This window comes from Phragmites australis, chromosome 9, assembly GCF_958298935.1.
Source record: "Phragmites australis chromosome 9, lpPhrAust1.1, whole genome shotgun sequence".
In the NCBI taxonomy this organism is placed as follows: domain Eukaryota; kingdom Viridiplantae; phylum Streptophyta; class Magnoliopsida; order Poales; family Poaceae; genus Phragmites; species Phragmites australis.
Window position 1 is genome coordinate 23,831,657 of NC_084929.1, and position 143,630 is coordinate 23,975,286.

The following is a 143,630-nucleotide window of genomic DNA, read 5'->3' on the forward strand; positions in this document are numbered from 1 at the left end:
ATTTATCATGCTTGTCTACTGGGAAATTTGGAGAGAGTGGAATGCTAGGACGTTTGATCACCTTGAGTATAGCTCAGGGGGAATCGCTTAGAAGATCAAGGACGAGACAGCTCTCTGGGCTTTCGCTCAGAAGATCTAGGAGAGAATATGCTTTATTTTTTGTTGGGTCCCTAGTTCTTTCTAGGACCTTTTGTTCTCCTTTGTACCATGTTCTTCTGGCCTTTCAGGCTTCCGCTAATTAATATAACGGGTAGCTCTCTTGCCAATTCGTTTCATAATTCGATATTCATGTCCTCTTTAATTTGTACTCGATCCACAACCTACAGACAGGCCCAACTTTATATCGATGGCACGTAGCAATACCATATCATAGTGGTATCATCTACTGCCTTGTCTAGTTCTCGTTAGCTCAGTTTCTGCCTATTTTGAAGTAAAGGCACTTTCAAGATCAATGTGCCATATATATGTCATCTATCCATCACTCTCTGCTTCATTTGCATCGTTAGTAGCATTAGCAATACACATGAGGTGACCTTTGCTTTCGGAGCTGATTGTAAAGTGGAATCCCCATTTGGGCAGGAGCACGGCATGATTGGGGTCATGAACATTTTTAACAACCAACTCCATGGGTTTTAATTTTAGAAATTTGAAATACAAACTTGCTACTTTTACTGGTATCTTCCTTTTTCTAGTCGAATACTTTTTAGAGACATTAACAAGTGCCTAGCTGAATCGGGAGTACTAAACTACAACTACATCATGAGGCGGAGGTGGAGATTGGAACAAGGGTGAAGTCACAGTAGATTGTCTCAGCGTGATTTCCTGCCTTAATTCCTGTAGTCATTGTTTCCATAAACCGTATAGTTATTCATGGCAAGGCTAGTCCCATAATCACAGCATGTATATTTCCTTCCTGTTTACGCCGACCACATGTATGGTAGGAGATCATGTGGCTTGGCCTATATATGTAACCGGTGATCAATCAATGTAAGGCATGATGATTATTCCAATATTCCGCTAATTCTCCCACTGAATATCATGGCTGACGACAACCTATCCGTTGATGAGCAACCCTTCAGCTGGTGTTGCTGCCCAAGTCGCCGCGCATCTTGTCGCTGCCAAATAGAAACTTGCGGACGCTTGTGCCGCCCTAATTGTGCTTCGCACCTTGCTTGTGGAGGATGCTGCCCTAACGACACTTCATGCACAAGTGGTGGTCGTTATCAACATCTCCTCCCTCGTTCCCCCATCCTCAACATCTCCACCATCAACTTGAGCAAGTGGCGTGGATTATTCACCGTCATGCTTGGACGATTCGCACTCACCGACCATGTTCTCTCCACTGTTGGCCACTTCGACCAACCATCCTGGGTGCATATGGATTGCGTCATGCTTTCTTCGATTTACGACTGGATACCGCCGATCTCTCAAAATTGTCATGACTCCTACCACAATCGCGAACCTCATCTGGATGAGTCTGGAACAACAATTTCTCGGCAATGGGGAGACACGTGCCCTTCATCTTGAGGCACGATTCCGCACATTCACGCAAGGCAACCTCAACATCAGCGACTACTGCTGCAAGCTCAAGAGCATGGAGGACGCTCTCAGTGACCTTTTGAACCTGTTGGGGACCACACCCTCATTCTTTCCACCCTTCATGGCCTGAATGAACAATACTCCCACATGGCAACTATCGTGCCCCTACAACGGTCCGTCCCAACGTTCGTCGAGATGCTTTCGCTCATGCTGCTTGAAGAGATCCAGAAGACATCCCGATCGTCCATCACCTCCGACCTTGTCGCCAATCACGCCAGCGTGCCTCTGACCGACCATGCGCCAAAGTGTCCGATCACACCTGGAGGCTCCGGAGGTAGCCCCACCCGTTGGCCATGACTCCCCCAACGGCGCCAATGGGGCGGAGCATGGTGGTAGTCATGGTGCTAGGCGTGATAGCGGCAACGACAGCAATTATCGCTACTACGGCAACCGTTACAACTCCAACGATGGCCCAGGCGAGCAGGGCACTCCCAACACTAGTGGTTGGCCCCTCTTTCACAACCCATGGACCGACACTGTGCAGGTATGGCCGGGCGGCCCATGGGCCCGTGGCCTCTATTCTAGCGCTCGTCCACCCCGCCCCACACACTCAGAGCAATCGGCGTGTCGCCCTACTCCCGTCACCCCCTACGCTCAGCCCAGGTGGCCCCGTGGCTCCCATGTGAGGCCCCATTGACGGGGGTTCTGCAGCGCCCTAGTGGTGCCCACCACCACAAGCTCCTCTCGCTTGGGATCATCACAACATCACCAATGCCTACAATACGATGACGCTGACTCCTCCACCAACTACCACCGAATGGTATATGGACTCGGGTGCGACCTCCCACATGACATCAGATGTCGGTAACCTTTCAGTTTCATTTCCACCTTCTACTTCCACTCCTTCCAGTATTATTGTTGGCAACAGATCCCTTCTTCCTGTCATATCTACTGGCTCCACCACTATTTCTTTGAAACTCAATCCTCTTTTTCTTCGAAACATTCTTGTCACATCCCAATTAATTAAGAACCTTATTTATGTTCGTCAATTTACCATAGACAATAATTGTTCCATTGAATTTGACCCATTCAGTCTTTCTATGAAGGATTTTTTTGCACCAGGACCACGATTGTCTAGTGCGATAGCTCCAGCCATCTTTACCCACTTCAGTCGCTTGTCTTCTTCACCTGTCCTACAACATGAAGGGATTGGTGACATCCTAAGAGGGGAGTGAATTAGGACACTTAGAACTATTTCGGCTCTAAAAACAATACAAGATAAATCTATATCAAATTCTATCTAGATGTGCTCTAGGTTTATCTAGTGTGTATACTCTACCGATCAAAGTGCTTGCAACCTATCTAAGAAGGTAAATTGCAAGAATGTAAATACGGAAATGTAAATATGGTAGAAAGAGCAAACTCGGCACAAAGATTTTTTTTCCTTGGTATCGATGGCATAAATGCCACACCTAGTCTACGTTGAAGCTCCACCAAGAATATGCTCCCGGTCGGCACACGGTCACGGCTCTTATGCCACCAAGTCACAAAGACAAAGCCTCCACCCGGATGAGCCACCAAACTACCAAGGCAAGCTCTCACCACTAGCCTCTCTTCCGATTCCTTACTGTCGTTATCATTTCAGAGCTTGAGCACCAAGGCAAGGGTCTCCGCGTCCCCGCACAATCACCTTGTTGCCGCTCCACACCAAATCGGATGGTCAACAAGCTTGCCGGTGAGTCACCAAGACTCCAAGGTGTCGGTATATCTCTTGGTACAAGGTTGGATAACTCCTTAATCCACTCTCTAGGAAGCAATCACCTAGCAACACTCTCTCTAGGCCTATAAGCACTAATCACTCACTAATCTTGTGCTTAATCACCTTGGATAATCACTTTAAACATTTTGATGGCTTGGATGTCTTCTCAAGTGCACATAAACTTCTCTGGACTCTAACAACCTCAAATGGCCGAGTGGGTGGGTATTTATAACCTCAAACTCGCGCATTAGCCGTTAACCCAACGGCTCAGAAAAGTTCTTAACACCGGATGATCCGGTGAGAACAATAGTACTAACACTAGATCATCCGGTAAGTACACTTTCACAAACTAGCCGTTGGAACCTCACTCAAGCCTCTGCAAACACCAGACACTCTGGTGTATACTTCATCTCTATCACCGGACTGTACGGTGAGTTATCCTGAGCCTTCCGAGCATTTTTTTTTTCTCTGTGTAAATTACTCCGGTGTAAGCATCCGGTGCACATCACTTCATCACCGGACTATTCGGTGAGTTGACTTCAGCCAACTGAGCTAATGCAACCCCCTCTAAAAATAATGCTCTGGTGTGCATAGTCTTTCATCACTTGACCATCTGATGAGTTGAACTTCGTTCTGCCTCTTTGTGTTGTTCATTGTACAGTGTGTATAACAGATTGATCACTGGACCATCCCGTACTTTGATATTCAACTTTAATGGCTGCAACCTTCTCTGGATAAAATACTCCAATGTGCATCTTCTCTGATCAACGGACCTTTCGGTGAGGTCTTCAGGCCTCTCTCCCATTTGTCAAATATGCTCCGGTGCGTTCAACACTCAGAGCACTAGACAATCCGATGAGTTCATTTCTCCTAAGACTTCTCTAATTCAATCAAACTTTGTCTCAGTTGCAGTGACTTCTTCATGTATTACATTCATGAGACCTACTAACATATATTCTTGACAAACATATTAGTCCCATTGACTATGTTGTTATTAATCACCAAAATCACAATCATAATCTAATATGGTCATTTTCGCTACAATCTCTCCCTTTTTGGTGATTGATGATAATACAACCAAAGTAAATGATAAATGATAAATGATACCAAATGTAAAGGTCATAAGAGAGCACAAAGTCTTACCACATTGCTTGGATGCATGTTCTTACCACTTAGTCCTCCTTTGTTATGGATCTCCCTTTCTTCATTACCGCTATCTCCCTTGAACGACCTATGCAAGAGCTTCTCTTTTATCAATCTAGGCATCTAGCATCTTTTCTTCTCCCCCTTTATCAATTTCAGCATTCCTAGATATCTTGCTTGTTGCTACAATCTCCTCGCATTGTTCATCTTGCTTTCATCTTGATTTGGTCATCAAACTTCTCCTCCTTTGTCAACAATCACCCAAAAAGGGATATAAACACATGTTAAACTCAAGAAAAAAATATTAGAGCACATGAGAGAAAGCTTCACAAATCATGATCCAACAAAAGGATACCAATTGTATAGATATGACTATAAATGAATGATACCAATTGTAATCTATGAAAACACATGGATCATAATTTATGAAACTCACATAATATAGTCTAAACTCTCCATATATGTGCGCATACATATGATGAGAAAGAAATATATGCACAATTAGACAATATGTCAAGATAGGAAGTTTAAGCTATATTATGCATGAAGGTAGCTTAATGAATAAAAGATTTGACAATGATATCAATTTAAGAATTTAAGCATTGCATACCTCTGAGGACATGTTAATTGCTCCATAAGACTACAAGAGATAAAACTTGAAACACATGTTAGTCTCAAAATCACAATCTATAGGATATACTCCCCTAAATGTGTGCATACAAGTGTTGAATATTTGTGAGATATATGGACTTGTTATTGATAACAATGGAGAATTATCCTATAGATTGGGTCATGGTATATGAATTGTAAAAACTAGTGTCATGTAAAGAACCTACAACTAATAAATCATGTAGGTTGCTCATGGGTTAGAGATAAATACAAGCAACCTACCATATGAAAAACCTACACTAGGCATTGCAATAAATTAAAATAAGCATATGCAATCCTAGACGAGGCAAATAAGCTAAAAGCAAAAAAAAAAATACATGAACATAAGTCTAGCTACCATTTACCTCTTTTACCTTTGGAAGGGGATTTGGGTATGTGATGATCATAATCTTCATCAATGCATCCATCTTGTACATTTGGCTTCTTTGCTTGAACATTCACTTCATCTTATGAGCCAAGTCTTTAAATCCTCATAGCTGCTTCGGGCTTCAAGTCTTCTTTAGAACCCAAACCGATTTGGGGTCCCTTCATGTTGGTGATGACTTCCTTGGGCACCCAAATGGGTTGGTTCCACCTCTAATCCTTTCTCCCAACTATGTGTGCAATCACCTTACCATTTTCTTTCTTTTGAGCTTGTAGTGGTTACTCTTGGTCTTGATCTTGTAGTTGAGCTTGGTAGAGAGGTTGGAGAGGTTCGCCATCTTCTTCTTCTCCTTGATCTCCTTCTTCACTTGTTTGTATTGGAATGACTTGTTACCTTCTTGATGACATTTGAAACATGTTACAGTGGACTCCTCTGCAAGTTTTTTCACCATAAAAGCACGGTTATCTTGAGGAGATTGGACATGTCCTCTGCCCTTTAAACTCGCCAATCCTTCTTGAGCTTCTCCACTTCTTGCTGTTGAACTTCGTTCTGCCTCTTTGCGCTGTTCATTATCCGGTGTGTGTAACACATTGATCACCGGACCATCCAGTGCTTTGATATTCAACTTCAATGGCTATAACCTTCTCTGGACAAAATGCTCTGGTGTATATCTTCTCTGATTACCAGACCTTTCGGTGAGGTCTTCAGGCCTCTCTCCCCTTTGTCAAATATGCTCCGGTCAGTTCAACACTCGGAGCACCATATTATCCGATGAGTTCATTTCTCCTGGGACTTCTTCAATTTAATCAAACTTTATCCCAGCTGCAGTGGCTTCTTCATATATTGCATCCATGAGATCTACTAACATATATTCTTAACAAACATGTTAATCTCATTGACTATATCGTCATTAATCACCCAAATCACAATTATGACCTAATAGGGCCATTTTCGCTACACAACCCTCACCGTCGGCACTATCTCCACAAACCTTTGGCATTGTCGACTAGGTCATATAGGTTCTGAGTTGTTTACTAAGCTATCTAATGATGCAGCTATCTCCTGTAATAATCAAGAGCCTAGCTCTCTTTGTCATGCCTGCCAATTTGGCTGCCATGTTTGTTTGCCTTTTTCCATTTCTAGTTCGGGTGCTCTCAAATTTTTTGATTTAATACATTGTGACCTTTGGACCTCTCATGTTCCTACTATTTCAGGTTACAAATGTTATCTCATTGTTCTTGATGATTGCTCTCACTATTGTGGATTTTTCCTCTACGTCTTAAGTCGAAACTTTCTTAGTGCTCTTGGTTTTTCTAGCTTATGTCTCCACTCAATTCGGCTGCAATGTGAAAAGTATCTAGTGCGACAATGGTCATGAATTTGATAATTCCACCAATAGCTCTTTCTTCCTCACGCACGGTATTGCACTTCGCATGTTGTGTCCATATACTTCTTAGCAAAACGGTAAAGCCAAATGCATTATTCGCTCCATTAACAACATCATGTGTACCCTACTTTTCCAGGCCAGTCTTCCCCCACCTTATTGGGGAAAAGCCATTCACAATGCCACATACCTTATAAACCACCACCCAACCAAGACTCTTCATTTCGGCACCCCTTATGTTTCTCTCTTTGGTGTCCAACCCTCCTATTTCACCTTCAAGTCTTTGGGTGTCGTTGCTACCCAAACTTCTCCTCTACAGCCCCCAACAAACTTTCCACTTGATCCACTCTCTATGTTTTCTTGGTTATCCCTATGAACACAAAGGTTACTAGTGTCTTGATCTCTCGTCTAATCGGATCATCACCTTAAAGCATGTGGTATTTGATGAGTCCTCACTCCCATTCCCTGAGATGTCCTCTCCACCAGCCACACCTAATGGTTTTGATTTTTTTTGACAAGAACTTACTGTGTACTATCACTTATTGGAGCACACCTGCCTGTAGGATCTTCCCGTGTGGCCAGCCCTACTGCCTCTGTTGGCTCCTTGCCACAGACTGCTACTAGCGGTGCCAGCCATGCCCTTGCGGCCTCAGTTAGATCACCATCCCATGCTTCCACTGCTGGTGACCTGCCTCTAGTCGGGCCTCCCATATGCGCTGAGCCACCATCCATAGTTGGACGCACCCTAGCCTCCCCCGTGTGCTCCACTGGTGACTGTGGTTTGTTCCTCCTCAACTAGCCCCCGCCTTGAGTCATCTCCTAGCACTGACCTGACTTTGCTTGCGTGTGGGTGCTCCACGACCGAACCCCTCATTGCTGACTCAGCGGTCACACCCATCACGTGCCAGCCACCTCTCCAGATCGGCTCGATGCCCGTGTGGGGTAATGCTGCCCTGGTTGGGCCGTTGTCACGGTTGTTTCAAGCAATATCCGAACTCCCATACCAGCTACAACAATCCCCATTGCCCCAGTTCTTAATGACCGCTCCATGGTCACTCGAGGCAAACGATGCTTTCAGCAGCCCTGGATTCTGTTTGATCTCCATGCGGTTGTTCTGTCTCTGTTACCTAAGATGCATCGAAGTACTATAGATGATCTCAATTGGCCTGATGTTATGCTCGAGAAGTTTGCCGCCCTGCAGTCTACTAACACTTTGGATCTTGTTACTCGATCAGCTGGTGCGAACATTGTTACAGGCAAGTAGATTTTTGGTCATAAATTTCATTCTAATGATTCTCTTGATCGTTATAAGGCTCGTTGGGTTCTTCGGGGTTTCACACAATTGCCTAGTATTTATTTTGATGAGACTTTCAGTTCCTATGGTTAAGTCTGCTAATGTTTGCACAGTTCTCACAGTTGCACTATCTCAAAATTGGCTTATTCATCAGCTTGATATCAAGAATGCTTTTCTTCATGGTACTTTGAGAGACCGTTTATTGCTCACAACCCTCTGGATTTGTTGACTCTTCTCGACCAGATTATGTTTGTCATCTCAATAAATCTTTGTATTGTTTGAAGCAAGCTCCTCGTGCATTGTTCAGTCGGATGACTTCATGTTTGCTCTCCATTGGTTTTGTTGGTGCCTGCTCAGACATGTCTCTGATCATCTTCCATCGAGGCCGTGATATGGTTTATCTGATCCTCTATGTTGATGACATTGTTCTGACTACCTCTTCGGATGCTCTTTTGTGATGCACCATCACTACGCTTCAACAGGAGTTCTCTATAAAGGATTCGGATCCTCTGCATCATTTTCTTGGTGTTTCTGTCGAGCGCACCGCTTGAGGTCTTTTTCTCTCTCAATGACAATATATTTTGGATACTCTAGAACATGCTAGTATGTCTGACTGCAAGCCTTGCAACACTCCAGTTTATACTTGTTCCAACCTATCGGCTGATGATGGTTCTTCTGTGGCCGACCCTACTCATTATCGTAGACTGACCAGTGAACTGCAGTGTCTTACCTTCCCTAGGCCTGACATTGCTTATGTTGTTCAGGAAGTCTACTTAGATATGCACGGCCCTTGGAAACCTCATCTCTCCTCAGTCAAGCGTATTATTCGCTACCTCTGGACACTCATGATCATGGTTTGCACCTTCATCATACTACTACGATTGATTTAGTTGCTTACTCTGATGCTGACTGGGTTAGTTGTCCCACACTCATCGTTCCACTTTTGGATATGGAGTTTTTCTTGGTGACAATCTTATATCCTGGTCCTCCAAGCATCAATACACACTCTCTCTCTAGTGCTAAGGCTGAGTATCACATTGCTGCCAATGATGTTGCCAAGATTTGTTGGCTGCATCAACTTCTTCAAGTTCTACATCGCCCACTTCATAGTGACTCCGTCACCTACCGCGACAACATAAGTGTTGTTTATCTCTCAACTAACCATGTGCAACATCAACTCACGAAGCATGTTGAGATTGATTTACACTTTGTTCGTGCTTTTGTTGCTATCGGCGTTGCTCGAGTTCTTCATGTTCTTCATGTGCCGACATTGTTGCAGTACGCAAGCATCTTCACCAAAGGATTGCCTTCTTCAGTGTTCAAGGAGTTTCGATCTAGTCTCAATGTACGCTCCACTCCCGCTCCGACTACGGAGACGTGTTAGCACGATTTCCTGCCTTAATTCCTGTTGTCATGGTTTCCATAAACCGCATGTATATTTCTTTCCGGTTTACGCCAACCACATGTATGGCAGGAGATCATGTCATGTGGCCTAAATATGTAACCGGTGATCAATCAATCTAAGACATGGCGATTATTCCCCAATCTTCCACGCTTTCAGCTGCTCGTTGTCGTTTGAGCTCCGTCTGGAAGCCGCACGGCGGCTGGTCGCAGGGTGGCGCTCAGATAGCTCCACGCCTTGGGGAATGGCGAATGTGGATGAACTTTGAAAGTGAAACATGCATCTGATACAAAATGGTACAGTGCAGAAAATTGCCTTGTTTGCTCAAGATCAGTACGTAGGAGGACGTTGTGTGAGCAAGCTGACCGCATATGCTTGTGCTTAGGGATGCCACCTTTGGATAACCCATGCCCATAACTAGTTTTACCCATACGTTCTTTTTGCGAGACACCCATACGCATTTGAAGAATCATAATATCTATAAGTGTATGTATATGTGATTAATGTACAATTTTATAATCTAAACTATCATATGCGGTGGCCTCATTTTTACCCTATATATTTGAGAAATTTTAGGAGGAACTCTATACATTTTATAATCTAAACTATCATATGCGGCCTGTCTACTTATTTCTTTCTTTCTTTTTTTCCTTCTTTTTTTGAGAAAAATTACTGCTTGTCTAGTTCCCGTCAGCTTATTTCTGCCCATTCACTAAAGGCACTTTCAGATCTCTCTGCTTGCTTTGCATCATTAGCAGCATTGCGGCAATTGCCTTTCTAAACCGGTCTTAAAAGGGAAGAGACAAGCCTCTCCTACAAGCTATGGAAGTAGTGCACATGAGCTGACTTCTGCTTTCGGAACCGATTATATTGTGAGGCAGTATGTCCATTTGGGAAAGAGCCATGCATGATTGGGAACCAACACATTTGTAACCACCAATTCCACTAGCTATATATTTAAGTATTGGAATACAAAGTTGACACCTTTTTCCCGGTATCTTTTTTTTCAAATACTTTTTTCCTGGTGTCTTAGAAAAGTGCCCTAGCTGAATTCTGTATGGAAATAATTCGAGCAGGTACATGAGGCCATATGGAATAGTGATGGATCAATTGGATTCATGTCCCACACTGCAATATATAACTGTGTGGACATTTGTTTAGAAAATAGCTAACGCGTAAGGGTTGGTGAAATTTATAAGCAAGTTTGACGTTTAGAGATTCTGCCTGTTATCCATACCTCGAGAAAATGAAAAGTGACATCCACCTACGATTGCTCTTCAGATTAATGCGGGTCTGTGCCTTGTGGAACCAAATGTGGGTCTGTGCCTTGTGGAACCAAACTCCAAGGAGAAATTCGCCTTCTTCACCAATTTCGATTTCCTCTCTTCTCTCTTCTCTCTTCCCATCTCCATCTCTCACTACAAGCGCCTCAGATTTTCTTTCTTTCCGTTGCTCATGATCAAAGAGGTACAAAATGGCCACAAGATCAACGCTCCATATCATCAAATTTTACCAGACAGTAGGCACTAAAGCTGCCAAACTCGTTTTCTTTATCAATTTGGCACAATCATCAGCTCGCAACCTTAGCACAGCGAGTCTCACAATTTGCTTGGTTTGGAAACACGATCAAGTATTAGGTTTTTTTACCACTACCCTAATCTTCATTGGAGACTATACATTAGCTGACTCTACCCTGAAACCATATAATATAGCCACAGACACGGCTCCTCTATGGAGCGCACAGGCACAGTTATAGAAGGTAGGAAAATAAATTCCAGTGCGACCACTGCGACGAGCAACGCTCAAAGGCATGGGACAGGCGCTACAACAAGTGAACCTACCAAAAGCTGACAACTCGTTTGCGATCAGGTATTAGGTTCCCTATGCCGTGCCCCCTTTTGGATAGAATTCCAACTTTCCTCTATGAACCTGCCTGCCATCCATGCGGTTAAGGTGAGGTGGGCAACGCGCACAGTGCACGAGCATAGCGCGGAGGATTTGGCTGGCCTAGCCTAGGCCGGCCGGGCAAAGGCATCGGCAACAGCGGAAGGCCACAAGTGGCCGGCACATGGGAGGGGCGAGTGCGCGCCCGACCCATCCATCCCTCCCTGCCTCGAAACGGAACGGGCCCCCGCGCGCGCGTTCGTCCGCTTTGCTTTGCGCGGGTGGCTGGGAATCGCCGGCACGAGGCAACGGGCGGACGGGGATGGGGATCAGCCCCGCGCCGCGCGGCGCGGCAGTTTCCCGAGGGGGAATGGGATGGGATGGACGGCGGACGCCAGCCAAGTGGTGGGATTTGGCTTCTCGAGGCAACGGAATTGCGGAAGAAGTGAGAGGCGCGTGCCGCCGTGCGAACTTGGGTCGGTACAGAGAGGTAGACGGACCGGACCACCTCACGTCACATGACGCTGGTGCGCCGAGTGTAACAACAACTAGTAGCAGCAAGGTCGTGGGTTTCTTTCCGTTTGGGATTCGGGCAGGAGCAGTCAAGATTTCGCGTCTCGACACGGTGCACGAGGCCTCTGGCTCGAGCTCTGGTGCACGGTAGGGCGTGCAAGATGGGGCGATGCTGCGGCCGTGGAAAACAGAGCGGTGCTGGACTGCTGGTGCGATAGCCTGATGAGGGATGTCAGCAAGCTCGCCTCGCCCGCGCGATAGTGGCAGCTTGCAGGCCACGGCCCATTGGCCCAACAATGACCAACCCAGAGGAATGTCGACGCGGTGGATTGTAAGGAAGGGGGCAGTGGATGTGGTTTGCCGGGATGATCATGGCAAAAGTTTTTCAGAACATTTCAATTTACAGGCTTGCAGGATATAAACTCGCGACGGATTCAGAACTAACTTAACGCATTCTGGCATATTTAAAAAGAAATCCCATCTGAAATTTCAGGAACAAGAAACAAATAATATCTCGAGAGTAAAAATGACCGCCCTTTTACGGGTTGCCTTGCTGATTTTTCAGGAACTACGAATATGGTGCTGATTTTCCTTAATCAAGGTCACGTTTGGAACGTGAGATTTTCGCAAGATTTTTTTTGGGAATTTTTAAGAAACAGTTCATTCCCGCATGAACCTGGAAATTAGCCCACGCTTCACGGTGACTATAGAAGATGGATACAAATAACACGCACAAACGACGCAAGGTTGACAATTATTAGCAGTATGGCACGATCTCTGGATAACAGACTGCTCAAATATATAACTTGACAGACTAACACTACGCCTATACATATGCCCGTATTTTAATCTCCTCCTCTGACGCTAGAGTACATTACAAGGTTTTCACAGAGGTTTTTAGATTACAGCTCAACAAGCAACCATAAAGGTGAAACCTTGACCAAGTTGATACAATGTCTGGCTGATGCAGATGGACCACTAGTTATCAGATTGCATGCTCCTGAGCATGTTTAGGATTGTAAGGAACAGGTTGAGAATGTCAAGGTAAAGCCCAACGGACGCCCAGATGTACTCATCGTAGGTGTGGCGCCTTATCAAGCTCTCGGTGTCATATAGAATGAAGCCTGAGAAGACCAAAGCTCCAAGCCCGCCGAACAAAGCTACCGATGCAGGTCCCAATGGAAAGAAAATCTGCAGCACAGCATTTCACAGCACAAAGTGGATTGCTCAACTGGTAGTAATTTTTTGTGAATGGCGAGAGGACATTCTTTCAGAGTTCATCATAGGCAATACCTGGATAAAGCTTGTTAAGACAAGGACAGTAAGACCAGAAAACAGAATAGGCCCAAGATATCCGAATTCTTTGCCCTTCTTTGAAGCCCAGAAAGCATATGCAGTCAAAGAAGCAACCACGCCAGCTGTCAATATTAATGCCTCAAGCACAATTCTTCCTGAAATATGTAAATGATTGTTAAAAAAGTACAATCAATAAATACAAAAAACGAATCAAACCATTTGAAGAAAAGAATAAACCTTGAGTGTTAGCACAAGCCACACCAATGCTGAAGCTCAAGCACAAAGTGAACAAACCCAGGAAAACGAAATTGTGCGGGTGTTTGTGCTGATAATGGTACAGCGGGATCATCACTACAACAAATATCAGAAAGAATAGTTAGTGAACCAAAAAAAACATTATTCTAAACGAAAAGATTAATCACGGAATCTCCTCTGCTCAGATTTTTTACAAAAGAGAAGTGCGATACCGTGACGCTGGCAAATCTAATATAGACATTAACATAAGCAAAAATAAATCCAAAAAGCTTCTCTTCGCACTGTCTGATCAAAGAGGTCAGACTATTTACTCATTCCTCCATAACCCACGGAATGCTAACTTCTAATCCAATTCTTCATGCAATCTCCTATGCCTGCTCATATGGTAAATGTTAGGAATAGCAACTTGTATTCAAGGGCAGCCCATAGGAGCAATATATAGAGCACATGACGAGTACATGATAAGTACTCTAGTAACCTAACATATATATAATGGATAAGGACTCTATATTCCTAACATCCCCTCAAATGCAAGACGTATGCAATAGCATTGCATTTGAAAGCGGTGACACTAAGTAACAAACTTAAACTAATACACCCAAAAACTGTCGCTTCAAAGCCGTCGTAGGGTCTAGTCTTGTAATCCTGTCGAATCAAGCCAAAGAAGTGCATAGTGAAGCACAAGAGTAGAGTCGTCATGATGACAACAAATGAATGCCCTTGGTCAAGAATCGCAACAAAGCGACGATGAGTAGCAAGACGACAAACATAAAATGTCACGAGCTACGAAAAGGCCAAGATGACACAAGAATACCCTAGACCAAGATGACGAGTAGCGAGACATCAAACGAAGTTGTCGCTAAAGCTATGGAAAGATCTAGATGGCTAAGTTGCACCAATAACGACTAAAAAGAAATCGACTAACTGACGAAAGAATATGTGGACTCCCACGGCATAGACAAGCTCAAAGAGAGACCGAAACTTGGATGGATGCAACGGAAGCATAGACTCTAAAGAAAAATAGAGATACTAGCAACGACAGTGGAAGCTCCATGACTAGCTAAAGTAGACACAAGCAGTAGCAAGGATACCAGCAGTGGTCAAAAGCTACGCAGAGATCCAACCCAAAGGAAGAGCAGCTTGCCAGCGGCAGACGATCATGGTAGCAACAAGAGTAGAACGGCCCAAAAATAGCAGCCCAATGGAGCGGCAACACCAGCATGACAGGGGACAGCAGCCCGATGGAGCAGCAACACCAGCATGACAAGGGTGAAGATGCACTCGACAACGATTGAAGAAGCCACCGGTGCTGATGAAAGTTGCTCTTGACACCAATTGGAGACAAGGCTCGCACAGAGGGCCAAAGATCGACGATCGACATTCACCGATTGAAGATGACGGTTACACGACGACGAGAAGCAACCGACAACAAGCCAGCGGGAGGGGCCCGAAGACGAAGGCCCTCCACCCGCACGAGTGCCTCCAGGCTTGAAGGAGAGGCCACAACGCAACTCCTGGCGGCGCGACCCAGATCCGTGTGACGTGACTCCCGACAACAAGTTCGGCATGTCAACTCAAGAAGCCAGCGGAGAGGAGCGAGTGTGGGTGTGGAGCAGCCCAGGGCGGAGTAGAAGCCGACAACGGAAGGGCCAGTGCGGGGCGGATCCAGCCGAGGTCGGGCGAGCAGGCAACAACCGGGCCACAGCGCTACTGCGACGCCAGGACACCACGCGGGCATCACTGTGCCGCCAAGACGAGCGACAGGACAGAGGGAACGACGGCACTTGACAGCTGAAGCGCAACAAGCAACCCACGTCGGTGTTCCCTGGTAGCAGCTCGGGCGAGTGAGGATCCAACCAGGCAGGGCGTGCCAGCCGCACGAGCACCGCTGAAAGCCCGACAAAGGGAGGTAGGAGCCGACAGGAGGGGGAGAGCCAACGGTAGATAGATATAGATCGGGAGCAAGATGCGTTGAAGTTGTAACACGCAATGGAAAAAAGAAACCCTAACCATAATTTTGGCTCAGTATACCATGTTAGTAATAGTAACTTATATTTAATGGTAGCCCATGAGGGCAACATATAGAGTACATGAGGTGTACAGGATAATGACTCTAGTAATCTAACCTATACATAATGGATAAAGACTATATTCCTAACAATAAACAGCTACAGTTCAGCTAGATAACAATTACCGTCAATTTGGTCAACATGCCAGTTGTTATTGAAAGCATAGTTTTGCCAGAAATTATAAATATATACCTCCTGGCTCCTGAGAGCTAACCCCTTGCCTTGCTCTCTGAACCCCACAATCTAACTCTAGTTTCTCTTTTGTTTGAGAGTAAGGCAACAGGGTAACAGCTTTGGAGAAATCCCTGGATTCATAGACTTCGATCCATGGCCCAACACTATAATCTCAAGCCTGGTTAGCATCTACAGCCAGAAAACTCTGCATATGTGGCCATTTGCAAAATGTTGTGTATCGACAAGAATAATAATTATATCCTTTCTTGGAGTGAGGGCATGGACTCTCCAGCCTAATTCACAACTCAATTTGACAATTCACCCAATGTTACAAAAATCAGTAATCCAGATCCCTAAACAAAGAAAAGCCAAAAATTGATATCTGACCCTCAGAAACATGGCATTTGGGAGAATGTCACTTGGTTTCTTGAAATTGCGCATATGCCACTCAATTTCGTGCCTACTTTGTAAAATGTCATGATCTTCTCTTTTCTCATATTTTCAAATTATTCCTCAACCCAAATCACAGTACTAACCCTACTTCTACATTATATCCTGAGAGAGCAGGGACAATTTCATGATTTCATCCACCTTTACACTACATGACTTTTGGAAATGCTGAACCAGCCTTCTCTATATGCCTTCTTTAGTCGTCTCATAGAGTGCAATAAACTCTTAATGTTGTAACATGGGTTTCTTGTGTGGGCAGTTTAACTAAACTACGGCCCATCAGAGGCAATCAGCTCCCAGAGTTTATTCTATTGTAAAGGGAACATCTCCACTTTTTATGTAGAGGGGCAGGGGATCTCATTGTACATACAACACAAGGTTGTATGTACAATAAGATAACAAAGTTGAGATAAAGCTTAGTACTACATCGCATATCTCTTGTTCCTGTTTAACATTTTTATTTGGCCATCAGCAACACAATCACAATATCACAACACATTATCAGCACAAACACTCGCATAGGCTTCCTGGTAACTTGATACGGCATGTGTTAAATCAATGCAACCTGTCGTGATGCCTACATGAGACCATTATCGTGCTACTAACGCGTTGCAACATTATGGTCAGAGTTGCTGACAATCAAACACTCAACCACCGAAACATTAAATTGGAATAAAAGACACGGAATTAGTCTGAATCTCTCTAAACTTTATTATGCAATTGGCATCCTCTTAATGCAGTACATGGAGATTTTGTGTGAACAGTTTAACTAAACTAAGTTCTATTAGAGGCAACCAGCTCTCTTTGCTTATTCAATTGCAAAGGGAACCTCTAAATATTCTTATATTTTATCGTTATTCTATAGAAGGGCAGTTCTATAAAGGGGCAGGGAATTTCATTGTACATACAACGTCAATGCCATTATTGAAGTTTTAAAAAAGCTTAGGACTACATCGCCTCTATAAACAGTTTAACTAAACTAAGTTCTATTAGAGGCAACCAGCTCTCTTTGCTTATTCAATTGCAAAGGGAACCTCTAAATATTCTTATATTTTATCGTTATTCTATAGAAGGGCAGTTCTATAAAGGGGCAGGGAATTTCATTGTACATACAACATCAATGCCATTATTGAAGTTTTAAAAAAGCTTAGGACTACATCGCCCCTATAAAGGGGCAGTTCTAATTTAATATTTTTATTGATCGTCGGCAACACGGCCATGATATCATAACACGTTATCAGCACAATAACACTCCAGCGTAGGCTTCCCGGTAACTCAATACAACATGTTAGACGAGGGCAACTTACTAGGAAGCCTAAGTTATCGTGCTACAACAACAACAAAGCCTTTGTCCCAAGCAAGTTGGGGTAGGCTAGAGATGAAACCCACAAGATCCAATTAAAAAGACTAAAAAGATGATGAGAAAATAATAATAATAATAATAATAATAATAATAATAATAATAAATGTACTAGTAATAGTAAAAAATAAAGTAATAACGGTACAAAGAGACTGAAGTATAAGTTATGGTTCTAGCACGTGGATTGCTAACTTCCACGCGCTTCTATCCGTGAATAGTTCTTTGGGGATATTCCATTCCTTTAAGTCTTTCTTTACAGACCCATCACATGTTAGGTTTGGTCAACATCTGCCTCTCTTCAATTATCAGCACGCCTCAGTATCCCTCTATACGCAGGTGACTCTGAAGGCCTCCGTTGGATATGTCCACACCATCTCAACCGATGTTGGACAAACTTTTCTTCAATTGACGCTACCCCTATCCTATCACGTATATCATCATTACGGATCCGACCTTTTCTTATGTAGCCACAAATCAATCACAACATACGCATCTCTTTTACACCTAACTATTGGACTTATCGCCTTTTAGTTGGTCAACACTAAACGCCATACAACATCACAAGCCGAATCGTCGTCCTATAGAACTTACTTGTCAGCTTTTGTAGCACCCTCTTGTCACAGAGGATGCCAAAAGTTTGGCGCCATTTCATCCATCCAACTTTGATTCTATGACTAACATCTTCATCGATATCACCATCCCTCTATAGCATCAATCCCAAATATCGAAAGGTATCCTTCTTGGGAACCACCTCCCCACCGAGACTAACACCTTCTCCCTCATGCCTAGTATAACCGAAATTGCACTTCATTTACTCGGTTTTGGTCCTACTAAGTCTAAAACCTTTCGATTCTAAAGTATATCTCCACAACTCCAATTTCCTATTAACCCCTATCCTACTCTCGTCAACTAGCACCACATCGTCAGCAAAGAGCATACACCAAGAGATATCTCCTTGAATGTCCCTTGTGACCTCATCCATCACCAAAGCAAATAAATAAGGGCACAAAGTTGGCCCTTGATATAGACTATAACGTGCTACAACATTATGGCCAAATTGAAAACGATAAAGAGAAATATTAAATTGTAACAAGAGAAACGGGAAGCAATCTCAAGCTCCCTCAACATTATTATGCAATTGGCATCTCTTAACGTTTATGTGAACAGTTCAACTAAAATAAGGACCAAGGCAAGTGACTCCCATTGCTTATTCTATTATAAAGGAAACCTCTCCAACTGATTACATAGAGGTCAAGGGGCTCTTGTACATACAACATCAAGGGCATAATATAGTTGAGAGAAAGGTTAGGGCTACATCGCATTTCTCTCATTCCAATTTCATATTTATTTAATCATCAGCAACACAACCATGAGTTCACAACGCGTTATCAACACAATAACATTCGCACAGGCTTATCGGTAACTTGATACAAAACATGTTAGATCAAGACAAGTCACCATGAAGCCTACAGGAGATCTCTTATCATGCTCATAATGTGTTGCAATATTGTGATCGAGCTGTCAACAATCAAGCTCTCAATCATAGAAATATTAAACTAGTCCTTTAAAATTATAAGCAGTATGGGGCTAAACTAGGGTAATAGACCTAGCAAACCAATTGCACCTACTACACCTTAGTTTAGTTAAGTGTCCACACATTTAGCTTATGTTATATGAATTGCAAAGAAACATTAAGTTTGAGTGGCATATTTCTACTTTTAAGGAACTGAGAGGCAGCGGCATGAATCCAATTTTGCCAAAAAAAAAAGGAGAAAACTTCGATTCAAACTTGAATCAGCTAGATCCTAGATCTAGACGCCAAAGTCCTGATCCAAATAGATATACGTAGTAATTAACGTGAGAACGTAATAGAAACACTGCATCGACCTGTCTACAATCTAGATTCATCCAATCCATCAAACTAATCGCTAATTAGTGTGAGCAACACCTTAACCTAGTTAATCGGTATTACCAGAAAACAATATAATCCCATACCCCCACACAACAAACAAGATGAGTTCAAGCATAGCATCAGATGGGAGAAACGGGCGCTCACGGATGAATGGTAGAACGGCCAGGGCGAGCGCGAGCCCTGGGGAGGAAGAGAGCGTGGCGTTGAGGGTGGGGTGGAGGACGGTGACGGCGGAGACGGCGGTTGTGAGGAGTAGCTGGGCGGCGAGGATGCCGTAGACCTTGCGGACGAAGCCCCAGCGAAGGGCGTTCTCGCCGCGCGAGATCCCAGGGTACAGCATCTCCCCGGTGCCCGCCTCCAGGTCCACCGTGGACGCCTCCACCTTCTCCTTCATCTCCGGCGCATGACGGTATCCCGCCGGCGCGAGCGGCTGCATCTCCGTCTCTGACGCCATCTCTCTGTCACTCTCCGACGACCGACGGGATGGGGAGGGTGGGGAATTGGGGATTTTTTTTTCGGTTGGGACGCGGGCTGCGCGTCGCTGTGCGTTGGAGGACTATGTATATCTATACATACATACATACATACATATATCCAAGTCGGGTGGACAGGTGGGCAGAGCACTCAAAAACACTCAGATAAGTACTGGAATGTAGCAACGCTTATATAGATTTTTTAAGAGAGAGAAAAATGTTATATCATTATGAAACTGTATAAGAGCTCAAACTTATAATGAGAATAACTATTTTAGAATGCTTTAATAGCTAAGAGTCTATTTAAGCGTATGTTTAGCTATAACACACAAAAAATTCTAGCACATTTTTACAAACCTACTCGTCTGCTTCGTAGGTTACTTCTCCGGTGCTTTCCCCCTTCTCTCAAATTTCCAACTCAAGCTCTCAGCACCCACGGCGACCACCAGCTCCTCCGCTAAGCCGCACACATGTGAGGATGAGGAGGTTACGTAGCAATATCCTCCAATGAGAAAGAGCTCACTGCAAAGCATGCCGCGCACACGGAGAACTTGAAGTCCCTATGGCAGTGGCGGCGCATCCGTCTCCATCCGACTCAGCGGCAACAGATCTTGAAATTGAGCATCCATGGATGAGCTTGGCGGCAGACGATCACAAAATCAACCTCCACGCTGATGATTCAAGATCCTCCTCACACCAACTCGAGCTCCACACCACAAAATCGAGGTCAGCTCATGTTGCATGTGATTGATTCATGGATGATTGCAACTGCTTGCTTTCTATTTGGTTTATAACTACGTTGCCATTGCTTACTATCTATCAGTTAGCTCTAATGGAAAATTCAGTAATGGCTTTGCTGAGGCCTTTCATGCATTAGTTCAGAACCAAGAATGCATGCTTAAGTTGAACGAATGCATTAGTTTAGACTTCAAAACCACAAATTTAGATAATTAAAATACAATATGATTCTATTTTTGCCAATAAGTTAAAAAAAACTAAATGGAATGTAGGAACACATGTACTTTTATTACAAGAACGCGATGAAAAAAACGTAAACATGTTTCCTAAGTAAATTGAATCATAAATTATGTAGTAGATGCCTCAAGTAGCTAATTGTTCAACTGACCAACTCCAAATCTATCCCAAATATGCTGAACTAAGTCTTTTTTTCAGTCAGATATGCTTCGATCTATCACGAATGCCATCATTTCTTTCTAGCAAATTGTTGAACCCATCAATACGTCTCTGGTGGTACTCTGCTTCTGGTATAGGATGATCTCCGCTCTGATCATAATTCAAGTCATACCTACTAGTATGAGCATATGAATCATGTTCATCTTCAACTATCATGTTATGCAATATAATGCAAGCACACATGATTCGCTAAGGATTGATCGGTGCCAATAAGAGACCGCATATCGTAGGACAACGAAGAGAGATTGTAAAGCTCCAAATTCTCGTTCAACATCTTTTCTTGCACTTTCTTGTTTTCTTGCAAATAATTTATCTCTAACGACCTAAGGGGCATTGATTGTTTTCACATATGATGTCCATTCAGGATATATTCCATCCACAAAGTAGTAACCCATCTTATACCGCCTTCCATTCACAGTAAATTGAACCAGAGGAGCTCGCCCTTGCAAGATATTGGTGAACCATGGTGATTGGATCAACATATTAATGTCGTTGTTTGATCCCGCAACACCAAAAATACATGCCATATCCAAATATCATGAGCGGCGACTGCTTCAAGCATGACAATAGCGACTCCGTAATCACCATGAGTGAATTGCCCTTGCCATGCTATAGGACATTTTTCCAGGATGAAAACCCGACCACCAATAAGCCATTCCCAGTGCATGCAATCAAGGCTCTCTAGCATGCCTAGAAATCTATGAGCCTCTCCCATTTGAAGTTGTCGCTAAATGTCTTCGTGTGTGGGTCTTCGAAGATATTGTGGACCAAATACCTCGTTCACTCATTTAACAAATTTCTTCAAGCTCACTAGTATTGTGCTTGAGCTAATTCAGAGGGTTCATCAAGGGAATCAACAGGGCACTCATACGCCAACATCCGCATGGTTGCAGTGCACTTCTGTAGAGGGGAGATCCTTGTCTATTGAAGGCAGACAAATATATGAAGACCACTCACTAAGTGCTTACACAATGCGCATAAATAAGGACCTTCTCATCCGATACCTACGATGGAACATACCATCAGTGTAGACCAGTGTGTCAGAGAAGTAGTCTGCGACTAGACATTGATGGGCTTCTTCACGGTTTCTCTCTATGTACCTTCAGGTACCACCGGGGCGGCAGCGGCGACGAGATGTGCCAATAAGCTGAACTTCGATTTGAGCATCCATTGCGGTAGCAAAATAATCATCAAAATCATTTTCAATATGTTGGGCAATGCGACCATCATTGTTGGTGTCATCATTAGATCTTTCGAAGGTGGATTTGGGCATCGTGGAGAATGGTTGTTTGGAAGAACGGAATAATGGTGCTGCGAGGAACAAGTCTCCAAGCAAAAAAGCATGGAGATAGAAAAAGTTTGTTTAATTTGTTGCATGCTTTTCGGATCAACTCCAATTGAAAGGCCACAAGATGACAACAAGGTCAGTTTGAGGATCATTTTATTTTATATTTATATGTCTTAGGACTATGTGGCACTCTTTCGGCAAAACATTACCTTTTGGCAACACACAAGTGCACTTTTATTCACATATAGCACTATGGGTTTACTAATCATTGAAGCCCACAAGTATTAATAATGACAATAGATAGAATACTTCATCTTTGGGTGCAAATATTAACCAAGGAGTACATAAGTGCACTTTTATTCACATACAGATACAAGTATTAATAATAGCAATCAAAAGAAAACTTTATTTCTTTGTGAAATCATTAACCAAGGAGTACATAAGTATATTTATTTGTTGAATGTAAATTGGTATGCTAGTACCATTTATTTGAACAAAACAAAGAAAATTTTGAAAGCAAAAGTGCTAAGACTTATCAATCGGTGTAATTTGCACTGTGTATTTTGCCACCAAAATATTCGAGTGCCCTCTGGTGCTCCATTCACTGCAAATCTATCATGACACTAAGGTCGAACATTAGAAGGTCTGTATACATCTTGGCCATTGATGTCCTCTCTCGTGCTTGCACTACTTCTAGCTTCTCTTTGGAGAGTCAAAGTTGCACATCGATGGATTTTTCTGTGGTTAAAGCTCGTAAGGCATGCGTTTCATAATACATTTGAAGATCATCATGTGACAAATAAGTATTGGGCATGGCTACCTTTGCTTTTGCAGCCTTTGTTCCTAGAGGACGAGTTTCTTCTGCAATTTGCAGTGGAACTAGATCTTTCTTCCTTTTCATATTCTCATCGTAGCTTCTGATCCACTTTGGCTAGTCTATCACCAATTTCCACCAATACACAAACGTGAAACACTGTTTTGCTTCGACTTTGTACATTGCGTGGGCCTTCTCCATTAATTGGCCGTCTGATTAGCCACTGACATATATGTCTCGAAGCCTACACCAATTATCATTAAATAAAACAACCTATTTGTTTGACTTCCTCTAATGGTCCTTGCAGTGTTTGGGTTGCCTCCTTCTGTTGGGTGGACTATTGCTATTGAACTCTCACTACATGAAAAATGGACAAGGGTGACGGGTCATAACCATCATGGGTGACGGGTCCCGCACCCGTCACCCCAAACGTGTCACTAATGATATGTAATAAGTGACGGGTAAGGACCCGTCACCAATAAGGCCATTGGTGATGGGTCAAAACTTGATCCGTCACTTATTAAAGTCATTGGTGACGGGTCACAACTGTGACCCATCACTTATGACTTGTTTGTGACCCGTCACTTATGACTGATATACGGTTTTTGCACTTTTTGGACACAAAAAAAAGTTAAAAAATATTTTTCACCCAAGCCAATCCAACCCAGGCCTATCACCACTCGCCACGTGTCTCTACCTATTTTTCAGTCTGTTTTTAGAATGTGCGTTCCGTGGGAATCGAACTCGCGACGGCCCCTCGCGTGCGTAGCTGCCTAACCACCTCAACCTCACGTGCGTCCTGAAGGAACTCAAATAAAAGATCATTTTAACTATTTTGCCGAGGGTCATAAGTGACGGGTCACAGTTATGACTCGTGACCAATGTTAATTTTACAATAGACATAAAAATCAGTTGACTCAGAGTGCCTTCGGTTAAATAGCCATAACTTTTGCATACGAACTCCGATTTTGATGTTTTTTGACTCTACAAACATCTACAGAAAAAGTTACATCTGTTTCTCCCTGATCTTGTCAGGTTTGGCAAATTTTTCAAGGCCTAAAATGGCTTAGAAGATTGAGTTCTCGCCTCCGGAAGTTTCTGCACTATTTTCGAAACGAACGTTTGTGTCCATAGCCGTTACCCTTTACATCAAACTTGAGCAAAAATATACAATAGTTCATATTCTAGTGCTTCTGAAGTGGAAAAAATAGAGAAAAATAAAAAAAATTGCAATATTTGGATTATTTTCTGTATTTCTGAATAACGTCATTAGTGACGGATCATAACTTGACCCGTCACTTATGACAGGCCTATGAGACCCGTCACCGATGAGTTAGTCATTGGTGACCGGTCAATGACCCATCACCAATGACTGACCTACGATGACCTGTGAGTGATGAGTCGTCATTGGTGACGGGTCAAGTTTTCACCCGTCACCAATGAGTGGTATTAGTGACGGGTCACAACTACGACCCGTCACTTTTATCATAAGTGACGGATCATATTACGACCTGTCACTTATGTAGTGTCTCTTTTGTCTATTTTTCACGTGGTGTCTTCAATAACACTCTTCCAGTACACATCGCCCTTCTTGCAGTTGCCATCCAAAGGATCGACCGAATTGTTGAGCCAAGCACTAACCTTCATGAAAATGACAACTATAAGGAAAATATTTATTAAAGAAAAGCAACATGCAATAATTAGAAAAAGAACACGTACCAGCTGGATGTCATCATCTTCTGTCCAAGACAAGCGTCTGCCTTGGTTTTCCTCATCTTCATTGTGTCCTTCGTCATCCTCGTCATCGTCTCCACGTCCATCACCTCCGACTTGTGGAGCCATGAATGCAAAAGGTTTTGTGCATGTTGGAATGGACCACAAAGATGATGGCTTTTTATAGTGTGAACTAAAACCAGATGAATCAACGATTTTTTTGGGGATAGTATTGGCCTTAGGATACATGAGGCTGTGAAAAATCACTGGGTGTTGTGAAAGTGGAAAAGGATTTGGGTTTCGGATGGAGGATTGGTGGAATTCAGTCGGTTCATGAAGCCAACATTGGGTATAGGGTCCATTTGAATAGTAAACGAGTCAAGATACAATAATATTCATGCACTAGTATGTGTGTGTATATATATGGCAGAGGAGAGCTCTCAGGATTAGCTAGATTGAACGAATCAAGTCCAACTGTCGAGCGCAACTGCCGATCAAGCGTCGACTCCACCAGATTGCATGCGAATTGCTCAGAGCATCGACCGCCAGGCAGAGTGGTGACTCTTTCCGCAAGTGCCCTCGATCATTGGGCTGACCTCCACCGTGGCACAAGTTCGTCCGCAAGCGCCCTGCCACGTCTTGGTGTTGCCCATGTGAAAAGGATCTGATGTCGCCTAGAGGGGGGTAAATAGGCATAACCTGAAAATTTTTACAAACTAAATGCAGCTGATCATCAACGTGCGGACAGTACACAGATTTTTCTGGAACCTCCGCAGATTTATGAAGGTTCCGTAGAAATCTATAGATAGTCTGAAGTTTTTAAGGAAAAACAAATTGATGCCTATGCAACTCAACGTAGATCAAATCCATGAATTACTCAGCACTAGTGAATGTATTCCAACCTATTTCACCAAGTACATGCAGCTCAGACCTCACAAGAAAATAGATCGGGTCGAAACCCCAAAAATCAATGGGTACAAGAGTATGCAATAAATCATAAAAAGTTGACAAGTGAGACACAAGGATTTATTCACCAAAGTTCGGCCACTCTCCAAAGAAGTTCCTACGTCTCCATTGAGGAGCCCACAAAGAGTTAGGTCTTTTTTAACCCTTTCCTCACCCAAGCGACCACAAAGATCAAGCTAGAGTTACTTACTCAAATCATAAGGGTAATACAAACGTCCTGGGGATCACCACAAGATTAGGAGCTCAACGAGCGACACCTAGCCATTTAGGTGGACGAACCACCAAGAGTAACAAACATGAAAACCATCAGCTTGACAAAAAAAACAAATGCTCAAAGGATGGATTTGAATCTCACTAGCACTATCCCTTGCTCTCACTCAATCCCACTCCAAATTTCACCTTGAATCACAAAGGGAAGAGAAAGAAAGCTTTGAATGCTTGAGAGTTGCTTTGTCTCAGGTTGGGTCGTGATGAATGAGCTCCTCTCTTGGAGGAGAGAGGGTGCTCCACACATAAAAACTAGTTGTTACACCTATTGAAATGTGGACACTCCACAAAAGTTCGAACACTCCGCATATCCCAATTAACCCCAATTCTACTCAAGTGTGGATTACTGCAAAAATGTGAATCCTCCGCACTTGCACATCTCTATAAGGATATGTCTAACCTAGGTGTATGTGTTGTGTTTGATGTGTCTCTCATAGTATGTTAGATCTTTTGAGCATTGCTTCTACGCAAATAAGTAAATTTCGTATCCCCCTTAATAGTACAACATCCTAAACTTAAATTCAAAAGATGAAATAAATTTAAATCTATAAGATCCATGTGTTGCTTTCCTTTTTCCTTTTTGGGGATCACCGTGTGTCAAATTCTCACATGTTTGAATTAAACCTATACATACTTCATATATCTCATTAGAAGCACTTTCAATCTCTCACTTTTTAGTGATTGATGTGTGGAGAACCGTCCAGATAGTATTCTAGTTAATCATTAGGATGATCATTTTTCCATAATCACGCATATAATGATTAACCAGAACACCACCATGGTAGTCCCGATATGTGTTTACTTCTAGGATCGGAACACACGCCTTTACAACAATCACATCATCACAAGACATAATAAAGAGTGAGTAGTTAAATTAAGTAAAAACATCTTTAAGTAAATTAAAATTTACAACAAAATACATGACCCGAACATAAGTTATATGATGATAAAAGATGGGTAGCGCCGTTTTCCCTAAGGCGCCACTCCAAAATAACAACACACGAGTAGAATGACACTACTCCTGTTCGTCGCCAATATTGGCAGGCGTAAAGTAGCCAAAAACTAAATCTTCCTCACCTAAAAAGCAAACAAAGCACGTGGGTACGAAGGTATTCACAAGACTTAATCCATAATAGGCACTTATAAATAACCCGACTCCAAGGAGAATGCATATGGGGAATTAGCAAGGACTCGGGCACAAAGTTTAAGTAACTTTATATACAAAAGCGATTTGGACTTAAGTGTAAGCATCTACACCTAACAAAACACCATTGTGTCCTAAGATTATCAACATAACAAAGTTGTAACTTGTACCATATCAACTTCTTATCAACACCACCAACCACTTCCCAACATACCATTACAACATCCTGATATCGAAGACTCTACGATTGTGTAAATGGACAAAAACATGCTCATAACCGAGAGCGTGGCAATTTAAATTGATTTTACACCCTGTAGGGGTGCATCTTTACCCACACGACCTAAGGACCATTCGGCTTGTACTGCCTGTTAAAGTACACATAAGGGAGTACTCATGACAACCTTTTACAATTGAGCTCTGACCATTTGAACATACACCTATAGGTATGGAGGTCCAGTAGGACTGCTCCTAGAGCATCTTAGTTACGCCTTAAGGCGTGGAGGTAGCTAGAACTACTCCCCGAGCAAATTAGATAGATCTACAAGCCTATTATGCCCACACCACCTTTAAGACGTTACCCCTACAAGCCTATTATGCCCACAACACCATAGGTCAACAAGCCAAAAGATCACAGTTACAAAATGTATTCAGCTTATCTTATCATTATATCAACATGTAGTAAGTACAAAAAGTGTCAAAGCCAACTACGACAATGGTCAGTCCTTAAACGATTCAAGCGAGCCTATAGCATCCGAGACTCCTTTCTCAAGCCATCCCTATTGTCCGCCCGAACCTCGCCTCATCCTTACTAAATTACACATCCCATCATCATCATTGTATTTACAAAATAAGAGTAAGCCCTAAACTCACGAACGATGGTCGAACCACTGCTCGACTTCTACTGATGACCTAAGCCTTGCTAAGCATGACATATTCATTTTAAGTTAGACTATTCAGTGTTATACCTATGATTACAATGGATCAAGGGATAACAACTCCAATGAAGGGTAATGTAACAATTAGGTTATCCTCCCAAAAATACGTCCTCAAATAACTATCATGCATGACATACATATAGCATACTTTATCAAATTAAAGACAACATATGATCCAAAGTAATGGGTGCAACATGCTAGATGCTTGTCTTGCCCAAGTTATTCACACAAAATAGAACAATCAAGTTTTACCTAAAGAATACCCCTGTCGCTCTCCAGTTCGTCGATCGCTAAAAGAAATAACAGTGCATCACAATTGACATGATGAAATGCTATAATACATGTACCAAATGCCATGAAAATCGAATGGGATATGAGGTACTGAGTAAAGAATATGTGGCAACAAGCATATGAATTGAAATACAAAAGCTCATGGTATAAAATATTTATTTAAGGTCTGTTAATAAAGGATCATAATTAAGCTAACTATCAACATTAAATGAGCTTCACAATTTAAACAGCACTTTCATACCAAAGTATATTTTTCCTAGATAGAACTGATCATAATATGAATTTTCCAAGTGGTTTCATAATTTTAGGACAAGGTATTAATTAAATATGATTTAATTAATCTAAAACACATTTAGTTAATTAATTAATTTTTAAAAAGGATTTTATTATCTTACAACATTTTTTACATGTAGTTAATACTCATATGAAGCTAACTTAACTAGTTTCATGATTTTTAGAGTTCATATGAATTAACTACAAAATATACAAGCTGTCAGTAAAGTTAATAAAAAAAGAAAAACGCCTAGAGTGAGTTTCATGATTTTTAGAGTTCATATGAATTAACTACAAAATATACAAGCTGTCAGTAAAGTTAATAAAAAAAGAAAAACGCATGATGAACAGTAGAATTTGGAGGATTCGGGTTGAACTCGTAACCTCTGGGTACTGGAACTTCCGAGTGAACCTCTAATTATGCTCAAGTGCGGACTATCCGAATAAAAGGCTATAGCGAAAATGGCCTTATTATGTCATGATTGTGATTTTGGTGATTAATGACAGAATAGTCATTGGAACTAACATGTTTGTCAATAATATATGTTAGTAGGTCTCATAGATGCAATATATCAAGAAGTCACCGTAACCAGGACATAGTTTGATTGAATTAGAGAAGTCCCACGAGAATTAACCTCACCGGATAGTCTGGTGCAGAGAAGTTTGCACTCACTAGAGCTTTGTATTCAGGGACTATTAGCCTCACCAGATAGTCCGGTGCTCTGTATGTTGAACTCATAAGAGTATTTATAAAAAAGAGTAGAAGGCTAAAGACCTCACCGGATAGTCCGGTGATCTGCACTGAATAGCACCGGAGCATTTCTGACAGAGAAGAATGCAAGTGCAGAAGACTAAAGATCAATCCGCTAGAAAGTCTGGTGCTTAGTTTGTACACACCGGAGTATAGCACTAGAGTATTTCCTGTAGAGGCGACTGAAAGTGTTGAAGAAGGAAGATCAACTCACCTGATAGTCCAGTGATCACAGAGATAGTTGCACTGGAGCATTTTCATGGAAAAAGAAGAGAATGTTTAACTCACCGGATGGTCCGGTATGAATAGAATGAACAATGGATGGTCCGGTGTGAACGGAATGAACACCGGATGAATGCATCGGAGTATTTTACACAGAGAGGCTACAAAGGCTCGAATGGCTCAAGATAACTCACCGGATGGTCTAGTGATGGATTTGAAGGCACACTGGAGTGTCCAATGTTCACAAAGACTGTGAGTAGAGTTCCAACCGCTAGTTTCTGATTTTGTACTCACCGGATGATCTGGTGTTAGTACTACTGTTCTCACCGGATCATCTGGTGTTAATATCTTTTTTGAGCCATTAGGAAAATGACTAGTTGGTAGGTTTGAGGCTATAAATACCCCTCCACTCGATCATTTAATGGTGTGATATATCTTAGAGTCTAGAGAAAGATCGTATACACTTGAGAAGATATAAAAGCCACCAAAGTGCTTAAAGTGATCATTCAAGACAATTAAGCACAAGATTAGAAAATGTTTAGTGCTTATAGGCCTAGAGTGAGTTGTAGCGAGGTGCTGCAGCTTGAAGAAAGGATCAAGGAGTGATCCTAGCTTGTACCGGGTGGTACATCAGCGCCTTGAAATCTTGGTGACTCACCGTCATCTTGGGCCTTGGTGCCTCAAGCTTGTTGACCCTCTGACTTGGTTTGGAGCAGCGGAAAGACACGTGTACGGGGATGAGAAGACCCTTGCCTTGGTGGCTTAAACTCCAAAGTGATCACAGTGGCAAGTAATCGGAAGATAGACTAGTTGTGAGACCTTGCCTTGGTGGCTCATCGTACTTGAGACTTTGTCTTGGTGACTTGGTAGCACAAGAGCCGTAACCGAAAAAGTCGTGTCGATCAGGAGCATATCCTTTGTGGATCTCTGACGTGGACTAAGGGTGGCATTAATGTCATCGACACCATGGGATAAAAATCTCTTGTGCCGAGTTTGTCTCTCTACCTTATTTACGTTTTTGCATTTACATATTTGTCATTTACCTTGCTAGAGTAGGTTGCAATCCTCTTAAGCGATAGAGTAGACACACTAGATAAATCTAGAGCATATTTAGATAGAATTTGAGATAGGTTTATCTTGTGAAGTTTTTGTAGCCAATTTAATTTAGATTTCTAAGTGTCCTAGTTCACACCCTACTCTTAGGATGTTACCGTTCCTCACAATTGGTATCAGAGCCTCATGCTCTTGATAGGCTTAACATCCTAGAGTTGTGACGTCCAGAGTTGGGATGGATACTTATAGTGTTCCACTTTTCGATGACACAAATTTTCCCTATTGAAAAATTCTAATGACTTGTTATTTACAAGCTAAAGGCTTAGATGTTTGGAGAGTCACCGAGGAACGGATGAGATCTTGCATCACCAACAAAGAGAGGCAATTAAATGCATTGGCGAGGAGTATCCTTTTATCATATTTAAATGTTGATGCATTTAATCATGTTTATTCTCTCACAAATGCACATGATATTTAGGCTAGTCTCATAGAAATACATGAAGGCACAAAGAATATGCGCAGTGAGAAATATCATATGCTTGTTACTAAGCTCAATAGCATCAAATAATTTGCCCATGAAAATGCTAATGACATATACTCACGTTTAAATATTCTTGTCAATGAGATCAATAGGCTAGGTTTGACACCAATTGACGTTGATCAAGTGGTGAGAAGAATATTTCAAACTCTTCTTTTGAAGTACAAGTTGATAGTCTCCATCATCTACAACAACAATGACATCAAGAAGGTGACTCCAAGTCAAGTGCTCGGCAAGATCACCGCCCATGATATGACCATGAATATAGAGGTTGAAGCTTCTTCCTCATCCGATGCCAAAAACCTTGCTCTCACAAGCAAATAAGCACCATGTCCACACTTGAAGGCAAAGATGAGGATGCAAGAGCAAGAGTCAAGCTCAAGCGAAGATGATGGAGATAAAAATGAAGATGAAGAGAACAATGAAGATAATGAGCAAAGCACATCAAGTGATGAAGAAATGGACCCCGAAGTAGCCAAGCTTATCTCTCAAGTGGAGAAGAATATCAAGAAGATCAATGCTAAGATTGATCATCGAATCTCCGTAAAAGACTTTGTCAAAACAATTGATCACTTCAAGAAGGAGAAGAAGACCAAGAGTAAGAGAGTGACAAGGAGAAGAGCTAAAGTATTTGCAAGCATGAGAAGATATGTGAGTAAATATGAAGATGTAAGCTCAAGTGATGAGAGCTTCATCACCCACTCCTCCAAGAGAAGCTCTTCTTCAAGGTCATCATCACGCAAATCATCATCGCGTAAGTCATCACACAAGTGCCTTATGGCCAAAGGTATGGATAACGATGTAAGTGATGATGAATCAGATGAGGATTCTTCCTCGTATGATGAACTCCTTCATTTGATCAATAAGCAACAAATGACCCTTAAGAAACAATATAAAGAACTTAAGAAATTCAATGTCCTCAATGACATTCAAGCTATCTTTGTTTCTAATTATGAGCAATATTTGAGCAAATTCAATTTGCTAAATAAGGAGCATGATGAGATTAAGATTAAATTTGAGTGCATTGAATCTCCATCTAATGCCCCTTTGAAACAATCTACCTCTCTATTTAATAATCCTAAGGTAGATGCTTGCACTTCTTGTGATTATTTAATTGATATATCTAGTTTACTCCTTTGTAATGAGATATGTGTTGAGAATGTTCTTGTATAATCATCTAATGAACTCATTATATAAGAAAATGATGAGCTCAAATAAGAAGTCGAAAAGCTCAAGAAGAACTTAGCAAGATTAAAGGGTAAGAACCATATCCAAGCTCCTCAAGACAACTATGCTACCATGGTAAAGAAACTTGCGGAAGGGTCCACCGTGACATGCTTCAAATGTCATCACGAAGGCCAGAAGTCCTTCCAATGCAAGCAAGTCAAGAAAGAGATCAATGAGAAGAAAAAAGCAATGAACCTCTCCAACAAGACCTTCAACATCTACACCAAGCCTAACTACAAAAATAAGATCAAGAGCAACCACTACAAGCTCAAGAAAAAGGAAAATGACATGGTTGCACATATGGTTGGGAGAAAGAATTGGGAATAAAATCAACAAATTTGGATGTCCAAGGAAGTCATCACCAATATAAAAAGATCACAATCAATTTGGGTTCTAAAGAAGACTTAAAGCCCTAGACGGCTATGAGATTTAGAGACTTGACTCACAAAATTAAGTGAAAGTTAAAGCGAAGAAGCCAAGTGTATAAAATTGAGTACTTTGATAAAGATCATGATCATCATATACCCAAATCCCTATGCAATGGTAAAAAAGATAATGGAGCTAGATGTAAAATCTTTGAATTGTTGTAGCTCATTTGTCTTGTCTAGTATTGCATGTGATTATTTCAATTTATTGCATTACATAGTGTAAGTTTTCATATGGTATGTTGCTTGTGTTGTCTCTTTCTTATGAGCAACCTATATGGTTTATTGGTAGTAGATTCTTTTCATACCATTAGTTTCATAATTGATATCTTTTATGTGTAATGAATCAATTTATAGGGTACTCTTCCCATTGTTATTAATAATAAGTGCATATATCTCGTAAGTATTCAAAACTTGTATGCATATATTTATGGGGAGTATAGCCTATAGGTTATGATTTTGAGACTAACATGTGTTGCTACATATATATTTTGTACTCTCATGGAGAAATCAACACGTCTTCGAATATATGCAATGCTTAAAAGCTTCAATTAGTATCATTGTTAATCCATTTTTACATTTAAGATACCTACATGCATGATATGACTTAAACTTCATACCTCTATTTATTGTCTAGATGTACATATATTGCGACATTTCTATAAGTAGTATTCACAAGTGAATTTTATTATATGTATGCACACACAAAGGGAGAGTTTAGATTATATCATGTGAGTTTCATAAATTATGATCCTTGTTTATCTCTTTCAATTGATATCAATGCCTTATACCCTTAAAATTGGTATATCTTTTCAATTGGTATCATTTCATACGGATCATGATTTATGAAGCTCTATCTCATGTGTTCTAACGCTTTTTCTCGAGTTTAACATATGTTTGTAGTCATTTTTGAGATTGTTGACAAATAGGGAGAAGTTTGATGACCAAAGTAAAAAAACAAGATACAAGATGTCTAAGAATGCCAAAGTTGATAAAGGAGGATGAGAAGAAGATACAAGAAGCAATATGAGGCACCTAGGTTGACAAAGGGGAGAAGTTCTTACATGAGTCGATCAAGGAAGATAGTGGCAATAGAGAAATAGGAAGCCACAATGAAGGGGAATAAAAGGTAAGAACATGCATCCAAGCAACATAGTAAGACCTTGTGCTCTTTACAATTGGTATCGTTTATTATTTGTCACTTGCTTTAGTTGTGTTGTCATCAATCACCAAAAAGTGGGAGATTATAGCGAAAATAGCCCTATTAAGTCAAGATTATGATTTTGGTGATTAATGATAATATATTCATTAGGACTAACCTATTTGTCAAGAATGTTAGTAGGTTTCATGGATGAAATACATCAATAAGCCATTATAATCAGGACAAAGTTTGATTGAATTGGAGAAGTTCCAGGAGAATTGGCCTCACCGGATAGTCTGGTGCAGAAAAGTTTGTACTCACTAGAGTTTTGTGTTCACAGACTGTTAGCCTCACTAGATAGTCTGGTGCTCTGTGTGTTGAACTCACCGGAGTATTTTTGACAAAAGGGAGAAGGCTGACGACCTCACCGTATAGTTCGGTGATCTACACTGGATAGCACAGGAGCATTTCTTGCAGAGAAGAATGCAAGTGCGGAAGACTGAAGATCAACTCATCGAAAGGTTTGGTGTTTGGTTTGTGCACACCGGAGTCTAACACTAGAGCATTTCTTGCAGAGACGACTGCATGTGTTAAAGAATGAAGATCAACTTACCGGATAGTCCGGTGATCACAGAATAGTTGCACCGGAGCATTTTTTGAGAAAAGAAGAGAAGGTTTAACTCATCGGATGGTCCGATGTGAATGGAATAAACACAGAATGAATGCACTGGATCATTTTACATAGAGAGGCTGCAAAGGCACGGATGGCTGAAGATAACTCACCGGAAGGTCCGGTGATGGATTTGAAGGCACACCGGAGTGTCCGGTGTTTACAAAAGCTGTGAGTGGAGTTTCAATGGCTAGTTTCTAATTTTGTACTCACCGAATGATCCGATGTTAGTACTGATGTTCTCACCGGATCATCCGATGTTAACAGTTTTTTTGAGGTATTGGGAAAACGGCTAGTTGGCGGGTTTGAGGCTATAAATGCCTCTTCACTTAGTCATCTAATGGTATGGCATGCTGCTGGAGTATAGAGGAAGCTCATACACACTTGAGAAGATATTCAAGCCACCAAAGTACTTAAAATGATCATTTAAGATAATTAAGTATAAGATTATAGAGTGTTTAGTGCTTATAGGTCTAGAGTGAGTTGTAGCTAGGTGCTACAGCTTGAAGAAAGGATCAAGGAGTGATCCTAACTTCTATCGGGTGGTATGTCAGCATCTTGGAGTCATGCTGACTTGCCAGCATCTTGGGCTTTAGTGGCTCAAGCTTGTTGACCCTCCGACTTAGTGTGGAGCGGTGACAAGACACATGTACAGGGGCATAGAGACCCTTGCCTTGGTGGCTCAAGCTCCGAAGTGATCACGGCGGTAAGTAATCGGAAGTGAGGCTAGTTGTGAGATATTGCCTTGGTGGTTTGGTAGTTCATCGTGCTTGAGACCTTATCTTGGTGACTTGGTAGCTCAAGAGACGTGACCAGAAGAGTCATACTGACTGGGAGCATATCCTTTGTGGAGCTCCAATGTGGACTAGAGGTGGCATTCATGTCATCGATACCACGGGATAAAAATCTCTTGTGCCGAGTTTATCTCTCCACCTTATTTACATTTTCGTATTTACATACTTGTAATTTACCTTGTTAGAGTAGGTTGCAATCCTCTTAAACGGTAGAGTAGATACACTAGATAAACCTAGAGTATATTTAGATAGAATTTGAGATAGATTTATCTTGTGAAGTTTTAGAGTTAATTTGATTTAGATTTCTAAGTATCCTAATTCACCCCTCCCCTCTTAGGGCGTCATCGTTCCTCACAAATGCTGATCCTCCGCACTTACACATCTGTCTTACACATCTATATAAGGTTAGGGCTAACTTAGGTGCATGTGTTGTGTTTGATATGTCTCTCATAGGTATGTTAGAACTTTTAAGCACTGCTTCTACGCAAACAAGTAAATTTTGTATCCCATTTAGTAGTATGACATCCTAAACTCAATTTCAAAAGATGAAATAAATTTAAATCTATAAGGTTTGAATTAAACTTGTCCATACTTCATAAATCTCATTAGTTCTTTAATTGTTTGTCATTACCACCAAAACCCACTAAGGGGCCTAGAAACACTTTCACCATGGCCTCACTAGACCAGATGAATTTTAGCATTTTTCAATACAAATATTTTAGAAAACTTGACGACCATTTGGTTTATAGTTGATCTTCCTTAAGTTGCCCCCATTAAACCTACTCATTTTGTTATATTACTCCCTCCAGTCACAAATATTGTCGATTTAAGATATTTATTTTTAAAACATGAAATGCGTAAGTGTGGATAGATTAAAAAATATTTTTATAATAACATAAATTTATTAAATTTTATAAATATATTTTAATAAAAACTAGTGGTCAAATGCATATATTGGAGATCATGTCATGTCCAAAATGCCGAGTATTTGTGATCGAAAGAAGTATTATATTGTTCTACGTTTCCATGTAGGATATTTTGGTCACATTCAGCCTAAAATTTAACCTTGTAAGTATGTTTGTAATGATAAAAATGCATGGTAACTAAACAAATCAAGCGCCTGTTAGCGTGGAATTGGGCAACACCTCGCCAACACGGGTCCGTCAAAGATACTTGTCGCTTTTCACAACGACACGCAACTTGTTTACAAACAAACAAGCAAAGGTTCCAACCGGCAACCTTGGGGATCACCGCCCGGACGATTTACGAGAAAATCGACAAAGAACTACGACCCGAATCACATGGATTCGAAGTAGCAGTGAAGAACTAACCCTAAATTGCAGGAAAGTAAAGGCAAAACGAAAAATAGATGCGATAGATGCGATTGCCTGATGGATCTGCAATCGGCCTCCACCCCTTGATTATTTATAAAGGGGGTCCGGTCTTGACCCTAGGGAATCGAAGTAGGACTCTATTCCAACCCTAAACACGTCATGTTCGACTAAAATCGCGAAAGAGATCCGAACAAATCCACGAATCCACTTCGATTCGATTTCGGACTGAACACCGGATGGACCGGTGAGAACAAACTCCAGAACACCGAACCATCTGGCGAGTTCACTCGGCCGAAACTCTAAGACTCGGTCTTACACACACCGGATATTCTGTCGTCATATTTATACTCACCGGAGTATGTCACTGGACCAATATTTGCAGAGAACAATTTTTTTGCAAAATTTTCCTTTTGAACGCACCGGATGATCCGACAATCATCAAAGACTTCATCGAACAATTTTCACCAGAGAACATTTTCTCGGCTAAAAACCTTCTTCTTCTCACCGGATAGTCCGGTGATACCCCGGAATCTCCACCGGACCATTTCTTCCAAAGAGCAAGTTTTCGGCGCAAATTGACCTTCTACACACCGGATAGTCCGGCGTTTTCACTGGATCGATCGCCGAACTATTTTAAACAGAGAGCATAATTTGCTGCACCAAATTCTCATCCCATTCTTCGGATAGTCCGGCGTTCAATGAACCCCTCACCAGACTATTTTTTCAGAAAGATGTCTTCTGGTCGAAATCGAACTACAAGCACATGATAGTTCAGCGATGACACGTCATTAATCACCGAACTATCCGGTGTATACAAATAATCTGGCCATACCATTTTTTGCTATCAACAGCGCCTTTCAGCATTTATTTTTATCCGGTGAGTTGAGTAATATTTTTTCTCAGAATGGACATATAGCGCGAGTGTATGTCAATTTGCAACTGTTGTATAATAAACTTGTGATGCGTTACTACGTAGGTCTTGTTCCTTTTACATAAGTATTGCAACTAAACATTACTTTGTGGCTGAAAAAAAAAGTCTTTTTAGATATTATATGGCCACACGAAAATGGTAGCGTTAAAATTTTCATACAAATATCTTTGTGTTGGAACAATGGAGATTCAGTTAGTCGGCTGCGTGAAATAGCACACTTTATTTAGCTCTATAACTCGTGTGTCACGTTCGCAGTCGATCGGCAGATATCGTCACATATTTGACGACTAAAACTGTTGTGGTGAATGGAAGCCCAATGTCATGGAGATGTCACTCCGTTGTCCGTAGCAAGCTTAGATACGTAGTGTGGCGTTTAGGAAACGGGAGGGGGCGCTGGCGTGCCGCTGAATTGACGGAGGATAGTGGAGTTTCAGGGTCAAATCACGAGCCACCCGAGAGCGTGAAGTAAACGCGTAGGCGCTGCTGTTTTACGGGCCCCTGGTTGGTGTTTGGTCGCGCGCCACTGATCGGACCCAACGCACAACCATCGCATCGAAACCACAGAGCTGACAGTTGCATTCTGGATCTTCAGTTTTCACACAACCACAAATAGATAGAATGCGTAGCATACATGATACTACGATACCGACGAACACTGCTATACGTACAACTTATTGATACCGAATCAGATATGATCATCCATAAAAAAAAAAATCATGTTCCGGCATCTCGGTAAGGTAGCACCTCGTTTGTAGATTAGTTTTGATATAAAGTCACACCGTCAGTTACAGAAGCTAAAATTCTGTCATGAGCCCATAACATATCTGAATACATATTGGTGACTGAAAGTTTTGATATAAAGTGCGATATACCTCGAAAAGGATAGTAATATCAGTGCTCTTAACCGGAAACGCAAACATAACTCATTCGCAAAAAGGAAACAAAGAAAAAGAAACGCTAATGTAACTTATCTGTATTTTCAATTGTACACCAATCAATGTTCACGCTATCATTAGCATACATATGGTAACTAAAAATTTGGATTCTCCGTACGGGCAGGTATGTAAAGTATTGACCCTGTATCCTCCTTTCAATAGGGCCTACAGTCAGACAAAATTCCACTAGACGACATATTAGATTCCGATTATACCAAAACATGATCAGTTGATTAGTGACAAGATTGGTGCCAGGTAAGAAATGGCCAGTGAAGAGTAAAGAATGAATTGAGCATCGATCAAAATACGATGACAGGATTCTAGTCACGCTTTTTCTCAAGGTTTGCAACTGCCTGTTTCTGATGCTTCTCCCATGCTGGCATCTTTCCTGGGAATGCCCAGCGCAGAAGCCGCTCCCATCCATAGCAACCACAAAACATAAGCATAGCCCAGAGCATCAATTTGCCCCTCATTCCTTCCGGCAGGGGTTCAAGCTTCATGTAGTCATTCAGATCCCTGAACATATCCGATGTGATCACTGTGAAGAAAGCAACCGCGCCATACAAGGCATACTTGAAGGGCTTGTTCTCTGATATACTCTGATTAAATGGATGACCCATGTAGTTTACAGCAAAGGTTGCCACCTGGATCATCATGTTCACCATGTATGAAACTGTGTTAACAAGGTTTGGATGGAAATCTGAGTCAGGCTCAATGCATTCCTCCGGCATATACTTGGATGCTTCATTGACGGCTGTGATCAAAAAGAACAAGTGCATGGCGAACTGCCCAAGAATGGATAGCAAAACATATGCACAGAATATGTTAGGATGAGGCCGCTCTGCCGACAGTGTTTGGAGTGGCCGAGCTTGGGAGATGAAGAGGAAGAAGGCTGCAGTGAAGACACCAATGATTGTAGCCTGAACATCGCCCAGTTTAACACCATCCAAGTACATCACACTGAGAACGTATGCTGTTGCAAGGCAGTTGAGTCCAAGAATCTTGAACATTTGAAGTGTAGTGACTAGGGTGCTTCTCCCTTGACGGATGATGTCAAGAGTGGGGGCAACTGAGGCATGCTTTGCTGTGAAAGGTGAAGCCATAGAAGCATCCCCGAGCTTAACAATCGGTGCCGACCGGCCATCACTTTCATCATTCATTTCATCCAACATCTTCTGCAGCTTTTCACGCTGCCTCTCAGCAGCAGTCAAGGAGCGGCTGCTGGATGCTTTAGCAGAACTGTTAGCTGGCAGAGTCAGTTGTGATGATGATGATGCTTCATTAGCAGGTTTCTGTTTTTTCAACTTCTCTGATTTATTTTCAACTTTGGATGACTTAGACTGGGATTTTGAGTCAGCTTTCTGAACCGGTTCAGCATTCAAAAGTGCTATGCCAACATGTGCCTGTCAATTTTGAGATCATGAAATGAAAAAAATTATCATAAAGTAGATAACATGAGTGCTATATTTCAATAAACAAGCATCAGTAGAAAAAAAAACCTAACAAAAAGCACATAGGAGATACAATTGCCTCAGGTTCAGAAATTTAAATATCAACCTTCAAGTGGCTCACTATTACAACATTACAATTATCACTTATCAAGCAAACTTCAGAATAATGAAATGAAAAGTAAAAGGCCTACAGCCTCACAGGTAGCTCAGGAACTCAACCAAGACACACGTACACTAGCAGTGGTATTTTTGGTGCTGCAATTGCTTGCTGACTTCTCTGTTTTCTTCTCTATTTATACACTGCTGACCACTACAATATAGCCTGATTTAAACAGCTAATAACTACAGCAATTACTGCTTTAATTGGCTATTATTCTCCCTAATTTGCTAGCTGAAAATCCCTGGTTCAAACAGCTAATAACTACAGCAATTACTGCTTTAATTGACTATTATTCTCCCTAATCTGCTAGCTGAAAATCTGCACACATCAAGACTTATTGCTAACAATCTCCCCCTAATCCTTGTGTGGACTTGGAATTGATGTTGACCATTCCAATCCTAGCACGAAGCTCATGGAATCTGACTCGCCCAAGTGCTTTCGTTTGAATGTCAGCGAGTTGGTCCTTAGTGCCAACGAAATCAACACTAATCCTCCCATCTTCCCGGCACTCCCTGATGAAGTGGTAGCGCACATCGATGTGTTTGCTACATTCGTAGAAGATCGGGTTTTGTATCAGCGCTAAGGCTGACTTGTTGTCAATCTTCAGCTCGACAGTGTCGGCGTCCCTCCCCTTGAAGTCGCCGAGCAACCGAGCCAACCACACCGCCTGTGTGGCTGCGGTAGTGGCAGCAACATACTCTGCCTCACAGGACAAGAGTGCCACCACCTTTTGCTTGAGCGTGCCAACTCACCAAACTGCTACCGTAGAAGAACAAACCGCCGGATGTACTCCTTGTGTCAACATCGTCGGTGAGGTCGCTATCGGTGTACCCGACAAGCCGTGCCTCCGCTGTCCTCCCGTAGTGGCAATCGATACTTAAAGTCCCAGCCACATAGCGCAGGATCCTCTTCACTACCGCCATGTGTTCCTCCGTAGGCCGCTCCATAAAGCGACTCACGTACCCCATGCTGAAAGCGAGGTCCGGCCGCGTGTGGGCAAGATAGCAGAGGCTTCCAATGATCCTCTGGTAGTGAATGATATCCACCTCTACCGCCGTGCTGTCACGGCTCAGCTTGAGCCGCTCCTCTATGAGGGTGTGCGCAGGGTTGAAGCCCTGCATCCCCGCCATCTCTAGGATGTGCTTGGCGTAATGCGCCTAGCACAACGTGATCCCGCTGCTACTCTGTTGCACCTTGATGCCAAGGTAGAAGGAGAGCAATCCAAGGTCGCTCATCCTGAACCTCGCCTTCATCTCCTCCTTGAAGCGGTTGATCTCCGCCTCGGCTGATCCAGTGATGATCAAGTCATCCACATAGACCCTGAGGAGCAACAGCGAGTCGCCATGGCCACGCCTGTACATTGCCACCTCATGCGGGCTCTGCTCGAACTCGAGAGCTCGCAATGTCGTGTGCAACTTCTCGTTCCAAGCCCGCGGAGCTTGCCGCAGCCCGTAGAGCGCCTTCCGCACGCGCAGAACCTTCTGTTCTGCTCCAGCAACGACGAAGCCCAGTGGCTGCGTGACGTACACCTCCTCCCCCAAATCACCGTTGAGGAAAGCCGACTTCACATCCATGTGATGCACCAGCCAGCCATCTTGCGCAGCAACAGCTAGCAGCAACCGAACAGACTCAAGACGAGCAACGGGTGCAAATACTTCATCGAAGTCAATGCCTGGTTGCTGCAGATAGCCCTTGGCGACGAGGCGAGCCTTGTGCTTGATCACTTCTCCTGCCTCGTTCTTCTTGAGCTTGAAGACCCACTTTAGCCCAATAGATCGATGCCTATGAGGAAGTTCCACCAGTGACCATGTCCCGTTCTGCTCGATGGAGTCCATCTCCTCGCGCATGGCCGCCTGCCATGCTGGATCGTGCTCTGCTTCAGCGAAGGAGCGTGGTTCTCCATCCTTGCTGACCACTAGCAGCCCCTCGCCATCGACGATGCGATTAGCAAGGCCTGGTGCCTCTCCCCCTCCAAGCACGTCGTCGATGCGACGGTAACGGAGAGGGGAGGAGTCGTGGTACGCATCCAGACTGTCGGAGTCGTTTGGCGGAGGACAGAGAGACGAACTCCAGGAGCGAGGCCGCCGCGGGAGAAGCCCCTATGGGCATGGACGACACGCCAGCGGGCGAGGCTGGCGCTGGATCCGTCCCCGCGGATGTGGGGGCTACCTCTGCGGGGAAGACAGGCATGGGCGACGAGATCGCCCCTGTGGGCGCCGGCGCAGCAGGATAAGCGCCTTCTACGCTGCCTGCGGACGAAACCAATGCGCCCGGGTGGATGTAGTTGACCACTGCCTCCACATGGAAATCAGGTGTGGTTGTTCCACCATCTTGCAGCACCGCCTCCCAGTCCCAGCCGGCGTCCTCGTCAAAAACGATGTCGCGAGAGATGTGGACGCGCCGGGACCGGGGCTCGAGCATGCGGTACGCCTTGAAGCCATCCTCATAGCCGATGAAGACCATTGGGGTGCTGCGATCGTCGAGCTTCCGCAGACCTGGTCGTGTATCCTTTACATAACCAAGACACCCGAATGTACGCAAGTAGCTTACCGCCGGCTTGCACCCATGCCACACCTCAAATGGCGTCTCGCTGTCAAGACTCTTCGTTGACGCCCGGTTGAGGAGGTAGACAGCCATGGTCACAGCCTCCCCCCAAAATTCAGCGGGCATCTTCCGCTGTTTCAGGAGGGCGCGTGCGATGGTGAGGATCGTCTAGTTCCTCCTCTCCACCACGCCGTTTTGTTGCGACGTGTATGACGCGGAGAAGTGCCGCTGCACGCCGTGGTCCTCGCAATGGCGCGCGAATTCAACGGAGGTGAACTCGCCGCCATTGTCCATGCGTAGAACGCGGAGCTTGTGCCCGCTCTCCACCTCCGTAGCAGCCTGGAACTTTGTGATGGCCGCTGCAGCATCACTTTTTGCTGTGAGAAGCATCAACCACATGTAGCGGCTTGCGTCATCTATCAACAGCAAAAAATAGCGGCGCCCGTCTGGCATCACCAGCGTGATGGGGCCGTAGAGGTCGCCGTGGACGAGGTCTAGGACGCCCTCTACGCGGTACTTCGCCTTGGCTGGGAACGGGGCTCGGCGATGCTTCATCATGACGCAGATGTCGTAGAGCTGCTCCACGTGTTCTATCCGCGGAAGACCACGCACCATATCCTGGCGGCCAAGCTGGTGCAATGCGTCGAAGCTGATGTGGCCGTAGCGGGCGTGCTAGCGCCACGAGTCGTCGTTGTGCTGCACCGCGAGACAAATGGGGTGCGCGACGTTGAGGCATAGGATGTAGAGTCGGTTCCGCCCGCGATTCACCTTGGAGATGAGATGGCGCCTGCGGGCTCAGATGCGCAGCACGCCATCCTCGATCAGCACCTTCGAGCCACACTCATCGAGTTGGCCAACGCTGATGATGCTGTTCTTCAAGCGTGGGATGAAGTAGACGTCGGAGAGCGTCTTGTGCTCGCCGTTCTTCTCGGCGAACAGCATTATGCCGCAGCCGTGGATCTCGACGAGTGATCCGTCGCCGAACCGTACGGTTCTCTGTACCGCGCGATCAAGCTTGGCGAAGATGTCGCTGCGATCCGTCATGTGGCTAGTGGCGCCAGTGTCGAGGTACCAACCTTCTTGGAGTTCACCGGCGTCCGCCTCGCCGAGGAACGCCTGCGCTCGCGATTCATCGAGGTGGACTATTGTCGACACCGGTGCGGTGTCGCCATCAGTAGCGCAGGCTCGTAGTCGTCCTCCTGCACGAGGTGCGCCTGACCTCGCTTGGGCTAGCGGCAATCACAAGCCCAGTGACCAGTACGCCCGCAATTGCGGCAGGTGTCGCGGTCGTCGTTGCGGGCAGCGTTCTTGCCATTAGCCGCGCCCTTCTTGCGCGAGCCACGAGAGCGGCGATTCTTGTCGTCGCCTTTGGCAGACCGCGACCCCCCCTCGCTAGCTCGCCTTTCCTTCTAGCGTGCAAGCCACTGCTCCTCCATGAGTAGCAGCTTGCCATCGAATGTCGATGGCAGCACCTGGTCCGGGTCGAGGCGGTCCTCCACCGCCTTGAGCCGTCCCGTGACCTCCTCGATCGTCAACGTTGAGATGTCGAGGAGCATCTCGATGGAGAGCGCGATCTGAGCGAACTTGGGCGGGACAACCCGTAGGTACTTGGCCACGACCTTGGCGTCGTCAACCGGATCACTGAGTACCTCCAGCTGGTGGACGATCCCGGTGAGACGCATGGCGAAGTCGTCGATTGACTCGCCGTCGCGGAAGGAGATCGCCTCGTAGTCCTTCCTCACCTTCTGGGCAGTCGCCTTGCAAGAGCGCTTGGAGTCGACGCGCATCGTCTTGATCGCGTTCCAGGCCTCCTTCGCCATCTTCTTCGCAAGGGACGTGACCATCTCCGGCGGGACTGCGCGAAAGATGGCCTCCATTGCCAACCTGTCGTCAACCCTGTCCACGCCGCCCTTGTCCACAGCCTCCCAGAGGCCACGGGCTTCAAGCATCACCTCCATTATCACTGACCACTCGGCGTAGTTGTGCTTGGTGAGCAGCGGGTATGCGCCTCCGACATCTCTCACCACGCGCTGTACCACAGGCGCAGGAGCTGCAGAAGGGCCATCTTCACCCACCATGACACCCTACTGATACCAATTGAAAGGCCTACAACCTCACAGGTAGCCCAGAAACTCACCCAAGACACGTACACTAGCAGTGGTATTTTTTTTGCTACAATTGCTTGCTGCCTTCTCTGTTTTCTTCTCTATTTATACACTGCTGACCACTACAATATGACCTGGTTTAAACAGCTAATAACTACAGCAATTACTGCTTTAATTGGCTATTATTCTTTCTAATTTGCTAGCTGGAAATCCCTGGTTCAAACAGCTAATAACTACAGCAATTACTGCTTTAATTGGCTATTATTCTCCCTAATCTGCTAGCTGAAAATCTGCACACATCAAGGCTTATTGCTAACAAAAAGAACCAAACACCACGATAATATAGGTCAACCTGCCTAACATCAATATTCAGTTGCAATGACCTCTGCCATTGAACCATAATCACATAAATGTCGCTGGCTCAAACTTCTTCAATATGTGTGATGTGTCATCCTTAATTAGCATGGGTAACTAACACATGCTGTTCTGTGCGGAATCAGGTCGTAGAAATTTGATTAGTTCTATGTTAAGTTCAGCAAAACTAAATGGGATCCAAGCCAGGTACTCACCTGCTTCAGTGCACCGACATCATTGGTTCCATCTCCACACATCAGTGTCATCCTCCCAACAGTTTTGAATGTAGTCAGTACAAGTTCTTTCTGTTCCGGAGCAACACGAGCAAAAACCTGAAAGAATGACAATTACTGGAACGTCAAACATGCAAAATGTGGGCCTTCATAGTTTTTAGTGGGAATATAATCTGTTCACACATACCTTCACATAAGGAATGACTTGGAGAACAGCCTCAGTCTTTTGTAGCATTTCAAAGCAGTCCCCATTAATGCAAAGGTCATGTGATTCTGATAAATCCGCAACCTTCTCAGCACTACAAAACAACATTAGACAGGATATAAAAAAGACACAAGCTGTATGTAGTTACGACGCCAGTAGAGATGTTAAATAATGGACTTACTATATCGAAAATGTCTGAGAAATCAACAAGAGAAAATTACCTATTAATTTGTAATTTGAGAAGTTTAGAATAATCATCATTTTATTGGGCACAGTTATCGTTTTTCTAAAATTTAGGAATTTATCTGCCGACCACAATTCTTGCACCATATAGATCAGATGAGAAAACAAGCAACATAATATTTATCACAAAGAGAGGAGAATACTTTTTCTTGCTACAACGGTGCAAAGATTGTGCAAAGTGAAGTATGAAAATTTTACAATTTATAAGGTGTGGTAAAACTTAAGTTACAATAAGATCAGTAAAGATACAAGCATTCTACCATCCTGCTAAACATCGCATATAGAGAGTTACCTGTACGGAGCTCTATCAGTTTCATCTGGTGAAACCCACTCAAAACCACCAGTCTTCATCCATGTCAAAATTAAAACAGGTTTGGAACAGATATGTACTTGGCTAGCAACATGGCAAGCAGTCAAAGCTTGGTCCCCAGTGATCATGACCTAATACATCAGAGAGTTGGTAAGCACATTATTCAAATAAAATAGAAATTATCCATTATTATTCTTCATAGGTTGCTGTTACTAGTAAACCAACATGATGTAAGCCTTGGGCAACATACTAACTGGCATAGAGGTACTCGCATATACATATCACATTACTGCTGCAAAAACAAGCTTCCTGTATAGTAAAATTTGTTACCACAAACTGGCTACAAGATAAATAGGAGTATATACCAAGTTATGGGAAGATTGTTCCAGTTCGTGTAAGACAGCACCAGAGTCATTCCTTATAGGACAGTTGAAGACCTGAGTCCACAAAATCCCGCAAACACAATAGAAAAACATGCCGATCAACTTTAGTAACTAAACGAATTGGAAAGTAAAACTTGGATGCAGAAGAGGAAGAGTTAATACTGCAAAACCAGCAAATGTTAGGTCGCTCTCCACTTGATCCCTTTCCAGACTTCTAGCTTCACTAACCTGTTATTAAATACCAAAAGGTCAAACAACTCTAACCAGATAAACTTTCCATAGAAACACAAACAAAAAAATATGAACAGATGCAAATAGCCGTAAAGTCCCAAAGTTAATAAGTAGCATGTAGGCAGATGAGCTCTGTATTAAAACTTATTTCAGCTAATTTATTAAGTATAAAACAATTATGTTCTTCTAATGGTGTTGGAAGCACAAGAGAGCTCTAGCTTTATCTCCTCTGTTCAAAAAAATATGCATTATCTTAGCAGTTAATGAGATATGCTTTATGATATCTATCTTCTGGGCCCCAAGGCAGTCGATCAAAAACCACTGGAAATGTCTACCTGATTTATTGTTAGACTAGAATTATCCAAATCAGTACTTATCCTACAATTGCCTTGCAGTCGATGCTTGACCTTTCTAGATAAAATTAGCTCAATTTGAAAAACATGTACACCAATTGAAAGTTTGAAACATATCATATGGCACAAAGAGGTCAGTTTTTCAATAGGATACTGATGTATTTCCCACTAATGTCTATTGCATTTTCGTGCACCAACAATTCATTATTTTAACAGCTATAGTTTCAACTAGCACATCAGCATTATCAAAGTCAATAAAAAAAACATTGGATTTCAGTCACTAATACCAATTCCATTGTATCCCACCACAAGCTTTATGCATGTAGAGTATCATTTTGGATTAGGAAAAACCATCACATCACAATGCTGGAACAGTTGGAATTTTCAGTCCTTTGCATCAGATAAATCAAGCCCTTGTCTTTAACAAAAGAATGATAAAATAGAAGGGAATGGCTACGGGCTAATGTAATGATAAATATGAAATATAAACTTACAGGCATCTCAGGAAGCAATTTGTATGCAAGAGCCAAGACTCGAGAGCCCTGCCGTGTGTATTTCTTGTATGTCTCCACATACGTAGCAGGTAAATTAACTAGTCTCTCTTGGATGGTCTCTGGTGCACCCTGAAGATCACAAAGTAAAAGACACATTGTTATCCAGGAAAAGAAGAGCAAATAAAACAAGACAGGAAGAGCAATTATTTTATCACAGCATCCTCAACCACAGACACAATTTTGGCCGATCTGTTCTGATGAGCCATGATAATAAATAGATACAATAATTCTTGTCATGGTTATCTGAACTGTGAAATTCAACAAATATTGTGATCTCATTTTTGTCTGCTACTATATTTTCCCTGTTAACTATGAGCGAAAAAAGATACTGCTCAAAACTACTGGATAAAGGCTAGGGTGCTGATTTCACCATAGTTTTATATGGAATAGTATCATTAGTTCATTCAGGTCCCTATGTTTTTAATATTTTTTTGAGGACTTCATATACAACAATAGTTATGCCAATGGAGAATACCCAGCCAATTTTGCATATGAACTTTCAGGGACTGCTTTGTCCTATGCATAACCAAAGTGAACTCATGTTTAAACTCTAATAGAGAAGTAAGAAGTTACAGAACAGGTGAATTATTCCTTTGGTAGCATCCAACTGGGTAACAGAAAACAATTAATGCATGATGAGATCGCTGCTGTGGATATAGAGCTGGTGAAGATTTCACCTTGTTTCCATCCAAAAGATATAGATTACGAAGGATTGCCTTGTAATTTGTTTCTGCTATTAATTTGTTCCAAACCTCTAATGGTAAATATTTGAAGTATCAAAACACTATGAAGATCAATATTATTTTCTTTGCTCCAAGACATAACCTAAAAATATGTCTAAGAAAGAGAGAAAATACTATATTTTCTATGTCACAACTATGAACATGCCCACATAGAGGCCAAAAGAGACAGTTTCTGAATCATCCCAAGTAGCAAACATATATCAATAAATAACAACTTGTGTAAAAATCATGGGACAAATAATTTGATTGAATCTCTCAGAATTCTTACCTTAATAAAAACATAAAATTTCTCCTGAATACGGACAATAACAGACATTCTCTTCAAGTGAGAAGCAAAATGGTACCTGTGCACGATCTGTACAGGTTGACCACCAGGTCTGCAATCAAGAAAACATCAACTAACACATAAAAGTAATATCTAATACCGGCAGTGAGGCAAGGAAACCGGTAATAACCGCCCAAGATATTCTTCCATGGTGACAACAATGAAACACTGATTATATGATTTGATCATGTTCACTCAATCACAAGCTTAGTTCCTCACAATTTATGCAGGTTAACACATGTGACAGGCTGACAACTTACTTTTTAGACTTGGCCTTCTCATCAGACGTGTAGATCCAGTCTATGCCCTTTATAGCAGCCTTTTCAAGGGGATCACCAACCTTTAATAAGATTAAAGATACCATCAACCAAAAAGGAATATATAACCTTTACAGGGTTATGTTTCACACCTTCACCTAAGAGGTTAGTTATTAGCTTATTGCACCCAACTTACCAGTTTGTTATCGACAAATACTAATGCATGGCAACTGGACAGCACTTCTTGAGTCCGGAGAGGCAGCTTATTTGCATCAGATGTTAACTCTTCGTCACCTTCCAAAGTAACAACACCTTGGAATTCCTGAAACACAGGTTTTTCAGTTTTCAAATCACTGATTGACTTGAAAAGGAAATGAATAAGCACATAATCTACCATATCATCTGATGTCAGTGTCCCAGTCTTGTCGAAGCAGCATATGTCAACCTGATGGGAGAGAACTCTTAAAAGGTTGTAAAGAAAGATCCCAGTTAGTAAGGTTTTCTTACTAACCTTCCCAGCAAATGGTATTCTGAATGGTTCTGTGCAGAAAATACCGCGCCGAGCTAATGCAATTAAAGATGTGTTGACTGCTATGGAGAGCTCCATTGGCAGTTCAGGAGGTATCACAGAAGTAAGAATCAATGAACAACTCAAGAAAAGCTTATATCTGCTCCTTGTTGGGTCTTCCAGTCCCTATACACGGATATAACAACACTTCAACAAAAGAAAAGGAGAGGTAATGAACTACAGAGTACAGAAAACAATGGTTCACTCTATCGATAGTAGTGTCTGTTGTCACCTTCATAAGCACGTAGCCGGAGGCAATTATTGCAAAGAAGAGCAAAAAGAGTATAAACAGGCCACTTTCCTTGTTATTTGCAGTAACCTGTTATGTCACTAAAATGTGAGCATCACATGTGCATGCCTTCGAACAATTTATCGTCTCAAAAGTAAAAGATGTTACCCTCTCAGTTGAAAATAATATAGTCCTCATCAATTTCCCTTGGCTAGTCTCAAATCCAGTCCTCAATACAAAAGCTACGCAACCACCATCAGGTGCTCGAAGGTTTACAGACTGCATAGAAGTAAACATGTCAGCAAAGATAGAAATATATTAAGCAGAGCTAGATGGCATAATAGATGTATCTACCTTATCCGCAGTGTGTTGCAATATCTTAGTGCCACCAAATAGGATATGATTTTTATCCCGCTTTACAGATAGTATTTCCTCAGGACCACGGCCAGCAATTGAGACCTATCAGTAGATGATAGGTCAGAGCCAGAATTGAAAGAATAAAATACTGATAGTTATGGCACATGCGTAGGAGCAGGAAAACAACATCAGTTGGATGATGCAGTTTTGGCTTTAACAAAACTCAATTGTGTCTGTGAAGCATACTGTTAATTTCATCCGTTTCTGGCCGGAATGATTGGACTATTCCCTATAGGTAGCAAAATGGAATTGAAGAATCATAGTTCTGTTCCCCACCAAAAACACCAGCTCACACCATCCATTCTGATGAAATCACAGCCATTCCGGTAATTATGTCACAAACCATATTGTCTCCTCCTATGGTGGGCAGGACATGCATCCTAAATAAATATTGCTTAGTCACTACTACCTTGAATACATGCCTACTATATTTGTTAAGTAATACTTTCTTAAAACTTTATTGCCAAATCCAGCATACCTATATTAGCGATTTTGATGCTCCCTGATAATTTTGTTCTAAATTCTAATAGTTACATGTGAAACTTAGATTTTCACTCTAACATACAAGCATGCTTGTTGACCGTTGTAGTGGATTTCAAACAAATTTGCAAGTCTAGAATGACAAACCAAAATAGTCCAGTGAAGGACTTATCAATTCTAAATGAGAGTTAGAATGGCCAACAGAATGGAATTTGAGAAAGTACGATCAGATGTACAAATTGTCCCAAGTCAAATGATATTTTCGAATTAATGAAATCAGTGGGAAAAGAAAAGAAAACCTTCCACTGTGGAGTAGATTCTCCTGTAAGAATAGCTTCGTTTACTATTGCAGATCCAGCCAACAATAGCATATCTGCTGGTACGGACCTATCTTCACCACTAGCTGAGCGGCCTATTGACACAATATCTCCAGGTAGTAGTTCCGTTCCTGGGATTTTAACCCATCTGAATAAAGAACTCATGATTAGGATGATATATATGCTCAACCAGATAAGCACTCAACCAAATGAAGGAGACGTACTTTCCACATCTATAAGTCAACACAATCTGATTGTCAACTTTCACACGCCTTAGCTCAGTCAGTGTCTTCAATCTATTCTTTGCCATAGTAGACTCAAAAAGGAAGAGCATGAAAAGTGTAAACAAACTGTAATACCAATACTCGTCCAGACACCAAAGACCAACGCAAAAAACCTGTATTAAAAAACTCAATGTCATAAAATATATAGAAGTGGGTAAAATAACAAGTACAGCGATAAAACAAAGTAACCTGGAAAACAAAAAATGGTTCCATGCATTGCTCCTTCATCAGTTTCTGAAATGTGGGCTGTGGATACTCAAACCTAGAGAGGAAACAATGTATATTGTCAGCCATTGTTGCTAAACAAATGCATGAATGATGAAAGGTTCCCTGTTTCACATCTAGACGTTCAATTTGATGCAAATTTCAGCAGTGACTTCATTATTTGAGACATACAAAATGAGATGCATCCACGTCCACTGTCCACCCTTGACATCAAATATGTGCTTACTTTAGTTCTACTAAAAAAATCATCCCTGCAGTACTTATTCTTTTGCATCCAATTCCATACTCATAATTTGCAATGAAAAAGTTACATGTTGCCTATTCGGAGTGATTATAAGATATTACCATATACTCTCTCCAGTCACAAATAAAGGTCCTTTTGGACAGTGGCATGCCCCCCAAAATGCATTGACTGCTAAAATATATACATTTACAAAACCAATATGATTATATTATTATGAATGTACTTTTCGAGACAAATCTACACATACAATTTTCAAGTTTCCAATCTAAATGATTAGAAAGTTATTGATAGCCAAAGTTTGACTTTGACTGCAAGTCTGCAAGTATTTCTAAAGGACAAATATTATTATGAAGGGAATTCAATAAGGCCACAAGTATGTAAGCATATCTATGCATGCCCTTCAGCTACTCTTTTGACCCTAGTTGGCAATTGGTTTATCTGTTGTGATGTACCAGAGTCTACTTTGGATAATATGTGCCATGAATGCACGTTGCAGGTCAGCAATATTCCTCTACTCTCATGACGGGTTCCTAATAAGTTGAGTTGGATTCCTTCGGGATGTCGCACTGGATGGAGCAAATCTTAATCTCCAGTTGCACACTGTTTAAGACATTGTTTTCCTACAATTAAGTTCAGTCTTCCACTTTAAACTGCATTTGTGTTTCTTGATTTATGCCATTATATACTATGTTATCCTGATCAATTAAAAGTTCTCTAGCTCAACTACTGAAAGCCCAGTGCAAAATAGGGAGCAAAGCTGTAGCTTACATGTTTCTACCCCACTTATCCACAGCAGTGTTAATCTTGGCCTCAGTTCCATAACCGGTGCCCTTGGCATAATGGCCAAACGACTCCTTTGTTGGATACCGGAGTTTTAAAAAGTTATTTTTCTCTGCCGAGTAGATGAACCTCTGCTTCCGGAAATCAATGTAGATCTCCTCCGCCTCACCTGCAGCCGAAGACGAGGCCACCTGAACAGACACACAAACAACACTCTCGGTGACCAAAACTTCATAGCCACCAACAGCTCTATGAAAACGACGCTGAACTCACAGTTTTCTGTATGTGAAGAGGCACAATCTCCTTCGACCCTGAGAACTTCGCGGGGGTCACCTTGCACGCATTCGCCACATGGATATCCTTCACCTGCACCGTCACCAAGCTCAAGCTGTTAGCCCAAAAACTATAGCGCCCAAACAGGTATGGATAATGCTGACTAGATGGGTTGAGAGTTTAGAGGCGACTCGCCTTGGAGTACCCGACGAACGCCCGGAAGTCGACGGACCAGGCCGTGAAGAGGAAGGCGAGGATGTGGGCAGCGGAGAGCGCGGCGAGGACGATGAGGGCGTCGGTGAAGTCGAGCGCCGGGACGGCGAGCAGCAGCCAGAGCGCGTAGAGCGCGAGGAAGGGCCCGAAGTCGAGGCGTGACGCCCAGTACCGCCGCCGCAGCAGGTCCACGCCCTGCACTGACTTGCCGTTCACCTCGAACCGCGCCATGCCGTCGCCGCGGCCGCCCGGATCGGGGAGAGCTGCGGAGCCGCCGGAACTCAGATCGGGTCTCGATGGGGATCGGAGAGGGGGGGCGCGGGTGGGGTTTGGGGGTTTACCGGCTCGCCTCAACGGGAAGGGATCGGCAGCGGCGGCGACCGACGCAAGGGTTTTCTCGCCGCTGCTGCTTCGCTGAGACCATCCGAGTATCTTCGCGGACTAAATCCTTCTTGAAGTAATCCTTCTCGGAAGTAATTCTCATTCTTCACGATTTTTATTAAAAAGAATTTTAAAGTCTATTCTTTTAAAAAGAAGATTCTCATGCTTTTCTTTTTACAAATTTCTTTAAAATAAAGCAGTTAAAGATAGAAAATAAAAAACAAAGATAAGAAAGTAAATCAAAAAAGAAACAAAAATAGGCAGTTAGGAATATAGTTGAGATGGTACCACGGGACTCTACTCTACCTAGTCCCCAACCTCTTGAAGGTGGAATCCAAGGTTCTTGAGAGTTCTACGGTGCGGAATCCCATATTAATCTAAATTCTCGAGACTTTTTCTTTTTTTTTCCTTTTTAAATCGAAGCAAAGTTTGTGCCGAGCAATTTGACGGATCTTGGCCAAACCGAACTGTTTGAAGATGCCAAAGTTTGTGCACATGAAAGCTATCCACTAAGATTCAATAAAAATTCGAGTCACAAAACATCTTGTAGGAGAGACAAATTGACTTTCTCATAAAGGCAAAGAAATTATTGCTCAAATACAAACGTCTCGCTCTTGGTTAAAAACAAACCACGCTCAAGAGCAAGGTAAAGTAAAAATTTGAAGATAATAGCATAGGATGATCAGATAAAGAAAAAGCATCAGAAGGCAGTGAAATCTGTAATTTTTATGATGCAATTTAGAATCGACTAACCAGGTTCTCTTTGGTGTGTCCTTTTTCAAGTATTTGAAACCATATTGTTTTTGACCATCCTATGCCTTTGAATCAAATCTAATCACCACAATATGTAAGTAGTTGGATGTAGGACGATGATTCGAAAATAAGTGGTTTCAAGCACTTAAAAATAGCACAAATTTGTTTTCTTTTATTACCATGTGGCAAAGTTTAGCGTACTTGTAGTAAAAGCATATCTAAGAGATCCACTAAATGACTCTCTATAGTTAATTATATGGATTTTGACCCTAAAATATATCTCTAACATCTTCCCAATATCGCTCCTAATATTTACCGAACCCTAAAATCACATCTCCCGTTATCTATGTCTAGGGTGCTCTCCTGGCTCCTAAAATGCTCGAGCGCTCCCAAGCCCACCCCTCATCCATCGCGAGCAGTTGTTTCTCCCCGACGGTGTGCTTCTCCCGTCGCATTTTTGGTCAGCCCAGCCTGATGCGGCTCCTCTCTCACGCCTCTGCTCAGGATTCGCCTTCAGCTTAACCCATCCGCATTCATGATTCTAGATCGATCTATTGGTCGTTTGTCGGATTCCACGTCGCTGGTTCTCAGAGCCAGCCTACTCTCCGTCGGCCTCACCTTCAATTGTCCCGGGCAATGTCAGACGCCACCTCCATCTTGGTTCGCCGGCCCGCCTGAGCTCCTGCACGCGTTGTCTCGTACCTCCGCAATATCGTCGTGCCATCGCTCACCATCGTGCTTCAGCGCACCACCGTGAGCTCGTCGCCTGCTAACTCGTCGTCATTGTCAGGTTCTCCGTTGTGCACTACGGAAGTTGCAGGCTGCAGCTACTCGCTGCACACGAGTGGGGTTGCGTCGCCATCCTCACCTGCTGCAGCGACGTGCGAGAGTTCAGTGCGCGGAGCTGCGTCCTCCTCACTGGGACAGAGAAAAGAGAGGGAGACAGATGACGGGTGGGACCCACCCATCGGTAACATATAAGAGAAAATATAAGGAATAAGTACTTAGAGTCTATTGGATAGGCAGGAGATTTAGAAAGCTAATATTATTGGAAAGACGTCTTACATAAGAATATAGAGAGTGAATTGTAGAGAGTCTTTTGTAATGCTCCAAGAAAAGCTTTTGTGACCTTGGTTTTTATATCGGAGTGTTCCCCTTTGATTTTTTGATAAAGTACTATATAGTGTTGTTTAAGTAAAATGTATGGGTGCCCATCAAACTTGTTCCACATCGTTATTCTCAGAGAGAAGATTAGATTGATACCACTTTAAGATGTAAAATAAAGTGGTGTCATGTGAGGCTGGCGCATGGGCTATAAAGCCACGTGTTAATGATACAAATGGTTTTTTCAACTCGAATGATATTTTAGATGGTTGGAGTAATTCAACCCAATCTTCTTGGATACACGTAGTGAGCTAATTCGTCTAAAAAAGTAGTGAGCTAAGCTAATTTGCTTTGAATAAAGCAAAGGTATCCTTTTTCCTGAAAAGAAGAGCAAGGTTAAGCAAAGAAGTTGCAAAGGAACAAAAAATGATTCGCGATAGACAGGGAGGGAAATTTGGCCCTTTGCCAATTCAATCCAATCGATACACGACAAATCTGGATCGTCCAAACTAGGCCCGGCCCAGGTGCCGACATGGCGCGCTGGCTCTCAATGCCTAGTCCATATGGTAATCCTGTACTTCCGTTCGGCTCGACCGCTCGATTGCTACTCCGCACCATTAAAGCCGAAGGCAACCATCCTGAATCAACTCTATCGCTAGGGATGGTAACGGGTTGAATCAGAACTGGGTAGAGCGAGAACACACTTAATCTAAAACCCGAAATATTAAACCTGATTCAAACTCGAAAATTAGATCGGGTGCAAATTCACCCCGGCCTCGACCTTGGCAGGACTCGAGACCCGATAGAGACTCGAAACCTGACCTTATCTCTTTAACTCTTCCTACTCCACTCCCCGTCATGGTCAATCGGTGTAGAGGTCAACTGTGCGCTGCTGTGCCACCTGCTCACAGGGATCGTGTCCACCACGACAACCTAAGGTAGTTGGAAAGCGACAGGCGCGCGCGGAGGCCATGCTCGAGAGTCGAGCCTCAAGGGTATTCGTCAATGGGCTTCAAGCCGACATGTGGCCGCTATTGCGCTCGGGTCGCTGGGCCGGAGCGTCCCTGCAATGTGCGTCTCGCTCCGTGTTGCGAACTCGTGATGGCCACCGCGCTATGGATGGAGCTCACCTCCACTGCATATGTCTGTGCTGCTCCAACGGCTAGAGGCCGCCACACACTTGTTGGTGAGGTTAGTCCTCACTATGGCGTTGTGGATACTGCACGCCTCAATCCAGCTATCCTCCGATGATGTCGAGGAAGTCTAAGGGGGTGCAAGGGCGCCCAGTGTTGGTGTCAGCGCTGCAGCCGAGCGAATGGGCTGCCTAGCACCCACGCACCATCAAGGGCCGAGGACCGCAGGACTCCGTCGCTGCTCGCCACGAACTCCAGATCTAGCAGCTTGGACCTCGCCGCTGTGAATCATCTATGGTCCATCAGCGCGGCATGTGAGGTGGGCGGGTTAGGCCGACGGGGTGGGTGTTGGGCCAGGATTTAGGAATCAACTGGGCCATGTATTTTCGGGGTTTGGGTGGCCCCGTGGGTGAAAAACTAGATTTGGAACCGAATCAGGTTCGGGTCGTACCTCCGACCCGATTTCCCCGTGGGGTCGTTTTTCCACCGAATCCGGCCCCGCCAGGTCTGAAACCCACAGGAACCCAACCCGACGGAGCCAAATTTATGCGCACCTCTGCCCCACCCATTCCCCCATCCCTCGCCAAAGGTGTCAAGCCAGCGTGCGCAAAGCTGGTGCGTGTCCCGTGTGTTGGAATGTCTGGCCTTTTCACCAGTTTCTGCTTCTAAGAGCAACTCTAACAAGCTCCCTATTGCTGCATATAGCGATTTGGTAAAAAAATTGTTCCAACCGGCTCTCTACTACACTCGCTATCGCCTGTGGCTCGCCATCTCCTCTTATCCGCTCGCTACTTTCTTTGATGCAAACACGCTCGCCATCTCCGGTTCGCTATCTCTGGAATGGACACTGACATGTGGACCAACGTTGTGAACAGTACCGACAGCTCTAATTTTCCTTTCCATCTTCTCTGTTCAAAATATTGAGTAGTGCCTCAAATAATTTCTCAAAAATTTGAAAAAATTCACGAATATTCTTCTTATATGATGGAATGATTTTTAAAATTATTTTTAGCGCTAGGTTATATGGTGAAAGTGAGTTTATTTGTAATACTCTATTTATATGCATTTTATCATGTTATATGACATTTTTCTTTTAATTCAATTTGAATTAAAACAAAATTTAAACATATACAAAATTTACCCGTTGAAAATATAACTGTTGCAAATATTTTTATTTATAGGATACCAATATAATATAGATGGGTGAAATTTAAGGAGTCGGTTGAAGCACGTAGAAAAATAGAAAGAAAATCTTTTGAAAGAACTCTCTATACGGAGATATAGAAAGTAAGATTTAAAAGTTAGTTAGAGATTCTTCATCTCATGGTTTCATGATGTTGGCTTTGGCTCGCAGATAAATTCGTCGTGTTCTCCATAGAAACAACTCGTCAGCTATACCAACCAACTCGTGCAGTTGGTCCAAGTCGGCATTAAAAAAAAGTCTAAGTCAGAGACCGCGACAACTGGTGCCACATCGATGCATCAAGATAATCAATTGGGGACGAGATTCTTTGGCCTACATCTCACCCATACAAATATTCGAGATCTTTACAGAAAGACTTCCGCAAGATACTGATCTATACTGTCTTTTTTTTTATTCAACTATTGATATATGTAGAGGAGAAAGATGAGGATACGTATCGTGTTAAAAGTAGAGATCTTTTGACGATCTATAAAATTTCCTTTTAGACACGTATGCCCCCCGTGGCTCACTGTCTCACTCAGCCCAAACCATAAAATACTGGTGCGCGCACTGCTATGACCCAATTCGACGTCGTGCCCCGCCACGGCGCCACTTCCCCACCACTCTGCGTCGCGCTATAAAAACCTTTCCTTGCCTTACCACTGCGACTCCACATCGCCATCGCGTCCTTCTCCCGTCATGGCGCGCCTCCCTCCTCTCGCCGCTCTCCTCTTCCTCTGTCTGCTGTCGGCTTGCCACGCGGTCGGGCCCAGCAGCAACCTGAGCGTCGTGTTGCTACCGATGGGGAAGGACGACGCCACGCAGCAGTACGTGACGGGCTTCCGGTAGTGGACGCCGCTGGTGCCGGTGAAGGCCGTGCTGGTGGACTACGAGGTCGGGTACGCGTCCTCCTCCTACCGTCGTGTACTGTGTGGCTCCAATCCGTAACGCCTCGCGCGCACGGCCGCCTGCGTCATCAGCTGTGTCGGCGCGCCGAGCCCGTCCTGCCTCAACGACACCTGCGGCGGGTTCCCCGAGAACACGATGACTCACGTCAGCACGGGCGGCAACATCATCACTGACATGTTGGCGCTTCCCACCACATTCCGTCCCGTTCCAGGCCCATTCGCCACCGCGCCAGTGTTCCTGTTCACCTGCGTTGTCACGTTCCTGACCCAGGGCCTCGCCGCCGGCACCACGGAAATGGCGTCGCTCGCGCTCCTGACGCAGCTCGCCTCCACGTTCCGTTTCTCCCGCAAGTTCACCCTCTTCTTGCCGCCGACAGTCTTGGTGGGCGTCGTTGTCTTCGATGATGCGCCATACGTGTTCCAGCCCGGGCTGGACCTTTCCAAGTCGCTCATCTACACCCCGCTCCTCGTCAACCTGGTGAGCACGGTGGGCGTCTCCACCAAGGGGGACAAGTCGGACGAGTACTTCATCGGCGTGACGGGCATCAAATTGAACGACCGCGCCATGGCGCTGAACGCGACGCTTCTGGCCATCGACTAGAAGGGCGTGGGCGGGACCAAGCTCAGCACGGTGGCGCCCTACAGTGTGCTTGAGTCCTCCATCCACAGGGCCGTCACCGACGCATTCGCGGCTGAGACGACCACGATCCCGCGGGCACCGCCTGTGGTGCCGTTCAAGCTGTGCTACGACGGGAGCAAGGTAGGGAGCACGCGTGTGGGCCCCGCCGTGCCGACCATCGAGCTGGTGCTGCAGAGCGAGGCCGCGTCGTGGGTGGTGTTTGGGGCGAACTCGATGGTGGCCATCAAGGGTGGCGCGCTCTGCCTCGGCGTGTTGGACGGCGGCGCCGTGCCGCGTACGTCGGTGGTGATAGGCGGGCACATAATGGAGGACAACCTGTTGGAGCTCGACCTGGAGGCGTCGCGGCTGGGGTTCAGCTCCTCCCTGCTGTTCCAGCAAACGACCTGCAACAACTTTCGCCTCGGCTAGAAGGCAATGCAATAGTAGCTGCTACTTGCTAGTGCCCGACCTGAACAATGATAATTGGGTTGTATCCGTACGTCCGTCTGAGACCAGAGAAGATGGTCATGGATTTTGGTGGTCGTTCATCTACACGTCGACGATTAATAATCGATTATATATTCAAACTTTGAGTAAAACTTCACAACGTCAAGAACTGATAATACAAGTTAAAAGAAAACATCGGAATCCTACATCCTCTAATTTCAAGACTCAAAGGTTATTATCGCACTTAGTTTCAAAAGAACAAATCAGATACATTTCACATGTATGTCAGGATCAAGTTTCATACATACGGTGATTTCATAAATGATAACATAACAATGTCATTACATAACGATAAGAGTCATTACAAAAGAACTCGTAGGTCTTAAAGAAAACACTAAGATAACTTTCAGCGGTAGTTGATCTTCCATCCATCCACATGCGTTGTCCAGAGGAGCATCAGCCTAGAACATAGTCTTCAGGTCGAAAACTTCCTTCGCCTAGAACTCAGCTCCATCGTCCGGGATATCCTCAAAGTCTTCATCTTCTGAGCAGCAACTCGTGATTTTTGCAAGAGAACCAAATCCAAGTTGGTGAAGATCATGATTTGGGCTGCATCAAGAGGTTAGGAGAAGGAAAGCGTGAGTACATGGAGTGCTCAACAAGTGTGGAAAAACATGATATGAAGACTTAAGATAAGAAAGACTTGACTCAGGTTTTCTGCATCTATGTCATTCTAATTTAGGACTCAAAAATGACTTAGTAATCCTATTAACTATGTGTGACAACACCAACATTAAAGGAACAGCTCATCAGATTCCATCCGACTACCAGACCCACCAGAATCTCATATCCAGCTACCAACTCATCAGGGTACCACCACCCGACTACCCAAAACCAACCATCCAAGACCCCCACTAACCATGAAGAAGTCCAAGCCCGCTCTTAACTGTGAGCACGGCTGATCGATCAGTTTTATACTCTGCAGAATCTGCACAGTTTACCCACGAGTCATGATCAACTCTTTTGCTAGTACACGTTGGTACCTTACACACTTTCAAGGTGTGCGCCAAGAGATCACTACAAGGCCTTTACAAGGTGTCTCTAAATCCGTAAACACCCACTAAGGTTTCACTGCTAACAGGAATTTCATCCACTACAGAGACCCCCTCTTGTGCCACTCAACCGTCCACTGGTGTACAAAATAAGTAGGACATCTAATTAATTGGTTAAGCCGTATCATATAAGCCTCGTTGTTGCGCTATTATGCCAGATTACATGTCCATGAACCGGTCCTTAGGATTTAAAACAAGTACTTGCACATCACCCAATTCGTACACAACAGCCATACCAACCAAAACAACATATCTAGATTCATATGTTTCATGTTGCTACAAAAGATTACCCAAACCAGTTTACATTGCATAGACCATTAATTAAATTAATATTTATCCCACTTGACTTGATAGCACAACTACGTATTTCTACCCTTGATATCCAACTACAACATCGGCGACAAGGATAATCATGGAAAGTACTAATAAATCCTAAACACAGGATTCATATTGACAAAAGCATGCAAATAGAAAGTGAAAGACACACTTTACTACAATAGGATCAATGTGATCAAGCCTTCAACAACGGGTTGCCCAAACTCTTCAAAGATCTAGTCTTGTTAGCTCATGTACTGCTCATCTCTTATTGCAACCATGCACATAGGAAACAAGCAAGCACAAATATCTAAGATAGTACACTAAACATAAGCAAAGACGAGTTCTTTGAAGGAAGCAAAAGAACCCATGTGTCTCGGATGAAGTCTACCCTCTTTTTTTTGCCGGGAAGGCGCTATGAAAAGCATAATAACGAATAGTACTGGCTGCTACGATCGCGTGAGCGTAATAATCACCTAAAACAGAGCTATAACGAAAAAGTTATGAAGGTTTAAAGCTACAGGGGCTTTTCTGAAAAAGAATAAGTGCTAATTTGTATAAACAGAAAGTTATAGGGCCTATTTGTAAAAGTTTAGGGACCTAGATGCAATTAAATAAAAATACAAGGGGTTAAAAGTAAAATTACAAGGGTTGAAAATGGTCTTTTGTGAAAACAAAAAAGTTTGGGGCCTAAATGTAAAATTACATAATTTCGAAGAATAAATGATTTATTTTTGAATCGAAAATCCTAATTGTTGCGTCAGCAAGCTGACTGAACTCGAGTGGGTGATGTGGCCGACATATGGAAGGCACGTGGCGCTGACGTGGACCATGAGTGCTGATAGGAATTATGTGACACGTGGCACGATCTTACTAGTTTGCGAAGGGGTATGAGCTGGTTTAATCGCGGTCGATCATCTACGATCGGACGACCGAGGGCGAAAGGGGGGATTTGGCTGCCGACGACAACAGGAAAGCGGCGGCGCCGCCCGGGGGCATGGTCGGAGGATCGCTGGCGACGCTCGATCTAGCGCTACAGGCTACCAAACATGACGAAAAAAAGCATAATCGAACGAGATGACGATGGGGATTCTCATTGAAGGATTCACGGCAGCCGAAGGACTCTGTCACGTTCCAATTTCTTAATCACGCATTTAAGTAAAATTATGCCTCTTAAGCATTGTGCTTAAATTTTGTGTAATAGTAATCCGGAGCGCTAATGCACTTCATTAATAATCATTTGGATAAGAGAGAAACTTGGGGGAGAAAATAATGGAAAATGCATTGGAAATACATATTCTCTCTAACATGTGGGCCCCACATGTGGCCCCACTCCTCACCCACTCCCTCTCTCAAGTGGGCAGCAACCCACCTGCTCCCTCTCTCCTCCCTTACTCCACCACGTCCTCACCAAGTGTAGCATAGCTGCAGCTCTCCCTCCCCCTCTCACTCAAGCTCAAGCACTCACTCTCTCTTTTCCTCCAAAATCCAAGCTTAAGTGGAGGATTCAAGGTATGCATGTGGTACCATTGCATTCTCTAGCTCATAAGCTACTCATCCATCCAATCCATTTTCGTTTTCGTAGAGGACTCGAGTAGTTCTTGAAGTTCTTGGCATTCTTGAGCTTTTTGGAGCAAAAATAGAGTTTTTGTCGAATCTGAGCTCTAGAGTAGTGTTGGTAGTTGATGAACAAGTTCTAGTATCCTTAGACTATCTCTAACATGTTCCCTTCAGGCTTGGAAAAGATCGCAACTCGAATAAACCAAAAATCCTCTCGAGAACAGCTTTTCTGGCTGACTCGGATACTTTGGGTTTAGTAGATTTTGTTTGATGAGTTGTGTTCAAAATTAGTTAGGGTTTAGGGTGCGAGTTGGGTTTAGGATCCTTTGGATAGGGTATGTACACGTTTGTGTAGCACAGATTTGTAAAATGAGTCAAAACACCAAAGTGGAAAAATCGTGAAGAAAGCAAGTCTGTATAGCTCGGATTATCCGGACAAGCTGGAGACTCCGGGTAGTTATGTGATCGCATAGCCGAGAGCTCCATTCGGAACCTCACTCGGAGTGTCCGGTATATCCTAGATAGTCCGGACCAACCCGGAGGTTCCAAGTCAAGTTAAAATAATACTAACCGAAAGCCTTTCCCGGAGGATAGCCCAGATACTCCGGAACCCGGATACTCCGGATTCACCTGGATACTCTGGACCAGACAAATAAAAAGCAGTAACCGAGCACCTCTCCTGGAGGGTCACCCGGAAGGTCCGAGCCCGTATACTCCAAACCAGTCCGGATACTCCGGATGGCTGTTATTTTCCGATTTTTGTTTAGATCGTCTAGTATTGCATTGATTCTTATATCTTATATTTATAGTATGTTGTTAAGCATTGTGGCATGCATTGTTGCACTTTATTCATACTCATGACATTGCACGCGTTATTCTTTTTAGAGAATATCGAGTCGATGATCCAGGAGAGCGAGGGAAACTTTGGGCAGCCACCTGAACAGCAAGGCAAGCATCTATCATATTGAACCCTGTCAGTTGAATTGAGTGAAGTCTAAATATTGATAAATTATGCTTATGTATAGGTAGTCGATGTCGGAAACAAATGGGTAGAACCTATGCCAATTGCATTCTTCTACTTTGATGACTTGTTCATCCACGTTTCTTGTAGCTTTGAGATGATGTTATGTCTAGGTCCAAGTTTGACTTATATGCTTAGTCATGCTTAGGTCTTTTGTCTTTCGGTAGAAGTCGAATGATGACGTTTTCTGTTGTTTACGAGCATAGGATTTACTTTTGTCGCACAAATACATATTTGAGGTTATTATGGTTGGTTGAGTGGTGAGTATGAGACGAGATATGGGCGGTGTTACGGGTGTCATCTGCCCTCAAGGAAAGTCTGGGGTAGTTCGGGAAGGGAACCCGGACACCATAGGCCGCTTGCATCGTTTAAGACCGATCCTCAGGGTAGTTAGCTTTAGCACTTACCTTACTCAGCACATGCCAATCTAATAGTAAGGCGAGCCGAATACCTTCGCAACTGTGGATTTGTGGGGCCTGAACATCGATGGTGTGAGTGGGCGGGCTTGTAAGTGGTACTAGTTTGCTCTAGGAGTAGTTCTAGTACCGCCGCACCGAGCGATGCATGCCGCACACGGTTAGGGCTGGTTGGGAAAGGTTGACATGGGTACCCCTTGTGTGCACTTTAGCGGGTGGCACAAGCCGTATGGTCCCCGAGTCGTGTGGGTCCAAGAGTATCCCCTGCAGGGTGTAAAAATAGTTCGAACTGTCGCGCTCTCGGTCATGAGCATGCTATTATTTCATTTGCACCCGGTCGTAGAGTTCTCATTGTTGGCTCGGTTATATGGTTCGGATATGTGATTTACGGTTCAGATATGTGGGAGGTGGTCGAGATGACACTTGTTATACATTGATACTATTGTGGTTACATTTTCATATGATCAGTTGGTAGTTGCAGGGTAATTTCATATATGTTGGTTAATTTAGTTGCTCACACATATGTCTAGGTTGCTTACTGCTTTAATTAGCTTAACCTCATGATTATATCCTTGCTAACAGCTTAATGCATAATCCTTGGAGTTGGGATATTATATACCCATATTGTGTAAGTCTTGCGAGTACCTTCATACTCAGGGTGCTGCCTTATGTTGATGCAGGTACTCCGGCTGCTGAGGAAGGGGCGATGGTTACTTTGTGCCTGCCGATCAGGGTGGCGGGCAGGAGTAGTGCATCCTACTACGAAGCTCAAGCTTTTGGAGTGGAGTCTAAGGGCATGTGGCTCTACTCTCTTTTGTTGTCTAGTTTATTCTTTCCGCTGCGTAGATCTTTGGATAGTTAAGAGTTGAGGGGTTTTGTCTCCTCCTAGCTCGCTTTTGTTATAAATTGTTGAAATCAGTTGCATGCTTAATACTTGTAATATAAATGTTCATTATTCGCTCTTTATTAAGCTATGTTGTGATGCGTTGGAAGGCATGTGTTCCAATACTTGGGCACAAAACACGTGCCGGGATTACCGGGGTGGTATTCTGTTTAATCGTTGAAGTTATGATCGTGTCAGTGATCGACTTAGTGATTAATTAGAATATTGTTTGGACGGTTCCTCACAGACTGGTCGCGATGGAGAGAAGCGACGGCAGGGATCGGAGCTCGACGGGAACTTGGCTACGGTGACGGAGAAGCGGATTTGACGGTCGGTGAAGCTTCCTCTGGGTCCTGCGATGCTGGAGGGACGGTCAGTGGACCACGGGATGCGACGTAGGAAGCCAGCGATGGTGAGATGGCGGTGAGGCTTACCGGAGCTCGGCGAGATGATGTTTCTGGCGGCGGAGAGGGAGAGCCGAGGGGTGGGACGTATTCCCGAGGTCCCGCGATGCTGATGGCGGCCTCGGACGCACCGAGAAAGGCTTGGACACGGCGGTAAGCGACGACGAAGCTCCTCGCCGGAAATGACGCTCAGCAAAGGTGAGGGGCGGCGGTGCTGGTTGAGAATGGGAGATTTGGGGGGTTGGAGCAGCTAAATAGGCGCGAGAGGCCGGCGGTTGCGAGGTTGTGGGCGCGGGCGGTGGTTGCGCACAGCGCGGGCGAAGCGGAGGGAAGGGATGACAGCTGTCGGCGAGAGGGAGGGAAGAGTGGGTTGGGCCGAGCTGCGCTACGTGAGGAGATGGGCCGGGCTGCCAAAAAAAAAAAAACAGGCGTCACAGTTATGAGCTTTTTAAGAGATCACACAGCGTAAATTGGTAGATGGTACGGAGTAAACCGTAAACCACAAGCTACACCTTGGATGCACATTCTAGTGGGCACTAGGGAGTGGGGCAAGCTTGGAGAGCATGACTAGCTGAGTAGGCTAGTGTCTGTATTTCCAAATGAACTTCATTTTTATGATGTTCATGTAAAGCAACCATAAGGAAATTCATCACCTTATCTCCACTATGATCACCCATCAACCTCGTATCGAATGTGGCATTGTAATTTGCTGAGAAGAGAACCTCATGCTAGAATAGGCATTCTCATACGTAATACTATTGTACAGAAACAGATAAACTTTATACGTCTAGTAGCAACGCAATAAGTATGTCAAACTAACAAGAACCATTTTGTAAACAATACTACCAGCTCCCAATTTTAAACGCTTAACAGTTTCGTAAGTGAAATTCAGCGGCTGTGCACAATTTACATGCTGTTAAGGGATCAACACAGATAAAAAGTTATCAACTCAAAATAAAATGACGAATTAATTAATTTGAAAGGAACACAGTAACTTCAGCCAAAAGAGAAAAGAAGCACTAATTACGTTCCAGCGACTTGTTTCAAAATCACAATATACTTCAATAACTGGCTTAAAAGCATAAATAATTAAAAGATGTGGTTCAACATATCAGACCAACTAACTTTGAAAACATCACAATGTCTATGCTTCTAGATCTGTTAGGCCAGAGGATACGAAACGGCAACTGCTAAATTACAAACGAAGATGCTGCAACGTAAAAATTGGCCAAGAATTAAGTAATGCCACACTACAAAACACAATTACAAACATGGTATGCCTTGATCTCAATGACATTGGAAACACGTAGTCTAAACTAGAGTGTTTTAATTCTACTGAAAAACTAGCCTCTTGGCTTCAGTGGAACTAGAACATCCGATCCCTGAATCCTTCAAATTTAATCTTACCCTCATATGCTTTAACAACATCTAGCACATCATTAGCATACCTCAATACATACTCCTTCAATAACCTCTTCGATAACCTGTGGGAGGCTTATGGCGGGGTAGACCGTAGGAGGCATCGGGGGTTATCGCTGGGGGCGTCGAGGAGTAGATGGGAGAAGCGGGCGCCGTGGGCCCTGGGTCTGGGGCTGGGGAGGATTCGTGCCGCTGGCAGCCACAGCAGCAGTGCGGCGGATGAGGACCACGAGCCGCCGCCCGTGGATGAAGGGAGGGTTCTCAAATATAGAAGGCACGGACGGAGGTGGGGTTGGGGGCTTCAGGGTTAGCGACGATGGCTTGATCAGGGGCAGGTTGATGCGCGGTAGGGTTTAGGCGGTTCGGTAGAGGAGATGAGTGCAGAGGCGGAGTGGTGAGATGGCAAAGGACGGTCAGTGGGCGGGACGGGGCGAGGGGATATGGCTTGGTACCAGTAGGTGAGCTCTTTATGTTGGTGTACGGAGATAAAAAAAACATACGCGAAGAAGAAAAAAAGAAGAGCACACGATGCAAATCCAATAGTTATCCTTCTTCGATTAAAACCCTCTAAAATTTCACGTCAACAATAGCATCGTCTTTTTTTAGTCTGGTTACATAATAGTATTGTGGAAACTAAAAAGCGAAACTGGTAAGTTTTTGTAGTGCCTCCTGTATAGCTGGGGCGGACTTGGAACTTGGAAGGAAGATTTGTTTAAGGACTTGGAATGAAGATATTTTTCTTAAAAAAATCTTAGTATCAACGTATTAGATATGGAATTTTGATACAACTGCACTCTGAAGGGTGTAACTATTTTTCTAGAATTCTCAAATCCAAATCTTTTATTTTATCAGGCATGGCGTTTTGATATGATCATGGGAGTCATTCTTTTTCTGGAATTTGCAGATCAAGACCTTTATTTATAGAAATAGATATACGTGTCGACTCTACTTGACTTGGAGACTTTTTTTTTTCTGGATGTTTAACCCAGTTTCTTAAACATAATCATCATCCATTCGCGTAATTTGACATGGAGCCGTTTTGGCCTTTTCCGAGCACTGACCATAGCAACATGGATAAGTAACGCCTGGCAAACCCAATCCTATTGCATCCATACTTACACAAAAATCACTAGAGGCTAACCATAAAACTGATGTATCACCCACCATTTGATGTGGTTGTCATAGAGGAATCCAAACCATCAATGAAAAAAGTGCCACCTTTCAAGAAAAAATTTGGTCAAAATGCATGCAAAACATATGGTACTGCTGTATTTCTAGGGATAAATCACCATTCAAAGACGAGGTTAAAATCTTACACCATTAAAAAGTACCATATGAATGAAAAAATAATCCAAGACCTTCCTCCATGCTCAGAATCCTCACTAATAAGTTCATAGCATCTCCAAGAATCACCTTGGACCTAAAATAACAAGTGGTCTGAGGTCTAAAAGTCCTCCAAGAATTCAAATGGTGTGAAACAGTTGAGACTACTATAAACCAAGTAAAATCTGTATGTCACAACTGTCAACCAAAAAAAGGCATCTCAATGAAACTTCAGCTAAGCATTATTAAGAAGGATATTTTCAAAATTTGAGCAAAACTTTACGACCTGAACAACTGAGGAAACCAGTTAAGAGAAGTCGTTAAAATCCTACGTTCAAAAATTGCAAGAACAACACAAAGATCATGAGCATTCTTAGAGATCATACAATGTAGACTAGCACATGCTAAACCACAGGCTATACCTTAGATGCAGATTCTAGTGAGCACTTGGCAGTGGGAAAAGCTTGTTGAGAAAGAACAGTTGAGTTCCCCAGTGTCAATCCTCGAACGCTCCTTTTGTCCTCCCATAGAGACAAGCTCGTTTCCACCATACCTCGATCAAGTCTAGCATTGACTCATATATCAAGATAATGTTTACCAGTATTCTAGTAATGTCTCAATGTTGAGAATTTGGAAGCTACTCCACTCATTTGGTGGAGCAAGGCAAAAGAAAAGGGGTCCTTATGCCGATAGCCGTTTGTTACCGTTCCGTGTCTCCCAATGAACTTGTTTTTTGATGCCGTTAATGTAATGCAGCTGTGCAACCATAAGGAAATCCATCACCTTATCTCAATTGTGGTCATCCGTTCAGTTCCCAAAGCAGGGAGCATTGTCATTGCGAAGAAGTCTCATTCTTGAATATCCATTTTCAATTTTTCATACTTAATATCACTGTATATGAGAAACTAAAGTTAACAAATCTAATAGCAACTCAACAAGTACAGCCTACAAGAACAATTTAACCAGAACGACAAGCTTCCACTTTTAAATACTTAACAGTCGAAATTCAGTAGGTGCACACATTACATGTAGCAACGGACCAACAACGACAGAAGCTCTCAACTATTAATAAAATGGCAAATTCATCTATTAGAAAGGAACAGATATACTTCAGCCAGAGAGTAAAAGAAGCACTATGTCCATTCCAGCGACAAGTTTGCAAATCACCATATATTGGTAGAACTACCTTAAAAGCATAAACAATAGAATGAACTGGTTCAACATATCAGATCAAGTAACTTTGACAACATCACATCTATGTTTAAAGATTTGATAGACCAGAGGATACAAAATGGCAAATGCTAAACTACAAATAAAGATGATACATGGTGAAAAATGGCCAAGAATGGAGTAACGTCGCACTGTGAAACAGTGTTAGAACCATAGCATGCCTTGATCTCAATGGACTACCTATAGTGATTTGATTCTACTGGACTACCTGTTTCATGGCTTTAGTGGAACTAACACATCCTGATCACTGAATCCTTCAAATTTAATCTTACCCTCATATGCCTTCACAACATCTGGCACATCGTGAGCATACCTCAATACATACTTCTCCGAGAAGATCTTGGTACTACCGATCAACGCATTCCGTAACTTGATATCTGGTTCAATCTTCCCCTCCCTCATCAACACGCTCAGCACGGCACACCTTGGTATGATGTTCTTCTCCAAGCTATACCCTATAAGCACAGGTTGCCCCATTACATCGCTTAATTCAAGCTTCAGCTCGTCCATGAAGAACCGGAGCTTCTTCCTTATGCTCTCATCGGAGAAGAGCACTATCGTGGGTTGTGTCTTGAACGCCTTGCGCAGCTCACCCTCGGACACCCCCAAGCTCTGGTACAGGGCCACCTTCCGCAGCCATGTCTCCCTACTGAGGCAGCACAGCGCGCGGATGCCGTAGAGGAATCCCGTGTCCGTTACGCCCAGGCCGAGCGCCTTGAGGTCCTCGAAGATCTCGCTGATGCGGTCGGGCGAAATCATGAGCACGCCCATCTCTATAATGAGGAGCTTCGAGAGGGCATCCTCCGGGAGCCCGAGGCGGCGGAGTGCCTCCACGGCGGGGCGCATGTTCTTCTCCAGGTCGGCCATGAGGGCGCGTGGGGTGCGGGAGATCGCGTGGCAGATGTCGCCGTTGCTGCCGAGGATGCCGCGGAGGAACTGGATGCAGGGGACGAGGTGATTGTCGAGGCTGCGCGTGAGGAGGAGCGGCGTCGTGGCGAGCTTGCGAGGCTGGACGCCGAGGGAGGCGAATAGATCGAGCTTGGGGCGGAGAATCCGGTCGGGGTCGAGGGTGAGGATCAGCGAGGCTCGGCGGACTATCTCGGTGATGTCCGCGTCGGAGAAGCCGTACCGGCGGAGAAGCGCGAGGACGGCGTCGGCCTTGGCGGTGGAGCGGATGCGGAGTTTGTGGGTGGCTGCGGCGGCGGGGGAGAGGCCGCACGAGACCAGGTATGAGACGGTGGCTGGGCAGGGCTCGGAGCCGGCGGCGCCCGCGAGGGCGGTTGAGGAGTAGCCGTGGGAGAGGAGGGCATCGCTGGGGTTCGGCCGGAAGGGGTGTGTGCCGCCGGCAGCGGGGATCTGGCAGAGGCGGAGGACGAGCCGCCGCCGGCAGATGGAGGCGAACATGTTGGAATCGGGAGGGTTTAGGCACCACCGCACTAGCGCTGGGGTATACTGGCTCTGTTTGCCACCGCTGGTGCTTTACACAATTCGTTTCTTGTAAAAAATAAATTCTGTTTTTCCAAATTATACGGTTCATTCTTAATATCTGCTTACTAATAATTTGTTACAGAATTCTACTATTAACAACAAGTTGTATCAAATAGGGTCTCTCTTCACTACAAGCTTTTAGCTTCAACCATTAACAATAACAAAAAAAAGTATTAAAAAAGGTGCAATTTGACATGGAACCGTTTTGGCCTTTTCTGAGCACTGACCATAGCAACATGGATACCGGCAAACCCAATCCTATTGCAGCCATACTTACACAAAAATCACTACAGGCTAACCATAAAACTGATGTATCACCCACCATTTGATGTGCTTGTCATAGAGGAATCCAAAGTTCCAAACCATCAATGAAAAAGGTGCCACCTTTTATGAAAAATTTGGTCCAAATGCATGCAAAACATATGGTACTGCTATGTTTCAAGGGATAAATCACCATTCAAAGATGAGGTTAAAATCTTACACCATTAAAAAGTACCATATGGATGAAAAAATGATCCTAGACCTTCCTGCATGCTCAGAATCCTCACTAATAAGTTCATAGCATCTCCAAGAATCACCTTGCACCTAAAATAACAAGTGGCCTGAGGTCTAAAAGTCCTCCAAGAATTCAACTGGTGTGAAACAGTTGAGACTATTATAAACCAAGTAAAATCTGTATGTCACAACTGTCAACCAAAAAAAGGCATCTCAATGAAACTTCAGCTAAGCATTATTAAGAAGGATATTTTCAAAATTTGAGCAAAACTTTACGACCTGAACAACTGAGGAAACCAGTTAAGAGAAGTCGTTAAAATCCTACGTTCAAAAATTGCAAGAACAACACAAAGATCATGAGCATTCTTAGAGATCATACAATGTAGACTAGCACATGCTAAACCACAGGCTATACCTTAGATGCAGATTCTAGTGAGCACTTGGCAGTGGGACAAGCTTGTTGAGAAAGAATAGTTGAGTTGCCCAGTGTCAATCCTCGAGCGCTCCTTTTCTCCTCCCATGGAGACAAGCTCGTTTCCACCATACCTCAATCAAGTCCAGCATTGACTCATATATCAAGATAATGTTTACCAGTATTCTAGTAATGTCTCAATGTTGAGAATTTGGATGCTACTCCACTCATTTGGTGGAGCAAGGCAAAAGAAAAGGGGTCCTTATGCCAGTAGCTGTTTGTTAGCGTTCCGTGTTTCCCAAGGAACTTGTTTTCTGATGCCGTTAAAGTAATGCAGCTGTGCAACCATAAGGAAATCCATCACCTTATCTCAATTGTGGTCATCCGTCCAGTTCCCAAAGCAGGGAGCATTGTCATTTGCGAAGAAGTCTCATTCTTGAATAGCCATTTTCAATTTTTCATACTTAATATCACTGTATATGAAAAACTAAAGTTAACAAATCTAATAGCAACTCAACAAGTACAGCCTACAAGAACAATTTAACCAGAGCGACAAGCTTCCACTTTTAAATACTTAACAGTCGAAATTCAGTAGGTGCACACATTACATGTAGCAACGGACCAACACCGACAGAAGCTCTCAACTATTAATAAAATGGCAAATTCATCTATTAGAAAGAAACATATATGCTTCAGACGGAGAGTAAAAGAAGCGCTACGTCCATTCCCGCGACAAGTTTCCAAATCACCATATATTGGTAGAACTACCTTAAAAGCATAAACAGTTGAATTAACTGGCTCAACATATCAGATCAAGTAACTTTGACAACATCACATCTAAGTTTAAAGATTTGATAGACCAGAGGATACAAAATGGCAAATGCTAAACTACAAATAAAGATGATACATGGTAAAAATGGCCAAGAATGGAGTAACGTCGCACTGTGAAACAGTGTTAGAACCATAGCATGCCTTGATCTCAATGGCACAGGAAACATGCAGCCTAACCTATAGTGATTTGATTCTACTGGACTACCTGCTTCATGGCTTTAGTGGAACTAACACATCCTGATCTCTGAATCCTTCAAATTTAATCTTACCCTCATATGCCTTCACAACATCTGGCACATCGTGAGCATACCTCAATACATACTTCTCTGAGAAGATCTTGGTACTACCGATCAATGCATTCCGTAACTTGATATCTGGTTCAATCTTCCTCTCCCTCATCAACACGCTCAGCACCGCACACCTTGGTATGATCTTCTTCTCCAAGCTATACCCTATAAGCACAGGTTGCCCCATTACATCGCTTAATTCAAGCTTCAGCTCGTCCATGAAGAACCGGAGCTTCTTCTTTATGCTCTCATCGGAGAAGAGCACTATCGTGGGCTGTGTCTTGAACGCCTTGCGCAGCTCACCCTCGGACACCCCCAAGCTCTGGTACAGGGCCACCTTCCGCAGCCATGTCTCCCTACTGAGGCAGCACATCGCGCGGATGCCGTAGAGGAATCCCGTGTCCGTTACGCCCAGGCCGAGCGCCTTGAGGTCCTCGAAGATCTCGCTGATGCGGTCGGGCGAAATCATGAGCACGCCCATCTCAATAATGAGGAGCTTCGAGAGGGCATCCTCCGGGAGCCCGAGGCGGCGGAGTGCCTCCACGGCGGGGCGCATGTTCTTCTCCAGGTCGGCCTTGAGAGCGCGTGGGGTGCGGGAGATCGCGTGGCAGATGTCGCGGTCGCTGCCGAGGATGCTGCGGAGGAACTGGATGCAGGGGACGAGGTGATTGTCGAGGCTGCGCGTGAGGAGAAGCGGCATGGTGGCGAGCTTGCGAGGCTGGACGCCGAGGGAGGCGAATAGATCGAGCTTGGGGCGGAGAATCCTGTCGGCGTCAAGGTTGAGGATCAGCGAGGCTCGGCGGACTATCTCGGTGTTGTCCGCGTCGGAGAAGCCATACCGGCGGAGAAGCGCGAGGACGGCGTCGGCCTTGGCGGTGGAGCGGATGCGGTGTTTGTGGGTGGCTGCGGCGGCGGGGGAGAGGCCGCACGAGACCAGGTAGGAGACGGTGGCTGGGCAGGGCTCGGAACCGGCGGCGCCCGCGAGGGCGGTTGAGGAGTAGCCGTGGGAGAGGAGGGCATCGCTGGGGTTCGGCCGGAAGGAGTGTGTGCCGCCGGCAGCGGGGATATGGCTGAGGCGGAGAATGAACCGCCGCAGGCAGATGGAGGCGAACATGTTGGAATGGGGAGGGTTTAGGCAACACCGCACTAGCTCTGGGTCTGGGGTGTACATTCGTCGGCTATGACGTGGAATTATGATATACTCTTCGCTACACGCTTTTAGCTTTAACCATTAACAATAATAAAAAAGTATAATAAGATATGATAATTGTTGTTGTATCGTGTCAAATATATATTTTGATGTTTACAGTTTGACCACATGTATACTATGTTGACATCTATTTTAGATCGGAGGAATCAAGTGTGCAGTTTTTTTAAAATCCTTATAAAGTGGCTTATCTGGCATTGTAACAATTCAAAGGGGCAACCTTATAATCTTTTAACGCAAAACTGTTAGGTAGTTCCTATAGTGTATTTTTTTATTAAAAATTAAGGGTTAGAAGAAAGCTAAAATAGCAAGATAGGGAAAAAGTTAGCAAACCTGAGTTTTGAGAGCTGATCTAGTCATTGACATATACTGTGCTGGAACTCTGCCAGCGCCTTGCATAAGTGGAGAACTTGATATTTGAACTCAAGGTCCAAAGCTGAAAAGGATGGCAATCTTACAATCCTATTGCAAACAGTTAAGTATAAGATTAAAATGTATGATTATAAGATTATGCAAGAATCTCCTTTCTTGTCCCCAGTTTTACCTTTACAACTCAGTTAATTGAGTGATACCAAATGATTGTGTAGAGAGCTTTATTGACTTGCAGAAATCGCTAGTAGAGCTACATCTAAAGTGCATGGACGTGTGTGCAGCTGTAGAATATCCCTTATTGGAATAATAGCAGCTAAAAAAATCCAGAAGCTCCAGTTGAGTCAGGTACTTGCAAAATGCAAATTGCAAGCCTGAATAAACACGAATAGAATTAGTTGTATATGCATATGCCGGAGCATATCCATTCTCCAAACAAATACGCGGGGAGCAATGGGCAGTACAACCTCAGTACGTCACCACCACCTCCAGTTGGAAATGTTTGGTGTCACACCCGGTTTCATAAAGGGATAAACGCAGATATAAACCACATGTATGTTATGATCAAGTTTTATACGTGCAGCGAATTCATCATTGTATCACATATAGTGTCATTATTATAACATTTAACTTAAACAAGATAGAAAGATATTAAAGTCTTTAACTAAAACCCATTAGCAAAACACAATGAAGCTTCTATCTTTCATATGCTGACTGGGGGTCCACCAGCCTAGTATTCTTCATCTTCATCGATGTAGTAGTCTGGTTCTCCTTTATTGTCTGAGCAGCATTTGATATACATTTGGATGAAAATAGCAAGTATGAGTACATGTCGTACTTCGCAAGTGTGTAAAGTAAATGACATATAAGCTTAAATAAAGAACAGACTGTAACAGGTTAAATTTGCAAAAATGACAACTATGCTATCGTAGAGTTATACAAACATCATATTTATCTATGTGATTCATCACTAGACTTCCATCTCCTAGAAACATCACAACATGTTTTCTAACTATCTGAAAAGCACTTCAAGTTTCTATACAATCTGACTTGATACCCATCATAGGTAACAAAGAACCATCCAACCAAACCAACTAATCCAAACCAAACCCATCCAGCTAATCTTGTGAGGATCCAAGTCTCTCATGATCGTGAGCACGACTGATATATCAGAATTTACATTCTGCAGAGGTTGTCCAACTTTCCTCATGAGTCGTGATTTCCTTGTTGATGTGTCCACGAAACACTTAACATACTGGTGTGTCATCTAGAAAATCACTACAAGGCTGTTATAATGTTTCATGCAGTATGTGCATGCCTGCTAGTTTTGACCGCCATCAAAGTGGTTTTCACGCCACCCAGAAGCCCCCTTTTGCACCTTGTAGCTCCAGCAAGATTTCACTCTTCCCTTCCACTACACAACCCATACCACTAACTAAATGTTTCTGGTCTTAGCTGTCTCCATACATCCACTCTTATGGTTTAGCACGTAAAACAGTAGAATCCACTAATTAATAGGCCAAGCCTGTCCCATACCAGGTCTTGTGGTTGATACGATACTTCTTAGGTTATCGCTCCACGAACCGATCCTTAGATCACTTGAGCAATTACCAAACTAACAACATAATTGTAACCACCATCACTAGCATCAAGATCTAAGGTTCCATGTTGCTATACCACTACCTAAATTCCCAACTCATAGTTGCATAGTTCATTAGTCATGTTTCACTGACTACCCATCCATACCCTTGTGCGAAGCTAAGTATAAGCTACCTAACATAACCACTACTGACAACTAGACAATAAGGAATATAGGGAATATGATAATATAAGTAAATAGGATTCAGCATTAACAGCATGCATGTTTGAAATAAAGAACATATTTAAAAAAAAACTAGGATCAAAATGTTCAAGGGCACTTGACTCTTCTAACTTGCTGCTCAGACTCTTCGAAGACTTGGTCCTAGATTCTCGAACTACTCCTCATCTACTCTCGAAACACAACAGAAAAGCACATAACAAAATTAACTAGGAGTGAGGGACATGAGGAAACTTCCCAAGGGTTCACCTTTCACGATGGATGCCCGTAGAACCATCAATGGCGGCGCACAACGTACGGTGGGGATCGAAGCTCGCGAGAAGGGTTGTCCGGCGGCAGAGAGTTAACGAGGAGCAGCGGAATTGACTCCTCGCGGGCTTGCAATGCTGGAGCTTCGCTCAGATGCGATGGGGGAGACAGTGAGAGCGGCAAGCTCGGCCACGGGCGGCAATGGCGGTGGCGGCTGGGATCTCGACAACAATGTGCTAGGGCTTGGGTTTCGAGGAGATGCGAAAAACGAGGGGTGGCGGGTTCTATATATAGGCAGGGCAAGGTGGTAAAATCCGTTAGGATTCGAACACGGAGGGTGGCTGCAACACCCTGAGTTTAGCATTTTAGAAAATAACAAAATTCACGGCAAATTAAAACCTTTTATAATTATAAAATCAATATAAAATCAAGAAAATATATATTTGAATATGTATGTGTGTATTCAAATATATTATTCTGGCTAAGTATTTCAGACATCACCAAATTAATTTCTAAATTAATCGTTGCAATAGATAGATCATATGCAGTTTTGGTTTGTTTGCTTTTATGGTTCTTTGTGTGGGGATTCAAATTGAATGCTTCTCAATTTGAATCTGTTCTAGTTCCTTTCAGCAATTCCTAAATCTAAATTCAGAAACTAAATTCAAATACTCCTATTTGAATTTAATCCTAAATATCTCAAATCCAGATTCATCAAATCATTGTCGATTTCATACCCGCATGCAATTTGAATCATTTGAATTACATTCAATTCATTCCAAGTTCAATCGCTTCGCAACTCAATTCAGTCGCTTCGAATCTTGGTTCAAGTTTGAATCTCGTATTTCAAAACCTCATTCTAAATCAATTTGAATCCAAGCCATTCATTGATTTATTCATTCTAAGATCAATTCCTAATTTCAAGACATTCATCGAATCGATGATACATTCGATTTCATTTTCGAATACATTCCTTTGAATCATCCAATTTCAAATCCAATCTAATCCAATTCAAGTCATTTCAATTTCTAATACAAACTCATTTGAATTATGCCAATTCGATTCAATTTAACCTATTCAAATTGAATCATTACAAATACAAACACATCCATTTCACAAATATCTCATGTTCTCTCTCATATCTCTCTTTTCTCTCTCAGCCCATCCCCTTCCCCATGCCTCTCTCTATTCTCTCTCTCTCAGTCCCTCTGATCTTTTCACCAAGAAGCCAAAGTCATTTTCTTCATTTCCTCTGCTCCTCTCTCTCCCTGTAACCCTCCACACATACATGCATACATACACACGGGCATACAAGCCACAACACAAACGCAACAGCAGCAGCTCGTCACGCACGCCATACCTGCCGCTATGCTGCTCCAGATCGTGCTGCGCCGTCCGCGAGCTGAGCTGCGCCCAGCCGCTCATCTCCACCGCGCCATGACCACCTCCTGCGCGCTGCCACTCACCCATGAGCCGTGCCACGCTCGGGCCCGCGCCACCATGGTCGTCGTTGTCGCGTGCGCCGCCTTCGTGTTGTCGCGCCACCTCATCACCATCGAGTGCTCCCGGTGAGCACTACCCCCTCTCCTATTCCCTTTCCCTATCGTAGCCGTTGCTTGGCCCGTGCAGCCGCCACCGCGCCGCCGCTCGCGTGCGCGCCGCAGTCGGCCGAACAGCGCGCGCCACGCCGTCGCTCACACGCGCGCCATGCCGCTGGCCGCCACGCCGGGCCGCGCCATCCAGCGTCGCCCGCACATCCTCCTGTGCCGCGAACGCCGCGCTGCCTGGCCGCCAAGTCCTCCGGCTGGTGCCCCGCAGCGCCCACCGCCGGCGCGCTTCGCCGCGCCGCGCCGCTCGCACACACGCCTTCGCGTCGCTGCTCGGCCATGAAGCCCGCCGGCCTTCACTCTTTCTCCCTCGGCCGCGTCGCCTGTGCTGCTGACCGCCGCGCCGCTCGGCCGCCGTCTGCGCGCCGCGCCGCAGCCTCGCTGTTTCCCTGTGGCCGTGCCGCGCCGTCCTCTACCCCTCCTATGCAACGTCGTCCCGCACGCGCGCCGTGCGCCCAGCCGGCCTTTGTCGCGTCGCGCCGCCGCACGCGCTCCCGCCATGCGCACCCGCGTGCGCCGGCTGCCGACTCACACCGCGCCGCCGGTCTTCGCCCCTCCCCGAGCTCAAGCGCTGCCCTCCTCTCCCCCGGTCGCCGTGCTCTCTCTCCCCGAGCTCCATCACCGACGCCACTCCCCTCTCCTGGCCGACCTCCTCCTTCTCCGGCAGCCACCACCGCGAGCCCCTTCCTCCACCGCCGAGTCCCCTCCCTTTTCCGGCTCCCTTCTCTCCCTCTCTCTCTGGCTCCCTCCGGCACCGCCGTTTCCCTCCCGGTGCGCCGCCTCTCCCTCCGGCCTCCGGTCTCTTCCCTCTCTCTTCCTCTGAGCTCCACGCGCACAGGGTCGGCCCACCGGCCTTATCCCTTTAGGCCCCCTCTCTCCGCCAGGTGGGCCCATGGGCCGGTCCACTGGACACGGTCCACGGTGGACCGCACACCCGCGCCCAACATTGGCCCACAGACCATGAACCGAGTCCACCCGAGCTGGTCCACGGTACACCCACCTCACAACCTCCCTCCGGTTCACAGTCCCGCGGACCGAGTTTGCAGAATAGTTCTCCTTTTCAATCTTCTAGAATTATCCTTCCAGCAAATCTTTCGAGCGCTATAACTCCACCGTTTTAACTCCAATCTCGACGATTCTTTCGCCAATATTCCTCTAAAATCATAATCTAGCGTCCGGCCAAATTTTGTAAATTTTGGGGCTGTTTATTTTCTTAAATGGTAATTATTTTGTGTCGCGACGTTTAATCTAGATTTAGTTCTCGTCTTTTAATAAATAAAATGAGTTAGATAATTTTATGAATATGTTTAGGATATAACCATGTATAAGTTGCTTATATTAATCTATCTTAAGTGTAGATTAATCATCATGTGATTTATAGGGTAGTTTTAGATTAATTTTTTAATTAATGTTGCAGTATATTGTTATTTTATGTGATGGGTTACAAATTAATCTTAGCTCAATTAAGGTAATCAATTAACCCATTTAAATTATAGATAAATAGATATTAGTCATTAGAATGTGATAGAATAATTTAACATTGGTAAATAATTAATTGAATACTCTTTTAGTAATTAATTAATTAGATTCAAAGAATAGATTAATATAATTAATTAATTACATGTATGCTTTTATGATAGCAATAAATATAAATTAATTAGTGTGGCAATTAACAACACTAGGTAATAAGATTTGTTGCTAAATAATCATATTTAGTGCAAGGTTAGAATATTTAATCTTCACACTTAAGCACATATAATTGTCTAGAGTTATACTTACGTATATATGTATACATGCTCACATATATATAGACGTAAGTATTGCACATACATTTATGTCAGTACACGTGCACTCACCTACACGTAGAATCTCTAATTGTCATCTCTAGCAGTTAACCTAATAAGCGCTCATCTAGTTAACCGTGATTTGTTTAGGCTTTCTCTTAAGTTGATAAAGCAACTAAGTTAATATCTTAGCTTAGCTTCGCTAGATTATCCCGTTATTCTCTGTGTATTAGCTTCGTATTGCTTAGAGTTACCGATCGTCTTCCGCTAGGTTTAGCTTTCATTGTTTTTTCCGTCGTTCTTCTTCCGCTTTGGTATTTCTTGGTTTTGTTCTGGTGTTCATTTGCTTAGTCGTTGTGTGTTTTTTGTCGTTAATATGCGTAGACTCGAAGTCAAGGTTTTAAGCAAGAACGCGAGGAAGGAACTGAAGGCAAGGTCCAACGATGAAGAAGAACTCCGGATGACTCAAGCGAAAAGACCAATCATGAATTGACCCTTCAGGAAGGCAGGCCCTATCTCCTTGATCATATTGAACCTATGTTTTCAAATAATATACACGATCAACTAAAATCGGACTTATTATCGCATGTGCTATATATTGCATTTTCTTTCAAACTACTTGTAGTAGTTAATCCTATCAACACTGCCATGCCTTACATGTCATCATTCAGAATACTTATCACCCTAGGAATACCTATTGTTAAATATATTAACGGTAGACGCTGCCTTGATATTTAGCATGCTTAGGATGGAATACGTCTCCGCTTTTAAAAACACTTCTCTTCGGAGGCAAGTTACAGTTATCAATGATAACTCATATACCATGCCTCATTGATGGTTGTGAATTCCGTGATGGTTGTGAAATCCTTGATGCTATGTGGGACATGGAGGGTGATCGGTAAAAATGGGTGAAAATTGTTTTGGCGCTGGTAGGTAGAGTAGTCCTCCGGGGAGGATGCTCTTGGGGGCTTAAGTTACATGATAGTATTCATTGCCCATAAAGATACCTAGTCCGGCCGCTTTAGGACCGAGTCTTGCGCCGTCTTGCTTAGCCATCCCCGTGCAACCATGCGTCCTGTATGGGCAGGACTTGACTTTCTTTCGTTGGACTGAGTTGGGCATCATACTAGGAGGCTGAGAGCAACGAGTAGCCAAGGGTCCATCTATCTCGCTGTTTGGAGGTTTCAGGGACCGTCTTAGGCTTAAAAAGAGATGCTGGCCTTCGGAACATGCAGCTCTGGGACTTGGCGTGTCTCGTGGAAAAGCCCGGCAGGAAAGGTGTTGGGAGAGTCTCTGTATGATTTGCTCCTCCACTGGCTACGGTTGGAGGCTGAGCATATCGTGTGGGTAAAGCTGTACAACCTCTGCAGAGTGTAAATCAATTCGAATAGCCATATCCACGGTCATGGACGTGCGAAGGCATGGTCACGCTTGAATAGACTTCGGGTGCGTGCGTCTTGATGAGTGAGTGTGTAGACTAGATTTCCGTGTGATGTGGTTCCTGGCTCGATCTGCCAGAAGCTGTGTGGTAATAGAGGTACTCCAGATGTGATAAAAGGGACTGTGGAGTGAGGTATAGCCCCTCCCAGGACCGAAAACTCCCAGATATAACTTGTTACCCTGGTTTTGGTTTTCAAACTATTTCGACAGCTTTGCTATCAGGTCACCTTCTAATATGTTAGGGACTTGAGGTGATACTCAGTACCAACAGAAGATGCCTGAACTATTTTACTTCTAAACCGTTTTGACAGCTTTGTTACCAGGTTACCTTCTAATACGTTGGGGACTTGAGGTAATACTCAGTACCAACAGAAGATGCATGTAGTTGTTTTCAAAAGCTTTGTTACATTTAATTCAAAATGTTAACAATGGAGAATATAACTAGATACCTGCATAAAAATCTGTTTTACGTACAAAACTATGCCGTAAAGTCTTATCCTTGAAATACCTATTATGCATCTATCAACCCTGTCGGAGGGTGAACTCCTCAAGCAGGGATCCAGAGGGACCCCCTTTGAGATTCGGCTGGGGGGATGATTCTGAACCTGTTTTGTGGATGAAATAAATGGGCGTAAATGCGATGGCAGGTGGGATGGAATGATCGGATGCAGAATGCAGTAAATGCACTGGAGGTTTTTAGACAGGTTCGGGCCGCACTGAGCGTAATATTCTACTCCTGTGTATGTGCTATAAATGCTTTGAGAATGTCTCTCAGAGATGTTTGCTGGTTACAAGAATATTTGTCTATCCTAGAGCTTCGGGCTCCTTGTTCTTCGGTGATCTCAGCTTCTGTGCTTGAACTTGTCCAGACTCGGATCTCTTCGGGGTCGTCTGTTCCTTCCAGCCCCTCTTCTGTGTCGACCGGCCCTTCCTTAAATATTCATCGGCGGTAGCGTGCCCAGAAAGGGAGGGCACGAGTTCTAAGGCACCATAAATGGAAAGCAACCATCATGGGCTGTTGTGTGAGGTGACGGGGAGAGATGAAAACGCGCCCCCGTCCGGTCTGTTTCATCACGATGTCGTTCTGCAACGGAGCAGCTCGGCGTGCCCGTTCGGTCTTGTATGCCTGCCACAGCAGGGCGACAGGTGGGGTGCCTTGGGTCTCGTGATGTTATCCCGAGGCGCATCGGATGTCGCGGGATGAGACCCGTGAATTAAATGTCCCCACGCCCTTCTGCCCGAATGTGGTAGGGGCTATCAGGAAGCGTGAGGGGAGCAGTTGGAGGCAACAGGCCACATGCCCTCTTAAATGCGGCATCGGGCCTTTCACCGGCTGACACCTCACCGTTGGGCCCCTGTGGGGGCCACTGGCGAAGGACTTCTCGGGCCCTCGGGGAACCGAGTGTTCGGGGGCCACTGCTCATAGCCCCGAGCACTCTCTCCCGGATATGCCCTTTCTTGGTCCTCGGGGAACCGAGGGCTCGGGGGCCACTGCTCGCGACCCTGAGCACTCTCTCCTGGAACTGATTTCCTTTGGGTCTTCGGGGTACTCGGGTGCTCGGGGGCCGTTGCTCGCGGCCCCGAGGACCCCCTTCCCGGTACTCGGCTCTTCTGGTCGTCGGGGGATTTGAGTGGTCAGAGGCCACTGCCCGCAGCCCCGAGCACTTTCTTCCCGGTACTTGGTCTTCTCGGGTCATCGAGGAACTCGGGTACCCTGGAACCACTGTTCATGGCCCCGAGCACCCTCTCCCGGGACTTAGACTTCTCGCACCTTGGGAGGATACTCCCCGAGGGAGGGCGCCACGTGGCACTCTGCTGTTCTGGCCTAGGGACTTGGGGACCCCTGGTTCTTGTGTCACCGACAGCAGCACCCGGGCCCATTGGTAGGCGATGGCCTGGAGACTGCGAATGGGGCCCTCGTCTTCATCGAGGCCGATCCCAGCATTGATGCCACGTGGCCTGTTCTCCAGCGATGGCTTTTCTGGCCAAGGCTCTTGACACGGCCCAGCGGGGAACCGAACGGACGCGCGTCCATCCGACTCTCGAGGCGCGTGATAACGAGGCGGGCGGCACGCGTGGCAACTGCGCAGATCGAGGGTAGTGTGCCTGGCAACCGCACGGATCAAGGGAGATTCGCCTGGCGCTCGCGCAGAACGAGGAGAAAATCGCGCCTCGCCGAATGCGCTGCGGAAAGCGCCGTTTGAAATCCCGAAGATATAAAAAAGGTGAGGGGAGCGAACCGTTGCCCTTTTATGCCATCTTTGCGATCTTTGCCTTCTTCTTTCTTGCGCTCGAGAGCTTTCGCCCTCCCTTTGGCCCATAGCAACCCCTCCTCCCCCACCGTTCCAGCACACTCCCCACCCCGAAACAATGCCGAGGGCAGGAAGCAGCCACCGGGACAAGGGGCCTGACAGCATACTGCCGGAGTCGAGGCTCATCAATGAGGAGGGGGCGGACAAGGTCCGCAAACTCATGGTGCCCGAAGGCCAGCGGGAGGCGTCGGTGGTGACGCCGGCGAGCTTCCCGCCCATCACGGACCGGCCGGAGCGCATCGTCGTCTTCATTTATTTCGTTGCCACCGGACTGGTGTCGCCGTTCTCGACGTTCTTCCTCCAGATCCTGGACACGTTCGGCATCTAGCTGGCGCACCTGAGTCCGAACTCAGTGGTCATCTTGGCCACCTTTGCGCACTTCTGCAAGATGTTCTTGGGAGTGCCACCGTCGGTGACGTTCTTCTGCCATTTCTTCGTCCTGCGGCCGACCGGGAATAAGAGAGGCTTCTCCACCGCGGACGTGGCCGACTGCTGCAACTTTCGGCTGCGGGACGGGCTGGCGGTGCTATACATCCCGCAAATACTGCGAAGCAAATGGGACGACTGGCGGCGCGACTGGGTCTACGTCGACGTCAGCCCCCACGACCGCCTCACGCTGCCGGAGAAGGTGGCGGAGCCCCAGAGGTCGATCTGGGAGACGGCCCCAGCGGAAGACGCGAGGATGCATCCCATACTGAACCGCATCGATGACCTGCACCGGGCGAGGTTGACGTCGGTGATGGTGGTGGCAGATTATCTTCGGTGTCGCCTGGCGCATCTGCGGTTGCAGGCCCGCCCCTACTGGATGTACACCGGACCCCAGGACATCACCAGGACCTGGGTCGGCGAGGACGGGGACCTGGATGAAGCGGCGCCGGCAGGCCTACTCCGGGTGGTGACCGGAGTGGAAGACCTCACCCGGGTGGTCCTTCCCCGGGAGTAGTTGGCGCTCTACGTGGATCCGGGCCGGGTGGCGCTGCAAGCGACGCTGCCCGAGTTCGATGCCCAGGTTCTGGTCGACCGGCCGGGGCACCGGAACCCCGGGACCATACAGATCCCCAGGGTAGACGAGGAGTCAGGCGGCGCGTGGAATTCCGGCGGTGAGGACGCCGCAAGTGGCTGGCCGTAGGCGGGCTGCAGGGAGGCCACGGGCGGCCCGATGCAGGCGGGCAGCAGGGGTGCCTGCGGGCGGCAGGCCGCAGGCGAGCGGCAGGCCGCAGGCGAGCGGCAGGGAGGCCGCGGGTGGCAGGCCGCAGGCCGGCCGTGGGGCTGGCGCAGGCAGCAGCCACCAGGCCGGTGAGAGACGTCGCCGGTAGCGGAGCGGTGGTCCCGGGGGACAAGGAAAAGCGCCCCCGGTCGTTCGTGCCTCAGCCGTCGTCTTCGTCCTCGCCATCGCCTCCACGGCGGTCGTCGTTGGGCGGCGCGAAGGAGGGAGGCCGGGGCGGCCAGTCGTCCGGCACGGAATCTGCGACAGAGGCAAGGTCTAGGGCGCGGGAGCTCGAAGACCAAGGCCGGGCCGGCGGTGCCACAACGCGCGCCCGGGCCGTCCCGCCGCTGGAGACGGGCTCCACGACGGCCCCTCAACGGCTCGAGGGACAGAGCCCCCGCCGAAGAGGAGGAAGGCGGTCTCCAGGCCGAAGCCGCAGGGCCCAGAATTCAAGATCCCAGAGTCCCGGTGGCAATACCGCGGACCAAAATCAGCGTGAGTTTCCTTCTTTTCCCGAGCGCGTTTTGCCCAGATGTAAGTTAGGGTACTAACCTTTTCTGTTTTCAGGCCGTCCAAGGACGCCGCCGGAGACCAATGGCGACAGGAGGCACCAAGGCCGGCTCCTGTCCCTGAGCCGAGAGCGCCCGCGCCTGGGTCGAGCACACTGGTTGAGCTGGAGCCGCTGGCGCCGCCCTGCCCTGAGCCGAGGGCAGCGGCCGAGCCCGAGCAGCCGGCGCCGGTCGAGCCCGCCCCGAGGACAGAGCGGGCGGCGGCGGAAGCGGTCGCAACCAGGGTGGCCGCGCCGGTGCGGCCATCATTGGGGACCCCGAGCGCCTGTGCGGAGAGGGCTCGCAGGGGACCCAGCACCTGGCCGTCGTCCAGCCAAGTCACAGAACCCCTCTCGGACGTACTTGGAAGCGCCCGGGAGGTGATCGAGCGGCTGGAGGCGGCTGTGGCGGCGGATCTAGCGGAGCTCGAGAGGGACCGTGCCGCCCTCGTTGAGGAGAGGGGGCACCTAGAAGAAGTCGGTCGGCTCCTGGAGTCCCGTATCGCCTCGGCCCACGCGACCCACTAAAGGGCAATGCGCGCGGTGGCTGAGGAGGGGGAGGCGTTGGAGGAGATGCGCGAGGAAGCTGTCGCAGCGCAGGAGGAGGCCAAGCGCCGGGAGCAGGCCATCTTGCCACGCGAGGAGGCCGTGGAACTGCTCTCCCGGGAACGGCTAGTTCGCGCTCGGGAGGAGGCCATCTTGCCACGCGAGGAGGCGGTGGAGGCCTCCCGGGCATACTTAGCCCGTCGGAACGACGAAGTTGAGCGGAGTCGCGCCGAAGTCCACCGTCGGGAGGAGGAGTTCGCGATCCGCGAGACCGACGTCGAAATCACGGCGACGGCTCAGGACGCTCGGGAGGAGCAACTTACTCGCCGCGAAGCAGAGGCCGCCTCGGCGTCGGCGGCTTTAACTGCTCGGGAGGAGCAGGCCGCCAAGTGGGAGGCCGAGCTGACCGCCCGGGAGTAGGCCCTCGCTGCCTTCGCCGAGCTAGTGAAGCGGGGGCAAGCCGAAGCCCCGGCGACCATGGCGTCCCGACCAGCGCGGCCGAGGAGATAAGTCTTGAGGAGCGCGTGCAGATTACGAAGGACGAGCTCGAGACCGTCGTCGTTGAGCGTCAAGCTGATGATGCGAGACATTCTTCGGCAAGCACGAAGGTCCGTGAGGGTGGCCGGGCTCGGGCGAGTCAACGTGGCGAGAAGGGGATGGATCGATAGACTATCGGCCACATCGCCCTCGGCTTCGAGGAGATCAGCCGGCGCCTGAAGGCTCTTCCCTGGGCTGTGCAGGAGTTGGCCTCCCGGGAAGGGCGCGGTCTGGCCCAAGCGGTGGCCGAACACGTCCTGGCCTGCTACCGGAGCCGGGACCCCAACTTCTCGCTGGAGCCAGTCTAGAAAGGGGTGGCCGAGGCCGAGGAAGGGGCTGCCCGGGAGGCTATCCGGGGCGTCACCGCCGAGGTGGCGGCGTGCTTCACGCGGGAGCCGCCGCCGGTGTTGAGCAGTGTCAGCATCAGCGAAGACTCTTCGCCGCCCTCAGAGCCCGCCGACCTAGATTAGGCTTTTGTCTTGTTTTCTTTTGACTTGTTGTAAATACGGGAGTGATCTCTCTGAATAGCTCTTCTCTTTTGAATATAATGGAAACCTTTCCTTGGGATCGCAACTCCAATGTTTGTCTTGATGCTTGATGAAGTCTTTTCGCTTTTCACTTGACGTCCCGAGGAGTACTTAGCCGGACCGAGCCCGGCCTTTCCTCCCCCGAGAACGAAGTCGCCCCGAACACTCATTGTCCGAGTAGTGAGGCCAATCCGCGCGCTCAGCCCCCGAGCCCTCGCGAGTCTGCAACGGCTAAGTCAAGAGACAAAGGCACGAACTTCCTTGCTCGGGAGATAGGTCGATCTAGCACGGAGCACGCCACGACCAGTGAACACTTTTCAACTTTGCGACCACTCAAACAAGCAGATCGGAGACACGTGCGGGCGGAAATACGACCAAGTCCCCACAGCTTGGTGGTGTCCGGGCTAGGACGGACGTGACCAAGCACCGACAGCCGCCCCCAGGGTCTAGGCTCCCGACCGCTCTTTGCTGAAGCGGTAGGATTACCCGAGAACCCTAGAGGCTCGGTAGTGCCCGGGGTACTACCAAGCGGGCCAAACACTACGACCACCATGAAGGACTTCAGTCAGACATCGTCGTTCGTACAGTACACCTTTCTACTGTCCGTTCTATCATTCCGGAAAAAGCGAGCACGTGGGAAGGGTTTTGTGCGCGAGGAGACCATCTCGCCGAACAGATTAGAATGCGAGGGTCCTGAGGATAACTCGGGAACAATAGATTGCTGAGTATGTAATAATGTAAATTCATATGACTTTAGCCACTCACAGGATAGCTGTCAGTCTTTCGACCGACCGATCCAGGAGGTGCCCGCGCTCTGATCTCAGGGTACCCGGGAACTTTGGTTCCCTCGTACGGAGTGCCCGAGCACTGGGAAGCATGAGGAGGAGCCAGGGGCCAGGCGGTCCCGACCACTCATGCCTGAGTGGTAGGACTACCCGAGGACACCATAGGCTCGAGCAGCGCCCTGGGCACTTAAGCCCTTGAGGTCGGGCTGCTTTTATTCTTGATTGTTGATCTGTAAGCTTGAGAAACAGGAAAATATTCTTTGTTTGGTGCGCTCTGTTAGTGCGGTACTCATTATAGATTGCTCTCGTTTTTGACCCGAGACCTCTCGAATACTCGGACCGGCGAAGTGGACAGACAGGCATGACCAAGAGGTCCCTTGGTTTGGTGGTGCCCGGTGTAGGACTGACCAGGCCGAGCACCGACAGTCCGCCCTAGGGTCTAGGTGGTACTGACCACTCTTTGCTCAAGCGGTAGGATTACCCGAGAACCCCAGGGGCTCGGTAGTGCTCGGGGTACTACTACGGCAACCGGACACCACAGCCCACCATGCCAGACTTAGGTCAGCGATCACTGTCTGTGAGCATATCGATCGGGATTCTTTTGTCAACGGGAAAAATGAGAGAGCGTGTTTTCTCGCACAGTCGAGCATCTCACCAGACAGATTGAACGTATGGATTCCAGAGAGAAAATAAAATTTGAAATAAGAACTGAAAAATGAGAATATATATTGACAATTTTGTATAAGATTGGGTGACTTACATGGTTGGTAGTAGCCCCCAGCCAACTTGGGCGGGGGGGGGGGGACCCCGGCCTGGTTGGCCCGAGCACAAACATGTCTGCCTACGGATAGAACTTGCGCAGATTTTCGATATTCCACATGTTTGGGAGCACCTGCCCATCCTCCTCAGCCAACCGAAATGAGCCTTGTCGCGGGACACCGATCACAGTAAAGGGGCCTTCCCATATAGGGGATAATTTATTCTTTCCTTCGCGCGATTGAGCACGTCGGAGAACTAAATCCCCAACCTCGAGTGACCGGGCCCGGATGTGACGCTGATGATAGCGCCGCAGGCTTTGCTAGTATCTGGCTGCTCGGACGGTGGCACGTCGCTGGCGCTCCTCCAAGTAGTCGACGTCGTCGCGCCTTCGCTGCTCATGTTCGCCTTCGGAGTAGGCATTCACCCGGGGTGAGCCGAGAGTGAGCTCGGAGGGGAGGACCACCTCGGCGCCGTAGACGAGGAAGAATGGAGTCTCCCCAGTGGCGCGGCTTGGCGTGGTCCGGTTGGCCCATAGCACAGCAGGTAGCTCGTCGATCCACCCTTTCCTGTGCTTTGCGAGCACGTTGTAGGTCCAGGATTTGAGCCCCTTCAGTATCTCAGCATTTGCACGCTCAACCTGCCCATTGCTCCGAGGATGAGCAACAGAGGCGAAGCAGAGCTTGATGCTGTGGTCCTCGCAGTAGTCCCCAAACAGAGCAGTTGTGAACTGAGTACCATTGTCGGTGATGATCCTGTTCGGGACGCCGAAGTGACTTGTGATACCGCGGATGAACTGAAGCGTCGTGTTCTTGGTAACCTTGATGACTGGGACCGCCTCCGGCCACTTGGTGAACTTGTCGATGGCGACGTAGAGGTACTCATAGCCCCCGATTGCTCGGGGGAATGGACCCAGGATGTCCGGCCCCCAGACCGCGAAGGGCCATGACAGGGGGATGGTATGAAGAGCCTGAGCTAGTTGGTGAATCTGCTTTGCGTGGAACTGGCACGCCCTGCAGCGCCGAACCAACTCGGAAGCATCCTGGAGAGCCGTAGGCTAGTAGAAACCTTGACGGAAGGCCTTCCCGACCAGCGTGCGGAACGATGCATGGCCACCGCACTCGCCCTCGTGGATCTCAGTGAGAAGCTCACCTCCTTCTGCCCGGGTGATGCATTTCAGGAGGACAGCGTCCGTGCCGCGCCGATAGAGATCCCCATGTACTATGGCATAGCGTTTGGACTGCCGTGCAATCCTCTCAGCAGAGGCATCATCCCCGGGAAGGAACTTTTCTTTCTAGTACCCTCGGATCTCGTCGATCCATGAGGCATCTTGAGAACCGCCGGCGAGCGCAGCGCACTCGCCAGGCGGTGACACCCTGACGGGGCACCCCACTGAGGGCGCCGCCTGGGTCCCTTCAACTAGGCTCGATGGTTCCCCTTCATCCTGGTCGGCAGGCAGGACGGAAGGCTGTGTGAGCCTTTCTTCAAAGACTCCGGCAGGGATGAGCGCACAGGAAGAGGCCAGACGAGAGAGGTCATCGGCTAGGGTGTTGTCGCGGTGAGATATGTACCGCAGCTCTAGGCCGTCGAAGTGCCTCTCCAGCCTCCTGACTTTCGCCACATACGCTGCCATTTGAGGATCCGTGCACTGGTACTCCTTGGACACTTGGTTGACCACCAGCTGGGAGTCTCCCTTGACCAGCAGGAGACGAATCCTGAGGTCCACCGCGGCTCGAAGGCCAGCGATGAGGCCTTCATACTCCGCCATATTATTGGTTGCTCGGAAAAGCAGCTACACAACGTACCGGAGTTCTTCACCCGTTGGGGAGGTGAGAACCACTCCAGCCCCCGCGCCTTTTAGCGCGAGGGAACCGTCGAAATGCATAACCCAGTACCCGGGCGCATTGTTCCCGGGATATGCGGAAATTTCTTCACGGTCAATCTCGGGGACGGGCGTCCACTCCGCCACGAAGTCAGAGAGCGCCTGGCTTTTGATCGTGTGGCGACTGACGAAGTGCAGATTGAACTCCGCCAGCTCCACCGCCCACTTGACGATGCGCCCAGTGCCTTCTCGGTTTTGGAGGATCGGCCCCAGTGGGTACGTGGTGACCATCGAGACCTTGTGCGCTTGGAAGTAGTGGCGCAGCTTTCGGGAAGCGACGAGCACGGCATAGAGCAGCTTCTGGGCTTGGGGGTACCTCATCTTGGCGTCTCGGAGGACTTCACTGACGAAGTATACCGGTCGCTGTACACGTTGGGCCCGAACTGAGGCTTCACCCGAGGGTTTGTCACAGCCCCGAGCTCGGCGCCATGGTCGGGGTTGGCCGAGTGCTCGGGCTCAACTCCCTGGTCGGGAGGAACCGAGTGCTCGGGCTCGACCCCCTGCTCGGGGGAGCCGCGAGGACTAGGGAGTGCTCGGGGGCGGCCGGGAGGTGGGACCCAGCACCTTGCGCCGAGCACTCATCACGCTCCACCACCAGTACTATGCTCACGACCTGAGGTGTGGTCGAGACGTAGAGCAGTAAAGGCTCGCCCTCGGAGGGGGCTACCAGTACGGGTGGCGAGGTGAGATATTTCTTCAAGTCGCGGAAGGCCTGCTCGGCCTCCGGCGTCCAGTCGAAGCGACCGGTCTTCTTGAGGAGTTTGAAGAGGGGGAGTCCTCACTCCCTGAGCTTGGAGATGAAGCGCCCGAGGGCCGCCATGCAGCCGGCAAGGCGCTGAACTTCCTTGAGTCGAGCCGGGGGTCGCATCTGCTCGATGGCCCAGATCTTTTCTGGGTTGGCCTCGATTCCTTGGCTAGAGACCAAGAAAGCAAGGAGCTTGCCCGCGGGCACCCCGAAGACACTTCTCGGGGTTGAGCTTCAAGCGGGTAGTGCAGAGACTGTTGAAAGTATCGGCCAGATCTTCCAGCAAGGTGGCGCGGTCTAGGGATTTGACGACGAGATCGTCGATGTAGGCCTCGACGTTGCGGCCGACCTGCGAGTCAAGTGTAATGCGCACAGCGCGCTGGAAAGACGACCCAGCGTTGCGCAAACCAAATGGTATTGGTACATAATAATAAGTCCCCACCGGAGTGGTAAAAGAAGTTTTTTTCTTCATCCTCTACGGCCATGCGAATTTGGTGATAACCAGAGTTTGCATCTAAGAAACACAAAAGATCGCACCCCGCAGTGGCATCTACAATCTGATCTATGCGGGGTAGAGGAAAATGATCTTTTGGGCAAGCCTTGTTTAGGTCGGTGTAGTCGACGCACTTGCGGAGCTTGCCGTTGGCCTTCGGAACGATGACTGGGTTCGCCAGCCACTCGGGGTGGAGGACTTCTCGAATGAAGCCGGTGTCAAGGAGCTTACTTACTTGCTCCCGGATGAAATCCTGGCGCTCGGGCGCCTGCCGCCGGACTTTTTGTCTCACCGGTCGTGTGTCCGGGCCCACATCAAGGTGGTGCTCGATCACCTCCCTAGGGATCCCGGGCATATCGGACGGCTGCCATGCAAACACATCGACGTTAGCCTGGAGGAAGGCGATGAGCGCGCTTTCCTATTTGCTGCCCAGGTCACCGCTGATTCGGACGACCTGGGAAGCGTCTTCGCCCACCACGACCTCTTTCGTAGGAACGGAGGTGTCGGCAGCGAGTTGGGGTTTGGATGAAGAGGGTCCCGGGCCCCCTCGGTGTCCACTGACCTCGGCCCGAGCTGAGACCAAGGCCGAGTAGAACTACTCGGCGCAGGAGACGGCGCTGCCGGTCTCGGCGGGCACGGAGATGGGGCCTGCAGGGCCCGGCATCTTGATCGTGAGGTGTGCATAGTGGGTAACCACCATGAACCGAGCGAGCGCTGGGCGCCCGAGGATGGCGTTGTAGGGGAGGGGGAGTTCCACGACATCGAAGATGACGTTCTCCGTCCGGAAGTTGTCCCGTTTCCCGAATGTCACGGGCAACTCGACCTGCCCGAGGGGCAGGGAGTGCCCCGGCGTCACCTCGTAGAATGGGAGCGACGGCTTTAGGCGGCTGGGTGGCACCTGCAGCTTCTCAAAGGCCTCCCGGGAAAGGAGGTTTAGGCCTGCACCCTCGTCGATCAGCACTCTGTTGACCTTTACATTGCATATGGTGGGGGACACTACCAACGGTAGTCGCCCCACACCTGCAGTACTGGCGGGGTGGTCCGCCAAGCTGAACGTGATTGGGGTGTCCGACCACCTTAGGGGCCTCACGGCCTCCGTGCTCGGGGTCGCCGAGCACACCTCGCACCGCATGGTTTTGACGCTGCGGCGGGAGGAGGGCGTGTATGCGCCTCGTCGATGAAGGTGACGGTGTGCTCGGGCTCCTGGAACCCGAGCTCTTGGTCCTCGGGGGCGGCTCTGTTGCCGTCGCCCCTGGGACGCTCCTCGCGGTCCTTCTAGCGCCGCTCGATGAGGCCTTTGACCATGCGGCATTCCGTGAGGTCATGCCACTCGGTCTGGTGGATCTGGCACCACTTCCCCGGCTCAGGCCTCGCAGGAGCGGGGGGCCCTGCGGGGGCAGGGGCTCTCTCGGGAGCCGGAGCCCTCGCGGGAGCAGGCTTTCTATCGGCGGCCGCCCGGCGCGTCGGCCGGCGATCAGGGGCCTCCGCCTGCCTTCGGGCAGGGGCCTCTCGACGGGGTCGATAGACCCATCGTACTTCTCCAGCAGTTCTGGCCGGAACTTGGTGGGCCAGTTGACCCGGCGGAGCTCGGTGGTGAAGGCGTGGCAGCCTGTGCCGTACCCTGCTGCGCGGGCAGCACCCTTGGGCGGTGAACGCCGGCGAGCTGGGGAACCCCGACGGTAATGGGCTGGCATGGAGGAGGCCTGGTCCTCAGCTTTGGCCTCATGCCGGGACTCCCGCTGGCGCTCAAGGGTGATGCGCGCATCTTCCACGGCCCTCCGCTCATTGAGATGCAAGCGGAGGTCCTGGGCTCCGGTTGTGGCCAGGGGGGCGGCACTCCGCCTGGAGGCCCCTCGGCCAGTTCGACCGCCACCTGAGAATGGACCGGCCTTAGTTGCGCTACGATGGGAGGTGGTGTGGGAGCTCTCGGCCAGCACCTGACGATGAGCCGTGCCCACTAGAGCGGCCACTTCTTGGAGCCAGCGGCCTTCTGGGGTTTCCCCGCCGCCTGGACAGGCGGATGCCTGAGGAGCGCTTGCACCGCAAGCAGCGCGCTCTCAGGACTGACATCACCGAAGGCGAGCCTGCGCCGCAGCGGCGCCCAGCGATGCCCAGACGTAGACCTTGCGACAGGAGTTTCTGCCGCTTGCTGAGGGTTAGGCGGTGCACTTGCAACGGCGGCAGCGGCCCTGCTGGGCCCAGCGCCCTGGTCCCAGTGAAAGGGGAGCGCCGTGCGGGCAGACTGTGCCGGCTGCTGAGGAGCAGCAGCGGCTGGGACCTCCTGTGCGAGGGGCTCCATTTCCTCACTGGAGCTGGAGCCGGTGCGTCGGAGACGATGTCTACCTGCCATTTTTTCTGCAGGAAAACAAAACAAATTCAGGGATGCAACCCCCTACCTGGCGCGCCAGTTGTCGGAGGGTGAACTCCTCAAGCAGGGATCCGGAGGGACCCCCTTTGAGATTCGGCCGGGGGGATGATTCTGAACCTGTTTTGTGGATGGAATAAATGGGCGTAAATACGATGGCAGGTGGGATGGAATGATCGGATGCAGAATGCAGTAAATGCACTGGAGGTTTTTAGACAGGTTCGGGCCGCACTGAGCGTAATATCCTACTCCTGTGTGTGTGCTATAAATGCTCTGAGAACGTCTCTCAGAGATGTTTGCTGGTTACAAGAATATTTGTCTGTCATAGAGCTTCGGGCTACTTGTTCTTCGGTGATCTCAGCTTCTGTGCTTGAACTTGTCCAGACTCGGCTCGATTCGGGGGCCTCGTCTGTTCCTTCCCGCCTTCAGGTCCTCTTCTGTGTTGACCGGTGCTTCCATAAATACACGCCGGCGGTAGCGTGCCCAGAAAGGGAGGGCACGAGTTCCAAGGCGCTATAAATGGAAAGCAACCATCATGGGCTGTTGTGTGAGGTGACGGGGAGAGTTAAAAATGCGCCCCCGTCCGGTCTGTTTCGTCATGATGTCGTTCTGCAACGGTCGCCGCGGGGAGGGCCCACCGGGCAGCCACTGAACGGCCCGGCGTGCCCGCCCGGTCTTGTACGCCTGCCACAGCAGGGCAGCAGGCGGGGCCCCTGGGGCTTCGTGATGTTATCCCGAGGCGCGCTGGATGTCGTGGGATGGGACCCATGCATTAAATGTCTCCACGCCCCCCTGTCAGGACGTGGCAGGGGCTGTCAGGAAGCGTGGGGGAAGCAGTTGGTGGCGACAGGCCACGCGCCCTCTTAAATGCGGCATCGGGCCTTTCACCGGCTGACACCTCACCGTTGGGCCCCTGGGGGGACCACCAGCGAAGGACTTCTCGGGCCCTCGTGGAACCGAGTGCTCGGGGGCCACTGTTCACAGCCCCGAGCACTCTCGAGGGCCACTGCTCGCGGCCCCGAGCACTCTCTTCCGGAACTGGGTGATTGGGTCCTCGGGGAACCGAGTGCTTGGGGGCCACTGTTCATGGCCCCGAGCACTCTCTCCCGGAACTGGGCTCTTCTGGTCGTCGGGGGACTCGAGTGCTCGGGGGCCGATGTTCGCAGCCCCGAGCACTCTCTTCTCGGCACTTGGTCTTCTCGGGTCATCGGGGAACTCAGGCACCCGGGGACCACTGTTTATGGCCCCGAGCACCCTCTCCTGGGACTTAGACTTCTTGCACCTCGGGAGGATACTCCCCGAGGGTGGGCGCCACGTGGCACTCTGCTGTTCTGTCCTAGGGACTCGGGGACCCCTGGTTCCTGTGTCGCCGACAAACCCCTTGAAGTAGTATAGGACTTGTTGAGTACCTTCCGTACTCAGTCTTGTTGCTTTTATATTGTTGAGTTGGAGATCAACCTTAACCAGATGAAGTCAAAGAGAAGAAGTCTAAGGTCGCGTCCGTACCCATGTTGCCTGTGGCATTAGGTTGCATCATCGTTTCGCTCTGCTGTGCTGTAGGCTCTTCTGCCTGGTTGGTCTGCTGTGGATTCTTGTCCACCGTACCATCTTTTTGCTTTTCAGGTATTTTATTTTACTTATTTGTAGTCGAAGTATGTATTTGATATCATTATGTTGAATTTTGTGCGTATCAGCTACTTGGTCCAGGGACTGATACAGGAGGCACAGGGGAACCCGGGTTCGGGGTCCTAACAGTGGCGACAGTCGTTGGAGGCGAGCTCGAGCTTGGTGGCGCGGAGTCCCTGTTAGAGACGACGACCGACATGGGGCCCACCTGGCTATCTCGCGCGGAGAGAAGGTGGAAGGCGCTCAGACGCCTTCGGTGCGGGCTGGTGCAGGCGGCCTGCTGGGCATTGGCCCAAATGGGTGAGTGGGGAAGGGAGAGGAAACAGGCTCAGCTCGGTAGGGAAAGAGGGAGTGGGCCGAAAAAGAAAAGAAAAAGGGGTAGGGGAGGGAAAATAGGCGCAAGAAAAATGAATTTTATTTTATGTAATTAATTTCAAAAAAATTCCAACATTCTAAACGACGTGCCATGGTGTTTTCAAAAGTTTATTTTTCACACAATAAAGCCCTAATGCCTATTTTCAGCATGAATGTATTCAACTAACATATAACTTATGGCCAAATTAAATTTATTCTAGAAAATAGGTTTGATCCTATTCTATTCAGTTAAACCCTAATTAAGTTCTAAGAAATTATAGGGAATTATAAAAACTAGGGTGTTACATTTGGTTTGGTGCTTGCCCCGACGCATGGACCGCACCACACCATGGCGCTTCACAGCCGACGAGAACCTTCCCGTCAATCCCACAATGACGCCTGGACCGCACTACCAACAAGGCTACTGAAGCAATGGATTGGAAATCAAGATTCATAAAATAGGTATCACACATATTTATAGAGCAGCAAACAAAGAGATGTTGGTGTAGTTTTATCCACCATAATAGTCGGCTTATGCAAAATCAAGAATTGTGAATGCACATAAGTGGCATGTGCAACCTTACTCACAGGCAATGCATAATTGTAGAACTAAAATCGATCATGGAAGCATTACACAACAAAAATTAATCTACTGCTTGTAGTAATGCAAAATTGTATCAATGACAAGAAGCTATTTGTTTTTTGGAAGCTCATACACATTGATTACCTCTACCCGTGTAGCATTCTATGGCAAATCATAGCAATAATTGAATCAAATGCATCAATAAATAAGCCCTACAAAGTAAAAAGGAACGAAGCAAAAAAAAAGGAAAAGAAAGAAGAGCTTCAGCGATCACCTCAGTGGAGAATTGCGCAAATGGCAGTGCAGATGGCCCGGCTTCCCTCTAGAGGGTGGCAAAGCAGTGAGAGGTGGAGGAAGTGCTTGATGATAGAGAGGAGGAGCCAATGATGAGTTGCTTCGTCTCTGGGAGAAAAGAGGAGGTGACAACGTAGGGAGGAGGCAAGCCACGTCAGGAGGGGTAGAGGCATCGGTGTCTCGTGATGACGAGGTGAGGCGGGCAGCGCCAACCAAGGATGAGTCCTTCCCACCGCAACGATCTGTTGCTCATCCTCCTCATCGCATCGAGTTGCTGCTTGTCATCTCCCCACCGCATCGAGCTATTGCTCATCCTCCCCACTACTGCTAGTCGAGTGAATCAGCATCTTCATCACCAAATTGAGCTGGTGGTGGCCCAAAGCGGCCCCCTCCTCACCGGATCAAGCTTCTGCTCGCCCAAATCGGCCTCATCCCCACCGGATCAAGCTGTTGGTCACCTCCTTGCTGTCTTGGGAGAAGAAAGAAGGGGAAGGGGGCAAAGAAACCAAATATAGCCTTGCTCTGGTTGGTGTGGGAAATGAGGAGAGGGTAGAGGACGATGGGGCATGGCGTGCCACAGGAAGTTCGACAGTCTGGTGGAGCAGCCATGGGAGGGGAGGTGGCAGGCGATGGTGTGCGGAGCGGCCCCTAGGCACGAGGCAGATGAGGCGGATAAAGGGGTGGACGTGGGCATTGAGCACTTTCCAGAGGGGGATATTTGGCCCTAAGCAAATCAGACGGCCGGCGCATGGACGGCACTAGCCGAGTGTGAGGTGGATCACCCCACATGTGATGAGAGCTGTAAGACAAGCATCAGATGACAAATAAATTTTTTACCGACGTGGATAGCATGGCTAGCCTTCAAGCCGCGCTGCTCTAATATATAGTAATGACTCTCTTGCGTCCCTTCCTCCATGACTGTAGCCACTCCTTTCTCTCGTAGAAAAGGTTGATGTTCTATTACTACCACTTTTTTTTAGTTTCACATGTCATAATGCTACTGCTACGATCATTATTATGCATAATGTCTTAGTATATTAGCGGTACTACAATCATCTTCTTACCCCTTCTTTGAACTCTTGCTTTGGCCTAACTTTGCTCTTGAATGATCACTAGCACTATGAATCTTTGGCACACAGTGAGTAACAACTGTAAAATAACTTTCATACATTACTATAGAGACAAACATCACCATTTATTGTTTTTTTGGTTGTTATCATAAAACCTAAGTCAAAAATCACCACGATGATGTGCCATCCACTAGGGTTAATTGTGTCCCATACTACTGTTAGCTGCCAAGAATCCAAGGTTAAGTGAAAAACTTTGACCGAATCATAGATATGAACTAGCTAAGTGTTTGTGCATTGTAACGAAAATATAAACATTGAACATGATAATATTAAGCATAAACTCAAGGTATGAAGATATGAATGCGCTATAGGAGCACTATCGAACAAATACGTCGGGAGCGATCCTATATCCATAGTAGGTAACAAGACGGGAAGACTGGATGGCGATGATGGATGGCAAAAGTGGGTAAATTATTCAAATTTTAGATGGTTTTATTATATATGAGGAGAGTAGGAAGAAGAGCCGACATGAGATCGTGGGCAAAAATCCAAAAATAGACAACAAACACCATTATATTTGCCAAAATAGACAATATATCAGCATATTTGCAAATATAGCACCTGTATTCGGCACCTCAAACACTAAAAATCCAATTTCGGTATCTGAGGCACTGAAAAAGGATGGGTCTGGCTTATATTCAGTACCTGAGGTGCCGAATACGATAAACAATGCTGTATTTGATACCTCAGGTGCCGAATGCGGGCCGACTAACTTTTTGTGAAGGTAGTTGTGTAGATAACTTTTTTGTAAAGTAAAGTTGGGAGGATACACATTCTAATTTGTTGAATAATAATATTTGTAAAGTATAGATGTACATACGTTGATAAACATTACATGGGATATGTGGTTTTTCATCGTTGCACGAATGGACGCTAACCATAAAGAGATGATGACAACAAATGTTGGTATGTACGCCTAAAGACAAACTTAATAGCATGCCACTGCTAAACCAAATATTCCTTAGGGAATGAAAATAGACCGGGTTATAATATATACTCTCTACTGAGTGCATCTAGGATATTTTCCCTTTCGGAGGGTATCGGGGCCCTTAGCTTTAGCGCGATAGGCTCTCTCCTGGTTTCTTTCCCTCTCTGCTTCGCGTGCCTCAGCTGCGGCGTGCTCCTTCGCCGCCTTCCTCAGACGCTCCTCCTCCTGACACTTGAGCCATAGTTCCTCCTACTATTGCTCATACTCTCGGCGTTCGTATGCTTACCTCCTCCACTGCATGCTCATGTTGATCAACTGCATCTGGTGCGCATTTTGCTCCATATCCAGCCATTCCATGAAGTCGCAGATGGGTGAAGGAGTTTGGACAAATAAAACAAGAGGGAAGATTAGCAAGACAGTGCATAAAATCATACGAAAAGTGCCACATTATTGATATACGTCATTATACCGGTGGATACTTGTACGGTCCATGTCAAGGCTTGTCGTACTGGTAGTTGGCACACATGAAGAAGCGTAGACCATAGGTGTAGGAGATGTCCTGAGACTCGCGAAGCCTATAAGAGTCACCACAGAAGCACATCAGCGGTTCGACCCCCTAGGGGATGAAAATATCCCAATGTTTTTTGGGTGTGCTTGTGGAGCTGAGTAAGCTATTGCAGTTGAGAGAGCTAAGGAATGAGTGGTCTATCTATGGATAAATGTGAGTTTATTTATGGTGGCTTGGGGCTGGTGAATGGATTGAGTGCATGAGCTTGGCTAGGGGCTGGAGTATAGGATTGCTTGTGAAAGCTGGAAAAGTTGTGGCATTGATGCTTGATAGAGAATCTTTGTAAAAGCTGTTGCTTGCTGTGATCATTTTATTCTGCAAAAATTCAGCAATGAGTTATTGTTGCCTCTGCATGGAGGCATAGAATCCTATGAAAGCATTCCCTGTGAAAGCAGTTGATTTTGAGTGGGTGTAGGAGTAACGGAAGAATGCTTTGATCTATCCCTTTGATCTTAATTCAAACTCAAAGCTTGCTTTAAGCATTCGTCCTAAAGCAAGCATAGCCCGAGGTTGAACGATTCATACAATCACATGGTTGATGCCAGAGCTGCAATTAATGTTAGTCCCCGAGGTGTTGGTGATACAACCCCAGTCTATGCCAGTCCTCATGGTGCTCGTGCTACAACATTAGTCATAAGAGGACATTAGCAGAAGCATTGGCGTGTCTAAAGCCTAAGTTCACAAATACTTTTCATATGTTGGAAAGAATTGTGTTTGGATTGTACGTTAATATAATACCCTTACCATCACATTGATTAGACATAATGTTCACAAATAGTTTGTAACATAGTACGTTCATATAAGACACTAACCATATACTCATCGAACTGAACTAATGAAATGGAAAGGTAAACAAAATAAATAGTCATGTCTAGCATTTGCATAGTTCATAGTGCATAGATGTTGAATACCTAGATAATCTCAAGATAGCGGAGGAAAGTGGTGACGCAAATTAGCAGAAGAATGTCAGCTATACCAGACAATGCTATTAGGGTAAGATGATTGTCGTCTTTGAGGTGGTAATGGGAAGTTCTAAGGATGGGTACTAGCAAATCCACCATCATTTTCGAGGTCATCAATGTCCTCCGGAGAGAGAGGCCTCAGAGGGAGGGGTCGTTGTGGCATGAAATTGTCATCGTTGTCGTCATCTTGAGCTATCACGGTAGTAGCACATCTTATTTCCTTATCGGTTGTACGCCATCTCAATGTGCTACGTGAACGTCCTCTTGCAGTGATTATTGAACCTTCTCTTATATTGTTACTGGAACGTTGAGGCATTGGGGGCATGAAATCCTCATCCTCATCACCCACCTCATTTTCTAGATGGGTAGTAGAGGGCACCCCTGTACCCCTTAGGTTCGCTGATCGTCGTTGTCTTCTACGCGAACCAGGCGTGACATTCTCGCCGAAGAGCATATATATCACTAAGAAGTTTATGATGTCTCTGTTGATCAACTATGCGTCTTTTGGGAATGCCTAACGCAAAAGAGGAGTATTCGAATTAATGAAAAAAAGATAAGTAGGGTGAGCACATAGGAAATTGCTAACTTGAATGTGGATGCATACTAGTCGGGCAACATCACTATCGTTCTTTGCCTCTTAGAGAAACCTAGAACAGAAGGATGGTCGGTCAGTTCGCACACCCTGAGTTATGTTTGACGCTGCTCATGCTAGAGGGCCCTAAGGTCCTCGATGGTTACATGTTGGAGCGAAATGGTTAATGTAGAACAGAAGGGTCTTGTATGCAATTTGGCCAACCCTTGAATTAAGTTGTTCTCCTTGAAGGGATCATCTGTCCCTTCATGCAAAACCTGCAAGGAGACATTATGGATCATTGTAGGTGTCCGTGAAAAACCTGTACTCAAAGATCCCACCATAGATTTATTGATCCTTCACTGCAACGTTATGGTACTGCACCAAAGCACAAATCCCTAATTGTTTAAGAAACATTAAACAAGTATTAAATATCATAATTAGTATGTAACAAAGCTTAATAAATAAGTAACAAATAAAGTTATGTGTTAGAATTATTTGACAAACATTATATAAATTAAAAATAATTAAATTAACAATACAATGAATATTACATAATATGAATGACTACGATAATAAAATCAATAATTCATATGTCATTAATAAGTACAAGTGCACCAAACAACTGCATTAGCGACTCAACGATGACGTCACCGCACGCAATCCCTAGGAGTGTACGTGTCTGGTGGGTGTGTGGCCCTCATCCTAGTGGCTTGCGCTGGCCCCTGTCTCGTGTTCCCTTGCTCATCATCATCATCGTCCTACCCCGTGGGACCCCCACCAAACGTGTATCCCGCCCCGCTTACTCTACCCTGCATGTACCATAAAGAAGGATCCTCATGCAGCAATGTGGATGTTCCTAGAACATGCTCCAATGGAGGCCGGTGTGCCAAAGGCTCGCCCTGCTGATACCACTGGGAACTCCTAGATGCATCAGGATATTCGGGGTACTGTGCGCTGAAGAGCTCAGTGAAGTCATTGTAGCAGCCCAGTCATAGTCTAGCATGCCTCTCTAGTCAGGTGTCTACTGCGTTTAGTTAACGATGTTCTCGTGATGAGTCAATGCTGCAGGCGGAGGTGTCAGCGTAGTCTGAGGAGGCTGTGTCCACTGCAGGGCCTGTGAATCTAGTGTACTCTGCTTAGGTGCAGGAGCCTGCATGCACTCCTCGCTCTTCATGATGCTCCGAAGTTGAAGGTGCCTCTAGCGACTGTGCCCAAACAGGTTCGTCATGAGCACTGGACAAGCGCCTATTGTGGGAGGCACGAGACGGGTCCATGGCTAGTAGGTCATACCCCCTCTAACGTGGGTCACAACCACCTAGACCACATATAGTGGATAGGAAGCATGACCCTCTCATCCTCATGTAGTCTCAGAGAGGGTTGTGATCCCTCCGTGTTGATGACCCGCTTGCTTCCCCACAAGTTTGCTCCGCCTGCGTATGCATCTCGTACGCTTCTTCGGTCTGTATAAGATGAGGGCCATATCAGTAATACAGATGTTTAACTAATACAAATTATTATAAGTACCACATCAGTTACCACAATATGAAGAAGGCGGACACGATCCTTGGGGAAGGGTCTGGGGGCTGGCACTACAAATTCGCTGAGTAAGGTGTCACACGTGCACGGACGGTACCACGAAAGGTACTCCCAGTACGTGACGTCATTGTATTGTCCAGCAGGAACGACGACATCTACCGCGGCTGACTCCGTCCACCTTTGTAGGTGCTCGGCATTCATGGATGCCCAATCCTGCATGCCTCTGGCCCCCCTATGCACTTCTCCTGTACGTGACATAAACAGTTAAAAATTCTAACATTGATCAACTAAGGTACTAATGCTACATATAATAACACACTTACTCGTGCGCCCGACCGACGTCTCGTGAGGTAGGTACTGGTACCACCTGTCAGTACCGAACTGCTTCTGTACACGCTCAGGATAATATATTTCCACATTGTTCATGTATAACAAGAAGCATCTAGTCATTCGTAAGTTTGATTCATGTCAGCAATATGATGCGATGAGCCCTCCAGTTGCAATTTTGGCAACTCGTGCCATACGCCATGGATCTCACAGTGCTAAGGATGTCCAAATCATTGATCACCCGGGACTAGCTACCATGGTCTTGCTGCTAACTTTATCTCAGCCTCACATGCATCCACCAATACCGCATCGTAGGTCTCATATCATCTATAATGCCATCGGAGATGAGGATTGGATAGTATCTCTTGAGCACCCAAGGCCGACAAACTGAGAGGTACTCCCAGCTCCATAGTTGTAAGAGGTGTAGGTAGCTTATAACAGATCCCTTCTTCTTTGATCGTTGGGTTGCATCACATAATCCTCTATAGATGGCAGTTAGCACAACAGATCTCTAACTGTAAGATGTCGGCACATAAGGATGTGATGCGAGTTGACTCGCTATTCATACAATATGGTGGACGACATAATCGCCTGTTGTGTTGCAGAACATGATGCCTCCCAGCAGGACATATAAGTACACCTCATAGTGCTGTATAAATGTAGCCTCGTCCGCATCCAAAGCACGTGGATTGAACTGTGAAAGCCCATGAATCCAAGATATGGAGAGACCAATATCCTTCTTGTCATATTGCACACCAAACTTACAAGATGCAGAGGGTCAATGAAGCTTGAATAGCACTACAATATTTGAAGTGCATTACATAACAAATAATCACCTACCCTTAACGTAACCCTATCACTGCTCATTTGTTGGTCGCAAAACTACTAATGGGGTGCCTCTGATTGGTAGCCCGGTCAGCATGACCATGTCCCTCAATGTTACGACCATCTCGCTAAAAAAAGTGGAACGTGTGCATCTCAGGATGCCACCAGTCGACGAGACCTTACAACAGTGGCTCCTTAATTGGCGGGAGAGGTGTCCTGCCACCACCCATCATGGGAGCTCTGGCCATCATTAGAGCGAAATGTCGTAGTCCTGCCCGTGCGAGTGGCTCGTGAAATCGATGGTCTAACTCCTTAATCATGTGGACACTCCGGGCTCGTAACGGAAGCAACTGCAAAAGGTATCCAATACATATACTGATTTAGTAGCAAATTATCATGATAATTAAAAAGCACATATAATCGTGATACCTGCTGCCCTGTGAAAGTCATCTGTCCCCTATGGTTCTCGTTGTACCATTGCTAAAGAAGCTCAGGAAGACCACCATGAGCCATGATAATGATTTCAAGCTACATTATTCAATAGGTAGGTGAATAACAAATTAGAATATATTACAAGCATCATGGTTCAATAAGTATGTGAATAACAAATTAGAATATATTACAAGCTTCATGATTCAATAAAAAACATCGTATGTGTTGCTAGTATCATACAATATATTACAAAATAAGTAGTATAACTAATAGGTGAATACAAATTTAGAATACAATCCATGACTTCGAATAACTTAAAACAACAAACTAAAATGCAATAACTCTAGTACACGATATTGGCCTGATAGTTTATTATCGGGTCGGGCATGTCCTCTTGTTATGGCAAGGTTGTTTGCAAAGTTTGCACTTACGTATGTCATGAACAACATCTGCTTCATACATGTCACCTTGCTGCCTTGTGGCTTTAGGCCTTCCAGGATCTGTGCGTTGTGCTTGGAGATAAGTTACCCACTTAGGCCACTCGATCGCTTTGTAGCTTCTTCCGATGTTGAAGGGCCGTATCTTTAGAAACCATGTGCTCCTCAATACATCGATTGTGAAGTACAGTGCTATGTGCTGTGATCCGTCATTGTCACCCATATCCCTACAAGTGGCTAAGACATGCGGGCACAAGATATGGTGCAGTTTTGGCTTATTGTATGTGCACTTCACCTCGTGATGTCCAAGTTGACATTGATGCATGGTGTTCCCTGAGCTATACCTTGAAGCGTATCTACGATGGCACATGACTTCAAATTCATTGTTGGCCAGGTCGTAGATCCTTGTCCGATGAAAGTGTGCCTTGTTACTCCTTCTGGATATGATTTCCTCCACCTTGGGTGCGAACCGCGTGCTGTAATTCATAGCAGTATTACTACGGTCTCAAAAGTAGTCCCCCGCTCTATAGAATGTGAGCTCAATGATGACACACAACGGGAGGCCCCGTACACCCTTTAGGACATTGTTGAATGCATCCACTATGTTCGTTGTCATGATGGTAAACTTAACATGAGATACAATAATTTTAGCAGGACTATTTGCATAAGAAAGGGTACAATATGATCATTTAAATTATATGTGCTAACCTGACACCGTGAGTGTCATGGATTAGGGCCCAACGTTATGCTGGCTTTCCCGCTATCCATTGGCTAAACGTAGCATGTGAACGGCTGACAATAGTTTATCTTCCAACCATTTGCGTTCATAGATGGTCCTTCTATGCTTGTTGATCTGCCATCATCTTGCGAGTGGTCTCACTCATTTAACTCTCGTCATATCTTGTTGAACTTCGCCTGCTGGTTCTACATAGATAACCCTTTGAATCTCTTTACAAGAGATTTACTGCGGTACCTTGTATATAGGTTCGCTCCCAAGTGTCGCATGCACCATCTTGTCTCCACATCAGGCCATATGATGAAGTTGTTTGTGCTATCATGTAGTAGGTCCAACACAGACAGAAGACCCTTGTTGCGGTCTGAGATGATGCAAACTCGTTCCCTGATGCCCACGACACGTGTCCTCACCAAAGTGAGGAACCACAACCAGCTATCATTGTTCTCACTCTCGACCATTGGAAAGGCGAGAGGAATGATCTAATTATTTGCATCCGCCGCTATCGCTGTCATAAGGGTACCATGGTACTTGACGTTCAGAAATGTGGCATCCACGCATATAACCGGCCTGCAATATCTGAAATCTTCGATGCATTGTCCAAAGGACCAGAATAACCTAATGAGGTATCAGTCAGTGGTGTTGTATGACCTATCCTCTAGCTTGATCGACTCATCTGCCATAGCCCACTGAGTCCCTAGATTCATTATGATAATCTTCTGCAGTAGCCTCAGAGCATAGTTGTAAGACTCCTCGAAGCTTCCAAACAACATCGTCCAAATGACCAGAATAACCTAATGAGGTATCGGTCAGTGGTGCTGTATGACCCATCCTCTAGCTTGATCGACTCATCTGCCATGGCCCACTGAGTCCCTAGATTCGTTATGTCAATCTTTTGCAGTAGCCTCAGAGCATAGTTGTAAGACTCCTCGAAGCTTCCAAACAACATCTTCAGTGCTTTCTGCTTCGCTCACCACGCGGTGTGGTAATTGGGCAGCATACCCGTCTTAGTCTGCACCTCCTTCATAATGGATTTTGGCGACAAACAAATGTCCATGCCAACAAGGGTGATGATGAGTTGGGTTATGAACCTCGCATCAATGGCGTAGCTCATATTCTTAATAGCCTCTTCACTGCATGTATATAGGGCGTGTCTACTAATCACAAAATAGTTATCATATTTTGACTTATGTGCTCATACGAAGTAATGACAATTCAGGTGCTTGATACACCTGACCTCATACTCCGTAGGGTTAGATCGGACGTACTTGTGATTCCTTCTTGTCTTTACAATATAGTTGCTAATAAAGTGGATGACCTTCCCCCTATTACGAAACTGTTGCCTGACCTGGATATTGCTATTCTGGTATCCCCAGTTAGATAAGGTGTTATACTCAACGACGACATAATTCAGTAGCCCAGTATCACGAAAGTACTGGATCATCAGCACCGGATCATCGTTGTCAACAGCTTCTTCATCCCCGCTACCACCAGCTTCATCATCCATGCATCCTGTATCTACCTCAGAAGGGTCCACTCTAGCTCTCTCTCTACTGGAACTGCCCTCCCTAACATTGCCCTCCATCATCTTCATGTATCACCTGCTAGCCTGATCCTTCCACATTAGTCACCGTATCATATTGCACTAGTCGTGACACATATTTATGTACACCTCCATATCAAACTTCTCCTCCAATGCCTTGCGTGAGTAAAAACATATGCGTTGTTACTTCTCATCTCGAACAACGTATGTAAAACGACGGAGCTGTTTAGAACAAGCCGTAGTAGCACACCCTCCAAAACAACAGTATGGGATTGCTGTTTCACACGCAAAATGCTCATAACATGTATTTTCAGGCCATCTAGGTCATTAGGTAACTCAACCGAACTATCTATGTGCTGATAGTTCTGAATTGTTATGAGCTTTTCTTGCAAAACTGCGAGACGTTTTCCATAATAAATATGGAAAGCTATACCATATCTGCTAAACAAAGGTACATCTAATAAAATAACTACTTAGATATATGTACAATACCTAACTAATTAAATCATCAATATTGAATTCAAATGAAATAATTAAACAGACTTACACCACTATGTATCCATCATTCTCATCATATCCCATCCTTGACCACCTCTTTGGCTATATATCTGTTTGGTGCACATTATTATTTTAATTAATTGAATTAAAATACTAATTAAACATGCGCACATCACTATTAATTAAACATTCAATTTGACAATTTTTGATGTATTGTGATTTTAATCGAATCTTTCTCTCCATCACCTCATGCTGATTCTTCTCTCCTCGCGCTGCTGCTACTCCTCACCTCGCGCTGATGCTGCTCTCCTCTTGCTGCTGCTCCTCTCCTCCTTTGTTTGTGTTGCTCGTCTCTTCTCGTATCGTTGCGTCTCCTTATAGTGAAACACGGTAGCGCAAGGAGCATAAGGAGACAACTATGCGTCGGGTGCTGTCAAAACAGACAAAAATGAAACCGGTCGGTGCACTGAAAGTGGCGACACGACGCAACATGAAGGGACGCAACACCACGTCGGCCCGTATTCGGTACTTGAGGTACCGAATACAGTATTGTTCACTATATTCGACACCTATAAGGAGTTTTCGACATCTCTAATACTAAATACGGTGAATAGTGCGAGTTTTCGACACCTTAGATGTCGAATACGGTGAATAATGCCGTATTTGATATCTAAGGTACCGAATATAAGTCGGTCCTATCCTTTTTCGGCGCTGAAATACTGAAATCGGATTTTCGATATTTGAGATACCAAATACAAGTGTTAGATTTGTAAATACATCACTATATTATCTAGTTTGATAAATACGATGATATTTGTTATCTATTTTGGATTTTTGTCCGAGATGGTGTAACGTGATTTATACCTTGGAGATAACTCAAATTGTTTTTTTCCTTATTATCTGCTGCGACCTTTAGAAGGTTCACCCAAGAAACAATTCCGGAGCGGCATCTTCGTTCTTCAACCCGAACCCCCCCCCCCTCCCCCGCCTCCCAAAACCTCTCCTCTTCCTCGGCTCTCACCCTTCCGAATGATGAAGTCCCTCTCCGTCCACCCCACGCCGCCCCTCCTCCCCGCCCCCCACCTCCGCAAGCTCCTCCGCCTCTGCGTCTCCACCCCGCCCCGCGACGTCCGCCGCTCCCCACGGCCCCCGCCCTCGCGGCGCTCCTCACTCTACGCCCGCCCCAGCCTCCTCGACATGGAGCGCGAGCGCGCCGCCCGCCGCGCCGACGTCGACGCCTTCCTCTCCTCCATCGGTGTCGACCCGGGCGAGCTCGCGGGCCTCGAGCTCCCCGCCACCGTCGACGTCGTGCGGGAGCGCGCCGAGTTCCTCCGCTCCCTCGGCCTCACTCATGAGGACCTCGCCGCCTACCCTCTCGCGCTCGGCTGCAGCGTGCGCAAGAACATGGTCCCCGTCCTCGACTACCTCGGCAAGCTCGGCGTCCGCCGCGACGCGCTCCCGGACCTGCTCCGCCTCTACCCGCAGGTTCTCCATGCAAGCGTCGTCGTCGACCTCGCCCCCGTCGTCAAGTACCTCCAGGGGATGGACGTCAGGCCCGCTGACGTACCGCGCGTGCTCGAGCGATACCCGGAGCTGCTCGGGTTCAAGCTCGAGGGCACAATGAGCACCTCCGTCGCCTACCTGGTCGGCATTGGCTTGGAGAGGCGGCAGATCGGCAGCGTCATCACCCGTTTCCCCGAGGTGCTTGGCATGCGCGTGGGGAAAATTATAAAACCTTTCGTCGAACACCTTGAGGGCATTGGGCTGCATAGGTTAGCTGTTTCAAGAATAATCGAGAAGAAGTCTTATGTACTTGGGTTTGGACTAGAGGATAAGGTAAAGCCTAACATTCAGGCGATTATGGAGTTTGGAGTGAGGAAGGAGGCTCTAGCTTCCATTGTGATGCAATACCCGGATGTTCTTGGAATTGAGCTGAGGGACAAGCTTGTTGCACATCAGAGCTTGTTTGAGTCGAGCATTTTGGTCAGCCGTGATGATTTTGGGAGTGATTGAAAGGATGCCACAGGCAATTAACCTTGGGCGAGCTGCGGTTCTGAAGCATGTTAATTTCCTCACGGCCTGTGGCTTTATGCTCTCACAAGTGAGCAAGATGGTTGTGGCATGCCCCCAATTGCTTGCACTAAACTTGGATATTATGAGGATGAACTTCAAGTACTTTAAGAATGAGATGGAGAGGGATTTGGAGGAGCTGGTTGAGTTCCCTGCATTCTTCACATACGGCATTGAGTCGACTGTGAGGCCCCGGCATGAGATGGTGGCTAGGAAGGGATTCACATGCTCTCTTGCATGGCTTCTTAATTGTTCTGATGCAAAATTTCATGAACGCATGAAGTATGATACGATTGGGGTTGAGGAAATGGAGGCTGAGGATTCTTCTGACATGAATACATTTGCGGAGGAAGTAGAGAGTGAGGAGGATGAAGAAAGCAATTATGAGGACTCCGATGATGAGTTTGTTCAATAACTTGCTTCATAGTATCAATTGCCATCTGACGGACTTGTTGCATGTAGGTCTTAAGCTTGATACTTTGTTGTATATGGTGCAGTCATTAGACTGTCAATTTTGAAGTTTGTGATTGATAAGCCAAATGCTTAGAGGTGCAGTATATTCAGATGTGTTTCAACATTGTATGTTTAACTGTGTAATGATGTATTTCTTGTTTTTGTTCCTGACATACTTGGCATTTCTATGCCGAAGCATATATCAAACCATCTTTCTCATGTATGCGTAGAGTTTAATAACAAGAGCAAAGGACTGAAGACATAGAAGAGCGCTGATGGGTTCTCATTTTGTATCGAAAAACCTCAACCGATGAATGATGGTTTCCAATTTTTTGGATAGTCAGTTCCTTAACAAATGTTTTCAACTACTTCAGTCTTTTTTTTTTTGAACCAAGCAGTTACTTCAGTCTGGGAGTCATGTTATGTATCTCAATTACGTGAGGTTCTGGGTGTGGTGTGAGCAATTTTTGCAACTTTGAATCACTGCCCTGATTACCTCCGAGTTCTGGTAGTGATCTGTTTGGCCACTATAATTTTGTTCTGTTTTTCTTCTTCAATTAATCTGAGGTTGAAATTCTGCCCATTGTTTCGAAAATTTTATGCATAGAGGTGCATCAAACTTATTCAATATCATGTAAACGGTTCACAATGTTACAGAATATGAAACTTGCATTTATTGTCTAGCACTGTCAATAGAACCATGAGAAGCAAAAACCTGAAACTGTGTGTATCATTTTCGATCAGGATTGTGTTTCTCTCCGAAGGTTATGACATTGTCTATATACATTTCAAGAGAGATCTTGGAATAGTCATCAGATGATTGTTGAGTATTTCCCAGATTCCTCGTTGACGGTGCACAGGGAAAACAAATGAAACAAGAAAAATAAATAAATAATTTTAGGAATTGTTGCAGTTTGCGCTGCAAGCCTGCAATGCATCAATCAGAGTCCAGAGCCTTATCAGCACCAGGTAACGAATGCGACACGTGACGCTTGTGCCGAGAGACATGGGCGTACAGCGTCTGCTGAAGATGAGGATGGCGTCCCACTCGTGCTCCCGCCCCGCCGTGGCGCCCTCCGCGCGTCCGCTCTCCTCCCTCCTCCTCGTCCCCTCGCTGGCCGCCGCGCGCCCTGGGCCAGGTCCGCTCTCGTGCGCAGCGCCGCCGTGCCGGGACCACGCCGCGCCCGCTCGCCCGCACGGCGCGGCAGGGCGGCGGTTCCCGGGCGTGGCGGCGTTGTCGTCGTCGACGCCGCCGCCGGGTCCCGTGCAGAAGTCGGAGGAGGAGTGGGAGGCCATCCTCACGCCAGAGCAGTTCCGCATCCTCCGCCTCAAGGGCACCGAGTAAGATTTGTCTATTTGAACAGCAGTGCCATCTCTTGGCATCTGTTGTTACTGAACTTGTGTTGGTGGCTTAACAGATGTGATAATCACTACATATCTACAGTATTACTGATCAACCCCCAGTTGAATTCAATTGCATAAGCATTAAGAAGATCTCCTTGAAATGCGCAGCACCATGCGTTATGCATATCATCGAATCGATAGTTAGCCACATCAAAGTGCTGTGCGTTTAATTGCAGAACCTGATTCTGACCTGCTACCAGTATCTGCATATTACTATTATTAGCTGGCTTGTACAATGTTAAAAAGTGTTTGTAACTAGAGCACAAAAATGTTGAATAAATTGTTAAACAGGGATCAAAGGAAGCTAGTCTAATAATTGAATCACGCCCTTTATCTGATTAATTGGTATCAAGTTGCCAATTCAACTGGAGCACCATGGATCCCAAAGATTTCAATCAGAGCTCTTGGTAAACATGATACAATTGTTAGGCTCTGGTATCTTAATGGCTGGTATATGGTGTGGCAAAGAATTTTTTCCCTGTTAACTGTTAACAGGTGTCATAAGTGTTCTAAATTGATTTGGTCGCCTGTTTTCCCAGGTACCCTGGAACGGGTGAATATGACAAGTTCTTTGGCGAGGGCATTTATGAATGCGCTGGGTGTGGAACTCCCTTATACAAATCATCTACAAAGTTCAACTCAGGGTGTGGCTGGCCAGCATTCTTTGAGGGATTTCCTGGGGCCATAAGACGGACGGTACGAACGTTTCTCTCTTGCACACAAGATGAGGAACGATCATTGCTCTCTGGTCTTCTATTCATTCCATTCTCTGCAATCTCTGGTACTTAACCAATCTTGTTTTCCAACACTAGACGGACCCTGATGGGAGGCGGACAGAGATCACATGTGCTACTTGTGGAGGACATTTGGGACATGTATTCAAAGGGGAGGGGTTTAACACGCCGACAGACGAGCGACATTGTGTTAACAGCATTTCGCTCAAGTTCATTCCAGCTTCCGAGGAAGCCTGACGATAGATGAACACCAAGATGAAAGCCCACAACAAAATACGCTTGGCCTCTGTTGGCTGCTCTCCCGACGGTCGAAGCTGTATTCTTCTGATAAATTTTTAACACATCTGTAATGTTTTATGGATGAGTCAATAAATCTACAGTGAATGATTACATGTGCAATTCCACCCCTACCGTTTTACCTGGGAAGTGCAAGCATGTTCCAAGCTGTCTTTACCTGTTCCAAGCTGTGAGCTCCTGAGGACCACAATTCACAAATAATTTGCAAAATTTTAGGAATTTTTTCATACTATGGATGGTATGGGAAAATCACAAGACAAAGGCCCAAATTTGAATACATTTTTCGTGCTAAGGACCGAAAGGAGGAGGGAAGATATGGCTATTGATCCAGCCGTCGGCTGCTGCAACGGCAGGCGATCCGTGTCTCCTTCTCTATTCTCTTCTTCCCTCCCTCTCCCTCGTCTTTAAAACTTTCCTGGCCACCCCTCGCCTCTGTCCCCATTTCACTGCTTCCCGCCCCGTTTCGTCGATATCCTGCCCAGTGCACTGCTCCCATCATGACCAAGAACGCCAAGAGCTCTGCTCTGCTAGAACTCCGATCAAGAGCGCCAAGAAATAGCTCCCTGCTCTGCTCCCGCAAGAAGACCGACCAAGAACTCCAAGAAAGATCTCCTTGCTCTGATCCCGCAAGAAGACCTCCCGTAAGCTCATTGCACTGCTTCCGCAAAAAGACCGAGCAAGAACTCCAAGAAAGAGCTCTATGCGTGCCGCAAGCCAAGAAAGGAGGAGCAGGGGCTAGGCGGTGCGCTAGCACCGCAGTTAGCCGCACATGCGAGAAGAAGGTTCTGTGATTTCACCCGTCTCCCCACTAGTACCCCTTTTTTTTCACCTGTGATTGTATTTCTTCAAGTCTCTTCTTGCAAATTTTCTCTGAAATCCAAAGGTTGTGGTTGCCGATTCAATAACCTGCAAGAAAATGTTTTGCATACCAGTTTTTAGTCTGCAGTGTTATAGTTGTAGCATACATGTGCAAGGATTAGTCCGATGCTATGGTTATCTTAGACCTGAATTTCATGTTGTAATTCGAGTAGGTGGGTTTTGCGCCAAAATGCATTGAATTGTTTACTAGTAGTAAATGTTCTCTGAAATTTAAATGCTATTCTTGCAAATGTTCTCTAAAATCAAATGCTCTTCTTGCAAATATTCTCTAAAATTCAAATGCTCTTCTTGCAAATGTTCTCTAAAATTCAAATGCTCTTCTTGCAAATATTCTCTAAAATTCAAATTTTGCAAATGTTATTTTGGATCTTGTTTCTACTTCTGATCATCATGAAGTTACGTATAACTTTATTAATTATCATTTTGTTACATACTTTTGATGATATGTATTCCATCATTGTTTTCGTATGGTTCAAGCCCATGAGTAAAATCTCTTGGCTTTTGTGATAACCACCCTATTAGCAGTAGACACTGCCATGTTGCATGTCTTATTACCGTGTCATGCACTAAACAAACAATACCATTAAGATTAATAATTAAATGAACTGAGCTTTAAGAATTATTTGAACTGAAATCGAGCATCAGTCTTTTGAGTGAGAACGGGCCCAGCCTGAGCTACGGGCGGCAAGGGCGGATGGATTCCCGTCGATGGAGAGAGGCAGATGCGTGCGAAGGCGGGGCGAGCGATGACGTTGAGGGTGGAGGTGGGCGAGCCTCAGCGCCGAGAGAACAGAGTGGGGGCAGTGCACGGTGGTAATGGGGATGAGAGTGGGAGGGGCTTGCAGAATGCTAGTAACGGGTGACCGCTAGGAAGGCTAATAATGGGTACCCACTGGGAGTTTATGACGTTTGCTAGTGCATTGCTAGTAAGTTCGTTTCTTAATCAGATATGGCACTAACTTTGTTTGATTGTTATTTTGTTCATACGATGGATGATTATATAGAAATGGTGGGTGGCGAGCCTGTGTCGAATGAGGATAGAGCCTGGTATGCCGAGTACTACCAATAGAGCTTAGCCTGCACATATGCATCTTTAATTTACAAAACTTCTTTGCAAACAAATTCGATCTTCTGAGATGAGTAATCAAGTGTTTATTACGTACTGTAACACAAATTCTCTAGGTTTATTAATATCGATCAATTTGTATATACAGATGCTTTTGCACTGTACAGAGGTGCATAACAAAGCGGATCTGAAGTGCAACGAAGTTGAGTATATCTTATACCCTTATATAATACACCAGTTCAACTCTTTTCTACGTCCATACAACCGTCTGCCCCTACACAAATGACCTTTCCTCCATCTACCTTAATCTATACACGTAGAAATCCTGCTTTCTCAAAATAAAGCACCCAGATCTCTTCTCATATGACTTCATCAAATCTGATGGTCCAAAGCGCCCGGTTCATCCAACACTCACGGGCCCACTATCGTTTCGCCTCTTCTCCGAGTCTTGAACGTGCCGCTCCTCTCCCGACTCCCAAACGCGATGCCTCCGCTCCTCCGCTTCGTTCGTTCGCTCCCCCCCCCCCCCCCGCCACGTTCTTCGATCCTCGATCCCATCTCGAACAGAAACACGTTTGACCCCTAATCCCATCGACCTTCTCCTCCGATGATCCCCTCTTCTCCTCCACCAGACTCTCCTCTGCGCCACCGCCCTTGAGCCACTCTGGTCATCCACAATTGTTCCGCCGCCCGTGTGCTACTCCAAACGACCATGATCAGGTTGCAGCCCCGTCCGCCCGTGCACTCTCCGCTCGCCCCCTCTCGTCATGCCTCTACCTCTCCCGATCCGCTCTCCTCGTCTATCATTGCACCCAACTCCACTACTCCCCTCCCCTATCCTCCCCTCCCTCACACAGCGAAGTGTTAAACCCTGGGCCTCGCCGACGCCAGAGAAGGTGAGCTCCGATCCGTGGTTTTCTCGCTCCACCTCTGCATAGTTGCGTTACTCCAATCACGGGGCCCTCCCTGGTCCCTGCCTTCCCGCACTACAGCACGATTGAAACCTTCTCCTTCCCCACCCCACCCCGCTCCAAAAACTCGAGGAAAATCACCCCAATGGCGACGCTACCATCGAACGTGGAGGCGGAGGAGGCGCGGGAGCTCCTCTACGAGGCGTACAACGAGCTGCAAGCCCTAGCGGGTGAGCTGGGTGGCGCGGTGGCGCCAGTGCCAGTCATGGTGGTGGTCGGCCACCAGACGGATGGCAAGAAGAGATCTAATGGAGGTGCTCATGGGGTTCCAATTCAACCACGTAGGGGGTGGCACCAAGACGCGATGCCCCGTCACGCTCCACCTCGCTTCAACCTGCATTGCGACGCGCCCAAGTGCCGCCTCCTCGCCTGCCCCGGGGACACCGGCGAAGACGACGTCGGGATAGCCGGCCGCCTCATACCGCTCGCGGACATACATGTATGTGTGTAGTATGTGTTTGTGTAATGTATGTACGTATGTCAGTATGTGTTTGTGGAAATGCCGCTGTAGAGTGTTATGCATGTTCTATTATCAGTCCTTGCAATGCACAACGTGCGTTTGTGTAATTGCCGGTGTCATGTACCGGTAGTGAGGATCTGTGGTATTCAGGAAAGGGTTTAATTACGAAAACAATCAAACAAACTAATGAAGAACTGTTTAAGAAGAATGGTTGATGGGGTGTATGTTATGCACCTTGTATCTTTGTTTGATCGACCTTTCTGCCTGTGATCCTGTATGTAGCTGTAGGATAGTAGGAGGTAGTAGCTTTCTCTATCTGTATGTGTCGATGTTGAGATTTCAACTAGCATACTAATAGCCAATTTATTATTGAGTAAAGATTATATTGTTATAGGAACTATTTGATTGATTAGTTAGAACCAGCTTTATACATGATTTATGGAGCCATTGAATATATTGCCCTAAACTTTTCTATAGCATGGGGATATTATTTTATAAACTTAACTACTTTCAGGCATACATTGAAGCTAAAAACTTGAGGTTGGAGAATGATCCTTTCCAATTCTCAGAGAAGGAAATCATAATAAAGGTAGAATACAAGCATTGCCCCAATCTCACCATATTGATACTCCAGGCCTCATCCTTCCAGCTCTTGGCCATTAAAAAACAAGTTCTACAGGTACTTGTTTTTGTTTTTCTATGTTTTTTTACTCTTTGTCAGTTAACAGTAGTTTTTTAGCTTTTTAAGTGCCTTTGATTCCACATTAAATGCACAAACTTTGGCAATCTTGTCACCTGCAGAGCCAGGCTTCTACTATTGAGAGCCTTGTTCATGCTAAAATCTAGCATAAAGAGACCATAATACTGTGCCTTGAAGATTGTATAGTGATTGGAGTAACGCAACTACACGGAGAGTGGTGATGCAGGTTTGTTCTTTAAATCTTTTTAATATGAAAAACTCTCTTGAAATTTAATGCAGGTATCACGGACATTTTGACTATATATATATGATAATCTTAGTAATGCCTCAATGGAATGCAGGTATCATTGTGTTAAATTTTTTATTGGTATTTTTTAAAACTAATGTTTTGCTATCCTGGTTCTTCGATTCACTATGATCATAACTCTACCAACTGGAGTGGAAGTACTTTGAGATGAATCTCTTGATTTCTTTATGCAACTTTGTTTCTCACATGAACCTCCTTATCTAAATAAGCTTTATTTGCTCAATAGTGAGGTGATGCAGATGTGGTGTTGGCTACTAGGACGGTTCTATAGGAACGTAAAGAAGCAGCAGAAAAAGATGAGGAGGATAACTGATGATGGCAAGATCTCAAACTAAAAAAGGTCTTTATGTCTCTTGAAATTTTTATTTGTCTTCTGTTCTTTCTGCGTTGAAAACTATATTAATCTTTTGGTTACTTGAATTCGATTAGTGGCGAGCAATAGCTATATCTAACTTTCCTCTATTCCTTCAGTTTCATGCATGAACCTTGTTATCTATGTTCAACTTATGGAAAGAGGAAAATTGTATTGGTTTGTTAGCCTTATACTCTTTCTTGGTTTCTTTGAGGATTCTGTAATGAAGGTTCATTCTATACTTAATATTGCAACTGTGTAGTGTTGATCTTTATTCAAGTAATTTGGTTTTTTGCTTTACTCATGCATTTGTCAAATACATAGGATTGCACATTATAAGAGCATTGAAGATAGAGACCTTTTTCGCTGTACTATCGCTCTACATACGGGGAACCATGTAAGACTTTATTCAATTGCTGCTAACAGAGACAATTTAGTGTGCTGCAGGATTTTTCTTTTTTTTTCTTTTTTGGCCTTTTATGACACTCGATCTGTCAGTTGTTGTTTTTAGCTCAAGCAGTAACTTCGTCTGAATAATTTTCCATAATGGGTTCTTCAAATGGCAACTTGAATTCTTGTTCCTGTGTATGTAACTTCAATGCGGCTCCACAAATTTTGCCCAGATACTCATGTTGCTTATTTTGTTGGAACGACTTCTTAGGATTGAGGAAGAGCTTGGCGCAGCTGTTGTCTATGAGGTCCAATTTGTTCACGTTTGGTTGAGCAGAGGTATGCATCCTGAGCCATAAGGATTTATTCTTGCAATCCTATAGTTTGATCTTTCACACAAGTTATTTATTTACCTATTTTAGTATTGATGGAATGATTTAGGATTCTATTTCTTATTATGTTCCTCGCTAAGTCATTTTTAGGTGTTGGGGTATGGTATTAGGAGTCATTTTTGTGTTCTATCAAGATCATTGCTCCCACTGTGGTTAACTTAATGACATTTTCGCCTTATTATGTTCAACACTAACCACTATTTAACCACTAATCAGAATCTCATATTAGAATGAATGAATTTAATACCATTGCACTTAGCTAATGAGATAGGAACTTTTTTATTTGCTTGAGTACACAACAAAACCTCCTTTTCAAGCTTCAACACCCATCATGTATGTGCTTGACAAAGGGAGAATCACGCCGTGGTGGCAGGATGGTGACCGCTAGATTCTTGTGTGCTCCTTGGTCTCCTAGTACATGACCAAGATCAGATCCAGCCACCTCTAGATTCTTGTGTGCTCCTTGGTCTCCTAGTACAAGACCAAGATCAGATCCAGCCACCTTCGTTTAGAACGCGTCCTGTTGCAAAGTGCAACAGCAAGGGTACATGCATGGGATTGAATTGCAATGGTTGTGAGTTTTTGATCAATTTGTTGATATGGTACTGGCAATATGAGTGGGGATGAGGTGAACACGTATGTCCCTAATAAGAATTGCTTTATTTAGAAATGATACTATTGATTTTGTTGTTCCTCAATCTTCAGAAGAAGCCAATACGAACATCATGGATGGAGAATTGCAGCACATTGTCCAAACTCTGTGTTAGCTGTAGTCATCTCATCTGACTAGATTTGATGTGGCTTTAGGTTTCAATATTTTTGTGTCAGTTAAATCCAAATGGTTGGCTGGCTGTTAAATCAAGTTAATTATATATAGTTCTATACCTCAAGTTGTGCATGAAAAATTGGTTAGTTGAATTAAGGGTATAATGTAGTATTCTATATATCAAGGCCTAGCTTGCAGTCAGTAGTCCCATTTTTTTTATTTGAAGTAAATAGAACTTCCATTATTTGAAAAAGATTTTGGATGGTTCAAGCTAATAATGGATTTAAAAAATTATATCAAGGTGGTTTATTTCAAACAAGGTGAGTGGTCGCAGTTAGATGTTTGAGGAAGTGAATCGTTGCCCATACAGCCAATTGTATCCTTTTCCTTTTTCAAACATTATGGCATTAAACCCAAGTTGCACCATTCTGGCCTGCCTTAAACATAAGTTGGCTGTTAAATCAAGTTAATTATGATGCATGTGCATGATGGCCAAGCAATGAGGAGACACTTTTTGATCAGCCTATTGACGTATGATGAGAATTCATGTCGATATGTAATACCTACAGGTGTACGAGAATATCTTAGCCGCATCGTGGGCAAGACGATTTGAACAAGATAGTTGTGGAAATAAATATATTTCTATGGACTTATTTATTTGTACTCAAAAGTTGAGTCATAGTTGTATTTGAAATCCAAGTTGCAAGCTCTACTTGAAAGCGGTTTTGTTATTTGTCATGTGGCAATCCCCTGTGCAATGAGATGAGAACAAACGATGTTTCTTGGCAATTGGTGTGTTGTTGATGAATTGATGCCAGAGCGATTTGGTTGTTTCTGACAATGATCCGTAATAATGCATGTACATGATGGGAATATGCTGAGGACTAAGTTTTTGATAGATATATTGAAGTGCAATGAGAATGAATTTAAAGACAACATTTTTGAAGTTATACAGGAATTTTTTAAGCGCATCAAGATTTGGATGGTTTTGAAAGATACAAAAGTTGCGATGTTATTTTACGCATGTGGCTATGTATTCAACAATATAATAACTCCTTGTATTGTTCTTTTTTGTGTCAATCTTAAATCTATTTCATTCTATGCCTGATTACCAAAACATATATCGCCTTTTGGTTATTTTATTTGCATTACCAAATGTTGTCGTAGCATTAGCACGGACAATATACTAGTAGAGTTAGAGTCTCCAGGACACGGGAGTGTATTCTCAATAGGCACATTTGCCACAGGCTCTCTCAAGTACGTACTTTCTTGTCATTAGGCCTAATTGTGAGGAACCGTCCAAATAGTATTCTAATTAATCATCAGGAGGATCATTATTCATAATCACAACCTCGACGATTAACCAGAATACCATTCCGGTAGTCCCGGCACGTATTTTGTGCCCAGGATCGGAACACATGCCTTCCAACTCAAATATCACAACACAGTTTAATAGAGAGCAAATAATTAAACTGGATTACCATTATTAAACATGCAATTGCTTCCACAATTTACAACAAAAGAGGAACAACAATAACTATGCAGCGGAAGAAAAACCTATACAACAAAAGAGTATGGAGCCGTATGCCCTTAGGCTCCATACCAAAAGCGCCGGAGTTCAGAGTAGAAGGTGCTACTCCTGCCCGCCACCCTGATCGGCAGGCACAAAGTAGCCGAGCACTGCCTCTTCCTCGCCAACCTGTGGACCTGAAAACAACTTAAGGGCAGCACCCCTTAGTACGAAGGTACTAGCAAGTCTTACACAGTATGAGTATATATATTCTCGACTCCAAGGATCATGCATTTAAAGCTGTAGCAAGGATTAAGACATGTTTAAGTTCATTAAGCGGTAAGCAACCTAGACTCTAGGTGTAAGCAACTGACTTAACCAACCACTGACTCAAACCCTGCCAACCAACTGATCAGAACAGATATATGAACAACAAGTGTATAAAAGCAAACCATTCCCACCAAACCACCAACCACATACCGACCAAACCAACCCAATCCAACCATGCCACAACCCACATCGAAACTCTACGACCAAACATGGTCGCTCGGTGGAGATAAGCGATAGCGATGCTCATGACCGAGAGCGCGGCAGTTCGAACTGATTATACACCCTGCAGGGGGATACTCCTGGACCCACACGACATAGGGACCATACGGCTTGTGCCACCCGCTAAGATGCACACAAGGGGGTACCCGTGACAACCTTTCCCAACCAGGCCCAACCATGTGGATCAACCATAGCTCGGCACGGCGGTATTAGAACTACTCCCCGAGCAAACTAATACCGCTAAAAGCCCGGACTCAAACCGGACTCACAACGTCTATGACGAGGCCCACATGACCACGTCTGCGAAGGTAATCGGCTCGCCTACCATTATATCAGCATGTGGTGAGTAAGGTAAGTGCTAAAGCCGACTACACCGACGGTCGGTGCTTAACCGGTGCAAGCGGTCTACGGTGTCCGGGTTCCCTCCCCGAACTGCCTGAGGACTCCTCGTGAGCAGATGACACCCCTAACACCGCCCACACCTCGTCTCAACTCACCACTCACCAAACCGACTCATCATCAATACAACCATAAGTGTGAACAAGTAATAAGCCCTAGGCTCGCGACAGCGGTGGACGCCGTCGTCGACTTCTACCGGAAAGCCTAAGTACCACTAAGCATAGCAAACTAAAATTAGACCGCGACGACACCACTAGGCTCCTAAGAACAACACATGACACGTGACCGAAATGGGATAATGCATCGGCATAGGTTCTACCCAACTCGGTACCCGACACATGCAATGTATACATAAGCGTAGATAACATATTAAATTTTCAAGTAGACACGGTGCAGTATGAACGATGCTTGCCTTGCTGCCCTGGATCAGAAAGGTGGGACGCCTCACGATCGCCCACGGCCTCCGGGATCGACGGATCGGCGTTCACTATAGAGAGCAACGCGTGCAATGTAATGAGCATGTATGAAATGCGACCATATAAGAAAAATATGCTTCACAATACATGACAATATTTTTCCCAGATCACCCTATGCAAAATAAGAGTTTTCCCAGTGGTCTCACGACTTTCGAACATGGCATTGACTACTTGTGCTTTAACTAAGCTGAAACACATTTAATCAATAGATAAATTCTCAGAACGTATTTAATGAGTTTCAACATTTTTAACATGTAGTTCATATTCCTACGAAGCCAACGCAACTGGTCTCATGAAGTTTAGAGTTCGTACGAATTAACTATGAATTTTACAAGCTACCAGCTTCCAGGAAAGCCTAATAACCGCCATGCGACCACTGCTACAGTGCTCGGGGTACCGGGGTGATCAGTGCTCGGGGTACCCGGGATGAACCGTGCTCGGGTGCTCAGGGTGAATAGTACCCGGGGGAGTACTCGGGATGAACAGTGCTCGGGTGCTCGGTGAACAGTATCCGGGAAGTGCTCGGGGTGAACCGTGCTCAGGTGCTCGGTGAACAGTACCCGGGAAGTGCTCGGGGCGAACGGTACCCGGGGGTGCTCGGGGCGAACGGTACCCGGGGGTGCTCGGGGCGAACAGTACCCGGGGTGCTCGGGCGAACAGTACTCGGGCGCTACAGTAAAATCAGCCTCGTGCAGCTTCAGAACAGCAGCCATTACGAAGGGAAAAACTGGGCTAAACTAACCTGGGAGTCTCTCTAAATCAAAAGTAAAAATGCCTAGAAGGATGTACAGGGTCTAGACTTTGCTCAACCGCCTAGCAACATGATTCCTAACTCAAATCCACATAAATCCTCATTTGTTCCCAGACTGAAGAACTTTAAGAACTTTGCCACCCTAGTTCCAGATTCAAGATCTATCCAACCAAAAATGAGCATACTTGCCATGGGAGCCTAGCAGACTCACCCAAGGTCCTTTGCTGAGGTTGGTGACCGCCAGTTGAAGGAGGAAACGACGGAAAATGGCTTGGAGAAGAGAGGAAAAACTGCTGCTTCCTTGCTTCTCCCAAAGAACACCAAACAAGTTCAGAACCAGCTCGAATTCCTTCGGGGAAACTGAAAATGAATTGGATGGACGAGTAATCCTTGAGCTGGTGGTCACGTGAGTACCACATACGTACCTTGATCTTGCTCCCAGAGGTAGGGATCCAAAGGGAAAAAAAAGGAGCCTAAGAGAGAGAGTGAGAGACAGCCAACTCCAACTTGCTTCCTCAAAAAGCCTTATCTGGTGGAGTGGGTGAGTAGTACGTATGGGCAAGCTTTTTAGGGGGAGAGAGAGTGTTGTTGCCCACCTATAGAGAGATATTTTCCACCCAAGTGGGCCCCATTTACCTAGAGGAAAGTCCAGACTTTCTTCTAGCTCTTTTATTTCTCTTAGTTTTTCCTTCTCCCACCTCATTGATTCAAAGTGAGGTGCTCCAGTGACCCAAACTGGAACATGAAGCTGAAATTGCATGTTTTAGGATTAAAACACACAATTACGGATTTCAGGACGTGACACTAATGTTTTTTTTTTCTTTATCTCATATACCTAATTTGCGACTCATTCTCGACACACAATAGGTTGGTGGGAGTAACAGGAGCAGTACAAGCATTGTTGAACACGAAGGCTGACATACAATAAGTGATTGCTTTCTGATTTAACTCTGAAGTGATAAATGTCTGCTACTAGGATTCTCAAGCTCGTGACTGAAAGCTCTTGGCTTTTGAGATAACCTCCCTATTAGCAATATATATGACCACATTGTATGTCTTATTACCATGTCATGCACTAAACACCAATAACATTAGATAAATAGTTAAATGAAATGAGCTTTAAAAATTATTTGAATTGAAATTGAGCATTGGTCTTTTGAGTGAGAACAAATTTGTAGGACACCATAGAAAGCATACTTCACATGAAGAACCTTTTGCAAATGTCAAGGCTCTAGTAGAAGGATTAATACAAGTCAACAAGTGTACATAGATTCAATCCGGAGCACAAAATATCCAAGGGCAATGGAAAACAATGGCTAGACACTCAAAGACAAGTATGCATTGAGAAGGAGTGTTGAAATAAGCAATGCTTACTTGTTGGAATCGTCCAGAAATGTTTGGAATCACAAGAGAGTAGATTTTCTATGCTTCATGCGAAAGGAAGGAAAACTCTAAAACAAGATATTTGCCATAGAGGAAAATATCTAGGAAATAGATATGCATGAGTAGATTTTCTAGAGCTAGATATTTTATAGAGAAGGATGTAGAATGTTGCCACATGGCAATATTTCCTTGGTAATCTACAAGTATGAATAGGGGTACAACATTCCCATGGTACCTATTCCAAGCTGTGAGCCCGCGAGGATCACAATTCACAAACAATATGCAAAATTTTAGGAAAATTTTCATGCTATGGATGGTCCAGGAAAATCACAAGACAAAGGCCAAAATTTGAATGCATTTTTTGTGCTACAGATAATAAAGGAGGAGGGAAGAGATAACTATCAATCAAGCCATTGGTTGCTTGGATTGTGGGGACTGGTCAAGTTGTAGTCAGTTGCAACGAAGTTGATTCGTGTCTTCTTCCCATCTCCCCTCGCTCCCTCATCTTTAAAACCATCCTGCTGCCCCCTCGCCTCTTCTGAAACAGGCCTAGTTCAGGAGAGGTCATGTAGCAGGATGGTTTTAAAGATGAGGGAGGGAGGGCAAAAGGGAAGAGGGAAGAAGACACGGATCGCTATCGTTGCAACTAACTTCAACTTGAGCAATCCCCACCATCCAAGCAACCAATGACTGGATTGATAGCTATCTCTTCCCGCTAAGAGCTCCATGCTCTACTCCGCAAGAAACCTAACCAAGGATGTTTCTTTGCTCACAAGAAGCCCATTTAAGAAATTCATCGATTCCACAAGAAGACCGAGCACGAGCCAAGGAAGAGCTCTTGCAAGAATCTCGAGCAAGAAATTGGTCCTACAAGAACCTTATGTATTAGAGCAAGGGCATTATCCGAGAACACAATTCGGACTTGGAACAAACTTGTTAGTGCAGGAACTCAAACAGATTCCATCTCTAACCCTGATTTCACAAAGACTGAAAAGATAGCACTAACTGATGAAAAATTTAAAGAGTTGGCTACTGGTGAGGAGCAACAATCGCCAGACCACGACCCCGCATCCTGCTAGCACAAGGATTGAGCAGTAGGTGGTCAAATCGTTTAATACACCAAGTGGCGATGGTGTTCCACGTTGTCCTCGTGCTCGGCAGTGGCGATTGAGGGTGTGCGTGCCCAGAGCTGAGTGGTGCTTTGGTTAAGCGGTTTAGTGGAGTTGCAGTTGGATTAGACTTAGACCGGATCGTCTGGTCAAATACCTAGAACATTTAGAGAATTAATGAAACCTGATTAAAAAACATTTTTCAATAAAATTGGAGAAATATATAAAAGTTAGATAATGTAGAAAATCTTGTGAAATGCTAACTATGCAACTGTGTAGGCTAACTAGGTAGAAAATTTCTTAAATTAAAAGTTAATACAACTGTGCAGGCTAATCATATAGAAAATTTCTTAAATCAAAAGTCAATACCGGTCAGGAAAAAAATAGAAATCATAAGAAAATCTTGATATTATTGGTAATAAAGACTTGAACAATAGTGATAATAGAACTTTTAAATGTTGAAAAATCAGATAGTAACACAATGACCAAATACTTAGATCATAAACTACCCATCTCGCAGTGTCCCGTCCCCCTCCCCCGAATGATCGGTAGTTCTTAATAGGCCCCTTTCTTATTTTGAATCTAAATACCTAAATAATAAGAAAATTCTTTGTTGATAGCAAAGCCATGCAATAATTGGATAGTTTATTATATTACACGAGATATTTAACGAAGAAAAAAAATAATTGTTGTCACCTAATTTCTGTTGTATGTGGTCATTCTTTTGGTACGTGTGGTGTGGCAAGAAAATCAATACGTTGGTTACAAATAGAGCTGGGACTTGGGCCGGATCAAATCCGGACGGCCCATGGCACGAAGATTTGGCACGGCCCATGGCACGGCACGGCACGAGAAAATCTGGGCCGGGCTGGCACGACACGAACACGTGGGCCGGGCCATGCCCATGATCTGAGCACGGTGGGCGGCCCGGCCCGGCCCAAATATTGGGCCGTGCCTGGGTCGGCACGGCACGAAAATGGCCCGTCGGCACGGAAAAGGCCTGTCGGCACGAAAATGGCCCGTCAGCATTTGAACTGCCCGCCGCTCGCATTTGAATGCGTACCAAGTACCAATGAAAATTCGTTTAGACTTTAGAGGTTAAGCAGCCTTTAAGCATTGATGGCTTTGAGCAGTAAAAAAAGAAATTACCAGCAGTGCAGCATCGAGACAATACTACAATGCATCCCATCATTTCTTTCTTCCATGTCACAGTCTCACAGAGAATCGTTTCTTTCTTTCATGTCACAGAGAAAAAGAAAGCAAAATCCAAAGCACACATTCCCATGATCCCATCACACCACACAGCCAAACAGGAAACCACTCCATGGGCTCCAGCCCGGCGCCACCCGCTTGCCTCATCCGGCCAGCACCAGGTGGCGGGCGCGCACCAGCACCAGGCGGTGCCTGACAGCCTGAGTGATGACTGCCTGCCACACGCCCACACGCCAGCATCGGCCCGCTCCGCGCGCCATGACGCCAGTGCAGAGTGCAGACAGCATGAGCTGAGCATGAGTCACGTTGCCATTTTTTTTTGCTCTCTTTTGACCGGAAGCAGTAGTAAAGAGGGAGCTAACGTGACTTAAAGAGAGAGTAGATATGACTAGAGAGGTAACAGGTAAAAAAAACTAACGTTCATATAATGCCTATATAATCTATGTTTTCGTTACTCGTTTCGTCACCAAGTCACCGGCTCATTTGTTCACGATCTTCACAGTCCACAGTTTCACACTAGCAAGTAGCAACACCATCAAATCCTCACACACCAAAATATGCTCCCTAGTGGTAGAACTGGTAGGAAAAAAAGAGTAATAAGGAGCTATGTGCGCAACAGCTCTCCAAGTCCTGGTTCGTCCATGCCCGAGGTTCCTGATCCACGTCGTCTGTCCCCAAGCATGGGAGACTATGGGATCGATGACTGTCATATGGACAGTGTGGACGGCTACGAGGAGGAGGAGCAACATGAAGGCGAAGGCTATTCCATACCGGAGGAAGCAACAACCAACTACCCCGTTGCAGAGACGGTGATGACCAATGATACTGCTGGGCCATCTGCTCCGCAGACGAGGGGAGCAGAATGTTGGAAGCATTTCACTAAGAATAAAGAAATGTGCAATGGTAAGTTGGTTGTAGTGTCTGCAACTTGTAATTATTGCAAAAAAGAATATTCTGCAGGCTCACGTGGTGGTACAGGGCATCTAAACCGTCATTATCCGGTATGCTTGAAAAAGTTTGTCATGCGAGAACAAGGCGGAAAAGTGCAAACTCAACTGAACATCTCTGCAGATGGCTCTGTAAGTACATGGGTTTATGATCCTCAAATAGCTCGCGACGAAATTGCTAGGCATATAGTTACGGAAAATCTACCCATTAGGATGGGCGAAAGTGCTAGCTTTGAAAGAATGATACAAAAAGCCTTTTGTCCACAGTACAGTAATGTGTCTAGGAAAACCACCACGAGAGATATAATGAGAAGGTACCAAGAAAAAATGGATTTTCTAAAACAAAGTTTTCGGGCCGTAAGCTTTTCTGTTGCCTTGACATCAGACATTTGGACGTCTTCACACCAGAGGACATGCTACCTTAGTGTTGTTGCCCATTACATAGACAACGAGTACAAGCTAAACAAAAGGGTCATAGGATTCAAGGTTATTGATGAGTCGCACACTGGAGAGGCTATAGCCGCACTCATTCTAGAGGTTATCAAAGAATATGGGATAGAAAATAGGATTGTTTCTATTACATTGGATAACGCATCGGCGAACACATCGGCCATAAGGACACTGGAACCATATATGCAGAGCTACATTGGTGGATATGTCCTCCATCAAAGATGTATATGCCACATCATCAACCTCATGGTACAGGCAGGTATGTCGCAGGTAAGTCAATATGTAAACAATATCCGTAGTGCTATTCGCTTTATTTCGAGCTCCCCATTGGCATACAACAAATTTAAGGAGTACTGCAAGATTAACGGTCTGAAACCAAGAAAATTCGGCCTAGACATGAAAGTCCGTTGGAATTCAACATACACTATGCTAAAACAGGTGAAAGGGTACGAGACCATTTTCAGCAATTTTATCAATGCTCAAGGTATAGGCATATTGCTTACTAACACGGATTAGGAAGTTGCTACAAGTTTACGTCATCTCTTAAAACCATTCTATAATGCATCAACATAATTTTCTGGTATTTACTACCCTACATCTCCTCTAGTTCTTGAATGGCTTATGAAAATTGTTAACACGTTTAATGAACATAGTACAGAAGAAATGGTAGTCCCTATTGTTAATGCAATGAAGGAAAAATACTTAAAATATTTCGATGCTATTCCACACTTATATTGTTTTGCTCTCGTCTTTGATCCACGTAAGAAGTTGGAGAAATTAGATCTTGCTTTCCGTTTTATTGGCGATGCACTTGATCTTGATTACTCAGCTGCTTACTCACATGTTAAATCTGAGATATTTCGAGTTTTTGGTATGTACCAGAAGAAGTTTGGTCAACCTCACCCGAGGTCTGAACCAGCACAAAATGAGAAAAGAAAAACTACGGCGGCTAATATGTGGAAGAAGGTGAAGGGCAAGGACTCTTCTTCCTCAACTCAGCCAGCTAAGTCATCCTGGAACCCCAGCGCAGAGCTCAACCACTACTTCGAGTTGGATCATGTCTCTCATGATCCACTACTTCAGGATGATGACCAGATCGACCTCCTTGGATGGTGGAAAGACAACAAACGTCAATTTCCTGTGCTATCCCAATTCGCACGAGATGTTCTTCTTGTGCCAGTATCATCTGTATCTTCAGAATCAACATTCAGCACAACGGGAAGAATAATCGAAGAATGAAGGTCGTCTCTTACACCCGAGATGGTCGAGGCACTCACTTGCCTCAAGGACTGGGAGGCCGCGGAAACTCGACAGCAGCACCAACTAGAGGACCCAAAGATCGCGAATGCCATGGCTGATCTTGAGCTCGAAGACGAGGATTAATTATCTTTGTAATAGTATGCGGTACTCTTTTCCTTACCGGGGAAAACTCCATACTGGGGTGTAAGGTTTTTAACAAGGCCGTGTACTAGCATGTATTTGCAATTAATAAAATTCATGTTCTCCAATTGCATTTTTCTTCTTCTGCAATTAAGAAAGTTAATATGTGTAACGTTTGGATGACGCCGAGCTTTGCCGGCGAAAAGCTTTGGTGCGTCTGGCCCACGCTTTGGCGCGGCTGGCAGGGCCAAAACGTGGGCGGCAAAAAGCTTTGGCGCAGGCGCGCCACGCGCGGCTGGTCTGCGTCGCGTGTCGCGTCTACTAGTCTCTTCCACTTCTCTCTCTCCACGTCCATCTCGCGCTCCAAATTTCCCCGAACTCCATCCCGCTCTGTCGCCTTTTCCACACGCGCCGAGGAGACGAAACAAGAATCAGCCGTCGCCGCGCCCGAGGTGGTCGTGATGGAGGCGGAGAAGAAGACGGACGAGCCTGCGCCTGCGGAGGAGAAGAAGGCGGATGAGCCCGAGCCGGCGGAGGAGAAGACCGTGGAGGTGGAGGAGAAGGCCATGGAGGCGGAGAAGAAGGCCGATGACGATTCAGAGGAGGAGGAGAAGGCGGACGAGGCCGAGGAGCCAGTCACGGCGGACGAGGTGGCCGTGATCGACGGGACCGGGTAGTTCAAGGAGGAGAGTAACCTGGTGTCCGAGCTCCCCGACCCGGAGCGCATGGCGCTCGCGCAGTACAAAGAGCTCATCGCCGCCGCGCTCGCCAACGGGAAGTTCGACCTGCCCCCACCTCCAACCCCACCGGCTCAGCCCGCCACGGCGCCTTCGGCGGAGGAGACAAAGCCGGAGGAGCCAGCTAAGGAGGAGGCGAAGGACGAGGCATCGGGCCTGGCGCCACGCTGTGCTGCTCCTCTTCGGCGCGATCGTTAGGCTCCGCAGTGCGTCGCAGGAGCGCCGCCGCCGGACCGCGCTCGGTTGTTGCAGCTGCTGGGACGCGGAGCTCGGGTCGTGCCCGTGCTTGGCCCGGCCCGAAGCGGCCCGCCATGCCATTGTGCCGTGCCGAACCTCGCGGGCGAAGAGTCGTGCCGGGCCGGCACGACACGACGTGCTGATCGTGCCGGGGAAGCGCGGCCCGACGTGGCCCGAGGCACGGCCAGGCCGGGCCGGCCCGGCCCAAGTCCCACCTCTAGTTACAAATATCCTCATCCTTTCACGTGTGGAATTATTTCAATTTGGCTTTTTCACACATTTATTCTACAAATGAACCCTGTCGCAACAATTTTCAAAGATAGACCCACACTCGGCGTTACACATTTTAAAAAATTGTTTCGTCAGATGTCCTTTGTAATATAATTTTGTAAAAAAGGTCAGATTAAAAAAAGATCCACGTTCCAGGCTGTGGAGAGTGGCAGCCACTACCAGCAGCAAGCAGGGTGAAGGCGGGAGGACTTCCGTTCCCTACCTCTGCCCCCCAAAAAAACTCACGAACGATGCAAGCGCTCAGCTGTGGCTGCGCCTTTGCCACCGCCAACCGCGCGTTTCTCCCCGTTTCGCCCTGCGGTTACCGTCGGCCACACTCTCCTGGAGAAGCGCAGACTGCAGAAGGAGGAGCGGGTGGCAGCCCAGTTCGGCGCGCGCGAGCACGGATGACTCGGGTTCCGGTGACAATACCGGTGCTGTGGTTGCTGAGTGTCTACCGTGGGAGATAGTTTTCGGTCTGTTTGGTAATATTCTTTCTTATTTAAATTTTTTGTGGGGAGTGATTTTTGGAGAAAGCGATTTTGTGATTGAAAATGATTCTTTAAAATAAAATATATAGATGAAATGATTCTGTACGGAAAGTAAATTAGAAAAAATTGTTTTTTTTCAGCTCTTTAGTTTCTAATTCATTTTAGAGAATCACCTTCACGATTCCATTTAAAACTGAAAATTAAAAATTACTGTTTGACAAAACCTAATTTCAATAAAAAAACTCGTCTAAAAACTCTACCAAATAAACTTTAAAACAGGAGGAAAGTACGTCGGCTGAGTCGTCGGCAGGCAAGCAGCGCCTCCGTCAATCCCAAGATCGATAAGGAGCTCAAGAAGGTCGGTTGCCTCCTTTGTCCCGTAGGTTTAGGGAAGTATGATTGTAGAGTACTCTGCGTGAGATAAATTGCTGCGATATTTTCTGACAGTTAAGTAACAGGAGCGAGTTTGCAATTTTGGTAGGACAGGAATAATCGGTGTAGATGCTTCACCATCTATCTAGATTTTCCTTTCTAGGACAGTTCTGTAGAATTGCTGACCAAATTGCATCTCTCCACTCAATTTCTTAGTTGATTAGATTTGCACATCGAAATGGTCAAGCTTTTACTGATGCAGCTAGCAGAATTCACCATTGAGTCAATTAATTTCACATTATGTGAGTGAATTGTGACGTGTCGAATATCTAATTATATGGTATATGTGTATAAGAAGTATACTATATGTGAACAGGATACACCTTATACATGCTTAACAACTCCGGATATTATGGATCCAAATCCGCAGGATCCGATACTCCCAGAGATCTCGGATACATATACTAGGAAGATCTTAATTAGGTTAAACGACTCGAGTACGACTAGTATCTAGGTTAGATTCATCTACTTTGTCTTGGTCGACAAGATTAAGGACTCTCTATTTACTAAGCCCTGGATTAAGGCGGTGCCTTAAGCCCCATATAAGACGGGGTACCAGACCCTCGGAAAGGAGGAGAAATGATCTATGCATACGTAACTCAATGCAAGCGGTATCAAGACCCTATCAACTAGAGATACTCGGTGACTTGAATCATAGATTAGTCTAGATTGAATCCACTCCATTGTAATAGGTTTAGCCATATTGCTTATATTTGAGACGATCAATATACATCAACATCCACACAAGACTTAGGGTATTACTCCAATTAAGGGCTGAACCTATATACATCATGTGTCTTGCTTTCTACTCGATCCCTGATCTCAAAGGTACCCCTATTTAATTACGGATATATTATTGTGAACTAATCTTCGATAGTTCGCGCGCCAGGTAGGGGTCTTCATTTATTTTTAAGGATTGATATGTCTCAAGTGCGCGCTTGCGTTGGATTCTCTGACACTAGCTTTTACGACCACTTCGAGTTGGCAGCAGCCACCTTCGCATCATCTCCTGCCAGAGCCGAGATCACCTTCGGAACTATGGCGTACCGCTGGGATGATCAAGGTGGATTGATCCACACTGGTATCATCGAGTCCAACCCATTGGATGCTTACCGCGAGGTGGGATACCTCAACTGGGATCCCAAGGAGCTTAACATTCTTCAATTCATGGACACCGACAACGATAATGAAAGTCATGAAAGCAGTGATGATAACTCCTCTAATAGCTAGAGTAGCCGAACAAATCGATTCGTGTTCACGGCCAGAGGAGTCATTGGCGTGCCAAGTGACTGGAATGTGGGGGATCCTAACACCATTGTAAACAATGGTGTAGGAATCTCTAAGGATCCAACAGTGGTAGCCTTTACCCTAGATATCGGCATCACTAGAGAATTACCGCTAGGAACGTCCACATGTGGAGTTTTGTAGGTCCCTGACACCACCCATCATTGACGGACTGTGGAGAGTCAGGTGAACCATGATATTCAATGTCGACTTGTCTGGGGATGCCTCTTGATCAGGTGGTGCCTCTACGACAACAACTCCAAGAACTCGGAATGAACTCCCTTGGAACAACAATCACGAGGCAACATTGGCTCGACCGCAGTCGAGCATTGGCAGTGGTGTTTTTAGCACTCCGGAGGCTAATGTCTAGGGTGCTAATATGATTCTGAGATCTTTCCCCGAGTTGGATCGGGCGAATCCCTTAACCCCGATGGGAAGACTCTACTCAATACGGCTCAAATCTAGGCTACTTGACTAAATAACCCTAGTGACTCTAGGCCCCCTAGCCTGCTGCGGTCAAAAGGAGCAAGTCATGCAACACTAGAGACAACAAGGTCTAGAGCCGTGGTGGCAGGAAGTGTTGTCCCATTCATTGGTCTAACTATCACGACTTCGATGAGTGTCAAGTTATTAAAAAGAAGCTCGAAGAGAAGCTTAAGGCTGCTATTGTTGACTACCATAGCAAATAGGACAAGCCAGACGCTAACGATGACGAGCCTGAGTTCCGTGAGGCCGATCAAAATTTGGCGCACATCTTCAGAGGATTCGCCACGTATGAGTCCAAGAGGCAATATAAGATGGTCGAAAGGGAGGTTAACCTAGCTTTGACTGGGCCTCCCCCCCTAAAGTGGTTGGAGGTTATGATTACTTTCGATCAAGCTAACCACTCAGTCACGATTCCACACCCAGGTTGGTACCCGGTCGTGGTCTAGCCTACTATCGTCAACATCAAGGTTTTTTGAACCCTGGTTGATGGGGCTAGCTCGCTTAACCTCATCTTTGCTAAGACGTTAGACAAGATGGGAATCCCAAGGTCAGAGCTCAAGGTAGGGGTTGAGCCTTTCCATGGTATAACTCCAAACTCATTGACCATACCCCTTGGTCAAATCGAATTACCTATCACGTTCAGCGTGCCTGACAACTTCCGCATAGAGAAGCTAACCTTTGATGTTGTGGACTTCAAGACGTCATACAATGTGATCCTAGGCCACCCAATGCTATGCAAGTTCATGGTCGTGGTGCATAACACGTACCAGGCGCTCAAAATCCCAGGTCCCAAAGGGATCATAACTATCAAGGGAGATAACGCGCAGCGGTCAAGTGCGATAAGCAGAGCCTGGAGATGGTCGAGCACTTCTACCGAATGGTGATTATCGCAAATGACATGGAATCTAAATGTCAGAGGCATCAAGCCACCGACAAGGGCAAGGACAGTGCCAAGGACTCCAAGCTCTTAAGTCTCGCCGATACTTCTAAGTTCAACGACACCACCATAGGTGAGACCAACGAGGGCGTCAAGGACAAGAAGGCTATTGGTGGTATCAAGGCAGTGCCTCTCGACCTGTTTGAGCTAACCAAGACGATCAGGATAAGGACTGACCTTGACCCCAAATAAGAACTCGAGCTCATCACTTTCCTTCAGGTGAACCAGGATGTGTTTGCATGGCAAGCATCCGATATGCCCGGAGTCTCTAGGGAGGTGATTGAGCATCGACTAGCTGTGGAAGCGGTGCCAAACTTTTGGTGCAGAAGCAATGAAGATTCATAGAGGACAGAAAGCATGCCATCCAGGAGGAGGTCGACAAACTCCTTAAGGTGGGTTTCATTTGAGAGGTTCTTCAACATGGCTCGCAAATCCCATCCTTGTAAAGAAAGCCAACGACAAGTGGAAAATGTGTATCGACTTTACCGACCTCAACAAAGCTTGTCCAAAGGATCATTTTCCTCTTCCTCGCATCGGCCAGATTGTCAACTCTATGACGGGTTGTGAGTTGCTGTGTTTCCTAGATGTATATTCAGGGTATCACCAAATTAGCATGGGAATAGAGGACGAGGAAAAAATCGCTTTTATTACTCCTTTTGGTGCATTTTGATATGTAAAGATGTCCTTGGTTTGAAGTGTGCTGGAGCTACTTGTCAGTGATATATTCAAAATTGTTTACAACCCTAGATTAGGTGCAATGTTGAAGCTTATGTTGATGATATTGTATAGTAATCTAGAACCAAAGATGCATTGATTGATGACCTTAAGGAAACATTAGACAACCTCAGGAAGTAACATATGCTTAACCCTGAGAAGTGCACATTTGGCATTCCATCTAGCAAGCTTCTCGGTTTTCTAGTGTCAAGTTGATGCATTGAGGCCAATCCGCACAAAATCGAGGCTCTCGACCAGATGCGGTCACCTTCAACGCTAAAGAAAGTTAAAAAATTGACAGGATGCATAGTAGCCCTTAGTCGATTCATCTTCAAGATGGGTGAACATGAAAGGATCGGTGACGTCCTAAGAGGGGGGGTGAATTAGGACAACTAAAACTAATCGGCTCTAAAAACTTCACAAGATGAACATATATTAATTTCTATCTAAATGTGCTTTAGGTTCATCTAGTGTGTCTACTCTACTGTTCAAAATGCTCTGGTGTGCACTTCTCCTTAACATCGGACTATCCGGTGTACTCTTCTCCTTTTTCTCCTCTGAGTTGAAAGATACTCTGGCGTGTACAACAACCTAGCACCGGACTATCCGGTGAGATCATGTCGCTTGAGACTTCTTCAATTTAATCAATCTTTGTCCCGACTACGATGACTTCTTCATATATGGCATCCATGAGACCTACTAAGGCATATACTTGATATGCATGTTAGTCCTATTGACTATGTTGTCATTAATCACTAAAATCACATACATACCATAAAAGGGTCATGTTTGCTACAATCTCCCATTTTTTGCGATCGATGACAACACAACCAAAGTAAGAGATAAATACTTAAAATATACCAATTGAAAACCAAAAACTAAATGTGAATGGCACAAGGCCTTACCTACTTGCTTGGATGCATGGTAAGAACAAACAATGATAACAATTATAAGAAAAATATCCCATCTTTGTCGTACCTTGTTCTTACCTTCATTTTATCCCTATTTTTGTTGTGGCCACTATGGAGACAATTCTCCCCCTATCGCCACTATCTTCCTTGGTCAACCCATACAAGAGCTCCTTTATTTTGTTAATCTTGGCGTCCCTAGGCATTTTCCTTCCTTGCTTGTTCTTCCCTTAGGCATGCAATGTTGCTTCGGTTGCTAAACTTCTCCCCCTTTGCTAATAATCTCTAAAAAGCTACAAACACATGTTGACTTCAAGAAAAAATGTTAGAGAAAATGGGAGAGAGCTTCATAGATCATGATCCAATAATATGATACTACTTATAGGAATGAATATAGATCATAATTCAATAAACTCATATAATATGGTTTAAACTTCCTCTACGTGTGTGCATATGATTAAACCCAGTTGTGATGAACCACTTATTAGACCCACTTGTAGGTATGAGACAATACTTGCACACTAAACAATATTAAGATATGAAATTTAAACCATATTATCCATAGAGGTAGCTTAAATGTACAAATGATTTGACTATGATACCAATTGAAGCCTTTAAGCATTCCATACCTTCGAGAACTTGTAGATTATTTCATAAGACTACAAAAGATATGACTTGCAACATATGTTAGTCTCAAAATCACAACCTATAGGATATACTCCCCCTTAATGTGTGCATATAAGTGTTGAATACATGTGAGGGACACGCACTTATCATTGATAATAATAGGGAATTTATCCTATAGATTGAACTCATGGCACATAAATAAAAGACTTGAAACCAAGTGCTATGAAAAAAAACCTATAACTAATAAATCATGTAGGTTGCTCATAGGATAGAGAGAAACATAAGCAACCTACACAATGAAAAACCTACATTAGGCATTGCAAAGAAATGAAAAATACATATGCAATCTTCGACAAGGCAGAGGTACTAGATGCAAAACAAAATACATGAACAAAAATCTAGCTACCACTACCTATTTTACCTTTGGATGAGAGATTTAGGTATATGATGATCAAGGTCTTCATAATGCGTTCAATCTTGTATACTTGACTTCTTTGCTTGAATCTTCACTTCATCTTGTGAGTCAAGTCTCGAAGTCCCCTGAGCCGACCCGTGTACTTCAAGTCTTGTTTGGAACACAAACCGATTAGGGTCCCTTTATATTGGTGATGACTTCCTTGGGTACCAAAATGGGTTGGTTTCACCTCCAATCCTTTCTTCTAACTATGTGTGCAACCACTTTGCCATTGTCCTTCTTCTTGAGCTTGTAGTGGTTGCTCTTGGTCTTGATCTTGTAATTGTGCTTAGTGTAGATGTTGGAGGTTTTGTTTGAGAGGTTCATCGTCTTTTTCTTCTCCTTAGTCTCCTTCTTAACTTGTTTGCATTGTAAGGACTTGTGGCCTTCTTGATGATACTCGAAGCATATCATGGTGGACCCCTCTACAAGCTCATTCACCAGGTTGTCATGGTTATCTTGAGGAGGTTGAGCATGATTTTTGTCCTTTAATCTTGTTAAGTCCTTCTTGAGCTTCTCCACTTCTCGCCTGAGCTTATCATTCTCTTGTGCAATGAGATCATTACTTGATTCTACAATAACATTCTCAACACGTCTCATTGCAAAGGGGTGAGCTAGATATATCAATCAAATCATTACAAAACTTAGAAGCATCTACCTTAGGATTAAAATCAAAGAGAGAGGTATATTGCTTTAAAGGAGGCTTAGTTTGAGATTCAATGTTGTCGGAGGATGAACTCCACAAGCGGGGATCCGGAGGGACCCCCTTTGAGATTTGGCCGGGGGGATGATTCTGAACCTACCTCGTACGTGAATTAAACGAGAGTAAATGAGATGCAGGCGGGATGGATGAACAGATGCTAGAGGAAATAAATGCTCAGGGGATTTTAGACAGGTTCGGGCCGCAAGGAGCGTAATACCCTAATCCTGTGTCTATGCTATAAATGCTCTGGAAATGCCTCTCTGAGGATCTCTTGTGTTACAAGGATTTCTAAGTCTAGAGCTTCGTGTGCCTTGTTCTTCGTTAGCTTGCCTCGGTATTCTCCAACCTTCCAAGCTTCTGTGTCCCTGTAAGGTTTGTGTTCTGAAGCACTTCTCCTCTCTAAGTCCTGCCTTTGTCATCGGGACGCACCCCCACCTTTTATACCGTCGGGGAGGGGGGGCTTGGCGTGCCCAGAAAGGAGGGCACGAGTTCCAAGGCGCCATAAATGGAAAACAACCATCATGGGCTGCAGTTTGACATTACGGGGGGTTGAAAACACGCCCCCGTCCGGTCCTATCGTCATCATGTCGCTTTTTAGCGGGTGTAGCAGGGGGCCCATCGGGCAGCCATCGAGCAACCCCGCGTGCCCGCCCGGTCAGAGCAGGCCTGACACGGCAGGGCGGTAGGCGATATGTCTCGAGCCCTGCGATGATATCCCGAGGCGCGCCGGATGACGCGCGATGGGACCCGTCGTAATAAATGTCTCCACACCTCCCTGCTAGGCAGTGGCAGGGACTTACAGTGGGCGTTGGGGGAGTGGTTGGAAGTGATAGGCTACGCTCCCTCTTAAATGCAGTATCGGGCCTCTCACCAATTGACACCTCACCGCTGAGCTGTTGTGGGGTCCACCGCCAAGGGGCTTCTTAAGTCCTCGGGGAACTCTAGGTGCTCGGGGGACTACTGTTCACAGCCCTGAGCACTCTCTCCCGGATATGCCTTTTCTAGGTCCTCGGGGAACTCGAGTACTCGGGGACCACTGTTCATGGCCCCGAGCGCCCTCTCCTGGAACTGTGTCTGCTCGGGTCCTCGGGGAACTCGGGTACTTGGGGACCACTATTCATGGCCCCGGGCGCCTTCTCTTGGAACTATGTCTGCTCGGGTCCTCGGGGAACTCGGGTACCCGGGGACCACTGTTCATGGCCCCGAACACCTTCTCCTGGAACTTGGTCTTCTCGGACCTCGGGGAGATAATCCCCGAGGGAGAGAGCCACGTGGCACTCTGCTGTCCTGGCCTTGGGACTCGGGGATCCCCAGTTCCCATGTCACTGACAAATGCCCTCAAATTTTGCCATAAGCTCTTCATGCTCCTTATTTAACAATTCAAATTTGCTTCAAAATTGTTCGTAATTGGAAACAAAAGAAGCATGAATATCATTAAGGGCCTTGAATTTCTTAAGTTCTTTAGCTTGTTTCGTCAAGGCCCTTTGTTGCTCATTGATCAAATCAAGAAGTTCTTCTTAAGATGGTGAATCCTAATTGGATTCATCATCACTTACATTGCTTTCCATACCTTTGGCTATAAGACACTTAGTGTGATAACGTCTTGCGTGATGAGGACCTTGAGGACGAGTTTCTCTTGGAGGAGTGGATAGTAAAGCTCTCATCACTTGAACTTTAATCTTCATATTCACTCACCCATCTTCCAATGCTTGCAAATGCTTTTGCTCTTCCCCTTCTCTCCCTCTTGTTTTTGATCTTCTTCTCCTTCTTGATATGATCAATTATGTTGACCAAGTTTTGCATGGAGATTGGATGATCAATCTTAGTGTTGATTCTCTTGAGGTCCTTCTCCAATCTTGAGATGAGCTTGGCGATCTTGGGATCCATTTCTTCATCACTTGAAGTGCTTTGTTCATCTTCTTTATCGCTCTCTTCATCTTCATCACCATCATTTTTGCTTGAACTTGACTCTTGCTTTTGCATTCTCATATTCTCTTTCATGTGTGGGCAATGAGATTTCTTGTTTCTGAGGGCAAAATTCGTGGCATCAGATGAGGATGAGCCTTCAACCTTCATGTTCATGGCCATCTCATGGACGGTGATCTTGTCGAGAACTTAGCTTGGAGTCATCTTGCTAATGTTGTTGTCGTCGTAGATATGGAAACTATCAAATTGTACTTTGGAAGAAAAGCTTGAAGTATTCTTCTCACCACTTGATCGTCTTTAATTGGCGTTAACCCTAGCTCATTGATCTCATTGACAAAAATATTCAAACGTGAGTATATCATTAGCACTTTCATGGGAAAGTTGTTTAATGCTATTAAGTTGAGAGACTAGCACATGATAGTTCTCATTGCTTATATCTTTTGTGCCTTCATATATTTCAGTGAGACTAATCCAAATATCATGAGCATTGGTGAGAGAATAAATTCGATTAAATGCATTAATGCTTAGAGATGATAAAATGATACTCTTCGCTAAAGCATTAAATTGTCTCTCCTTGTTTGTGACACGTTGCTTCATCCCCTTTTCGATGACTCTCCAAACATCTAAACCTTTGGCTTGCAAATAACAAGTCATTAGAATTTTTCAATGAGGAAATTGAGTGCTATCAAAATGTGGAGCACTACTGGTATCCATCCCTACATCGGATGTCACAACTCACTTGATGGTGAAGCCTAACCGATCAAAACGAGAACACAGCTCAAATGGCACTTGAATTGGCGTATACTTGTAAAAGGTGTGAGCCCTGGCTTTGATACCAATTGAAAGGATCAGTGACATCCTAAGAGGGGAGTGAATTATGACAACTAAAACTAATCGGCTCTAAAAACTTTATAAGATAAACCTATATGAATTTCTATATAAATGTGATCTGAGTTCATCTAGTGTGTCTACTATAGCATTTAAAAGATTTGCAACCTATAGCCAATCTTAGAAAACTACTCTAGTAAGGTAAATATGCAAACGATAGATTACAAGAAGTAAATGCGGAAATGTAAAGAAAGTAGAGAGAGCAAACTCGGCACAAGAGATTTTTATCCTGTAGTATCAATAGTATAAACGCCACCTCTAGTCTATGTAGGAACAGTCACCTAGGCTATAGCACCCGATCACGGCCTTTGAGCCACCTAGGCATCAATTAGGTTGAGCCACCAAGGTAAGATCTCATCATAAACCTCTCTTCTGGTCACTTGCCGTTGTCTTCACTTCGGAGCTTTAGCCACCAAGGCAAGGGTCTTCGTTGCCCCGTACAAGTGTTTTGCCACCGCTCCACACTAAGTCAGAGGGTCAACAAATATAAGCCACCAAGGCCCACGGTGCCGGTGAGTCACCAAGACTCCAAGGTATCAGCGTACCATTTGGTACAAGGCTTAGATGTCTTCTCAAGTGTCTATGAGCTTCCCTAGACTCCAGTACACTCAAATGGCCGAGTGGGAGATGGGGGGTATTTATAACCTTAAACACGTGAACTAGCTGTTGCTCCAATAGCTCCAACAAACTGTGAACACCGGATGATCCGGTGTCAACAGCAGTACAACATCGGACCATCCGATGTGTACAACAGTGTAAACTAGCTATTGGACCATCCGTTGTGTACCGCCGGGGAATGGAGGAAACGCTCAGGAGACGAAGAATTCCGGTGGTCTTCACGTTTCAACCCTAATCACAAAAAATCATTAAAATCGGATTGAATCCTTCGGGAAAATGAAAATGAATTAGATAGATGAGAAGCTCACAAGCTAGAGAATGCAATGGTACCACATGCATACCTTGGCCTTGCTCCTAGAGAGAGAAATCCAAGGGAGAGTGAGAGAGCTAGAGAGGGGAGTGAGAGGGAGGGGGTGAGCTGCAGCTGCAACTGCAAGGTGGAGGCGTGGGGAGTGAGGGAGGAGAGAGAGAGAGAGAGAGAGAGAGAGAGAGAGAGAGAGAGCAGGTGGGGGTGCCCACTTGAGTGGTTGGGTGGTTGGCCCACAAGCGGGGCCCACGTTTTAGAGAAAAAGGTCCGTTTTGACTGCGAATTTCATTCTTTTCCCTCATCGATTTCTTTTCTCTCATCCAATTGACTTTTAACGAAGTGCATTAGTATTCTCAATTACAATTACACAAAACTAAATATAATGCTTAAAAAGCATAATTATGCTTAATTGCGTGATTAAAGATTTGGGACGTGACATGGGCGAAGATGATGATGCCAACATTCTGTTCGCCGGCCTCGAACTCGGCCGGTACACTAGAAGCCTGCAACATCTGGGGTGGGCAGCTCTCGAAGGCTACAAGGTCCAATCTGGAGGGGACGATGAGGCTACCAACCATGAGCACGCTGAGGTTGTACGACACGACATTGATGAAGCACGAGGGCAGTGATGTTCGAGCTCGGGGACGACGTCAGTGAGCGAATAACAATGGTGGAGTTTGTTCCATCGGTGAGGTTGACAATGTTGAGGTCAGAGGGCGTGCGTCCTGTGGCCAACAACGTCAGTGATGACCTCTTGGCTAGCTCATCGGCCACCGCATGCCAAATCTAGCCTCCACCTCTTCAGATCCATCAGCGGAGGAGTTCCCACCGTCGGCAGGCGAAGGTGGCAGGGGGTCAGATTGAGATGGCCAATGTCCGAGGTCACGAGAGAGCGGCTAGTGACGTGGCGAAGCAGAAGAGCTCAGCCATGGTGGGTGGCAGCGCTCTGCTGTGAGGAAGGGAGAGGAATTGAGAGGGTAGAATAGACATTTCCCATGAAATTGCATGTTGGCAGTGGCAAAAGAAAAGAAAAATGATAGGTGACGGGAAAAAAGACATTAAAGTGGCAAAGGAGCAAGTTTTTGTGGGACCTAGGTGGCATTTTGATACAACATCTTGATTAAGTATTTTTTGAGAATGTGCCATCCGCTAGAGTGACAAAAATTAATTAACCGCCACCTCCTCCTCCTCCCCCCGGCACGCGTCCATCCTCCCGCTCCTCAAGGTGAGCCCTATCCCTTACTCGCTGCCCTCCTCCTCATTGGGTTCTGAAAATGCATCTAGGCCCCCTAAGTGGGTTTTGGTTTATTGATGACAAAACGATTAAGGAACTAATATGTTTATCGAAGCTATGAACAGGTCTTAGTCTCAATTGTGAAAACTCACGATGATTGACGCCCCTCGAAAAGAAAAGAGAATTAATAAGTAGTACTCAATAGGATTTAAATTGTTCTATCTTTGAAATTGAGTCTAGGTTAGCCGTACTATTAAGAGGGTTGCATTTGTTAGCTTTCATGGTGTCTCAATGCTCAAAATAACCTTTAGAACCAATAAGTTGAGAGACACATTCACCCACGGACACCGGGATATATTGACAGAGTTTACTGAGTCCGGAGTCTCCGGTGTTCACCGGATATCCGGTCCTCAGTGTTTAGGTCGGAGTATCCGACAAAGACTCCGCCAGAAGAGCCTCAGTTCCGAATATTTTTTTAATTGTCCGGAGTATCCGGTAATTTGTAAATTTTTAGGCCGAGGGAGGCTCTGCCAGGGGTCGCTCGGTTAAGCATTTATTTTTTGGTAGAAAAAGGCCGGAGTCTCCGGTGTTCACCGGATACTCCGGTAGAAAAATGTTTTTGGCCGGAGTCTCCGAGAGAGACTCCACCAAGGGTCATTCGGTTAGTATTTATTTTTAAAAGGCCAGAGTCTCTGGTGTTCATCAGATACTCCGGTACCTGGAGAGGCTGGAGAGTCCGGCAAGTCTCCGGACTTTCTCTTTGTGGTAACTAAGTTTGGACCAGAGACTCCGATGTTCACCGGAGACTCTGGGCAGTATAACAGAACCATAACGGCTAGTTCTGACACAATTTTGACACCGTTCTGACGTCGTTTTGGATTTTAGGCCGGAGACTCCGGTGTTCACTGGATACTCCGGGGTAGGTATGTCAGAACAGTAACGGCTAGTTTTTGAGAGTGAGCTATATATACTCCCACACCTCCAAGCATTAAAAGCTTGCTGTTGCTACTGAACTCTACTTTCATAAAGCCTTCCTAGAGCATTTAAAAGCCCTCCAAACATCTCTAGTGCCTAGTTTTTGCGCCAAATTCGTGAGATTATGTTTGGAGTGAAGTTGAGTCAATTGAGCATTGAGTTCATCATCGAGCATGCATTGTGATCATTTCTCTTGGAGCCTTGTGCTCCTAGACGGCAAGGCGACGCCCGTAGAGCACCCAATCATTGTGGAGTGCCACGGGAAGTTTGTAATCGATATCGACTTGAGTAAGGAAATTCTAGCTTGATCTTTATGGTCGCTAGAAGAGGATAGGGTTGGAAAAGATCCGGCTCTTTGTGAGCTCCTCAACGGAGACGTAGGCACTTCTTTGTGAGGTGACTGAACTCCAGGATAAT

General features: G+C 45.8%; 5 protein-coding genes and 3 pseudogenes across 5 annotated transcripts; 4 read left to right on the plus strand and 4 right to left on the minus strand.

Annotated features, from left to right (window-relative positions):
- Positions 1-12,652: 12,652 nt before the first annotated feature.
- Positions 12,653-20,019, minus strand: LOC133928850 (BI1-like protein). The gene is made up of 4 exons (XM_062375348.1): positions 19,612-20,019; positions 13,485-13,598; positions 13,245-13,402; positions 12,653-13,142 (listed from the first exon to the last, which is right to left on the minus strand). Exons 1-4 carry the CDS (start codon positions 19,919-19,921, stop codon positions 12,930-12,932), a joined length of 795 nt encoding a protein of 264 aa, XP_062231332.1. The 5' UTR covers positions 19,922-20,019; the 3' UTR covers positions 12,653-12,929.
- An 18,731-nt stretch (positions 20,020-38,750) lies between these two features.
- On the minus strand, positions 38,751-53,811 carry LOC133928851 (probable manganese-transporting ATPase PDR2). The gene is made up of 21 exons (XM_062375349.1): positions 53,310-53,811; positions 53,115-53,207; positions 52,830-53,032; positions 51,782-51,854; positions 51,533-51,705; positions 51,291-51,456; positions 50,449-50,553; positions 50,263-50,373; positions 50,098-50,184; positions 49,809-49,991; positions 49,692-49,742; positions 49,494-49,619; positions 49,301-49,380; positions 48,984-49,092; positions 47,913-48,041; positions 46,997-47,062; positions 46,817-46,888; positions 46,434-46,582; positions 45,881-45,992; positions 45,676-45,792; positions 38,751-40,249 (listed from the first exon to the last, which is right to left on the minus strand). The coding sequence occupies exons 1-21, from the start codon at positions 53,556-53,558 to the stop codon at positions 39,167-39,169; spliced, it is 3,537 nt and encodes a 1,178-aa protein (XP_062231333.1). The 5' UTR covers positions 53,559-53,811; the 3' UTR covers positions 38,751-39,166.
- Positions 53,812-54,951: 1,140 nt separating this feature from the next.
- LOC133927930 (probable aspartic proteinase GIP2) lies at positions 54,952-59,865 on the plus strand (annotated as a pseudogene).
- A 9,532-nt stretch (positions 59,866-69,397) lies between these two features.
- LOC133928852 (transcription termination factor MTERF6, chloroplastic/mitochondrial-like) lies at positions 69,398-71,017 on the minus strand. The gene has a single exon (XM_062375350.1). It carries the CDS (start codon positions 70,940-70,942, stop codon positions 69,752-69,754), a length of 1,191 nt encoding a protein of 396 aa, XP_062231334.1. The 5' UTR covers positions 70,943-71,017; the 3' UTR covers positions 69,398-69,751.
- Positions 71,018-72,655: 1,638 nt separating this feature from the next.
- On the minus strand, positions 72,656-74,202 carry LOC133928853 (transcription termination factor MTEF1, chloroplastic-like). The gene has a single exon (XM_062375352.1). It carries the CDS (start codon positions 74,163-74,165, stop codon positions 72,975-72,977), a length of 1,191 nt encoding a protein of 396 aa, XP_062231336.1. The 5' UTR covers positions 74,166-74,202; the 3' UTR covers positions 72,656-72,974.
- A 34,361-nt stretch (positions 74,203-108,563) lies between these two features.
- Positions 108,564-110,320, plus strand: LOC133928854 (transcription termination factor MTERF4, chloroplastic-like; annotated as a pseudogene).
- A 741-nt stretch (positions 110,321-111,061) lies between these two features.
- On the plus strand, positions 111,062-112,665 carry LOC133928855 (peptide methionine sulfoxide reductase B5-like). The gene is made up of 3 exons (XM_062375353.1): positions 111,062-111,442; positions 112,045-112,201; positions 112,318-112,665. Exons 1-3 carry the CDS (start codon positions 111,078-111,080, stop codon positions 112,474-112,476), a joined length of 681 nt encoding a protein of 226 aa, XP_062231337.1. The 5' UTR covers positions 111,062-111,077; the 3' UTR covers positions 112,477-112,665.
- Positions 112,666-115,537: 2,872 nt separating this feature from the next.
- Positions 115,538-116,909, plus strand: LOC133928080 (dynamin-like protein ARC5; annotated as a pseudogene).
- The last annotated feature ends 26,721 nt before the right edge of the window (positions 116,910-143,630 follow it).

What these genes read in the sequence shown, in the direction of transcription:
- LOC133928851 (XM_062375349.1), bottom strand. Translation starts at nt 53,558, where the DNA reads ATGGCGCGGTTCGAGGTGAACGGCAAGTCAGTGCAGGGCGTGGACCTG. An exon ending in TATTATTTTCAACTGAGAGG is followed by an intron (nt 50,185 to 50,262) that starts GTAACATCTTTT and finishes GTGACATAACAG; the next exon opens with GTTACTGCAAATAACAAGGA. An exon ending in ATGTCGGTGCACTGAAGCAG is followed by an intron (nt 40,250 to 45,675) that starts GTGAGTACCTGG and finishes CAAAATTGACAG; the next exon opens with GCACATGTTGGCATAGCACT.
- LOC133928853 (XM_062375352.1), bottom strand. Translation starts at nt 74,165, where the DNA reads ATGTTCGCCTCCATCTGCCTGCGGCGGTTCATTCTCCGCCTCAGCCAT.
- LOC133928855 (XM_062375353.1), top strand. Translation starts at nt 111,078, where the DNA reads ATGCGACACGTGACGCTTGTGCCGAGAGACATGGGCGTACAGCGTCTG. An exon ending in CTCCGCCTCAAGGGCACCGA is followed by an intron (nt 111,443 to 112,044) that starts GTAAGATTTGTC and finishes CTGTTTTCCCAG; the next exon opens with GTACCCTGGAACGGGTGAAT. An exon ending in CTGGGGCCATAAGACGGACG is followed by an intron (nt 112,202 to 112,317) that starts GTACGAACGTTT and finishes TTCCAACACTAG; the next exon opens with ACGGACCCTGATGGGAGGCG.
- LOC133928850 (XM_062375348.1), bottom strand. Translation starts at nt 19,921, where the DNA reads ATGGCGTCAGAGACGGAGATGCAGCCGCTCGCGCCGGCGGGATACCGT. An exon ending in GGCCGTTCTACCATTCATCC is followed by an intron (nt 13,599 to 19,611) that starts GTGAGCGCCCGT and finishes TATTTGTTGTAG; the next exon opens with TGATGATCCCGCTGTACCAT. An exon ending in TCTTAACAAGCTTTATCCAG is followed by an intron (nt 13,143 to 13,244) that starts GTATTGCCTATG and finishes GCTGTGCTGCAG; the next exon opens with ATTTTCTTTCCATTGGGACC.
- LOC133928852 (XM_062375350.1), bottom strand. Translation starts at nt 70,942, where the DNA reads ATGTTCGCCTCCATCTGCCGGCGGCGGCTCGTCCTCCGCCTCTGCCAG.